The sequence below is a fragment of the Phodopus roborovskii genome, unplaced genomic scaffold (assembly GCF_943737965.1).
Source record: "Phodopus roborovskii unplaced genomic scaffold, PHOROB, whole genome shotgun sequence".
Lineage (NCBI taxonomy): Eukaryota > Metazoa > Chordata > Mammalia > Rodentia > Cricetidae > Phodopus > Phodopus roborovskii.
In genome coordinates this window covers 25,651,526-25,795,704 of record NW_026126470.1, presented here as the reverse complement: position 1 = coordinate 25,795,704, position 144,179 = coordinate 25,651,526, and the positions used below count along the sequence as shown (strand labels likewise).

Below are 144,179 nucleotides of genomic sequence, written 5' to 3'. Positions count from 1 at the left end.
AAAAGGAAAACAATCAGTTTTCTTCAATGGGATAACATTGAAAATATCAACTATACTCCAAGGTAGTCCCCATGTTCAAGAGTATTTGACTATTGTAAATAAGCCTCCATGGTTTTAAATAGATTTTTGTTTTTTTTTTTTTTTTATTTTAAGTGCGAGAAAGAACATGAAGTCGGGTAGACAGGAAGAAATGCAGGGTACAGGAAGATTTGGGGGACTGGAAAGAATGTGGTAAAATTATACTGTATGGAATGATCAAAGAATAAATCACACAAACACACACACACACACACACACACACACACACACACTTCTTTTTTCAAGCCCATCTTCCGACAAATGTAATCAGAAGCCAACTTGGTATAGACAATTTCTCACTGCAACTTTCTTTTCAGGTGATTTTAGATAGTGTCAAATTGACAATTAAATCTAATATTACCAATAAAAGTGTAATTTTTTTTTGTTTTGTTTTGTTCTCTGAAACTATTGACAAGGTCAACTGAAGGTGGAGTTAAAGCCTGGAAAAATGACTGTCTCTTGGGAGTGTTATGTTTACCAAAAGAACAATGGCAATACTTGAGGATTTAAAGATCAGAGTAAGCTTGGTATTGTTAATATAGACACATTCAGTTACTTTCCCAAGGATCAATAGGGTATTAATTCAATCTCAACCCCATGACACATAAAACTCTCTAAATAACATAGTTTTTGTTATTTTAAAAATATTATTGTTCACTTTACACCCGCAGTTCCCCCTCCCTCCCTTTCTCCTGCCCCCCCCCTACACCATTCCCACTCCTTCCCACTCCTCATAGGTGGTAAGGCCTTCCGTGGTGAGTCAACAAAATCCAGCACACCAAGTAAAGGTAGGACCAAGCCCCTCCCCTCTGTATCAAGGCGAGCAAGGTATCTCACTATAGGGAATGGGCTTCAAAATAGCAAGTTCATGCCCCTGGGATAGGTCCTGGTGCCACTGCAAGGGCCTCTCCAACAACTCAAGCCACATGCCAGAGGCTCTAGTTCAGTTATCTGCAGGTTCCCCAGCAGTCAGTTCAGAGTCCATGAGCTCCCACTAGCACAGATCAACAGTTTCCGTGGTTTTCCCCATCATAATCTTGACCCCCCTCCCCCTTGTTCATATGATCCCTTCTCCGTCTATTCAGCTGAACTCCAGAAGCTCAGCCCAGTGATTGGCTTTGGGTCACTGTATCTGCTTCCATCAGTTATTGGATGTAGGTCCTACAATGACAATCAGGGTAGTTAATTATCCAATAAAAGGGGAAGGCCCTTTCAGACACCCTCTCCACTATTGCTAGGAATCTTAGCTAGAGTCATTCTTGTGAATGCCTGACAAATTCTCTAGAACCATGTTTCTCCCTGACCCCACAATGGCTCTCTCTATCAAGATCTCTTTCATTGCTAACCCCCTGTTCCTCCCCCAACTTGTTCTTCTTGATTCTTCATGTTCCCATCCCCCATCCCCTCCCTTCTACCCCTCTCCCAGTTTACCCAGGAAATCTTAACTATTTTCATTTCCCAGGGTCCTCCATGTGTGTCCCTCTTAGGGTCCCCATTTTTACTTAGCTTCTCTGTGGATGTGGATTGTAGCCTGGTTATCTGTTGCTTTAATCTAATATCCACTAATTGCATAAAGCCTACAAACTCAAAAATAATACTTTTGGATGGGAAATAACATATATTTGGATGGGAAAATTAAATTTATATAATATAAAAAGAGATTAATAATTGTAATTACTAATTGTTGATTAAATTTTATATGAGGGTAGTCTCTCTGTTTTAATAAAATTACTGTAATCCTCCTTACCTTGAGGATATGAGATGGTACAGTGCCTGCCCATGCAATAAAGTCAGAGGGATGATGATGATATTGTGACAGGGCATTAGCTACCCAAGGATTATGCACATACAAATTTTTGAGATTGCATGGCAATTGCTCTGATGACAGAGATGGGTAAGCAGCTAATTAGTGTGTAGCATACACAGCTTGACAAGGGGATATGCCAGATACGAAGACAATGAATGGAATCATAGTTAATGTTATCCATAATGATGAACAATTTGAAGTTTATGACAATTCTGGAATCCTTCAATTGCTATTTTTGGATCACAGTTGAATGCGGTTCACTAACAGTTGGAAGTGATAAGGCAGACAAGTATAAACAATTCATCAAATGTCATACTTAAATGTTTATTATGTAACTCATCACCTCATACATTATCATTAAGATCAAATGGATATGAAACAAATTGATGGCTTTATAATCTTTTGGATTCAGAAGCCATGGGAACTCTTTTTAAACCCTGAATATGTGTATGCATTCAGAAAATTATAAAAACCAGTGGGAGGCACAATGCCTGTGAGTAATGCCTAGGATCTGGAATATAATCAAAACTTATTTAGTACTGCTCTAACATAGTAGATAGAGGGCACAGGACAAAGGGCAAGGGACAAGTTACAGAGAAAATATACATACCAGTAGTTAGAGAAAAGAATCAGCTATATTGAATAAAAACAGATGGATTCCAAAATTTTATTTCACCATAACATCTGACATGTGGGAGGACACAGAGTGGATGATATAACGAAAATGATATCAACACACAGAGTGGGTTAAGTTCCAACCACTGACCGCCACAGATGCTGACCTGGGTGTAGAGTGTAGTGTCTGTTGCTGCCAGGAATGCAAATGAAGACAGCGTAGTAGGAAGACGTTTTAGCAATTTCCTGCAAATCTGGACATATTCTCCTGAGACAACACCACAATTTTCCTCCTTGATGTTTACTGAGATGCACTCAAACTTTATGTGCACATGATAATAATATGGACAAAGCATTTATTGAAATTGTTTTCATAGTTAACAAACCTGTACAACGATAAACATGTCTTTTAAAGAGTGAGTAGATATTCATGAGAGGGGATTATATCTAGAGTTAAAACAGAAATTAGTTATAAGGAGGGAAAGGATGACCACGAAAAGGCGTTTGGTTAGATAAAGAAGTCATGGTGAAAGGATAGGATACTATATGACTCTGGCTACATGGTATTCTGGCAAAATAAAGAACCATAAACAATAAAAACAGTATTTTCCATGAGATTGGGAGGTGCATTGAGGGAAGGTTGTATGAAAAGATAGATTGCTTTTGGCTCAGCAAAATTATTTTATATGATATTTGGCTCATGTTTGCATGACACCTTAAAGTTGTCAAAGCCCATAGACATGCAAAACATAAACAGGAACTCTGATCTGTGAAATTTGGGCAATGGCAGACTATCACAATTGTTCTACCCTCTGTGATAAATGTGTATTATTATTGAAATTCGTTTACAGAGTGACACTACTGTCTGTGGGGGAGGTATTGAGGACATAATGCTTATGCTTATTTTCTTCTGAAATGTAAAACTGTCACAAATATAAAATCATTTAAGAAGCAAAAGAGTCACCTGGAATAATCAGATGCATGGCCTAAGAACTGGTACTTTAAGAAAGGTCAAAGGTACACAATGGGATACTGGGCCTTTTGGCGACTCATTGCACAGATGTGCAGAGAAGAGTGTCGGAATTGAAAATGATGTCTCATGAGTTTAAAAGCCACATTTGAAACAATCTTTTTTTATTACTGTCATTTCTCTTCTATTTTGGACCTGCCCCCCCCCCCCGACACACTGTTGTCAAATCTTACGAAGCCATACCATAATAAAAGTGAACCCTAATAGCCTGAGTGCAGGCTTTAAAGAGAATATTAACACTGGTTCATGAATTGTAAAAACAAAATGGAAGAGTTTGTAAAACAAATAGTAATTAGGGTGATCAATATTTCAACACCATCAAAAGCCAAGAAGACCTCTCTTTAGTATCTAGAGTTCATTACTGTTCCGGTACAGTAGAATTGATTCCTTCTGACTTCCACATGTGTTTTTCCTGGTTCCCCAAAACAGATAGTTAATTTACTTTAGAGTCTGAGGAATAAAATACTTTTATAGGGTGAGACAGGATCAAACTGACCACAGTCCTTTGATTACATTTGAAAGTTAAGCATCTAAGAAAAACTGGATATGAACAGATTTAATTGAGAACAAGACTCATTGTTAGATGTGATCACTCTTAACTATGAAGAGTTCTATTCATCGGTTGGTGTATCCTGACTTTGAAGATACAGAAACTCCATCTCATTATGTGATGAGAGGAATTTTAAGAGCTAATTTGGCAACTAAGCACGTTCAATAGTTTAATGAAGGTAAACGAGGCTCTCCTTACCAGTGGACAATATAATAACAGGATTTTAAGTAGCTGTAATTAAAGAAAAATGACGCAAAAAGAGGGAATACATATTACAGATCACATGATATTCTCTAGTCCATAAGCTTGTCCCACACATAAGGACATTTTTGCTCAAAATCTTACCTTGAACAGTATACTAAACTCTCCATCTCTGACACCACCACGAGCAACCACAACAGCTACTATGGAAGCCTCAGCTATGGCTATGAGGCTTTAGGGGACTGGGCTATGTCTGTGGATGTGGCAGTTTCCACAGACTGGGCTATGGCTGTGGCTTTGGTGGCTATGGATATGGCTTTGGCTATGGAGGCTATGGGTATGGCTATAGTCGCCCATATTCCTATGGAGGAAATGGGTGCTCCACCTTCTACTAAAAGGCTGGCTTGGGAAATCAACACTTGAGACCATGAGAAGGTTTACCAAATCTATCAAATATTGAATCAATATCACTTTGGACTACATCAAGAAAACTTGAAGAGTCCACAGTTTTAAAAGGACTGATCATTTGGCCATGCTTATAGACATACTTTAATTTGTATAGAAGATTCTGGTTTAGTTTGCAATAAATTATTCTACTGGAAATCAGCACTTGTGGTATTTATTTATTTTATCATTTGTCCATGGGAATGCTGTCCCTGGCTCTTGTCTTATGTTTTGTTTACTGGGTGTTTTCATATAAGAATAGATCCAGTCACCAATAACCAATACTACCAATCAAGACATTTGAATTCATAAGAATTCTCTGACTTTTCATATTCATACTCTAAGCCTCTTTCTAATATATATTATTCTAACATATATAATTCATTACATATAAAGTTTAATTTGGTATAAATTTGAATGAATAGTAACAAATGCTGTCAGTCTTGCTTATTAATCATAGAAATAGAATCCTTAGCCCAAGAGAATTCTATACCCAGCTAGAGTAAACTCTTTGAGTCCATAATATTATTTTTCTGGATTTGATCAAAGTAATGATATTCCAGTGACTCTACCGGAGAATTACACTGTTTCACAGGTAATAACAGAAATATTGTTTTTTCTTGTTATTAATAGAATTTATCCCTAATAATGCTAGGGACTAACTATAATTGTAAATAAGGGTGAGCTGTATAACATCATGCACAGTGAATGTATTAGACACTCAGTACAATGTAGAATTATTATACTATTAAGTATTGATTTATTGCTTCTGTGTATCTATGCAGGAACAACAGGAAGGATTCAGAATATCTTATTTTCTGGGGAACAGATATGCTTATCTGACGGATAACACAACAGGCTATTGGACTCCAATCAGGTAAATAATTAGCCAATCCAAGTAAGTAAACTGTGACTTTCTAAAACCTGCTTGATTTATTTGTGGCTTCACCTTCAACTAAGGAGGATAAAATATTCAAATTAGTGTTGCTTTTCATTTCAAATAAACAAGAATAAGAATATAGGAAAATACTAATGTATAATATGATCAAAAACTCATGTGTGTGCTTGGATGCATGTGCTTGAGCGTGTGCACACACACACACATACACACACGTGCAGGTGAGAGGCCATATAGAAGCCAGAGATCACAAATATGTCACCTACAGTGACAGATAACAATGATCCAAAACCATCATGTGTCCTCTAACTCAAATTTCAAAAATAGTCTGGCATTTCACAGGTAACAGATATCTTTTTTTATTTAAATTTGAAACAAAGTTTATTTGCCCATCAATCCCAGTTCCCTCACCCTCCCATCCTCCTCTATTACCCCCACCAAACCGCAGCCCATCCCCTTTCTGCTCCCTGGGTAACAAACATCTTCACAGGTAACAGTGGTAAAATTAAAGATTATAAAGATTGGCTCTATGAGTAAAGACATAGCGCAGAGGTCACTTATGTTTAAACTTGACCTTGAGGCCATATGTGAGTCAAGATTAGGCAAGTGATATCTTTATGATGGTTGAAAGTCACCTCTAGTATTATCTTTTCTACTCTAGGGTTTTGTTTTACAACATGGTTTTTTTTTTTTTTTTAGAATTTTCAAGGTATTCTCAGTATAAATTGTTGTTGGATTTTACAGTCATTTGTAACAGAAAATTCTCAACATCTGAGGTCCAGATAAATATTTATTGCCTTATGAGGCACCAGTTAGGTAGTATCATGTAAATAAATGCATAGTAGACAAATGGAAAGAAACATAGCACTGCAATTCTGTTGTTGAGTTTGCTTAAGAACGGCTCTTTTTAGGCTCAGTGGGTCCAGATTTTGAAGACAGAAATTTCTTTCTATGAAAGTCCAGAGATCTACAAGGATGACCTCAATTAAGAATCTAAGCAATAGTGGTGAGGCCATTCCCTGATAATGAGATTGATGACTACCTTATATGCCATCCTAGAGCCTTCATCCAGTAGCTGATGGAAGGGAAAGCAGATACCCACAGCTAAACACTGAGGCTTCAGGGTCTAGAGCTGTGCTGCGGTAATGGATGGGAAGAACGTGCAGTCTGGGGCAGGGTTATGCTTGTGGAAACTATGGTTGTGAGTCTGGCTATGGGGGCTGCAGGTACATGTCGACACCCATCATGTATAGGATATGGAATCCCTGGACTCTATTCAATCATTTTCATATTCAACATTTAAACAATAAGAAAACTTTCCAAATATGGCTTCGCTCAGAGTTCATTGGGGTTTTACTTGTGTACTCAAATTGAATAGACTGTACATCTTCAGTTTATGAGACCAATGACAGCACAATGTAGAGTTAATTTTGTTTGTAGCTGGCTTGGTTTTCTCTTCATCTTCTAGAAAATCATTCGAATTTGGGAACAAAGTATGATTTCTGCTCATAAGTTTAATTATGTATGCAAGCTAGTGTATCTTGACAATTTCATTGTGAAGGAGAGAGCCCTTAACCATACAAATAATAGATTAGGAGTGAGTGAAAAGACAGCTTCAGTAAGATCAATAAGTGATACTTTCCTGTTCCTTTCACTAGGTAATACTCATATTCAAGTCAACAACAAGCAGCTGTCAACATAACTATATCTTCATATGTTACAAATGTTTTATTACACTTAGAAGAATTTCTCAGTTCATCCATTCAGCAAGTTTGGCCTTTTAATTATAGATCAATAGAACATTTTAGATTAAACCATATCATTAAGCATCTATTTTCCTGTGAGTGCATGCCATTGTGCACATAAAAACAAGAGCGTGACTGAGTCTTTTGTCACATGCACACTCCTGTCACATTTGCCTGCCATTCATAAGATTCCTCAAACTTTTCAATGTACTCACTGCTGCTGGAGTTAAAAGTGACTCATTGAAAGACCTGGAGAGATGGCTCAGCGGTTAAGAGCACTGACTGCTCTTTGAAGACAACCTGGGTTCAATTCCCAGCACCCACATGGCAGCTCACAACTGTCTGTAACTCCAAAATCTGACACACTCACACAGACATACATGTAGGCAAAACACCAGTGCACACAAAATAAAAATGACTCATTGATAAGGGGATAGTTTTCTCCTCCCATCTTTTTTCACACATGAACAGTAGAATAAACTTGTACAAAGCAGCAAAAGAATTTACCTGAAGGAAGTCTGTTTTAAAAAGTAAATAAAGTAAATTGGTAATAACTAAATACCCAGTTGGCACTAGAATAAACAAAGAATGAATGAACATTATGAGGTAAAGAGCGGTTTGATACAGAGGAGGGCTACATGAATATGAGGAAGAGGAGAGAGGGAGGAAATTCATGAAGCAAGGATCTTGAGAAGCTTAGACAATGCTGTAGGTAGAATCCAGCCTCTAGACATGATAAAATCAATAATGGTATAAAGAGAATATATTTGAAAAATATATTTAGGCTGGTTACAGAATGAATTTAATGTCTAGATCATCCTTTTGTTTCTGGGTTAAATTTTAGTATTCTGAATTTTAGTATTCTGATAAGCCAAGAAAATGTTTGTTGTTGTTGTTGTTTATGATGATGAATAAAGTAAAATAGTTTTTATTCTACCTGTAATTTTCTGTTTCGTTTTATGTATCTATCATGATTAGGCTCATTCATCTAAAACATGTCTTCTTCTTTTGAAAGAGTTCAGATGCTTTGTTTGTCAATCTGAGAAACACATTTGAATATTATGGAACATTAAATGAATGAAATAAAATTAAGAGTGAGAAAATATGAAGAAAAATGGCTGCCTATATGGATGATATGATAAGCATAATAATGAATTCTATAACAAGAAACTTAAATTCTCTAACCTTGAAGGCATTGACATTTCCTCATAAAAACAGGACACAATTAGTTCAAGGGCATTCTAACTAGGCAGAGAAGCAAGCTAAAATATTTTAATGAGTTATATGCCTCCCTTTGTGTTAGCAAACAGATTAATGAGGTGTCTCTAGTACATTAATAACTTGGAATGAAAGAAAATAGTGCCTACGGGTTTTGTCACATGTTCAGCACAGAGTATATAAGCTTCCCCTACACTTGATGACATTCACACTCAGGACCTTACCTTGAACAACAGATCAAACCTACCTCTCCTGACACCATGAGCTACTACAGCAGCTACTACCGAGGCCTGGGTTATGGCTATGGAGGCTTTGGAGGTCTAGGCTATGGCTATGGAGGCTATGGCTGTGGATGTAACAGCATCCGCAGACTGGGCTGTGGCTGTGGTTATGGAGGTTATGGTTATGGCTCCGGCTACGGAGGCTATGGATACGGCTCTGGCTATGGAGGCTATGGATTTGGCTCTGGCTATGGAAGCTACGGATATGGCTGCTGCCGCCCTTCATGTTGTGGGCGATATGGGTTTTCCAGCTTCTACTGAAATCCTGCTATAGTAACTCAGAATTTGATTCCTTGACTAAATGTTCTGAGAAATCCCAGTTAAATGGCTGTGATGGTCCTAAGATTACTGGGCAGGTGAAATCCTTGAGTGGTAAAGACTCCATTTATAAAATGTGCCTGCATTTTAAGCTTGGGGAACAAGAATGAGTTTTTGTCCAATTGTCAATAAATGATTCAATAAGAAATTGACATAAAATTTTTGTTTGTTTCAATTCATTTATATATTAAAAAATATTGATATCTGTTAAGTACAACACATTGCATACAAGAATATATATGCATGTAAATAAGCATGCAAACACACAAATATATACAAACATACACAAAGACACAGACACACACACAGACATATATATATATATAGACACACATATATATATATATGTAGACACACATACACAGAGAGAGAGAGAGAGAGAGCAAGAGAGGCAGAGGGGGAGGAATACTTTAATAGTAATGAAACAGTAAGGAGATAGAGATACAATCACCCTGACTTGACCAACACATGCTGAATACAAGTATTAATATATTACACCTTACCTCATTCATTTGTAACTTTTGTCAGATCAAGGCCTATGTTAACACTTGCCTCTTTAAAAAGCTTATTCTGTTGAAATGGAGAAATGAATCAATCAATCAATTGACAAGTTATCTACTTAGGAAAATAACTAACCAATCAACAATGCTAAAATACAACTCTCAGTGAAAATTTGTATGACCTGCACTTACAGTTTATGCTTCTATAAGTTGGGACGGACCAACCAGGGTTGGACCAGTGAAACAACTCTCAGTAGTAGCACTGTTAAATGATTAGTTAGGTAGCCTGACCCAGCATCATAGGATTTCCCAGGAGGTGTTTTCTTTCTGAATAAGATAATACCCTCCATGAATAGTTACCACAAGACTATAAAAGAGAAAAATAATTTCTAATGTTGATATTCTTAGTTTAGTCAATAGTATCACAATTTTTTCTTTAAGATTTATTGAATAATGTCTACGTTAAGAGGATAGAAAAATATGAAATTCTCAATAAATATTGCGAAAAAATAGTTTTTGTCTTGTGTCCATAGGAAAGTGGTGGTTTTGGTATATCTTCTTCAAAGTACTTTTTCTTGCTTTAGTGGATAAATAAATAAATAAATAAATAAATAAGCAAACAAACAAACAGAAATTTGCATGACATAGTTTTACATCTCCCATAAAGATGCATTCTGCACTAGTCAAATTACTGAAAGGGTTTGTCATTTGTATCCCACATATAAGATTTGTATTCCACATATAAGATGATATTTTTTGTGACAGGTTTCCTCTGTGTAGCCTTGGCTGTCATGGAGCTCACTCTGTAGACCAGACTGGCCTCAAACCCACGGAGATCTTTTTGCTTCTGTCTCCCTAGTACTGGGATTAAAGGTGTGTACCACCACCATCTGTCTATAGGATGATCTTATGTCTCAAAATATTGGGGGAAATGCATTTATAAACAAGTCCCAGAGCAGTAGTGTGAAATTATTAGCTGTGATTTAATTAGAGTTCTAAACTACCTTTCCAGATGGTCTGACATAAAATCATAAACTTAGAACAATATGAAAGTCAGGGGTGGGGTTTATAACTCCAGTATGTGATTCATGAGCATGAACTTTAGAGATGTCAGTATCTGGCTGCAGTTTCAAGAGGCTGTGTCTGCTTCTGAATGACGTTTGGCTAGAATAGCACAGACTCCAGAGAAAGGTTAGTGTTGGTGTATTGTTGTATCAACTACAGTAATATGGCTGGAGTTCATGTCAGGCTGAAAGCATTTCTTAGAGGGTCTGATAAACTGCTCAAGCTATTATCTCAATGGGCTGTGCTTTAATATCAAGGCTAGTCAGTCATATATGCCTGCCATTCATGTAGTTTTTAGAGTGCCAACTGACTGCTAAGCTACATAAGGTCAAAAAATAAAAATAAATCTTTCCCCTTCTGTGAGGGACCTTGTATGAATCTCTTAGGTTCCTCCTTGTATCCTAATTTCTCTGGTGGTGTGAATTAGAGACTGATGATCCTTTGCTCTATGTCTAAAATCCATATATGAGTGAGTACATACCATGTTCCTCTTTTTGTGACTGGGTTCCTCACTCTGATGGTTTCTTCAAGTTCCATCCATTTGCCTGCCAATTTGCCATTTCAAGATTCCATTGTTTCTGTTTTGTTTTGTTTTTTTTCTGAGTAGTATTCCATTGTGTAAATGTACCACATCTTCTTTATTCATTCTTCAGTTGAGGGGAATCTAGGTTGCTTCCAGTTTCTTGCTATTACAAATATGAACATAGTTGAACAGATGTCCTTGTTGTGTGGATGTGGATCATTTGGGTATATGCTAAGAGTGGCATTACTAGGTCCTGTGGTAGACTTATTCCCATTTTCCTCTTGAGCATATTGGGAGTTGGGGGGGGGGGCAGCAGTGAGTAGAGAGGGAATTAGGAGAAGGGGAAGAGAGAACATTTGGAACCAGGAAGATTGAGTTAGTGGACAAATAGAAGAGAGCAAATAAATAAATAAATAAAGAGAGAGAGGTACCATAATAGAGGAAGCCATTATAGGTTTGAAGAGAAAACTGACTCTAGAGACATGTCCAGAGACCTACAAGGAAGACCCCAACTAATAATCTGAGCAACAGTGGAAAGGCTACATTAAATGCCCTTTCCTGGTAGAACCCTCATCTAGTAGCTGATGGAAATAGAAGCAGGTGCCTACAGCTAAACACTGAGTCAAACTCCTGGAATCCAGTTGCAGAGAGGGAGAAATGGTAAGAAAAGGGGTCATGACCAGGTTATAGAAACCCACAGAGACAGCTGACCTGAACAAGTGGGAGCTCATGAACCCCTAGACTGATAGCTGGAAAACCAGCATTGTACCAACTCAGACCCCTTAAACATGGGTCTCATTTAGAAGGCCTGGGCAGTCTAAGGGACAGTGGAACCAGAATGTGTCCCTGGTGCACGAAAGGACTTTGGGAGCACATTCCCCATGGAGGGATACTCCCTTAGCCTTGAGGCAGGAGTAAGGGCCTAGACCCTAGTCCAAATGACTTGGCAGATTTTAATAATCCCTCCTGGAAGCCATCACCATCCCTGTGTTGTGGGGGGAAATGGGAGGAGGCAGGGGTCATGGAAAGGAGGGAGAGGGAACTGGGATCAATATGTAAAATAAGAAAAAATAATATACATATGTATGTATGTATATATATATATATATACAAAACAAAAAACTTATTATAACAAAGAATGTGTCCCTTTATAATCATAAGTACAATATGTCATTCAAAAATTATAATAAACATCAACAAAAACTTAACAGTGTAGTAATTATAGTCATAAAATAAATTATAAGGGACTCAGATTTCAAGATGTGGTCACATGTGGGTGAGGTTTGGTCAGCTTCAAATTCAGCCTTGGGCATTGCCACCTCACTGGGATGAGCCAAGGGAAACTGAACACCAAGCGTTCAACATTCTGAGATAGCATCTTATTATCCACTCCCCTGTTCTGATTGTATATTACAGTTACTGAATTTTAGATCTTTTAGAGTCTTACAAGTCTTATTAAACGCTCAGAGGGTTTTATGTTTGAAAGTGGGTTTTATGTAATAAATAGCATTATTAATATTTTGGGAAGGTTCAGTTGGTACTGTAGGAAATGCTATCTCAAAATAATACCTAAAAGTGACTATAATGACAGAAGAGCACAAATACGCAATGTGGTGTGAAGGGCGCATGCCTTATCCTGAGTGTGGAGAAGTAAGCAGTTTTGACTTGAATGAGGAGGCTACAGCCTTGACCATTACCTCCTCATCTCTTCACTTGCGTAGAGAAAAACACTGGAAATTTCATTAACTGATATGTGAAATGAGACTTGAAAGACACAAATCGCCAATAACAACTCAAGAACAAAAGGGACCAGATGAATAGATCAGGCACAGATGTCACCTGGGGGAGACTGAGGCTGGATTCCCTATGGAGACAAGGAGAAGGAACTAGGGAGAGCTCTGCCAAGAAGCCAAGTGGATTTTTAATCACTGCCATTGTCTCTCTGTCTCCACTTGTAACTCAGTTGTTAAACAAAAATAAATATTGCATAATTGAATGTAAACCCTCAAATAAATGTGGCAAGCATGCATACTCAAAGTCTTATCCTTCTAGAAATCAGGTGACAATTCATGGCTCTTGACAGTGAGTCAAGTCCTTCCCTCACATGACACAAAATATGTGACTCTTTTGAAAACATTGATACATTTCAGTCTTGATCTAAGCTAATTTCCAAATTTTGTGGACTTGAAATATAACCATGTCCCCCAACAAAATATGCTAGAAAAAAATTAATTTCCATTCAAGAAAATACTTAATATGTTCAGTATTGTTTAATAATAGCAAATTTTCTTAAGGTCTAAAAGTACTCTTTCTAATAAGGTTAAAGCAGTAAGTTCTGAAACAAACTCACTAGGTAGCCAAATAAAACTTCAACATCCTCAACAGATGCTGGTCAAATGACAGTGGATGAATGTGTTGTCTCGGGTAATTAAAATTCATGGAATGGCACAAAGGAGGGGCCCAAGCTTCCTCACATCTTCTGCCCAGAGTATATAAGCTTTGCTGTAGGTGCTAGTTCTCACACACAGTCTCTCCTTAAACAACAGAACAAATCTACCACTCCCCGACACCATGAGCTACTACAGCGGCTACTACGGAGGCCTGGGCTACGGCTATGGAGGCTTCGGAGGTCTGGGTTATGGCTATGGAAGCTATGGCTGTGGATGTAACAGCATCCGCAGACTGGGCTGTGGCTGTGGTTATGGAGGTTACGGTTATGGCTCCGGCTATGGAGGCTATGGATACGGCTCTGGCTATGGAGGCTATGGATTTGGCTCTGGCTATGGAAGCTATGGATATGGCTGTTGCCGTCCTTCATGTTGTGGAGGATATGGGTTCTCCAGCTTCTACTGAGTGAATTGCTGAAATTAGAAGCAAACAGGACACTTCCAAATATGTGGTCCATTTTATTTGCTCATATGCCAGAGACATGCATTCCATTTCCCCCGACACCAATAGGAATGCTCAAGCAGCTTCTGTGACAATTTTGTGTCTTTAACCTCTGTATCCATTACCAAAATGCATATTTAATATGAATAATACTTCAATGTACTCTTCCTGTTTTGGTTTGTTTTTAATTACTAATGCCATATTATCTTTCGAGTAATATAGAGAAAATTTATGCTTTGCTGTTATCTAATAAATTTTTGAAGTGTTTACCATTATTCTAGCATCTTATTTTGCAACTAATATAAAAATTTTATTAGGAAGTGTTGCTGATCAGCAGCACTCCATGTTTTGATGTAAGTGATTCTAAGCCATTTTGCTACACAAGTTTAAAACATATAGAATGTCTTCTAAGTATAACCAGAATACCTTGCTTCTATTTGCTCCCTCAAGACATAAACATTCTCAATTGACTCTAGTGTTCAGTCACTACAGAGAACATCTGCTTGTGTTCTGCTATGGAATACTGTTATTGGCTGCATCTTCTTAGGGTAGCATTGCTCTAACAAATCACAACATTGTCTATTGCTATCTTTTATGTTAAGGAATCTTAACTTACTTTCCTTGGTTTCCACTGAGAGCTATGATGCCTGTGGTGAACATACTATGTCAGAAACATGACCAGTGCCAAAACTTGTCACATCACAATAAAACCACCTGGTGATGGAAATCCAGAGGAACACATTTGCAAGAAAAACTGCTTTTTCCTGGTATTGTGGCAGAGGGTAACACATGCTTTCTATTTTAACATTTATTATCATTTTAATTTTGTGTATGTCTGAATGTGTGTTTGTGTGTCTTCCAGTGGGTACCTACAGGTGAGTAAATTTACACACAGATGCCAGAGGCTTTTGATCCCTCTGGAGTTGGACTTACAGGTGGTTGGTTGTGTATTGCCTAACCTGGGTGCTAGAAACTGAACTTCTGTCCTCTACAAGACTAGTATGAACTCTTACCTACTGAGCCATCTCTCTAGCCACATTAACACAAGTTTTTTTTGTTTTGTTTTCACTCCAATGGTAATAACTAACATTAACTTACAAATCACACACCACATACACACAAGGTACACGCACGTGTGAACAATTATGCACACACACATTTTGTATGTTATAAAGTGACTACTGAGAGTAAAAAGACAGAAAGAAGTTTAAGAGTAGGTCGATGGAAATCAAAACAAACTTTGTATTGATAGGATAAGGGACCAAATAAGCTCTAGGGTAGGAGCTGAAGCAACAGCCATGCTGACATGTAGAAATGGACTTCAGGGTTGACGACAGCTGTAGAGGACACAGCCAGGTCTATATCCCTATGACAGGGTAGATGGTAGACCCATACTGACAAACATACAGTCAACAGCAGACCAAAGGAAGCTGAAGCCCAGCAATAGTTATAAGCTCTTTACTTCATTGTCTTTGATGCACATGCCCTCATGTCCCTTGGAGTCAACACCATCATGTGTCTAGGTGTACACATTTTATTTATTTATTTTGGTATTCACATGGAGTAATTACACCTTTTCTTTTCTTTCTTTCTTTCTTTATTTATTTTATATAACCAAGTCCATTTAAATGAAAACATTTATAGACAATATTTGGGAATTTGGGCGTTGTTCTTTCCAAACTACTTCCTGCTGGTAAGGGGCGATGTCATGGGGGATTCGAAGAAGATTCAGAAATCCTGGCTGTAGTCTGCAAGGGTGCTTTGTCCAGTTGTTTTGAATGTAGGATCACCTTGTACTCTGTTTCAGGCGGTCTGGCGTGATCAAACCACATTAGTCTGGAAGGAATCCACATCTTTTCATTTTCTGTGGAAACAAAAATAGAAATCCTTTTCCCCAGTAACTTGTCCTTCAACTTAAATTTTGGAGTCAAAGCATTTTTTTTAATTTAGTTTATCATTTTACATGTCGATCCCAGTTCCCTCTCCCTCTCTCCCTCCCTCCCTCCCTACTTCCCTCCCTCCTTTCCTCCCTTTTACCCTCTCTGCCCTCTCACATGCACTCTAACCACCCTCCCATCCCCCCACCCCAATTCCATATGTAGGGGAATGTCATCCAGTAGGGGTCATGTAGATCTGACAGGTCATGTGAAGTAGGGACTAGGGCTTCTCTCCTGTCTCTAGATTAAGGCAGTTATCCCTCCATGGGGGAAATGTTCACAAAGTCTTTTTGTGCACCGGGGATACATCCTGGCTCCACTGTCTGAGGTCTCTTAGACTGCTCAGTCCTTCTGGCTGAGACCCATATTCAGGGGGGCCTGAGTCAGTCCCATGCTGGCTTCCCAGCTATCAGTCTGGTGGCCCGTTAGCTCCTCCTTGTTCAGGTAAGCTGTCTGTATGTGTTTCTGCCACATGGTCTTGTCCTCTCCATCTGCATCTGGGTTCTAGTTTGACTCAGTGTTTATGTATGGGTGTTTGATCCTGTTTTCAACAGGCATTAGTTGAGGGCTCCATGGAGAAGTTAGTTGTTAATCTCCCTCTCCAGGAAGGGCATTTATGATAGCCTTTCCACGGGAGCTCAAATTGTTAGTTGGGAGCAGTCTTGTAGTTCTTTCCATCTTTCTTTGTGTTCAATTTTATCTTCAAACCAATATTGGCTCCCTCTTTTATGTTCTCTCTCTCGGTCTCTGTCTCTCTCTCTCTCTTTCCTATCTTCTATTCCTAACCAGGCTCAATCTTCCTGGTCGCACATGTTTTCCTTTCCTCCCCCTCATTTTCTCCTACTTCTCTCTCCATTTTCTGCCCCCCCCCACTTCACCTGAGCTCTGGGGGACTTGTCCCTTCCGAGTTCTGTGAGGGACTTTATATGAATCTCTTAGAATACACCTTGTATCCTAGTTCCTCTCTGATGTATTCTTGAATTCGGTTTGCCAGTGTTTTATTGAGTATTTTTGCATCGATGTTCATCAGGGATATTTGTCTGTAATTTTCTTTCTTAGTTGTGTCTTTGTGAGGCTTGGTACCAAGGTTATTGTGGCCTCATAAAAAGAGTTTGGCAATGAACCTTCTGTTTCTATCTTGTGGAACAGTTTGAGGAGTAGTGGTATTAGTTTTTCCTTGAATGTCTGGTAGAATTCTGCACTGAATCCATCTGGCCCTGGACTTTTTTTGGTTGGAAGGCTTTCGATGACTGCTTCTATTTCATTGCGGGTTATAGGCCTATTTAAGTTGTTTGTCTGTTCTTGATTTAATTTTGGTAAGTGATAGTTATCCAGAAATTTGTCCATTTCCTTTGAATTTTCAATTTTTGTGGAATATAGATTTTCAAAGTATGACCTGAAAATTGTCTGGATTTCCTCTCTGTCTGTTGTTATGGTCCCATTTTCATTTCTGATTTTGTTAATTTGCATGTTCTCTCTCTGCTTTTTCGTTAATTTGGATAAAAGTTTGTCTATCTTGTTGATTTTCTCAAAAAATCAACTCTTCGTTGCATTGAATTTTTTGTATTGTTTTCCTGGTTTCTATTTTGTTGATTTCAGCCCTCAAGTTGATTATTTCCTGGCGTCTATTCCTACGGGGTGAATTCGCTTCTGTCTGTTCTAAGGTTTGCAGTTGTGCTTTTAATTCTCTTATGTGACTATCCTCTGTTTTCTTCATATGGGCACTTAGTGCAATGAATTTCCCTCGTAGCAGCACTGCTTTCAAGGTGTCCCATAAGTTCAGGTATGTTGTGTCCTCATTCTCGTTGAATATTAGAAAGTCCTTAATTTCTTTCTTTATTTCTTCTTTGACCCAGGAGTGGTACAATTGCACATTGTTCAGTTTCCATGAGTTTGCAGGTTTTCTGCTATTTGTGTTGTTGTTGAATTCCAATTTTAAAGCATGGTGGTCTGATAAGATACAGGGGACTATTCCTATTCTCTTGTATCTGTTGAGGTTTGTTATGTCACCTAATATGTGGTCGATTTTAGAGAAGGTTCCATGTGGAGCAGGGAAGAAGGTATATTCTTTTGTCTTTGGATGGAATGTTCTATAGATGTCTGCTAACCCCAGTTGAGACATAACTTCTGTTAATTCTTTTGTTTCTTTGTTGAGTTTCTGATTTGTGGTCCTGTCTAGTGTTGAGAGTGGCATATTGAAGTCTCCCACTATAAGTGTGTGAGGTTTTATATGAGCTTTGAGTTTTATTAGTGTTTCTTTTACTAATGTGGGTGACTTTGTATTTGGGGCATAGATGTTCAGAACTGAGACTTTGTGTTGATGGATTTCTCCTGCGATGAATATGAAATGACCGTCTTCATCTCTTTTGACTAATTTTGGTTTGAAGTCTAACTTGTTAGATATTAGGATAGCTACGCCTGCTTGCTTCTTATTTCCATTTGATTGGAAAATCTTTTCCCAACCCTTTACCCTGAGGTAATGTCTATCTTTGAAGCTTAGATGTGTTTCTTGTATGCAGCAGAAGGATGGATTCTGTCTTCGTATCCATTCTGTTAGCCTGTATCATTTTATAGGTGAGTTAAGACCATTAATGTTGAGGGTAAGTAAGGACCATTGATTGTTGATGCTTGTTTGATTTAGGTTTGTTGTTGGCAGTGGTATTGTGAATATATTAGTTCTGTTTTACCCTTGGTTTCTGGTGTAGTTGGATTATCTGTTGCCTACATTTTTGGGGGCGTAGTTACCTTCCTTGGGTTGGAGTTTTCCTTCCAATACTTTCTGTAGGGCTGGATTTGTAGATACGTATTGGGAAAATTTGGCTTTGTCATTAAATATCTTGTTTTCTCCATCTATAGTGATTGAGAATTTTGCTGGATATAGTAGCCTAGGCTGGCATCCGTGTTCTCTTAATACTTTTAGAACATCTATCCAGGACCTTCTGGCCTTGAGGATTTCCATGGTGAAGTCAGGTGTAATTTTGATAGGTCTGCCTTTATATGTTACCTGTCCTTTTTCCTTCGCTGCTCTTAATATTCTTTCTTTATTCTGTATGCTAGGTGTTTTGATTATTATATGTCGAGGGGTCTTTTTTCTTTGGTCCAGCCTATTTGGGGTTTGGTATGCTTCTTGTACTTTCATGGGCATGTCCTTCTTCAGATTTGGAAAGTTTTCCTCGATGATTTTGTTGAATATGTTTTCGGCACCTTTGAGCTGGGCTTCCTCACCTTCCTCTATGCCTATTATTTATTCTTAGGTTTGGCCTTTTTATGGTGTCCCACATTTCCTCGATGTTTTGTGTTAAGGATTTGTTGGATTTATGATTTTCTTTGGTCGATGAATCTATTTCTTCTAGTTTATCTTCTGCGCCTGAGATTCTCTCTTCCATCTTTTGAATTCTGTTGGTTATGCTTGTGTCTGTAGTTGCCGATTTTTTGCCCAGTTTTTCTATTTCCAGCATTCCTTCAGTTTGTGTTGCCTTTATTTTCTCTATTTCAGTTTACAAGTCTTGAACTGTTTCCTTCACCTGCTTAATTGTTTTTTCTTGGCTTTCTGTACTTTCCTTAAGGAATTTGTTCATTTTTTCCACTTTTTTGTTTGTTTTTCCTCCATTTCTTTAAGGGATTTTCTCACATGTTCTTTGAGGGCCTCTATCATTTTTATGAAGGTAGTTTTTAAGTCATACCCTTCTGCTTCTTCTGCTTTGTTGTTGTGTTCCATTCTAGTTGGTGTAGATTCCCTAGATTCTGGTGGTGTCATGCTTGTCTTTCTGTTGTTAGGTGTTCTCTTGTATTGCCTTCTTCCCATAGCTTCTTCCAGTAGGTGTTGGTGGGGTCTCCCCCTCTCTCTATGGTCCTTCCCCGATGGGCTTATGTGGGTCAGAGATTCAATATCTGTAGCTCTGTGTGGTCCAAGCTTTCCAGGAGGTTTCTCCGCAGACAGGGACCCAGGGATGAGGTCAAGGATGAGGATCCAGTAGAAGATGCCAGCAGGAAGTCACAGTGGTCCAGCAGAGATAGGCGGATCTCTGGGAGGGGCCCGGGACTCCAGCAGAGGACTGGAGGCGGGGTCAGAGACCAAGCAGGTAGAAATCACGGGTGGTCCCATGTGGATAGTCAGGTCTCCTTTGTTCAGAGTTGCTCCTAGAAGTCTCCGAAGTAAGGTGGAATGTTGGCTCCACCCTCTGTCCTAGTGCTCAACCAGAGCAGCAGGACCATGGGTAGGGTAGGGCAGAGGATAGGGGGGTAGGCTCGCGGTGGGGATGGGTGGGGGTGTATCAGAGCTCCAAGGGTGCTCTCGATGGGGACCGGAGACAGGAGCAGCAGGATCAGGGGCCAACCCAGGGAATTCAGGCCGGGGGGGGGGTAGTTTGTAGAGGACAGGCAGCCCCGATTGGGCCCAGACTCACCTCTGGCCAATAGCTGACAGAAGAGGACAAGGGTTGAGCTGAAACTTAGGAAAGTTTTGCAGGATAGTCGGATCTCCCTGGAAGCTGGAACTCTCCAGCTGAGAGTTCTTTCTTTGGCTCCTCTTTCTTTGGCAGAGGCCCGGATTTGGGGGTCAAGGATCTTGCCCGCAGGAACTCAGAGTCGTAATTACACCTTTTCATTGTTTTTGTATGTTCAATAAGTTCTTATGCCTGTTTTTCTTTGATATGATATTAACAAGCATGCACGCCCCTATATTCTTAATTTGCAACAATAAATTATCAGAACGCCCTTCTGCCTCTTCCTAGGAGTGATTTATCAGTCCTGTATGGGTGGTTGCAAATGTGTTTCAAATGTCAGCCCAGCTGCGCACTTGTCCTCTTTTTTTTTAATATGGAGTCAAACAAAGCTTTCAAAACAGTCGTTTAGTAAGGTGCGACCCAAGGGACCAGCACTTTATACAAGAAGACGTAACTGAGAGCTGGACACAGCTGCTTTCAATGTTCCCTTATAAAAATGATCTATTTGCCACCACCATGGTACAAGAAACACAAGTGACATAGTATTCTACAAAGAACTGCAGGAAGCAAGTTTGTGCGTGTTGGGGGAAGCATTTCTGGTTTGTTTTTTATTTATTGATGGGCATTTTATGTTCTACAGACAATCTGCACTACAGCAGACCCAAAGTGAAATGGTATTAGCATGCAGACATTTTTACTGATAAGAGCTTTCATGGTTGATGACTCTGATCCTATTATTCAACGAAGACTAGGAATATTGACTCTTCCCCAAAATTATTTTTACTCAGAAATTTTCTCAAGCTATACAGGACAAATTGCCTTCATGCTTGCTCTATAATTTATCATTCCTGGTTCAGCACCTAGGATCTCCACAGTGAATCTGGACTGGATCTTCTGCAACGAGTTCCTTAGCCACATATAAAAAAGACCTCAGAAGCCCATTCTACTAGCCCATTGGTCATGGACAGAAATGTATGAATCCAATTAGCTCACGTTTGACCCTTTACTATTGATGTCAGAGATCTTTGTGCACTTCTATACACCTAGAAGAGGAGAATAGTTGTTTGAATAAATTTTCATTTTATGTAAATTACTATCTTTGACTTATATGTTGTTTTTATTTCCAATCAAACAATAAAAAAAGAAGAAATAAAGCAAGGCAAGCAGAAAGGAAGACAAAAGGAAAGAAATAAGGAAAGACTGAAAAAGGAAGAAAGACAGGACAAGTTTTGACATTATGACCGCTTCATAATTGAGCTTATATTGGTGACAAAAACAATTATTGACTCAATAAAAATATTTAGTTGGACAGGAAGAAATACAAGGAATGACACTTTTAAATTTAGAGGAAGGGAGGAATTAATTTCCAAGGGAGGGCTGTGTAGCTTATATACATGCCTTCTAAATTTTTGTAATAATGAAATGGTAAACAAAGATAATTTATGCCCATCTATTGTCAAACTGGGAAAAAAAGTATACAAAGACTTCCCAGGGAATCTCCATTGCAAGGGCTGTGATTAATTTTGTTAGTGAAGTTTAGAAATCTAGAGCTTCAGGTGTTCTAAATGCCCTGGACAGAGTTATTCCACAGCTTGCACATTAACTGGGAGGGCGGTGGAAGCCTCCACTCATATTAATGAATGTGGTTACCAATCTGTATGATTTATGTTCTTGAGTATTCATTTGTTTATTGCTAACTCTAAAATGTAATGGCATGTAAACACATATCTATATTCGCTTTCCAAGGGGTGCTATTATGTTCAAAGATTGCCCCATTGATATGCTTTTCAAATGGTGGGTGTTTTCATCATTTAGAAATTATGACATGAGATCGCTCACCATAATTATCTGCAGACAAGCATTGACCTTGCCTTACACCAGCATTTTGTTTAAATGCCAGCCTCATTTGAAGACTTATTTATTTATTTATTTATTTCTGTTCAAAACTGTCCAAATGCTATTAAAATTGACTTGTATCAACCGCTATTAGTTCTTCTGAATGCTATGGCTTTTAGAGACAGATTTCAAAAGCTATGTTTACATTCCTGATCTCATTGCCAAAAATTTGGAAGCAAAACAACCTCAAGTACATTTCCAAATTGTGGTCATTAAAATAGTTCTGTTGAGGGGACCTGAACTTTTGTTTCGATCTAGTGCAATGGTTTTCAACCTTCGTTAGTGCTGCAACCCTTTAATGCAGTTCCTAATGTGGTGACACCCCCCCCCAAAAAAAACCTCATAAAATTATTACATTGCTACTTCATAGTTATAACTTTTCTACTATATAATTTGTAAGATAAGTATCTTGATATAAGAATATCCGATATGTGGTCCCTACAGGGGTTGCAACCCGTTGGTTGAGAACTGTTGATCGTGTGCACCATTCATGTATTAGAATATGTCTCCTACTTGCAAACAAGAAGGCTGCTTACAGATGGAAAGGCATGGGACCTTCTTTCTGAAAAGGCTGGAGCTGACACTGTGGCATTGGGTGTTTGGGCAGGACAAGGTCTCACTGGTTAGCAGTGCCTTAGTCTTGCCTTCTGCTTCAAACCTACTCTCTTTTTTTAGGACCCCAAAGAAACACCAGGGGCATTACTAGATGTCATTATCCTCCTTCTGAGTGTAACTACACTGAATACATCTCATTTCTGCTGAGATGTGGGGGAGAAGAAAAATCTACACATTTTTATTGTAGTAATTTTTATTATGAATATGTAGGAGTGTCACAGCATGCTTGTGCAGATCAAATGACAAGGTAGAGGGGTCAGTTTGAGTCTCTCTTTCCCCTTCCAACATGTGGGTTTGAGTCTCTAGAACTAAGTCATCAGGCTTGGTATCAAGTGCTGTAACCAACTGGGCCATCTCACAGGCTCTACAGGTCTTAATTCTGAAGGGTTTAATAGAACTAATTGCAACCCACCTGCTAGTGAGCTATGACTGTGTAATTTAAGATCCAACACTAATATAAAGGAAGAAGTAGGAATACAAGAATAAACATAAGAAAAGTTATTTTTCTTACCTTCATTAAAACTTATTTATAGGAAATAAGTCATAGAAAATGTTTTTCACTCATATTGAATCTTGTCATTCATTGCTGTTTGGCCCTGTGAACCCCAAACCTGTCATATTTGCTAGTCTCTTTGTTAAAAGTCCTTTATTTAAGATGGATCCATCTTGTTGATGTGGCAAATGATCCTGCTATTATAATCAACTTTCAGTGTGCTCAAATAGAAAGAAAACTGAGAAAATTTTAGTCAAGTCCATAGCATTATTATACAATTCATCTGTCAGATATGATACTCAAGGAAATATCAACTGCACCAATACATACAGTTGCCTAAATGAGCCATGACCTCTGACTTTACATTGGCTCTATCACCAATTTACACATGCCACTCTTCATTTCTCATCTTTGAAGGCAAACTTAAAATACCAACCATTGTGATAACTTCCTGGACGCCAACAAAAAGGCAGCCTCTGGTACAAAGATTACTTCCTCACAAAGAGATGGAAGTCTCTAGGACTCCATATGTCTCTCTTCTCTCGGCTAGCAATATCTTCAGGGCTCTTACCACCACTGGAGGCTATCACTGTCTTATTCAGAGCTGTGTATTCTCCAGGAGGTTTCAATCTGTTTGCACAGAGGCTTCTTTGTTTGTCTTATCATCTAAAAGGGTTATGAAAATGCCTGCCACGTCAACATTATCTCACAAAATTTGCCCTGAGTAAATCTGATGGATTGCTTATTTACATATCATTTTCTATAGATAATCACTTTCAGCATAATGGAATGATATCAATATTGAAATCAACATCTTTAGTATCATGTTTAAATATACATTATACTTGGGGCTGGGGATAGAGGCCAGTTGATGTAACATTTACATAAAATGTGCAAGGTCTTAGAATCAAACTTTGACAACAAAATAAATAAGTAATTTAACATCTTCAGATTCTTCAGACATAGGAACCTCTGTCAAAAATTAAACGTAAAGGTAACAAGTGTAGACCTCAGATGTACAGCTATCTACCTTAAAGAATTCTCCCTCCCTCCCTCTCTGTCCTTCCCTCCTCCCCTCTGTTACCACTCAAGAACCTAATGGAATAAGTGCTGTAATTTAAGAAAAGTAGCACACAAGAGAAAGATACCATGTGACATGGTTCAAGAAGGAGGTTTCTTTGTTCTTGCTTTTATTAGGGAAAGGGATCATAAAAGGGGGGAAAGGAAGGGAGGAGACCAGCCTCTAGATACAGGGGCAGCAAGAGGGAAGATAATGAAAGAGGGGGAGAGAGAGAGGAGAGAGAGGGGAACAGACAAAGACAGGGAGAGAGAGAAGGATGGGAGGCGGGCGGGGCCCTTTTAAAAGGGAGCATAGTGAGTGTGCACAGTGGTGCTCTCAGTGGCTGCAGCTGAGGGCGCATCCTGTCAGAACCCCAAGGACAGGCCAGTACAGGTGCCTGAATGCTAACAGTAGGGCAATGTCTACCTTGCTTCACAACCCATGCACTTGCCTTTCAGTTCAGCGTCCACCCTCCCTCACACTGCCTCTCAGGTGATGACATAATAAGTGCTCTAACACCCTTCAACTGTCAAGTCTAAACATGTATTTGTACTTGTACTGTCACAGTGTCACCGATCATAGGCTTGAACTGTCTGAAACAACATTTACTTAAGTTTGAGTGCAAGCTCTGCCGCTTCCCACTGTGACACTGGCTACCCTATTCAATATTATTGTGCTTCAGTTCCCTCAGCAGTCAAATCGGGGTAATAATAGTAACAAGTTCACAGGGGCCTTATGAAGCTTAACAGAATAATACAGTCTTTACACCATTACTTGTCGTATCAAATGAAATCAGTGTGTGTAAATTATCACTCCTCATATTTATATGAGTTTGCATTTGATTTCATGCCCCTTTTCTAGTAACCATGTGTTGTTGCTAAGAGACACAGTTCAGTGAGCCTCAGTACTATTGACTGTTGCTTTTCTCTTTTAACTGTTGCTGCCTTTTAAACGATGGCTATCCTAGTCAACAACTGCCCCTCCACTTCTACCAGCGGCTGCTAGGCAAGAGCCAAAGTCTCAGGGGATTCTGAGCACCAACACTTTGAAAGCTACTAATGAAACTTATTTAAATTTGTCTCACTAAAGAACTCAAGATTCAAAGGTTGAGGTAGAATTCTGCTTCCCAGAGAGGCTGAATAGCAAGCAGCTCACCTAGCTCACCTCCTCACATCTCCCAAGAAGTCCTTGTGCTTCTCCTGGACCCTCATAAACCCTTCTCCACCTGGACCCTCCCTACAACTTCCTGTAAGCTAGTTGCTGACCCAGCCTCCTTGAGCGCAGGTGAATTTTATTTAATCAAACAGGTCTTTGTATCACTAAACAAATGTTCCAGCAGAGCGTAAATGAAAGTAACACACCTTAAAATAATTTTCTACAATTGACTATACAATAGTAAAGTCTATGCTTACACAGTTAACACTTAAGGAAAGCATGAGAAACTCCCTGGATTTAACTGCATTGACGGTTGTTGAACATCTACTGTGGTGAGCTGGAGGTTGGGGTCTGCTTTATGTCTCTCTTTAGTTAGTCTAAACCCACTCTCATGGAACTGCAGGAGTATGAATGCCAAGGATATTTGCCCAAGGACATTCATCCCCACACTCATACATCAGCAGCTCATCCTATCTGCAGGTCAAACTCTATAGTAGAGTGGAGGCAAAGATAAGATAAAGTACAGCTGTAAGACAAGAGAAAGTACAGCAATGGTTAAGGTTTTGAATTCTGCTATATTACTCACTACCTAGTGTCTTTTATTGAAAATTCTTTCACTTTGAGAAACCTGACACAGAGCAATTGATTGTGTCCCGTCTTCAAGTTGATGAAATTCGAGTGTGCTTTGCCAGTCTGTAGGGATGTCACAAAACAATAAAGGGTGCCCTGTCAATTTTAGGTTTCAGATAAATAACAAAATTACTGTAGAAGAAAAATGTTCAAAAACAGTGCATGAGGAATGATCAGCTATGTAAAATTCGAGCATAAACAGGCATCTAATAGTTCTTGATGCTAACGGTGGAGCGTTTCACAGTTTGACTCATCTTGTTTCCTTATATTCAGTTGTCTGATAAATGAATCCAAACGCGTATCTGTGTGACGGGCAAGCCTCAGCATGTTTTCACAAACAGATAACTCCTTCCAAGCATGTAGCCTTTCTCTCTCTCCTGCTCCCTACATTCCTAGCCATTCATCCGGTGCTCCAAAACCGAAAAGTCAAGTCATAACAATAATTAGCCATTTATCCGTCTCACTTCATTCACTGGGTACTAAATTACCTCTAATCTTGTGTTTAATTTTTTTTTAAAGAGACCATTTCCCATTTCTATCATCACCTGTTCTCACAATTTCCACCTTCTCATCTCATCGTGTTCTTCTCAGCTGAGGTCTACTAACTCAAGGTTTGCTCATCTCCGATCATAAGATGCTAGTCTCGTTGACTACAGGTCAAAAGTTTAAGCCAGACTGTTTATGTTCCAGTATGAACTTGACTGCTATCCATAGGGTTACTACCCTATGACTCTGAACAACTTATTTCCATCTCATTTTTTTTTTTTGTTTTTGTTTCCTGCACATTGAAAATAGTAGCATTATAATGTGATTGGGATTAAAGGAACCTAAAATCTCCCCTGATACCATGAGCCATAAAAGAAAAACATAAATACAATATATCATCAACTCCATTCTGCACATTTTCTTTTTTCTACAATCAATATCTGTACATAATGTAATATTTTTGAATCTTTCTTTCCCATTCAATTATGAGCTCCTTCACTGAAGCCTAAATTTACTCAGCTTTAGTGATTCCAAATTGAGATTCATTTTAGACTCACACAGTTAAGTGTCTCCCTTCCTTACTTCCTCCTTGGCTGTGATACTGGTTGGCTGTTAAACTTGATGTTCTCATCTGAGGAAGAGTTTCCTTTGTGCTGCATTTCATGTTGAAGTGTTCAATGAAATATTTTAGCAAAAAAGATTTAAACAGCTCACATTAAATAGAAAATTGCTTGCTAGGCATATTGTAAAAGTATAATACAAGTATAATAAACTGTTAGAACCTTATTACAAAAGTCATACATGGCATATGAAGAGGCCCATCCCCATGCATCAGGCTTCCTGCATTTTCCTTTCCTTCAAGGCTTCTTTCACTGCTTCTTAAAATATTGATTGATGATTAATTAATTGGTTGTGTACACAGTGTACACTTTGATGTCAGAGAACAAGTGTGACAACTCTCTTTTCACCATGTAGGTTTCAGGATCAAATTCATGACATCAATTCTTGCTCCACGTACCTTTACCCAAAATTGAGCAAGTGGTTAATGGGAAGATCACCAAGCCACTTGAAGTGCCTCCTTGGTTTGCATTTATTTTAAAAGCAAAGAATGTAAAGAGAAGTAGGATATATCAATTAATGTTTCTGATAAAAGTGTGGAAAATCATTGCCACAGAAGAAACTTACTGAGAATAAGAACACTCTAGGAACTTAGGCTGATGAATTGCATAGCAGTCAGAGTTGCCAAGACATTTGCAATGGCATCTAAGTTAATGAAACAGCAGGACTATGAGTAGAATATTATTTGTTATTACTGCCATTGTTGCTTCTAGCTCCCTCTGGAATAGGTTGTGTTAATGGTAGTAACAGACCTTGGAATTCATATCCTTTAGTTGTAGAGACCTCCCTGTGAGTCATTCTGTCATTCCTGGGTCACTTTATAACCAAGATAAGGTGGGATACTTTATCAGCACAGTCTAATTCACACAGTGAAGATACTAATGTGAGAAATTACTTTGTTCTCTTGGAGTTGTGCAGTGGGAAGTGTGATATTCCTTCCTGCTAAATACAAACAGGGCAGAGGTACAAAGGTACATAAAGCTACAAGGAAAAATTATTACCCAGGGCTAAGTAAGACTGGACCCATCTTTTCTCATATTCCAAATTCAGTACAGAATACAAATAGTGGAAATATATACTTGGCCCCCTTAGTTGAGAGACACGTGAACTATTGAAAGTTATTTATCCATTTTTACATCCCAAACAATTCCACTAGTTTACCAAAGTAATGAAATTCCCTTGAATGAAATCTTCCCCTAGTACTTAGGTTTAATGCCTATGTCTGCTGTTAGAAACTACATACATTTCTCAAGGAATGAGGATTCGATTTCTGTAGATTATTGCTCTCTACTATAGAGTATAAGACACAAAACAGGATAGTAAGGAAATGAGACAGGAGAATAAAGTAAAGGGATTATTTGGACTCAGAGAGATAGTGTTGAAGGAACCCACTCACTCAGCAACACAGTAAGAGCGCTAGCACCCAGGAGATGTCATGTAGTGGTGACTTATTGAAGATAGATGTGACAGCCGTGTGAGGCAGAACGTCCCCCCCCCAAAAAAAAAATACAATTGTGCCTCCAGCTTTTAGGTGATCTAAGTGTGTGAAAGCAAAGACAGTCAGTCACCGGTGTCTGCCTACTTCTCCTTAGGGGGAGCTTTCCAAATCAACAGTTGCAGTAAATGGAGAAAACAAAGGATCTGGGATCAGTTTCCCTCTGTTCAAGTGCAACTTGTACACACCATAGATGTATGAGCTCAAAGAAGCATCTTCGTTCCACAGTCTGGAACATCTAGAAAATGAATGTGATACTGGAACACCCCAAAGAGTGGCTGAGTTCTGTAAATGAAGACTTCTAGAGCCCCTAATATGTAATAACTTTCAGTAAACACATACTGTTCTATTATTTTTGCCAGGTTGAGGGATATGTTTATACCAGCCACTTAGTTCAAGTGGTTAACCATTTAATGGATGTTGGTTTTGGATAATGGTGAACAGACCACAGTGTTTACATAAAATATCTTCTTATGGGGAATGTCAGAAGCTGCCATGTGTAATTAGCAAACCAAAAACAATCTTTTGAAATGCAGTCAGAGTATTACCTCATGTCCTGGAGAACATTTATGAGAATTTCAACCAGGATCAGATAAAAGCCAAGGCTTTGAGGATGGAAAAATTACCTCTAATAGGCACAAAGGTGATTAAAGGTAGACTAAATTCAAACACGTTAATATACACGAGGCCTCCCTTATTGGGACCAGGGAATATTAAAGGGCTCAGGGGGCTCCATTGCTTTTGAGATGTAAAGACGTGAGGCGTTACCAGCCCCACTTCTGAGGCTTTGTAAATTCACTGTGCAGAGAGTGTAACAGGGAACACAGATTTTACTATGCAGCAGAATGCATGCCTCTATAGACAGTAAGCTTCCTGGGATGCATTGGGCAAGTACTGTGACCTTAGTGGGCTAAGTCACCCATTCTCATTTTCCTTATTGGGATGAGACTTAGAGAAAACAGAGTTTCCCCTCAGTCTTGTCCCAGGAGGTAGATAGTCTCCAGAATCATTTCAATATCCTAAGGAAATATTTTTACTCTATTTATTAGATGAATATCCTCTCTGCCCTGCCAAAGTGTAGATCATTTGCAGCCTGGACCTTGAAAGCATGGCATTTATCTTCTCAAACTGTTCTACTTGGCTATTTTAAAATTTGAATTTACCATTAGATAATTTTATTTGTGTTCACAATTCAGGCTGACCAGTCTTGCTCACTACCTACTCTTATCTCCCTATTATCCTTGTCCATATCCCTTCCTCCCCCAAATCTCTCTCACACACTCATGTCTATGGGCTTTGTTTTGTGATTCACTGACTTTAACCAGTGACTATGGGTTTGGAGCTATCCTTTAACTTTCCCCCAACATGGTGGGTCAGTCAGTGATGGGTATATGATTAACCCAGAATCTGTTAGCTGCAAATAGTTCAGTGGTAAAATGTAGAGCCCTGTGAGTGTCTCTCTTTTCCACTAGTGATTATTAATAATGCCAGTCTTGATGGGTCCAGTACAGACAACCACAATTGTGAACAATGGTTGCAGTGGTTGTATGGAGTCTAGAAGTTACCATTTTGCCACTCTTCAACATACAGTGACTGTTTGGTATCATGTTTGTTTTTGTTTTGTGATAAGAGTAGTTCCTTACTGCTTTTTGTTTCTTATTTTGTTGTAATTGTTGTTCCAGGTGGTGATACCTATGAAACACAAAATAATAATATTAAGATCCAAACCCAGAGTTACAATTAATAACCAATTTTGTATTCATGAAAGAAACTGATTAATCTTTCCAAGTAAACGATCCAATGCATTGATGTTGTACCGTGGTGTGCAGGTACAAACTGAGCAAGGAAGAAATAAAAAATGTATAATTTGAGGAGAAAGGGAGCACTAAGAAGTGGAATGGAGCTAAGTTATCTGTTCAGTAGACAGGTTAGTAAAGGGAGTGGTGGCCTCAGAGCAAGATCCCACCCTGCTAAGTTTCCAACTTGTAAAAATGAATTAAAGAAAAGCTTAGAACCAGGTGTGGTGGTGCACGCCTTTAATCACAGTGCTTAGAAGTTAGGGACTAGTAGATCTTTGAAGCTATCCTGGTATACGGAACTAGTTCTAGGATATCCAAGCTTAGTCAATGGAGGTAACCTTCAAAAACAGAAAGCTAGCAAATATGTAATTGAATGAGTGGGTCATGTTCCAGCCCCAGCAAACAATAGAACTTGGCAGCTTTGGCCACATGTTTCTGGCTTTAGACTCAAGAATACTAGGAAGGGGTTGTGAAATTTCCCTTCATGACTAAGGAAAGCTGAAGAGGCCAGCTTGTGGCAGAAGTGTCCCTGCATGAAGGCCCAGAGAGGTCATTGCACAAAGCTGTAAAGTTGATGCCTGGATTGCCACGAAGACCCCAAGATGTTGGAGATGCCAGAGTTGTGGGCTACCTGCTAAGGAAAGATGCTAACAAAAAGTGGGACCAGCCCAAGAGAAAGAAGCGTGTTGCAGTCAACAAAGCTGAAAGGAGTTAGGATCTGAAGAGCACTTTGACATCGGACATGGAGATGCAGACTTTGAGATTGCCCAGCTGGAGTCCTGCTTTGGTTCAGTACTTCCGCACTACCCTCCTTCTTGAATGGGAATATGTGTCCTGTGCCATTTTATGTTAGAAGTATGTAATCTTTTTATTTTCTTTTCATAGGGGATTGCAGTTAAGATATTACATAATCTCAGAAGAGACTTTGAACTTTTAAACATCTTTGAGACTGTGATAGACCATTGGGATTTTTGAAGTTGGACTAAATGCATTTGGCATTGTGTTATTTCTATAAACCTATGGGACCAGGGAATGAAATGGGATGGTTTGAACAGGCATGGCTCCCATAGACTCATGTGTTTTAATGCTTGGCTCAGAGGGAGTGACACTATTATGGGATGTGGTCTTTTTGGAGGCAGTGTATCACTATGGAGGTAGACTTTGAGGTTTCACATAACCTCAAGCCATGCCCAATTTTGTAGTGAGATAGTCCTTCTGTGGCACTGACCACGCCCATTGGGGGGGTGGAGCCATGGGCGGAAGTGACCTGTGGAAGGAGGTCGGAGGAAGAGCCGGGAAAATCTCTCTTGCTGACAACGCCCATGGCTCCACCCCAATGGGCGTGGTCAGTGCCACAACAGGACTATCTCACTACAATGTGACAGTTAATTTCCTGTTGACTTCAGATCGAGATGTACAACTCTCAGATTCTTCTCTAGCACCTTGTCTGCCTGCGTGCTGTCATGCTTCTCACCATGACAACAATGGACTAAAACTCTGAAATTGTCAAGCAGTCCCAATTAATGGTTTTCCTTTACAAGAGTTGCCAGTGGTCATGTGGTCATGGTGTCTCTCTACACAGCAATAGAAACCCTACCTAGACAGATTGCAAGGCACTTAGTGAAATGGGTATCAGCCTTTGTTTGTGCTAGCACTGAAGGGAATAAACTGCATTTTAGAAGACAGTATTGGAGCTCGTGCGATTTTAGAGATCCTGACCCAAAATAAAATTCCCTCATATAAGAGATGATCAAGCATTAAATTTGACTGTTCCAGCTTAAGTGTTCATTGACCTTTGCCAGTGAAAGCTTGAAAACAGTTTTGGACACAACCCTTCTTTTGTGTACCCCTGTATTTCCAAATAAGACTTTGAATTAGAATAAGAAATGCAGACAGAAATATTTTTGCTAAATTGCTCTCTCTTTTCTGGCACATTGTCTGAGTATAGAGAGCCGTATAGTTTTTCATGTACATCTGATTGTTCACTGGGGATTAATAGCCAAATTTATCTTTATCTGGAGCTAAGAAATGAGCATCTCGTAAATAAATGCCTGTTCATTTTTTAGCAACACTCTTGTTACTTCTGAGTACCAAGGCCAGGGCTGTGGATGTGTGTGGTCATTCCTAGACATGGGTAAAGCATGTATAGTTGTATCCATTCTTATATGATATGAGAACTTCTTTGCTTTTCTGCTTCTGTTTTGAGTGAAAGATACAAAATTTTGTCAATGGCTTCATAAAATCTTGGTCCTACACAGGAATGTATTATTGAGGAAGACACAGTTTCACAGACTATCAGAAACATGACTAAATATTAGCAACTATTATGTCCTCTCCCATTTGTAGCCTTAGGAAAACAAGTGTTACATATACTCAAATATTTACAGCCATCAATTTTTCACTTTCTAGTTTAAGGCAACCTTGGGGACATCACAGAAATCTCAAAGGTGGGATTGTCTTCTGTGCAAGGACACTGACACTCAGTCAGAGAGTTGAAACAAGATCCCAGAGTGAGTTAGTGCTAAAGCTGAGATTTCAGTCTTGATTTCAAGCCTCTCTAGGTTCTCCTTGTTGTAGACAGAAAGCAAACATCCTCTGCGAGACCAAATTTATACTGTGTGCTGAGAGGGGTGGCTAATGGAGTCATGGAGACTGAGTGCAATTTGATGGAACTACACTTAGCGTTGCAGAGTCCAGAATAACTACAGAGCATGGATAGCTAGCACATACGTATGAAAAGCATGCTTTTCATAACAGCAAGCTGTAAGAAATTCTCTTTGGTATTTATTTTAGTATATTCAGCATTAGAAGTTTCTTGTTGCGGCTACTTAACAAGAGGCAGAACTCTAAGTAGGAAATGAAGGTAAAGATCACTCTCTAGAGGAGAATTGGTTGAGTTTGTAAATATAGCAGAGAAAAAAAGATCATGCATCTGGGTAAGGAATGGCAACTGAGTGAGCAACAGCTCTCATTTTCTATCATTCGCCTTTTGTATGTTTTTACATTTATCTATGAATTTGTGTGTGTGCGTTTGGTGGTGGGGTTTGCTAGACCATATCCTTTCTGTGGAAATGACTTTTGGAGACCATTTCTCTTTCCAACACATGGATCTCCAGGACTGAAATCATGTCATTAGCCTGGGCGGCGAGCCGTCAGTCTGCTGAACCATGGCGCTCATCCTCCGTCGCCCTGCTTTGTGCCTGTTCTCTCATGGGATGGTATCATGCCTCAAATCCCACCCGACACCTTTTAAATAAGGTGAAATTTGTAGTAACGTCTCAGAGAGAATAACGCATTTCATTGAAGGAAGACTGTGTGTTAGGGAAGAGAACATTTTTAAAGGTTATCCAGAAGAAAGATTTATCCAGAAGTAAAGAGGAAACAGCCTTGCTTTCACATAATATCTCTCCTAATGTTCCGTATTACCTAACACATTCTAACTAACTTCTCATTGCTAAAAAGAATATGGGCACACTAAGAGAAGGACAGACAACTCAAACACTGCTAAAGAATGTAATAGTTGAATTTGTAAACAGTCATGGCTGTTGTAAAAGATGGATGGCTGATTTCTTTTCAATTCAAGGGTCTGTATAAATTCTAGGCAGTGCTGTGCTTAGCAGTTTCTGTTGAATGGTCATGAGTTGCAGTTACAACTTCTGAACACAAGGGGGCAGGTTACAATTGTTCCCATGCTTAAAATTCCAAGTTCCACCACTTGTTTTGTGGCAGGCAGGTTTTCCAGACTGTTCCAGTCTCTCTTTATATTTTCCTGAAGCTCACAACTTGAAATCCACTGTTGCTTAGATTGTTAGTTGGGTTCATCCTTGTAGATCTCTAGGTATTTCTCTAGTGCCAGATTTCTCCTTAAATCTATAATGGCTCCCTCTATTTTAGTATCTCTTTCTTGTTCTCCTCTATTCTTTCCCTGCCTCAATCTTCCTGTTCCCTCATGTCCACCTCTCCCCTCCTCTTTTCTCCTTCTCTTTCTCCTAACTCCCTCTCCCCTCCCCCCCATGCTCCCAATCTGCTCAGGAGATCTTGTCCCTTTCCTCTTCTCCAGGAGACCATGTATGTCTCTCTTAGGGCCCTCCTTGTTTCCTAGCTTTTCTGGTGGTGTGAATTGTAGGCTGATAATCCTTTACTCTATGTCTAAAATCCATATATGAGTAAATACATACTGTGTTTGTCTTTTTATAACTTTTTATACCTCACTCGGGATGGTTTCTTTTAGTTCCATCCATTTCCTTGCGAATTTCAGGATTCCCTTATGTTTTTCTGCTGAGTAGTAGTCCATTGTGTAAATGTACCACATTTTCTCCATGTCCACAATAATGAGATTGAAGACTACCTTATATGTCATCCTGGAGCCTTCATCCAGTAGTTGATGGAAGCAGAAGCAGACACCCACAGCTAAACACTAGCTGGACTCCTGGAATCCGGTTGCAAAGAGGGAGGAGTGATGAGCAAAGGGGTCAAGACCAGGCTGGAGAAACCCATAGAAACTGCTGACCTGAACAAGGGGGAGCTTATGTGCCCCAGTCTGATAGCTGGGAAACCAGCATAGGACTGACCCAGACCCTCTGAACATGGGTGTTAATTAGGAGGACTGCGCAGTCTATGGGGCCTCTGGTAGTGGATCAGTATTTATCCCTACTATATGAATAGACTTTGGGAGCCCATCCCACATAGAGGGATACTCTCTCAGCCTAAACACATGGGGGAGGACCTAGGCCCTGCTCCAAATGATATGGTAGACTTTGAAGATTCCCCATGAAAGGCCTCACCCTCCCTAGGGAGCAGAAAAGGGATGGGATAGGGTCTGATGGGGGTGATAAGGCAGGACAGGAGGCTGAGGGAACTGGGATTGACATGTAAACAATCTTGTAAAAAAAAAACTTGAAATGACTTGAGAATTTCCATGTTTCCATGTTCAGGTTCATTTATAGAGTCATTGAATGTCATTTTAAGACTGGAATAAAATTCTTCTGACTTTGTATTCACCATGTCCAAGCCTGAACTCTGTTCCTTAAAGCCTGACCATTCAACTGGGGCAGAGGCAGATACAAATTAGGCTGGGAAGGACCTAGTTTTCCAAAACTTACACTTCCCTATGAATGTGCTCTAGTTTTATCTCTAAGAACAATCCCCCTTGACTGGTCACTGACATGATTTGCCAGCTAGTCCCCTCTCCTTGGCTGCAGAGCCATGCTTCAGCTCTGGGGACCTAACATGCTTGGAGTATCTACCATACCACACTTAGGGTTTCTTTATTAACTGTTTAATAATGCCATACATTTTATAAGGTTAGATTGTTTGTTTGAAATATCTGTTTACATTCCAAATTCCAATAAACTTGTAAACTTGTATTGGTATTGGTAGCAGGTCCATCTCAAAAAAAAAAAAAAAAAACAAAACAACAATCTCCCTTAAAATCAGACCAATCAGAAGCAACTAAAGGATCATGGGAGAAAGAGCCTTAGAATACTATTATTCATTTGGTCTATCAGAAACATTCAGTTATTAAAAATGTTCCTCTTTAGCTACTCAAACATGTAACAATTTTGGAACTACCATAACATACACCTTCGTGTCAAGAGGACACATTGTAGCATTCTGGCCTTAACAAAAATGGCAAAGAAAAGAAATGAACTTTTAGCAATTTTAGACAATGTGACACACACAGACTGCATACAAGGAAGCCTATTGCTACCCACCCTTTGAAGAATCCTGCCAGTTTGAGTGTGTGGAAGTAATAGTCCAGAGAAAGGGATTTGTCAGCAAGTTATTTATTTATTTATTTATTTATTTATTTATTTATTTATTTGACACCCGGACTTGAAGGAAACGGGTTGTGGTCTCAATAACAGAAACCATGTTCTGTGATGAACCTTAAAGAGCCCAGCCACTGCAAAACAAGTATTTCACCTGGGTCCGACAACACAGAGAACATCAGCTGATGGAGCCTCTCACGTGTGTCATAAATCATCCCCTGCTTACATTCTGGAACTGTCATTGCTGACAGTCACCTCTGTATATGGGGGTCAAGTGGAAGACTCATCTATTAAATTCAATGCAAACTACAAAGCAATGCTCAGTGCCTCTGTTGTGGTTTATTTCTCAAGAGGCTCCAGTAATTACAAGTGAAAAATACCCAGGACTATTCTCATGTTAGAAGTTTTTTTTTCCCTTTTGAAAGAAATATATCAATTCAAAAAGTTACATAGCAATGTGATTTTTCAGGGGGGGGGATTGTAGAATTTCAGAAAGTCAGAAAAAATAATTATGTTATTATATGTGCCATATTTACATTTCTTTTCTGGGGGGGGAATAAAGAATGGACAGAAGGGTATAAATGTTTGTAACCTCACCACAGATTATAAACACTAATTTCAATGATTATGTCCCAATATTGTGTCAACTTTACATTGAGGAATGAAGACAGACACTTCCTCTTGGTGTTATTTGTCAAAGACTGGGCCCACATATGAATTCCCAACTTCTGTTCCTATGTGTTCCACCTGCCTGAAGTCTGTAGTTGCTAGCATGTCTACAGTGCCTCTACAGTCTGTCTGTCTGTCGTCACTGCCGCGTGTCTGACCCGTCTATGCCTCTGTGTTGTGCTGTGTCTTTTGTACCTGTGCCCATGTCTCTCCCTAGCTCAGGGCTCCACTCTGCATTTATTGAACAAACCAGAAAGCATGGTATGTGAAAGGCATAAAGGATCCTTCACAGAAATCTTCAATAGAGTTCTAAAAAGGAAAGAAGATATTTTGCTGGCCCAGAAAAGCACATAAGATGGGGATGCTATTAACTTCCATCTACATGTTACTTTCAACATTTGCGGGATGTCTGTTTTATTTAAGGTTGCTTTCTACCTGCTGGATGTTTTTGGGTTTGTTTGGTTAGTTGGTTTGCAAATGGTTACCACAACACACAATACATACACACAGAGTAGGGGGGGAGAGGACAGAGAGAGAGAGAGACAGAGAGACAGAGACAGAGACAGAGAGAGAGAGAGAGAGAGAGAGAGAGAGAAACAAGTTTATTCTGGATCAGGTCAGGGTCACTGAAGATTAAACTTAGCTTGTAAAACTGATTACATGGGAAATCCAAATTGTAGTGACTTGGTTATATTGCTCTCTTAAAAGCAGGTTAAATATAAGCCAGCTGAGTACACAGTAGGACCACAGGCTAAGTACATAGACTTAAGTGACCTCAAGGCATGTTAATTATATCTTCAAGGTTCAGCAAAATTCAGGCTCTTTGAAGTCAAAAAGATTTTAAGAAAAATGTAAGCACATAATATTGATCTATTTTTGCAATAATTCATAATTTATTGAATACCTGTTACCAACAAATGTATAGCTAGTGGAATATCACTGTTTCTCTAGAGTATTTTATTTTAATTACTTTATGGATCCTAGTTTTTTTCTTCACTTCTTACACTTTTCTTTGTTCTCCAGAATTTCACACACCATGAAATATAATCATGCCCCCAGTTTCCCCTCCAACTCCCATACATTCCTCTCAAAGCATCTCAATACCAAATTTTTATCCTTTTCAAATCATTCCACAAATGAAGTGAATGTGGGCTGAGCCAGACTGCTGGTCAAGCTTAAAGTCAAAATGTAACAAGAGCCAGGGAACTGTAACAGTGAGTAAACAAAAGCCAGACAAAGGATTTGTTACAAAGTGTTTACATGGGCTTTTAAGTTGTACCCCAAGGGGGTTCAAAGAACAGTGTATCCAGTCTGTAGAAACCACTTTCTTTTACCATTATTCTCCCGGTCATGTTTTCAACAACGTATACTGAAGTAAAACACAGCTTTCTCCCCAGTATGAGATAGTGTATGTTATGACTATGTTTGACTACAAAGTAGAAACATGGATCCTATTTGTCCCAAATACCATGTTCCAGACTGATATCAGTTTCATGAAATCTTATAGCAACAGAACAAAGACAGTAACATATCAAGTCATTTTTTTTCAAAAAAAACAGAGGTGAGTACATCCAAAATTTTCATTACAAATCTCTGATAAAGGCCTCGGATTCTATTAGAAGACATCCTTGGCTTTATAGTTGTTGGAAATTAAGGGATCTGTTAATAATATTTTACAAAGACTTACCTAATGGTCATAAGGATGTAAGGTCATACATGAAATGAGTGATGAATCAAGGAAGGTAAAGACAGCTGTAGATAATTTGTGATTAGCCTCTAGATCTGCATCATTCAACCTCTCCACAGCCACTGAAATTTCAAACAGCCAATAGGCCTTTGAAAAATGTTTAACGTTGGGTTTGGGAACTTTAGTTCATACGTAGCTTCACTCGGGAATTACTTTCACTTTTCATAAAGAATAGAATTTAGGAAATCTAGAGATGCTGTTTAAATCTTAAGATAAAAAACAGTGCGAGTTCATTTATAAATTCTCAAAGCACCCCTCTCCAGTTTGGATGACGGTGTGGTAGAAACGGCATGAAGTGTCTAAGAATGCAAGGAATCATTTGTTAAGATGCCAGAATCACTTCCTCTAAGACTCAAGGAACACCGTGGAAGAGGGGCAAGGCTGGAAGGGGAGTGTGTAAGAAGACAGAGCAGAGGGCAGCACAGTTTCTTCCTCTAGAAGTCTTACAATGTTTGCAATGGCGAACTCACACCCGTGGGTACCAGCACTGGATCCACAGAAGAATGGCCCTAATCAGCAGTAGAAGGGAGAAGCTCCAAGCGGCGCCAACCGTTGGCTACTATAGATCCCTAGAGAGGAGGATTCATTATCTTTCATTGTGCGCCCACTGTTGAGAACATCCGGCTCTATAGTGTAGCTTCCAACCCAGTCACAAAAAGGACTAAAAGACTTGAATGCATGAGGGAGTTTTATCGGGAGGAGACAGGGCGGACAGGACAGGGGTAGATATGGGAGTGGCTGGGAGGGAGAGTTGTCAGTGTGTTTTGTGTGCATGTATAAAATGGTCTCAGGGCAAATTTACAAAAAAAAAAAAAAAAAAAAAAAAAAACCGTCTGTACTGAAAGAGCTAAATTAGTTTGAACATCATCAGTCTAGAGGGAAATGGAACAACTTATTTTTATAAATTCTCTACCTGCAAATCTTGAAAACATTTTCAAGTAAAAATAAAGAAGCATTTATCCCTAGTGTAAGAATGAATATTAGCAGTCTATTCCCCATACTGGGATACTCTCTCAGCCAAGACAGAAAGGAGAGAACCTAGGCTCTGCCACAAATGATGCCACAGATTTTGATGATCCCCCATGAAAGGCCTCACCCTTTCTATGGAGCAGAAGAGGGATAGGATATTGGGGGGGGGGGTAAATGAGGGGGATATGAGAGGATGGGAGGGAGAGGGAACTGGGATTGATATATAAAATGGAAGTGTTTCATGTGCAAATGTTTAAATTGTCTGGCAGATTGACAGAGTCAAATGGAAATGAAGATGCCAACACTATGGGCAAGAATACAGAGATTATGTGAGAGGAAGCAGCTCTTCTTTGTCAAGTATGCCTGTGCTTGGGGATTGAATAGGAAAGGACCAGAGAGATGGAGCATATCTAATATGAGGCCAGAACACGTCAATGGCTTCCCAAGAAGTTCGCAGGCAGATGAAGTGTAGAGAAATGGCACGGTTTAAAACTAGCAAGCGATTGTACATACGAGAAGCTAGATTTGATCTTTAGGATGACAGAGGTGACCTAGAGCCACTTCGAATGCAGTGGAGGTGATGATGTCCCATGTGGGTGAGTTGACAGTGAGTAGTGTTTGCTAGTTTCTGTCTGCAAGGATAACGGGGTAAAATGTGATGGGGATGACTGGCGGTCAGGATGGTGGCAGTACATGCCGACTTACGCACGCACGACCTTCTGGTTCTCTAGGGTTACTTTCCCGCATATAATATTTGTTCCCAGTGCATACATGGATTTGATGCTGGATAAGTTTTATTTGTTATAAACCAATGGGTGCTACTGTGAGTTTTAATTTTCAACTTTATGTCTTTTCCTTGCTCATTGTTTTGTAGAATGAGGGAAACGTTATTCTGGGTTTTTCTATGCTGCATCCCATTGAGGAAATGTGGGAAGATTTTTTTTTTTCTTAAAGGATGAAAAGAGGGCACAGAAGGTGAGTTCTCACCTACCAAGTTAGAATTGGAGATTTTTCCCCCCTCTGGACACTAAGTTCTAGAAATAGTTTTAGTACATCTAAAAAATGGAGAGAAATGTGGTATGGGTGTCATTAAATACTCATTTTTAAGTATTCCAGTCTTGTGCATTTCTATTAATAATCCAGACCAAGGGCTCTGCTGAACTTAACTGCTCTTAAGAAGTCAACTACAAATGAGATTGAAAATTTATAATTTCAATTGTATTGATAATTTTCTCTTTCTCTTGTAAGTATATTGAATGATTCGACCATGAAAGCTTTTATTTTTTAAATACACAATTTTGCCTTTGATTAGAGCCCACTAATGAATTTTTAGGGTTTTATTAACTATAGACAATATGCTTGGTACTAAAATAAACTTTTTTTTAAACACGCAAAACCAACTTTTAAAAATTCTACAAAATGATTCCTAATGATGATCTGTTATTCTTATATAATGATATCTGGGTCCACTGTCAACAAAGAGGCTTCATTTAGCAACTATTGGAAACAGATGCAGAAACCCAAAGTCAAACATTAGGGAAAGCCTGGAAAATCCTGAGGAAGAGGGCCAAGAAGATTTGTAGGGGCCAGTGGGGTCAAAGAGACCACAAGAAAACCCACAGAACCAACTAACCAGGTCTCATGGGGGCTCAAGTAGACTGAACAGACAACCAGGGAGCCTGCATAGGACTGACCTAGGCCCTCTGCACATATATTGCATTAGTGCAGCTTAGTCTTCTCTCGGGACTTTTAATAGTAGGAGTAGGGGCTGCTTCTGACTCCCTTTCCTGCTTATGGGACCTTTGCTTCCCACCAGATTGCCTCATCCAGCCTTAAAAGAAGAGGAGGTGTACTTAGTCTCTCTGTAACTTGCTAGACCATGGCTGGCTGATATCCATGGGAGGCCTGCCCTTTTCTGCAGAGAAACGGAGGAGGAGGAGATGGAGGGATGGAGGCACTGGGAGGAGAGGAGAGAGGGGGAACTTCCATCAGGATGTAAAAGTGAAAAGATAAATAAATAAAACAAAAACAAAAGACAACACAAAAGAAAAGAACCAAGAAAAAAAGAAGCCAAGTGACATTTTTAACTGTACTAAAGCAAAATGAAACACTACCCCCAACATTGCCATCCAGATGCTGCTGCCACCCCCTGCCAAGACAATATGGAATTAACACAGTTTATGTAGACATGTGTGCATGCTTATGCATCTATGTATGAATGTATATACATACATGCATGCATATGTGCATTTGTATGATATGTGTCTGTATGTGAACATAGTTTAACATTACCAACACTCTGAGATCAAAGGACACTCAAGTCAATAGCCAACTTTTCCCCCCATCTGGGCTAGTAATCTCAACTAGTCGACCCTAGTCATTTTTAAGGAACATTATGTTTTTATCTCCCTACTTGGACTGTTGAGCTATAGGTACTATATGCATTTAGTTTGTTTACTGCGACAGTACCTCTGTTCCATGTTACTTGTACATTTAGAAGTTTCCTACACTGGTTTAGTTTCCATTCATTCATTTATGTATGCAGAAAATAGTTTTGGAGACAGATTTGAGCCGTTTGCAGGTAGACACTGACTTACAGCCATGAACTATGGAGACCCTAAGGGTTATTGCTTTTTCTTTACCTTGCTTCTGGATATTTTCTCTGCTGTTGTGGGGTCAGGCCCCTTATTTGTTTAGTGAGTCACTCAAAATAAAATCTGCCCAAGCTCTTCACTTTGAATTATGGTGCTATTGATTTTTGCAAGAGGTTGTTTTGTTTCCAATTAAAATTGAGTAAAGGAGAGGGTCAAAGGTAAGGTTGAAATGCCACAGATAAGAAGAAGCCATGGATATGGCATGGCTTTTCCAGGGTCAAAGCCGTTACCCAAGTCAGAGGCTCTCTGGTGAACTCAGCTCTGGTGAACACCTTTGGCTCCTATCGATTTGCTGTCTAGACAAGGGAAGCCACTGCAAAGTGGGTTCTCCTGCCTTTTACATGACCCTGTGCTCTGTGTTCCTGACACATAATGGTGGTTCAAAAGATGTGACCTGACAGGCCGATTGATGTACAAGTTCTTTCTGACTCACTCCATGATTCCATGTACATATCCACCATTTCCCTAATTAGACTCAGAAGCAGCTTAATGATGAGGTCTTTTAATTACTTTGTCTTCCCTCAGTCCCTTTGAATGCATGCAGCCCTTTTAAGGTACTTAAGAAAGTCGAGTGGCGATTAGCTTAAATTACAGTGATATCTAATCATATTATTAGAATATTTTAAGCCTGCTTTTATGGTATGTACTCTTATGTCATAGTACATACTCTACCAATATTTTCAGGATAACATTGTATTGTGTAATTCCATTCAATGTACAAAATATAGTTGCGCATACAGGTTATTTTTGTGTTCTGACATATGTGCAGGATTTCCTCACTACCAACCCCCCCCAAAAAAAACTCAAATAAATACAAACAAAAATGGCTTATTTCTGTTATCAATGTTAACAAGGTAAGTTATTCACAGCATTATTTGTAGTTAACTAACACATTCACTGAGGGGACATGTGGTGTCAAACAGAGGGCAATGTATTCTCCCTCAGAGAAAGGAAAATCTGTCAAACCACGCTGTTCTGATATGAAAGCTGCATTTCTGGACACCTCCTTCAGGCCCCATCACAAACGCCTCTCTTTCACCTTCCTCTCTGCGCAGAGTCCCTCACCCTTTGGCCAGTACCTTCTGCAGTTGCTCCCAGTTCCTCGATGGCCACCAGCATCCTTTCATCACTGTAGCTGACTTGAAGTGCAGTTTATTGCTCCCTCTGCTGTCCCTGACAGAGATATCAGGTCCCAAAGCTCTAACAGCAGTGACTCCTAGGCTGGGGAAGACCATCCCTGGATCCCCACCTTTGAGCTTCAGTGAGGATTGTGGTACTCGAACCCCCCCCCCCCAGCCCACCGCAGAGGTGCTGGCCACATCTGGCTCACAATCATCCCAGATTAACTGATAACTTTGGGGAAATTCCAAACATTGTCCCTGTATTTTTATAGGAAATTTGTTATGAAATTTACTAGCTGACAATTCCCCATTACAAGGATATCATCCAAAATTTTGGTGGAAATTATATATTCATTGTATAACCTTTCATAAGATAATGAGAATTAAGTTTCATGTAAACCACAAGGCAATCATAGGAAATGAAACTGCTGAAATTATCTCTAAAATAGTTTGAATATGAATCAGTCTTCCTAGTTCACAATGTAAGCCAATAATTGGGCTATTTCAAGGAATACTGAGTTAAACTTTTCCTGATTTTCATTTACTTTTGTCAAGTAGAAGTTCTGATTTTTGTTACTAATACTCTCTCAGTCCAAAGTCTGCAATTTCATCTGATAAAGTATCCAGAAATCTCATATTTCTTGTATGCCTGTCTAGGGACCACGTAATTTGACTCGGGTTTTATTAACAACTGTGATGCTCTCATGCGAGGCAACAGTAGATTCTTTATAAAGAAATGGAAACTGTCAAGTAAAATAAGACATAGGATTACCAGCCTTAATAAATCCTGTTCAAACTACTTTCAAAATGTGAGACTTAATGCTGTCAGCGTTCCATACAATGTGTTTACTGGCCATGGTCACAACGTGTAGTGGGAATAACAGTAAAACAGGATAGTAGGAGATTATAAAAATACTAGTTTTTGAAAGTCTGAAGAGAGAGGAAGGGGAAAAGGAGGAAGAGAGAAAGGGGGAGGGAGATTCTGAAGTGAAATGTGTGTGTGTGTGTGTGTGTGTGTGTATGTACGTACAAGCGTACGTATCAGTATGAGTCATGGTCACACAAATTTGAAACCACTGCATAGAGAACCATCTATAGTGTCTCAAACTAGATGCCCCTTTTCACTGGTGCAGGGGACAATCACATAGGATCAGCACTTGCACAGAGCACCCTCAGTCTGAGAAATAAGAAAATTCCTATGAGAGATATGTCCACACTTTGAGCTTACAACACTCAGAGATGTAGTGAGAAATCTACCATGCCCGCACCTCTCCCCATGGGTGTGGTCGGTGCTACAGGTGCACGGGTGGAGTGGATATCTCACTACAGTGGGAAATGGTAGGCTGATGGATGTTTATTCGGGGAGAAATCACTTACACCAGAAACAGATGACCGCCGCAGGATCCTGTTCCAAGGATGCCTCCCCACGCTCTCTGTCTCAGACCAGGAAGAAAGAGAGCCAGCTGGGACCCAGGATCCTAGACCAAGTCCCCCCCCCCCCAGGTCACGCCTGCACCTGTCTCCATGCCCCAATGGGCACGTGCTCAGTGCAACAGGTGCGGGCGGGGTGGATATCACCATACAGAGATGAATTTCTTCAAGATATCAAGAGGGTTTAATACTTATAAAAACGAAGTGTGTAAACGTCATTGTTTATTTCACAGAACTACCAAATAGGTCATTTTATTGAACTGCCAAGAAACTGAAGGTAGGAAGCAAATCACTGAAATGGGAAAAAGATAAAGGAGATTTCCAAAGAAAAATGTATGGAATCTCAGAAATGTAATGAGTCAGCACTTTGTAACCCTTTCAGAGGCTGGGAGATGCCTAGACTTTCAGAAAGTACACACTGTTCTTCTTACCTAGTGTTACTGATCTAGAAGATATGTTATGAAGGTGAATCCAATTAAATGTATGTAAAAGAAACTTATGATGCTTAAGATACAAAATTGTTTTATTTGTCACAAATATAAACTGAATATTTACCCACTAAAATATATTTCTAACTTGTAGGACAATGGAAAATTTTAAATTAAAATAAATTCAAATTTCTCCGTATACAATATATTTAAAATTGTTATTCAGGGGATGCTTCCAAAGGTATGGAGTGAAATAGTAGTCAATTAACCAGAGTTTTACTGCAGCCTGCTAGTGTATTTTCAGCACAGAATTTATTGTTAGAAATTTACTTTACTATTTAAATGTGCATAATAGTCTAAGAACATATGAAATAATATACATTAACTATTAAATATTTTTAATCTTTAAATTGTTCTTTGTGTTTTTTCTATAGTTCTGTAAAATCCAATTATATAGTTCAATATTAGAATAGTCATTCCTTACATAGTAGACGGGGGAAAAAAATCTCAGTACCCACATTGTGGCCCAAAACTGCCTGCAATTCTAGCTCCAAGGCCTCTAGTGCTCCCTTCTAATGTCTCTCTGGACCTGCACACACATCTCTGAACACACACACACACACACACACACACACACACACACACACACACAAAGAAGCTAAACAAATCTTTCAAAAACCCAAAGGTCACTCTGTTAATAATACAAATGAATTATTATAAATACTGTTACTGTTATTGAAAGGTCAAGGAGGTGTCTGCATGGATCCCTCACCCATATTCTAGTTTCTTTGGTTCAGAAGGTATTCTGCATTCTACCGAAAGAGAAACTGGGACACCAACCCGCCTATGAAATCCTCAACTTAAAATCTGTACTGCCTGAAAAATGTGCTTGAGCAATGGTAGGCAGAACTGTGGGAGTTGCCAACGAGGGTTTGTTTTAGCTTGTGGTCCATGCCAGGAGAATGAGACCATCCCCTACACTACATGGACGACCGGGAATTGGAGATTGATCAGGCACAAGAGTGAGTTCCTCATTAATCTACATTTGTTTTTCTTTTCGGACCCCGAAAGATTGGAAGAAGCCTCTTCTCATTGTCTTTATTGAGTCATAGTGATCTCATGCAGAGGAACTCCAATAGGCATGGCTAGAAAAGATATTTAACCACATGTAGGGGCCAGACAAGCAGACATAAAATTGCTGCAATCATTCTAATTAAAATTATTGTTAATCTGTGGTGTGAATGTTATCTCTGTGTCAGCTGCATCATTTTATTTTTTATTTTAAACTGTACTGTATCAAAGAAATGAAGAAGTTCGTAGAAATCCACATTAATAGACTTTAGTGAGATTTAAATATTTAAATGAAATTTAAATGTATTTAAATTTAATCGAGTTTTAATAAGACACTAAGAATCATATGAGCCCATGGTAACTGCTATAATGCTTAGAAGGAAGAATGTAGTTTATATCAATTCCATAACTTCTAGCCATGTTCTCAAAATGTCCTTAATTATTGGTTGTGTAATATACATAGAATGAGTGGGACAAAATGAGGGTAGTTCTTGTAAACCCAGAGACAGCAAAACTGTCTATGAACTATAGTTTTATTCTTAAAAGAATGATGAGAACACAATTTGCCTTACTATCACTTCTAGGTCTATAATAACCAGGATGGGCATGACTACAACAGACAGGCAGTTTGGAAAAGAGAGTAAAATTAAAAAAAAAAAAAATGCTACTGCTTTTCTCTAATTGTAGTCCCATCAGTAAATAAGCACTATTCTTTGCCAAATAAGCATCTTGTCATTATTTTAGGTTTATGTGTAGGAAGTTACTTATTTAATTGTAATTTGAACTCCTCATTTATAAGTAAAGTGGTATTGTGTTGAATCCATAGTATTCTATCCTCATCCTCAAAAGGGCTTCAGTTCAGTGTGCATAGCTAAGCAAAACCCCACACAATTCATTCCTAGGATATAAATCTAAAACCATGGCTCTTCAAGTGTGAAAAACATTGCCTACAGCAGTGGTTTTCAACTGTTGTAATGTTGTAACCCTTTAATACAGTTCCTCGTTCTGTGATGACCCCCAACTGTAAAATTATTTTCATTTCTATTTCATAAATGTAGTTTCATGCTGGGTGGATTAATCCCAGCACTTGGAAGGCAGAGGCAGGAGGATCTCTGTGAGCTGAAGATCAGACTATATACAAGAGCTAGTTCCAGGATAGGCTCCATAGCTACACAGGGAAACCTATTTCAAAAGACCAAAGGAAGAAAACGTAGTTTGACTACTGTTATAAATTATAATGTAAATATCTGTGTTTTCTGATGGTCTTAGGAGACCCCCACAAAAAGGGTCATTCAACTGTCAAAGGGGTTGAAACCCATAGGTTGAGAACCATTGACCTGGAGATAATATTTAGCAAAATCTAGGATATTTTTGGTTGTCACAACTGGACATTGTCACTGTCATCTAGAGGAAGATACCTCACATCTTCACATCAAAAACATGACACTCAAATTCTAATAAGAATTATCCAATACAAATATGGATAGAGGCAAAACACAGAGAAGGCAAAATCAGAAAATGCTTGGTTGAAGTGAAAGGAACACATTAATAAAAGGCAGGGTATGAAAAAGTGAGGATGTGACAAGAAATGTCACGAAAGAACAAAATAAACATGCAAAATATGTTGGCTAGAAACAGCATAAGATGGACAGATAGACCCAGAATCCTTAGCTGCCACCCTTTGTCCTAGCATGCCACGCTGGGCTTCCATGAACTGCTATGTTCTTGCCAATACTTAACTGGAGAGTGCAGAGGGACCATTGGCACAAAAAGTCAACTGTTGATTAAGCACAGATAATTTATTGAGAAACTTACAAATTCTACTTGGTACTAGTTAAATGATGCTGAAACTCTAAGTTTCATGTTAGGACCTAAGATTTTTTTTAAAAAAAAATTTTAGAGAGTAATAGGAAGGTCATGAGTTAAGAGTTTCATTGGCTCTTGTTTCCGGGTCTTTTGCAGCCATGTAGACTTTATACTTATGAAACAATCTGTGAGAAGCCAGGTTTTCTAGGAAACGGGCAATGGTGGTTAATTTTATATGCCAGTTTGGCTCAGTTGTGGTGTGTGGGTGTATCATCAAATATAAACTGAAGTCCTTATAAAAAGTACTTTGTAGATGTAATTCCCATTTGTGGTTGGCTGATCCTAGCTAAAGGTAATCATCATGATGAAGGCTTCAGTTAAGGGTCTAAGAAGAAAACATCACAGAGAATATAAAAGAAATGTAAGAAATGTTTTGAGACTAAAACAGAAACTGTTGATGAATTTCCAGCCTTTGGTACCAGTCAGTCATGTGAGTGGGTCTGAAAATCTCTCTGGAACACAATGGATTGCTAGACAGATGAAAGAGAGGGAGCTGTGCATGAGGGAAGAAGGAGAAGGAGAGAAGAGGGAGGGAAGGAGAATATCTCTTCACACATATACTTCATAATGAAATTGGGGGTATTCAGATGAACGAGATATCTTAGGTTAGACTGCTATAATATAATATTTTAGATTGCATAGGTTAAACAAGTATTTACTTCTTACACTTCTAGAGATGAGGAAATGCAAGAAGATATGAACCAATAGAGTCCATGTTCTTAGACAGGGCTTTCTCTCTCTCTCTCTCTCTCAGTTTGTTGATGATACCTTTTCTCTGTATCCTCAGCATCTTACCATTTTGTGTGAACACTGATCTCAACATAAAACATTGATATTCCAAACATAATTGCATACAAAAGTTATCTCTCTAAATACTATTTCAAGAAGAATTAAAATTGCTTTACCTGAGTAGTGCATAAAAATATATATTACAGAGTGTGTGATAACTAAAAATATATGGTTCTTAAAGACTTTCCTTAATAACTAGCATCTGATGCCTCCAGACAATCTAATAAAATTGAGTATTCAACATTTCTGTATTAATAGTAAGTGTGCTTATAACGCAGTGTTTAGCATCTACACAGCTAGAGAAATCATGAGCAAGTTGGCTTAAAGTGGGTCTTCAAAGAGGAGTATCGAGGATTAGTGGGCATAGCAAAGATGGTGGCACACACACAAGTATATACCTCCATAGAGAATAAACACTTCCATATATAAACTGTTGATTCATCAAAGAGTTGCTTATGTGGACTTTTATGTTATGATCTCCCTATGTTAATCAACAGGGATTTTTTTCTGAAGCACTAGTGAATTTTTTTTCTCGCATTTAACCTTGGCATTTTCCTTCTGAATGTTTTTGAAATGAACAACAAAGTGACAGTTAACTAATATTGGGTAGGGCTTAGCTATTAAGATGAATAAAACCTTTTCTTAGAATATTAGTTTGAGTCTTCCATTGTGTTACTGAGGTTTCCATGGAACTCAGAGTTACACACACACACACACACACACACACACACACACACACACACACACCATAGTTTAGAGGTGTGAGAAGAACGAAATGAAGTTATTTCCAGGCTTTAATCTATTCAGAGCGTTCTTCTTAATACTAATTAAACCAAAATATAACTATCTAATAATTTTCAGTCCTATCTCATACTCAGTTAAATAATTGGAGCTTCATCTAATGAGTCCTATAGATGACTTGACATGTGACTGATTTTATGAAACAAATTCTGCTTAAGGTAACTCATGGAAAATCATACCATCATTGTTTATCATTTCACTATGGTTTATCAGTGAATTTTTTCTTTACTTAAAACAGAATAAACACTTAATTGTGAATGCTATGAAATGGCAGTCTTCATATTTCCTACTTGAGGTAGTATTACTGGTTGACAGGACCATCAGTGAGTTAGTGGATATATCTACCACACCATTCTTTGCAAGGTCTTGCTGTTTTTTACTTGCTAGTGAATAAACTTGGCAGTAGCAATAAGACAAACTTTTTTTCATTAGTTGTAGGTGTCCTTACATGGCTAAATGGCCAAGAAAATTTTGGAGGGTTTCATTTTCTCCTCTAAAAATCAAGGTATGGTGGTAGTAGTTTCAGTTACTCAGGAGGCTAAGGTGGGAGAATTTCAAGTTCAAAGATAGTCTAGGCAATTTTTCAATACCTTATGCAAAGTGAAATTATCTTAAAACTCAACAGTATCTTGCTTATATGCCAATGGCTTGGTATGTGCAACAAACTGGCCTCAATTTCTAATACCCTTTCTTCTCAAGGAAAGGGGTCTTTGATCTAAGCATCTTTCCGTCCCTCTGTCCTTCACTGAGCTCAGACATACCTTTCAGATACCTTGCCATTTCCCTCACTGGTACATTCCAATGACAAATCCTTCCTTCTCTAACCCTCTGTGCCAGTAGCTCTTTAATGGACACATCTGGAAGATTCTTTTGATTTAAATGAAGTAATTAATGAACACACTAACTAAATAACTAATTCTTTCTGCTTTTAATGATGAGTTCACATGACAATCTGTGCCTCTTTGTGAAGTCCTTCTTAGTGTTTCTTCTGAATGTTATATTTTCATCTCCATTATTGACTTGTCACATGATGTCAAGCTAGAATTGTACATCTTTAAATAAGAGAACTTACACCTCTGTTCATCACAGTCTTTGGTGTGTAATATTAACTCAATAATTGCTTTCCATTGAATGCCCCACTGAAAACAAAATGTCTGAAGTACTTACATGAACAAATATGCCCATGAGCTGATATAAACCCTTCAAAATATGAAAGATGACATAAAACACTTATACTTATTTCCTTCCAATGTTTCTGATTTTCTATCAAAAAAAAGTGTCAGTAAAACAGAGGGGGGAAATCTGAAAACTGTTAAAGTATCAGATGCAATGAATGAACGTGTCATTTATGAAACAAAAAACCAAACTGGAATGCCAAAATTAATGCTAGAGATGTAAGTTTATTTAAAATAAACTTGAGTAGGGGAATCTTAAGGAAATAATGAGAGAAGACATTTAGAGGGATGGATGGTAAGAGACCCAAGAATTTACATAATAATTAAAATATAAGTTCTCTCTTACAGTAGAGTTGAAAAGTCAAAGGTCAAAGTTACTCTGTCTTCAGAAAATCATCTGCTTCCAGGTAGATTATGATGCTGAGTCTGAGAGAGACAAATGTTCATGGCTCAATCCTAGATGTTGGAGAAACTGTTTGAATTCCTTAAGGTGCAGAAATCATCATGAGACAGCTGGGATGTTCAGAAAGCTGATCCACAAAAGCGAGAGCTAAAGCCTGGCTGGTAATAAGATGACTGGATGCTCTTGGAAGAAAACAATCCTGGGCGGTGGAAGCTGGATCCATAGACCTGGGAGCGAATGCCAGAGCTTCCATACCCAAAAGATCCAAAGCCTGAATTGCCATATCCAAAAGATCCAGTAAAGCCTCCCTGGCAGGGGCTGGAGAAATACTGCTTGGGCCGGAAGCTGGATGTCTGGTAGTATCTGTTTCCGACACATGGTGAGTAGCCTTCAAGTGGTTCCTCGAAGGTCTCCTGCTGTCCATAGAAAGAGGAGCCCAGCTGGAAATTCTTTGGAGAATACACTACGTTGTTGGTGGGGTAGAAAGAGCCATAGGTGGAGACTGGCTGCCTCAAGAAACCTCCGAAAGACTGTGAGGAGAAGTTCCCAGAGTTGCAAATGTAAGACATGTTGTCAGGAGTTCTGGTTGCAGTTGGGTTGTGGTGATGAATCTGCAAGTGTGTGTACCACCATCTAACACAGGTCCTTATATACCAGAGAGATGGGTGTAGCAGTCTGTGTCCATTTTAATGAGAATGCCTAATTAGGCTCCAGTAAAAAATGAAATACTCTAACCTTCAAAGGCCTTTTCATGAAGGTGGACTTCTAAACGAAGGAATTTCATTAGTTTTCAAAGCAATTACTCATGAAGCAAAAATGCAATTTCTCAATACCTACAGCAAGTTCAATGAAGGCCAACATAATTAAGTCTTTGAGATAGATGCTTTACTTAATCCCACCTTCAAGATGTGATCAAATGGGTGATACAATAATCCTGCAGGGTTCAACACCCTACCAAAGTTTGTATTCTAGAAAGAGAACTATGGTACTCCAAGTTTAGAGACTTGACTGAAAACAAAATAAATATATGGCCATTTTACATTTCTTCTTGCAAACGTTGTGGACGTTATTAAAGGAATAATACCATACTAACCCTCAGGAGGAAAGAAATTCAAGGCCAACATTGTTTATCACACGCTGTGTCAACTTGCGTTTGTGCATGTGATTGCATAAGGTTGAGAGGACCGATGATGGCATGAGTGCCAATTATATTGTAAAATATTTGTCACAGAAACAGAATCCCTTTGTTGTCTTGCCTTCCATTTCTATTGTTTTCTTCTTCCCTCGTTTCTGTTCGTTCCTTCTAGGTAACACATTCAGAGCTACATGTAAGCCCTAACACACTGGGATATGCTGTCATCCATTTCATTTTTTTTTTTTTATTTAAATTGGACCCAGTGTTGCCCACACCTTCACTGTTTCATGAGGGAAGTCATTAATAAATTTAACTAGATTGATTATCAAAATACCCTCTTGACATCTCTCCCCTCTTGGCAATTCTGGGGTCACTGGCAGGCAACAAAATAGCAAGACCTAAACATTATTTTGTGGCCATCCACGTTTTCCTTTCAGGTGGCAGGGTTTTTATTGCAAAAAAAAAAAAAATTAATTAAGAAATGTGGAGAGTATCTGTCACATGCAGATGTCACAAAAGGATTAATAATTTGAAGAACTCGTGGTTACACACGTGACCGTTCTATATTGAAATGTGGGTAGGAAAGAGTACCGAAAGGGATGAGAATGTGAGTTGGAGAAGAAATTATTTGGGGGTCGATAATGTGTGTTGATTAATTTACATGGTCATCCTACAAAGCTAAGTCTTGGAATTTTTCTCTACTTTTCTAATAGGTGCAGCAACACTATCTGCATAGATGGTACATTGGTATAGGAAATTGTCTAAATAAACTCACGGAAATGGAAAAACTCTGTATGTCATTCATTCTCAGCATAAATTATACATTGAAAATGAGCTGAGACTAATTTCATGAAGAATTCTGATTACCTGGTCTAATTTTTAAGAACAAATCTAAAAGGAGCCTGTTCCTCTATCCTGAGAGTTCTGGGAATGTTGAATCAGGTTGCTGTGAATAGAATTGTAATCTGATTTAAAAAAAAAAAAAAAAAGTGGAGACATTTGTGAAAATCTTCCCCAAATTCTAGACTTTATGAGTCTAAACTTTTTAATTCACAAAATGAAGACGAAGAGAAGGAGGAGGAAGAAGAAGGAGAAAAAGAGGCAGGCAGAAGAAAAACAAATGATTTTGTTATCAAAAAAAAAATTCTGTATTGTTCAGAACCAGAAGGAAATGTGCTATAATATGAAACAAATCAAACAGCACCTAAGGCACACCAATATAGCCCTCTGCACTTTCTCCTCCTCCAGACATCAGTCTTCATTAGACTCTTGCACTGAGGTGGAACACCAGCCATGGAAATCGAGGAAATATGACCCTCGCTTTGGACATTTTGCAATACTTGTCAGGAACACCTGAAAACAATTTAAGTCAAAGTGATATATGCAGCCTTCTGGGCAGAGGAAGCATCTCCTGGCTATGGCTCCTTTGGCCTGACACCTCAAGGCAATTGCTTTATAAGCTTTCCTTAGATGGAGCATGTTTATACCAGGTTATCGGGACCATTTTCAGTGGGAAATAACGACCGTGATTAGAGAGAGAAATATATCAAACATCATTACCTCAAGATTTGTTCCTTTTCATGCATTTTATCACCTTAGGTGAATAATTTTTTAGCATTCAAACGATAACAAAGCATAAAGTATTTAGCTCATAGCACAGTTAACCCCCCACCACCACACTCCACATCCACCCACCAATACACACACAAATAAAAGTTAAGACTGGCATTAAATATCTGATTTCCATTTTTAGGCAGATGCATGACATGAGAAAGGGATCTCTCCGTATTTCAGTAAAGCCATTCAAACTGAGGTCCAATTATTTTTTTAAGTCCTCATACATCTTGCACACCAGCATTTGGATGACACCATTCATCACAGAAGCTTGCCATTTTGAGGCAGCAATCAGTGTGCGTTTTTGTTTAAAAGAAATGACTATGAGTAGATCCTCGAACAAGTTTGCTAGCCAGATGGCAACAATTTTTGGACAGATTGTGCAACGGGCATCAATTATTTTTAATTAAGCTAGCTTCCCTCAGCCCCGACAGCCTACCTCCAAAGCGGCTTTCTGAGTGATGTGCAGGGTGACCTTTTGCTGATGGAGGATGAATAATAGCTTTGAAGATTGAACACTATTACCTGAATTCCTGGGCCACAGTCATCACTGCTCTACCCAGTTGTGAAACCACACGAAAAGTAAATATGCGTGACTATGATGGTATTTTCAATTCAATTACAGCCGCAGGTAACTAACGTGTGTGCATGCGCGATGGAGATGACGCACCCGAGGACAGGAGTATATAAATGTCGTGTGTCCAAGCGTGGTCATTGAACATCCTTCTCTCCTCTCATCATGTCCTGCAACAGCTGCTCCGGAAACTTCTCCTCCCTGTCCTTTGGGGGCCAACTGCAATACCCTGTCTCTTCTTGTGGTTCCTCCTACCCCAACAATGTCTTCTACAGCACTGACCTCCAAACTCCCATCACCCACCAGCTGGGCTCCTCTCTCCACAACGGGTGTCAGGAAACCTTCTGTGATCCCACCAGCTTCCAGACATCCTATGTGGCGTCCAGTCCCTGCCAGAGGCCTTGCTACAGCCAGAGGATTCCAGTCTCCTACAGACCTTGCCAGTCAACATTCTCAGGATCTCTGGGCTTTGGTTCCAGGGGCTTCCAGTCTTTTGGTTGTGGCTACCCAACCCTGAGCTTTGGATCCCGTGGTTTCCAGTCCGTGGGATGTGGTACTCGCACTTACTCATCCCTAAATCGTGGGTCCAGCTTTTACCGCCCAACTTGCTTCTCTACTAAAAGCTGCCAGTCTGTTTCTTACCAGCCAACCTGCGGAAACGGCTTCTTCTGATCTTACATTGGGGAAATCAGAAATGTAAAAGATACCTGCTACCTACTGTGTTAAGAGCCACACTGTCTTTTAATCTCCTATGTTAGTCTAGGAATGTGACTTCTACTCACTCTTTATGGGTCCCCGTAATTGGAACATGTATTTCAGGGGAGAAAGATGCTAAATGGTTTTCTTACCATTAGATAGACATACAAAAACCAAACATAATTCTTTCTTCACGTATATCTTAGTTATTTCTCAGACTGTCAATGCATTAACTTTACAAAGGGGCAATTTGTAAGTTTAAATAAAAATAGGTGACTGGACATCGTTATATCTCGTGAATACCATTATTACTTTCGTCTTCTTGTCTTCAAAATGACTTCAAAATATCTCTCTGAGATTTTTCTGTATCTCGCACTTGCCATTTTAATTTTAAAAAGTAAACTTACCCTTTTGTATTTGCAGATGTTTTCAACTTTTCTGATTTCTCCATCTGTCAATACTTTCACACAGTGAAATGAAGAAAACAAATTATTAGAATGACAGGATTATAACTGATTTTTTTCTGCTACACATGGAATTACAAAGCAATATTTCATGCAAAATACTTGTAATTTGGAGGGAATACTAGGCCATATAATATTTGGAAAGAGATTATTCTTATAACATACATTCTAAAATACATGCAAACTTGGAGAAAGGTAAGAACTTAAATGATCATGAGTTAGAATGAAAATGGGGTTCACTCCCCCCACCTTGACTGCCAGATAAAATTATTAAATGAAATTTCTAATACGTACAGTTGCTAGCAATTATGGCCGACAATGTTCGTATATTGATTATATATTTTGGTGATGTCCTGGCTTGGTGAAAAGTCATAGTTACAGAAAAGTATTAACAACCTGTACAATATTCCTTTGTTTCAGGGTCTGACCTGGCATAGACCTGGAGTATTGTACTTGAGTAATTGACTAAGTCACTCAGTTATGGAAATTTTTATCAAAGGTGGGGACAATTCATCCCGCAGGCTCACCAGATGTTGGTTTTAATCCAGTTTTGCCTTAGCACCCAGTTTCACTTGATAATTGTCTCACAATTTCCCCTTTACTAGTAACCAGCAGTAATTTAGTCAGGTCAAGGGAACTATTAATCTATTTTTTGCCATGGGTCCATCTCATGGGGCTCAAGAATGATGGAGAAAGCTAAATATTTTTTGTTGCATCTAGGACAAGAGAAGTCTTCCATTTTAAAAACATTCTTCAAACAAAATAGACCAAGACAGCACGAAGAAGGAGCACCATGTGAGAAATTATTATAATATTCAGGACAATGTACACAGTTAGATGACCTACATGGAGTTGGGTCTTTCTTTTTCCTTTCCTAAGTTTGAGTGTTATGAGCAGGCCTGAGCCCAGCATGATGCGGTATTACCCACTACACACCAGTAGGTGGAGGTAGTGGGAAAGTTAGGTGTGCATGCACTATGGGCATGAATTTATGCTGCATCTGAACACATAATCACTTTGTGGTGTGGGCGTGCCTCATACCTTTACATACACAGCTACTTACTTTATTGTTTGGAACAGTATCTAGAATTGTAAATTTTGCAAAGTAATTCTTTTCTAAGGCAATTAGTTAAAAATAATACAATTTTATTATAAAAAAAGAGTTGCATTTATATTACCAGAAGAGGTTTACTATGAGCATTAACTTGTACAATAACTGGATGACATGCTCATGATGGTACCTGCTATCCTCAACTGTATGAAAAGTTAAACACGTAATTTTATTGAAGGCGCATAGTGTGTGTGTCAATGGAGTCAGAATAGTGGGTCTGGAGAGATGCCGCAGTGGTTAATAGAAGGTACTACTTCTTCACTTTCTAGTTCAGTTCCCACCACCCACATCTGAAGGCTCATAACTGCCCATAACTCCAGGGACATCAGACCCCTCTGACTGTGTAGGTACCTGAGCTCATCTGCACATACCTACAAAGACACAAATTATATATATGGTGGGTGTGTTATAAATATGTATTTACAATTATATAAATATTTAAATATGCAATTATGTATTATTTAATATAAACTAAATATTTGAAAATAAAGAATTAAAGTTAAAAAATAAGGTTGATTAAATAGAAAGCACAAAACCTGACTAAGCCGGAAGAAATCAAGGCATGGAGGAGAGGGATAGACGCACAGTATTATCCCAGCCAAGAATTGATGGGCAATTGTTAGCTATGGAAAAAGGGGGGGCCAGTTTGTTTGTTTGTTTGTTTTGTAGTCCCTGGTGGGTTGGTCATACTTCAGTGGTAAGACCACAGATTTGGAAGCACAGTTTCCTCTTGGATATTTTCTTAAGGACACAAGTTGATGGCCAAGGAAGGAGGCTGAATTTTGGGAAAGTTGGCAGATGAATACCATAAAAGAAAACACTGGAGGAAACTCACACTGAAGAAACTAATTAAGAGATAGTGACTGCTTAATAATGGTTTATGAATGAACTTTGTATATGACTTTTCATTTGTTTTAAATCATTTCCCATAAAATGAAACAGTATTCTATATTTACACTTAAGCAAACGAACAAAAACCTTAAAGGAATAGCAGAACACAAGATAATTCACCAATAGTAGACACTATCACTAAGGGAGGGAGGGAGAGCACAAAGACTCTTGAAACGTTGTTCCTGATTCTACATTTGTATTCATTTTAACACTTCATTGTGCATTGTTTATATGAGACTAATGAACTAGGTTCAGTAGATAAATACATGACACACACTTGCCCCACAGAAGCAGTAATGCCAAGTCATGCCTGATGGTACTGTGAGTTGCAGATTTGAAAACACAAGAAAATGTTCCAGAAAGAACATTCCTTTATGAATTTTAATTATACTGGGGTTTGCTCTAAAACTCCGGCAGGCTCCAAACTCTCTTAGAGTCTCCTCTTTCTATCTAAAGAGGTCAATAATCAGTCTCTCTCCGAGGTGTGAATGTTATGAGAAAACCCTATGTCTCATATTACCTGATGTCACAGATGATGCTACACAGGCTGTTGGCACCCTTCCCTAATTTTTCCCTGTGCATATCTCAGAGGGCCCTGTAAGGTAATAGAAGGACTCCGAAGCCATTTCTTCCTTACACTGTGATGAGAATCCAGGAAATACAGAGTGCCAACATATGAAAGTATCAAGTCAGTGAAGAAATGCACTTCCCTATTGGACTGACCTTGGGAGGGACAACTCGGGAAGTCTATCCAAATGTCTTTGAAAGTAAAGAACACAACGAAATATAGAAATTTATGTTTGCAAACAAAATTAAATAACTAGATTGGCACGTAATGAACTCCCCAAATGCATGAATGCAAATCTATGAGCAAAGTAATAATAAAGGATACAATACATTAAGGTGTCAGATTGCACACATTTATTAGATTAAGATTTTAATTTTCAACAGCTCTTGGATGAAAACCAAACAGTAGATACATCATTTCTCCAAAGTACGAGAGAAAGGAATAATTTGAATTTACCCACAAATCACAGAATCTCCCAGAAATTGAGAATGAAAGAAGCCAGTGATGAGGAATTAACAGTCAGCAGAAGAGAGTTAGCAAAAAATGATGGCTGCCGAGCACAGCCATAGTGCATGAAGGGACTCAGTAGCAGACTCCATAGAGGGTGTTACCACAGATTGGTTTATAACCAGCTTGACAGGTACTAACAGGAAGGTGGGGTGAAAGGCAGAATCTGGGCCCATATCTCTGGAAAGGGAAGCCAGAGACTCCGAAATACAGAGATTCGAAGTCGCTGGGCCCACAACCCACTATGTAGCACCCTCTAGATCCACAATCTAGGGAATGGAAGCTGCTGGGCCCAAAGCCCAGGGGCCCAACATATGTCCCCTGGCAGGGACTGCAAGGTGTGAAGCTCCTGGGGTAGTAGCAGGCTGTCTGGCAGGGGCTGGACTCCACACAGGACCTCTGGCAGCTGGTGGGCTCAATGCAGGTCTCCTCACAGCCACTGTTGAGAGAGGAGCCCAGCTGGCAGGTGCTGGGAGAGCAGCTGCTGGTGGTGTAGACCAGGTTGCTGGGGTAGGAAGAGCCACAGGAGGAACCTGAGGAGGGCAGGCAGCTCCTGAGGGAGCGGGAGGAGAAGTTTGCAGAGCAGCAGCTGTGGGCCATATTGAGAGGAGATGTGATGAGCTCAGCTGGATGCAACAGGGAGGATTCTGAGTTTGAATGTCGCCCTGTGGAGAGCTGGGTTTATATACTGTCAGCCACAGGTGTGGTACCCAACAGGGTGATGCTTGTCCTGTGTGTGCTGTGTTCTTTAAAAATGTGCAATTCACTAATTTCTCTATAATTATAGTTGCACTCGAATATTTTTCTGCACAGTGCATTTATGGCTGTTGTAATTTCACTGTTCAAAGGACATGAAGCTACTCCTATGTCAGAAATACCATGATTATTTTAAACCAGAAATTATTTCATCATGTCCTGGAAAATCCTTTTTCCTCTTGACATACTTTTTGTGTGTTTTGTCATAGGATGTTATGAGGAAAACATTTTTCTTTACAGGGTATGGGATGAGAGTCTTTTATCTTCTTAGTGACTTGGAAACATCTCTTTGGGTTTGCTGAGGAACATACTGAAGTTTAGCCCCAATGCCACCATCCCTTCTCGTTTTTACAGATATTTTCTGTGATTTACTCAGCATCACCCAGCAAAAGGGTAAAAAGGAAAAGCTGGATAGCAGCGAACCTTGGAATCGAGAGAGGAAGACTGGATGACTGGAGGTGTGGTAAGAAGGGACAAAGCTGGGGTAGCCTTTCAAGTGTAGGTTTTGGGCCTCTGGAATGGCGTTAATCTTGTAAATGCCCAAAACTTACTCAATGATTGAATAAATTTCAGATCCAGCACATCTGACTTGTTGCTTGATGCAGCGCTGGTGAGACCATAGAGATTCCACTTCTACAACCATAAGACGCACGAGGTTTAGCAGACTCTGGACCTTTCTGCTGTGATTTCTGCAGAAGCCATGCTTTTCATAGACCCAGGCCAAGCACTGAGTGAGTCCAGGAAAGACAAATGGATTCTCAGGAGACTCCAGCTGCCAGCTTTAACACATGGTGCCCCAGCGGCCTTTAGCAACAACCTGAGATTGTATAGGTCTGGAGGAAAGTGTGTCCTATGAAGCCCTTTCAAAGAAGAATATAGGGAAGGGGGAATTCATACATGAATATATAAAATACTGCTTAAACTATTTTGACTATAAAACTTAGACTCATGGATGCCAGGGATTTCAGATGGATGCTCATTTTGGGCATATCTAATATGGTTGACAAAACTATTTCAGTTGGTTACTTAGTTAAAAATCTGTGAATTTTAATTTAGAAACTGCATACCCTCTATCTAAGTAATGCCCGCTAAGCAAATCTTTATAGCTCCTAAAGATTTTCTAAAGATAAAGAGTAAAAATAAGATACAAATATATACAGCATAAGCAATGCTCGCTTGATATCAGTAGAAAAGGATTTATTCATGTCAATTTGATAAATAAAATGTTGTTTGTTTTAAATCACTTTAACTCGTGTCAGTACTATGTGTTAGACATATATGTGAGGTATATAGCACCTTTATGTGCTAGCAGGTAATATGATAGTCCATTAGGAAAAGGAAGTATCTATATGAATGAAATATATCAGCCATTATTCTATTTTATATGCCATTAATTCTATCAATTTAAGTTATATTTTTACAAATACACACACAAGCACACATGTATTCTCATATGCATAAAATATGCATAGAAACGTGCACACATTTAACAAAGCGAAATGCCTAACTCCCTTGGTTTATAATAAAGCATGGGCCATTATCATTCAGTAGGGTTTCTGCTGCATATTGACAAAGGAAGACTAAAGCATTTCAATAGACCTTACTCCATAAGCATCCTATAAACTCTCAAAAAGATCGCATTCAAGTGCTACCTGCCCATGGACCACTTACAGCTGCCTGAAGAACTTGGACAATGAGAAAAAGCTCAATGCTCCCTCTCTCATACCTCAAGTGTCCATCTCTTTAACTGGATCCTTTGGAATATCCCCCATAGTTATCAAATAAATATATGGAAGTGTCTCCGTCAGTTCCGTAAGCTGCCTAAGCAAAATAGTCAGAACTGAAGAGGAGTCTAGAGAAGCCTGACTGTAAACTACTGGGTCTGGGATTGGTATTTAACCCTAGGGAGGCAGGCTTGCAGGCTTGGGGTGAGATATGAGTACCATCTCCATGTAGCATCTGAAGTAAGCTAGATTAATGACATGCAGCTGCTGCCGAGATGAGCCTGTATTTGGTTGGCACAAGTGACCCTCCCATTGTTGTGGTGTGGGAAAGGAAGAAAAACAAACAAACAAACAAAGGCCTCAGCTTTGGGAAGACACACAGAACTGAACAGTTATCTTCAGGTGCGTGCCCTCCACAAGCAGAAATGTCAACCAAAGATGTGTTAGAAATATACCTTATGCTCCAACTCCATGTCAGTCAGACCCAGCTCCAAAGTCTCATTTTTTTAACCTTTCTTAAAAAAAATTAATGCAATATATTTTGATCAAATTATTTTGCTGTCCTTTTCCAACTCTTCCCAGCTCCTCTCCATTTCCCTAGCCACACAACCTCTTGTCACGCCCCCAAACAATAGAAAAAAAAACAGAAAGAAATCAAACCAAACACACACACACACACACACACACACACACACACACGGAGTATGGAGTCCATTTTGTATTGGCCAACTGTTTCTGGACATGGTCCCTGTTTTGGAGTGTGACTGATGTACTTAGTGACACCCCTTTGCAAAAAAAAAAAAATAAAAAGTAACTTTCTTTGTGCCAGCAGATATCAATTGCAAGCAGTTTCTTGGTTATGGGTGGCACTTTGTGTTTGCTTCCCTTATTCACAGGGCTGGCATTTTGTCTGGTTAGAAACTGCCTGTCTGTGTGTGCTATTACAGTCTCTGTGAGTTCCTTTGCATATCAGTCCTGCTGTTTCTGGAAGACATCGTTTCCTTGGAGTCATCTACCTCCTCTGCCTGGTAAAATCTTTTTTTCACCTCTTCCACATAGATCCCTGGGCGCTGTGGGGAGAAGTTTGGTGACAGCATCCATTTAGGACTGAATGCTCCAAAGTCTCTCTCTTTCCGCATAGCGTTCCGTTGTGTGTCTCTCTGTCAGTTTCTATCTACTACAAGTGGAAGCTTCTCTAATGAGGCTTGAGTGATGGTCTCCTTTAGAGATAGAGCAATATGCCTTTAGGAGTCATTGCTCTGTTCCTTTAGAAGACTAATAGCAGCAAATTTTATCCTAGGCTATGACTCATCTATTCTCGATTTTGGCCACTTTGGCACTATCCGATATTAATGCCACCTCGTGGAGTGGTCCATAAATTCAATCCAAAAATGAGTGGTCACACATTTGCGCCATAATTATACTTGATTTGATTTCTTTTTTCATTCTTGGGATCAAAACAAAGTGTTACAAAGCTTTAGTTTTATTATTTGAATAGTAACAAAATACACAAATCATGATAAAAAATATTATCTTATCAAATAAAGTAAAAAAACGTATAAAGATGTTTTTTGTGATTGCTTTGAATATGCTAGTCAGTAGGTTTTTGAACAAATTACCACATTGTGCCAGTCATAGTGGAGTTTTAAAATGTTAAAAAAGTATATATAACCTAAATTTCCCATGAAAGTTTTTCCTTGCATTGTCAATCATTGTATTCATCTCTGTCATATCACTTTTTAAAAACTTTATGTGTATGCGTATTTTGACTGTGTAAGTCTTTGTGACATTTGCATATCTGGTATACTTGGAGGCCAGAAGAGGATGACGAATTCCCTGGAACTGGAGTTACAGATATTTGTGAGCCACCATGCCAGTGTGGAGAATTAAACCCAGGTCCTTCTGAAGAGCAGTGTTCTTAACCACACTACATGATTATTTTTGAGTCTTTGTTTCATTAATTTTAATTTGTAATTATAATTGTTTTGTAATCAAAGCATATGCATGTAAGCAGAGGGCCTAGAGAAACAGCAAAGGTCCTTGAGATCTATGGAGCATCATAAAACTGGCTGCTTAGGGCCAGTGGGGAAAATCCCGCCTTAAGATTTGTTATCAGCATCCCTCTCCTATTATGTTCTCTAGGCTAAGTCATTCTCCACGACAGTAGTTTTTAACCTTCCCAGTACTGTGACCCTTTAATGAGTTCCTCATGATGTGGTTACCCTCAGTCATAACATTATTTTGTTGCTACTTCATAACTGCAATTTTGCTACTGTAATGAATCATAATATAAATATCTGACATTCAGGATTACTGACATGTGACCCCAAAAGGTGGCGCCCCACAGGTTGAGAATCACTGCTCTTGAGAGTTTATCTACAACATTCTAAACAAAACACATACAAATTATGTCAAGAGTACAGGGGGCGATTCTTCTGGCAATTACAGAATAAACATCAGTGTAAATCAGTCATGACATTCCTGTCATAAGAGTAGCTTATTGCGTTTGCTGTGCAGAAACATGCTCAGGTTCAACTACATTGATAGATTACTACTGAGTTGCCAGTTTCAAAAGCTGAAAGCAGAAAAATTGCCAAGGACCACCTGTTGGGTACCATACCTATTGCTGAGAATATATAGATGCATCTCTCCACAAAATAACACTAAACTCTGAATCTTTTCAGTGATATCCAGTGAGTTCAAATCCCTATCAATTTATCTTACAAAGGCTGTTTTGGAGTATTTGCTACTCACTTCATTAAGCTTCCCTCTTCATTAAGCTTCATTAAGCTTCATTAAGCTATCTGCTTCCCTCAGATTTCTCATGTGTCTCTTGCTAGCCCAGTAAGTTGTCTATAGTGCTATCTACTATTCTCTCAGTACCTGTCAACTCAGCTCTCCTCTATGCAATGACTATTAGATAACCAATTCCTGCTATCCTGTCATTTGTATCTGTAGACATTGCTCATAGGCACTGAGTATTAGAGCGATGTTTGTTAGTAATTTGACGATACTTTATTACTTAGTCTTAGTCTCAAGTCAGAATTTAAGTCAGAGACTTGGAAACCATTTATTTGGCCTATGATCTCGGAAAACGGGGTGTTGCCATGCAAATGAATAAAAACAAAGTAGAAAGGAGCATTTGAGAGTTGCTTTTCCAAGACGCAACTGGGATGCAATGGTCTAGAGATTTTCAGGATGCTTTGCAGGGGCTGTTGGAACTGTCCGCTCTGGGAAACGATAATACCAAGGAAAAAACATTTCTTCATCAGCTTCTGTCTTTCACTGGTTAAAATTGTGTAATTTCCTGCATTCTCACAACTGTGTAATAGAGGAAGAACAGATGGGGACATTTGTTTTCCTAGTATGACCTCTGAGATACTTAAGTACATAGCCACATAAGAATTGTGAAAACTCTAGGGAAGACATTGTTCATATGTTTGTGAACCTACAATGCTATGCACTGGGTCATCATGCTACATGGGATAAAGTATTATGAGACAGAGAATTTTCATTTTCCTTCCAAACATATGACAACACAAAAGATTGCTGACAGTTTCAGACTGAAGAAAAGTCGAACTCTAACCGGGTTGGAAGCTTGCCAAGTCTGTGCAGCAAAGCCTAGTAAAATCTGAATCTTGAAGGTGTCTCCATTCTTTACTCTTTCCTGAATTATTGTTTTTCCAAAAAATATACAACTACTAGGGTAATCAAGATGTTCTTTGTATTCTTGGCATAATGGAAATGGATTCATATGGATAGATGGAATCAATAGCATCTATCTCATTACCCTGGGGGGGGGGAGGATCCACAATACAATGGAAAAAGAAAAATTTATGTATGTGTAAGTGAAGAACTTTAGGGGAGTTAAAGTAATGTGTTTCTAAACTGCTCTGTTAACTATCCTATTATCTAGGTCTTCAGTTGTATTTTGGTGATCAATATGTTAGTTTTTTTTTGAATGCTTATTTAATATTTGTTTTATTTTAATGACTGATCCACCTGAGGCCACAGGCAGCCCACTATGTACAGACACAAGGGAAGCTTTATTTCCTGGTCTCTTCCTCCTTGGACAGAGTCTTGGTGATGTCGTCCTTCTTGGCCTGGAGGTCCAGGCGCTTTCGTGCGTCCTTGGTCTTAGACCTGCGAGCCTCAGCCTGGTCAACCAGGAGCTTCCTGCGGGCCTTGTCTGCCTTGAGCTTGTGGATGTGCTCCATGAGAATCTTGTTTCTGAAAACACTCCCTTTGACCTTAAGGTACAGACTTGGTACAAGGTCCTTCTCATCCAGGTCACCTTCTCGGGCTTTCTCGCTTTGGCGGTACCCTCTCACTTCCCTATGTCCATACGCCTGCCTGTCTTTCGGAGGAGCCAAAGTGTTTTTCCGGCATCGAGGTTTGGAATGGACAGTCACGGGCTTCCGGGTGATCAGCCCATCTTTAATTAGCGTCCTGATCTGCTGATGGGAATTGGCATTGGCGATTTCATTGTCTCACTGAGGTCCAACCAGACCTTATTTTTACCACAGAGGAGGACCCTAGAAGCAAGCCTCTTCTGTAGCCTGAGCACACTCAACAGCTGCGGACATCAGTGTCAGTTTTTAATGCCAGTACCATACTGTTGTTACTCCTATATCATTGTAGTGTTACTTGGCATGAAGGAGTGATACTTTTATGTTTGCATATGAATTTTAGGATGTTTTTCAACTTCTGTGAATATTGATGAGTATGATTTTGTATTAAATTTACAGATTGCTTTTGGTAGAATTACCGATTTCATAACAGATCAGACCCATCCATGAACTGGGAGGTCTTTCCATATTCAAGTATTTTCTTTCATTACTTTACTCAGTGTTGTAGAGTCTTACCTCACAATGTTCATAGATTTGTTAGTTTTATTGCCAGGATTTTTTTTAAAGTTGAAAATAGGATCATTGACTTCCTTTTGGTAGGTTCATACACTGATGAATGGGTAATGAAAATATGGTACACTTATACAATGGAATATTACTAAGAAAAAATAAAATTACAACATTTGTAGATAAATGGATGAGCTGGAAATGACAAGTCTGGGTGAGGTAATCCAAAGCTCTAAAGACAACAATACATGTTCTCTTTCCTATATGGATGTTTGCTTTGAATCTTTGGGTATATGTGTTTAAATCTGAATACTTTAGAGACTTCAAGAAAGAAGCAGTAGAATTCAGGTGGCAATAAAGTTGAAGGGGAAAAATGGAGCAAGAAGTATTAAGGGGGTGATGGGTGAGGGGACAAGGAAGAGGGGCATGATGGGAAAATAAACTAAAGCTGAAGACTTCTGAAAATCTAAACAAAAACCAACTACTGTAGAAGCTACACACACACACACACACACACACACACACACACACACACACTCATACACACACTTATGCCTCCACTAGACAACATAGGCTATCAAATATAAAACTCAGTACCGGGAATGTGTTACCTCTTTCAGAGCTGTTGATGGATGGGCTCCCTGGAGTCCAAACATTAAAGGATAATTGTCATTGTTCTTAGTTACCTCCAAGAACTTGATGTGATCATGAGGCTAAAGACAGCACATACTTGAGATAAATGGTGTTACTGACACAGAAGCTTGATCTTTGCTGGCTTGTTGGCAAAGATCTGCAGAGTGCTATCCATGTTACCAACTAACTATAGGTTATGTTTTCAAAATGGCACAAACAGGATTTGATATATTTAGTCTTCATATATGTTTTTTTCTTCTCTAGATTCTTCCACAGAGAGGGCTCAGGAAAAAGATAAAAGACCTGAACACCTATGCAGATTCAAGGTGTTTACATAGTAGCAGAAGGGGATAACTGGGTTAAATTTGGCTGACAAAGTCTCCTAGGAATGCTTTTATATCCCCTAGGCTCAGTCATTGCCTCACAGCAGTCCGTGAAAAGCAAGGATGTGTGAGGAGGAGAGGCTTGGTTATGCCTTAACTGAATGTGCCAGACTCTGTTGACTCTCTTACTTACCCTTTTTTGAGGAGTGGACGTGGGTGGGTTGAGGGGAGGTTGGGGAGGGGGAGGAGGGGAGGTAGGTGGTACTGTGGTTTGTATGTAAAATACATTTAAAAAATAAAATATGAAAAGGTACAAACAAAAAGCTTAGTGAAAAGACACATAGTTGCCTAAGTCTCTGTGCCTTATGGTGCTAGGAAGTGGATTTCCTGAAAAGTTTCTGCACCCAGTGAGCCTCTCCATCGACGCAGCAATCCAAATCAGACCAAGTCAAACAGAGTTAGAAAAAACCCTAAGTGTAATGGATATAACACTCCTGGGTGACCTTCCAGCCCCACAGAGAGGAGATGGAAAACCACCAGTCTGATCTTTGGGGGGGGGGTCAGTTTAAATACCCTGTGGAAGTAGTCTTGAGCATCTCTTGGGTGGGGGAGGGCCATCATTTGGCAGGCTTTCTGAGATGCAGCAGAATTTGGAGGGAGGTGGGGGAGGGGAGCTTGGGTGGAACCTCCATAACAATTCCCATGCTAAATGCTTGAGAATCCAGTGCAGCAGGTCAGGTGCACTGGATTTAAACTTTGTCTCTTGCTTTCAGCTATTGGCCCCTTACCAGCTTAACTCAACTACAACCCTCCAAAACAGCACGTGAAGCTACCTCAGTTCCTCCCTTTCTACCTCAATCTTCCTCTCTCTACCAAGGTTCACTCTTACTCCATTTTTTCTTTTCTTTCTTTTTCTTGTGTATACTTTTGCTGCTGGAGGAAAAGAAAAGATGTCAAAGGATAGTAACAAACATGGAATAAGTTTAAACATGGAATGAATGACAATAGGGTTAATCTTCAATAACTTCCATATCAAGTCCAAAGTCATGCTACCAGTTCATTACCAAAAAGATAACAAGTTCCTTTTAGTCGATACCACATGAATTAAAATATTTCCTCACAAAATCCCACGGCAAAACGCACAATAAGTAATGCCGGGAGGAAAAAGAAAGACCTTCCTGGACATGATGAAATGGTCTTTGGTGTCCAGCAAGCATGGCATTTATGACACAGCTGTAACTTACTGTCTTTTGCCATAACAATGAAATTACAACAGCCATAAATACATCTTGGTGGGAACTATGCAAAAGCAGCTACAATTACAGAGAAATTTGTGGGTAGCACAGTTGCAAAGAGCAGAGCACAGATAGGGTAAGGAGGAGACTGCTGGGTACCACACCTGTGGCTGAGAGTATATAAACCCAGCTCTCCGCAGGGCGACATTCAAACTCAGAATCCTCTCCGTTGCATCCAGCTGAGGTCAAATCTCCTCTCAACATGGCCCACAGCTGCTGCTCTCAAAATGTCTCCACCTCCTGTAGGTGCTGCCTGAACTCCTCAGGTTCCTCCTGTGACTATTTTTACCCCAGCTGCCCTTCTAGAACCTGCCACCTGCACAGCGGTTGTCAGGAGATCTTCATTGAGCCCACTAGCTGCCAGACAGAGGTCCTGTGTGGAGTCCAGCCCCTGCTGGATGATGACCTGCTACTACCCCAGGAGCTCCACACCTTGCAGTCTCTGTCAGGGGACATATGCTGGGTCTCTGAGTTGTGGATCCAGCAACTTCTATTCTCTGGGCTATGGATCTAGAAGCTGCTTCTCAAGGGACTGTGAACCCAGAGGCTTTAAATCTCTCAATTATGAAGTCCCTGTTTTCTCTTCCTTGAGTAATGTATCCACATTCTGCTACTCAAAGTTCTTGCTTTTTAATACCTACCAACCTTCATTTCGTGTTCCAACATGTGGGTAATGTCTCTCTGGAATCAGCTGTTAACTGTGTGCATGCTACAGTATGGATGTCAATGTCTCTATCCTCTACCCATGTTTTTTATCTTTTCACTTACAACTGTCCTTTTCTTTCTTCTAAAAGGAACTTCCCAGCCTCTGATAGAACCTGGGATGCATGTAATAATCACCGTTACGCCTTAATAATTGTAATGTTGACACATATGGGCTCTATTTGGTTGTTATCCAACAGTATACTATGAAAAGGAAAATTTATTACAATAAACTTGTACAACCTGACACCTCAGTATATTGCTCACATTGTTATTGTTGTTACTATTAATCATGTTTGCTTTATTGGGTTTGTGACACTAAATTATATATTATATTTCTGTGATTAGAACTTAGGAACAAATAACTTGGCATGTTTTGTGATCCTTTGGAGTACTTAATTCTAGGAATTTGCACCTACACACTAGGTACATTGACAGTAAGAACTGTGTGAGATTTAGGGAATACATTTCTGCTGAGTAATGAAACAAAGTAAGTTGAGGTCTATATAGAGAAAACAATTGCCTAAGTCTAATATTTCGATGTAAAATGAGTCTTAAATAACTCTCAGGACAGACACTCCCCCCCCCATGTAAATTCTGCTCTCCATTCCCCCACCATTGGGGGATATCTGTCTCATCTCCACATATGTATAAGGACAATCAACCACATGATCCAGATTCAGGCTGTGCCCACAGTCCCTTGGTGCTACTCCCAGGTGCAATGTCAATCAACCTGGGACGAATCCAAGAGGGACTTTAAAGGAAGAAAGGAAGGCACATCAATGACATCAATGTGTTGGGTACATTTTTGGGTTTTTTTGGTATTAGGTCCTCGAAAGCATGTATCACAGGCTCTATGGGATATTTTTTAAATATTCTTCACTTAAATTGGAAACAATCTTATTTTTACATATCAATCCCAGTTCTATGGGATTTTAAGCAGAAGAAAACATTAAATGTCTAGTAGGTAAGGGAATATTTTACAAGAAAATTAAAGGATTGCAAAATTCCAGGACCTTTCAGGGGCATTTAGAAAGACTTCTAGAATTGTCAACCTTGGTATCTGATTCCCAGGTAAAAGTATTTTGGGGGAGGGATGGGGTGGGGAGTCTCTCTTTCATTGGTAAAATCACATAATTTTTGGCTTCTTATAATGATGTGAGGAGAGAATGGCAGTAGGACCCTTCTATCAGTCTTGGGAGTCATTTGAGGTAACAATGTACAAAGGCAGAAATATATCGCTTAGATTGCAAGAAATGTGTTGTTTAAAGGGAGCTGGAATCCATCATCAGTACTGGGCGCTCTGGTCCTGCCTGGAATCATGTGTGACAGCATGCTCTAAGGATGAAGGTAATTTAAGACTAAGAATTTTCATTTAACATTTAGACACAAGACAGACAGATACTAAGATGATTAACATTTTTTTTTTTAAGACAGGAGGGAGGGGGGGACTCAAAAAGGGTTTGAAACTTGCTAAAGTTTGTACATCAGTGCCCAGTAGAGCATGAATTTCTAAAGCAAGGTCAGTTGGTGGTTCTTTACTTGAATATATATATTCAAGTGCAATCAAGGATTTTTTATATTTCTATTATAAAATTACTTCATAAACAGTTAGATTTAATCTGTTGTACTTATCTCATTACTCTTATGTAAAAGGCCCATAAGAAGAAAACTAAAATCATGGACTTAGAAAAAAGCTCTATAAGTGCCTTAAACTGATTTGTTTCAAAGAAAATTTTCTTAGCTATTCTCCATTATTATACAAATTGACTGAATGACAAGAAAACAATTGATGACATCTTAGCAAGAAATTCCTAACAAACTGCAGCAGCACTGACCTGACTTCTTCATCTATGTCATTATTAGCTTTAGCCATCGCTACAACCAATATCATGTGTCCTTGTCAATAAAACTGAATGTGGAAAAAAAAAATGTGCTAAGTAGGAATATATATATGACTATTATGATTTTGATGTTATATTATTTTAATATGTTGACTATACCATTATAATAGATATATAAGCCAATTTTATTTCCAACCCAATTGTACTAGTCTAGCAATTTTAAAGCAATGTAAAAAATTACATATTCTAAGATATATTCACAATTTCTTTCCCTTAGCTTGTTAGTAATTGTCTCCAGCTTTGTATGTTGCATGATTAGTTTTTAAACTTATTTTTTTAAGTTAAATTTGGAATAGTTTTTGAAAAGCAAAGCACATACACACTTTCTTCTGTGTCTCAAAGAGCTGTACATTCTATGCCGAATTCTGAATCTTTCTTCCACACCCTGTACTGACTCTGAGTCCTGTTATTATATTGTTCATCATTGGTCTGTTCTTCTTCTGTCTGGCCAGCCCAAATCAATCTGATTTGTATTGCTGAGTTGTCACAGAAATTTGGCCAATTCACTATTCTTGGCCATTTCATTAAAGATTAGTAGAAAGAACATTTGATATTGATAATACTTATGACTAAATCAAAGTGTTCTGATGACAGTATGGTAATAATTATTATTAATTGCCACGCCCACTCGACCAGAGTACTGAGCTGGTGGAGGGTGTCAGGATTGAAGCACTTATCAGACCACCATGAGAAGTGAAGAAGTTCCTGTATTTTTTTTTTTTATTACAGAGAGTAATGGGCTTACCCAAGCCAGCAAGCCAGGGGATGGGCTAAGCATAGGAGGAATCATGCACCACCCACACCTGGGGTTAAGGCACGGACACTGCACACCAGAAAGTTGTAAGAACAACCTTGTTTGTTCAACCTTGAGAGCATGGAAGTTCTACAGCTGGGTGGGGAGGAAGAGAGCTATAAGGGACAAGTACTTAAATTTCCCAACAATTAATATTTAAATTAAGATGTTATGTCATAGCACTCAAGTTTACTAGTAATTTCATGCTAAGATATTATCAAATATTTTCCTGTCAGCTTATCATTTAGTATAAACAGATAATAGTTAATAATATTTCTGAAAAAAAATTAGTTTAAGTCCTAGTAGATCTTTCACTAAACCTACAATGCCCTTTTTATTTTACTATTTATTCTGGATCCTTTAGATGTGGCTAATATGATAGAGTCAACAGATTTGTGGGAATACTGAACACTCCTTGATTGCATTAGCAGTCATATGTTAAAATGGTTCAGGAAAGAACAGGGCATTAGGATTCCTTAAGAATTCCGATACTTCCTGAAGCCAAGAAATAAGGGATTCTCAGGCCCTGATGGTACAACCCAACCTTTCCCTGCATGGTCCCCTCTAGGCACCAACAGCTAAAGGTTCTAGGTCCTAGAGCTCTCAGGGAAGATGCTCCCAGACTCCTGTCTCTCAGTCCACGCTCTCCCAGCCCTGTCAGCTCTACGAACAGAGAGGTAATGCATCCCCAGACCCAACAACTCCCCAAAACTGCCCAGATCCTACCACCTAGATGTAATGGGTAATCAAGCCCCCACTACTCAAATCAAGCTTCTACTATCACCCTATCAGTCCACTTCCCTGATACCACTTTCTTCCTCTTTCACACACATCTAAATGTTAAGTGAACAACAACAAAAAAAAATCTATGAATCCTATTCCCTTATTTTTTTTCTTATTTTACATATCGATCCCAGTTCCCTCTCCCTCCCTCCTATGCCCCCCTGACCACCCTCCCATCCCACCCCTCCACACTCCACAGGGAGGGTGGTTCTTTCCAGGAGCTGATGGAAACAGAAGCAGACACCCACAGCTAAACACTGAGCCAAACCCCTGGAATCCAGATGTAGAGAGGGAGGACAAGACCAGGCTACAGAAACCCACGGAGATAGCTAACCTGAACAAGGAGGAGCCAATGGGCCCCCAGACTGAAAGCTGGGAATCCAGCATTGGACTGACTCAGACCCCCTGAACATGGGTCTCAGCTAGAAGGACTGAGAAGTCTAAGGGACCTCGGACAGTGGAACCAGAATGTATCCCTGGTGCACAAAAGGACTTTGGGAGCACATTCCCCATGGAGGGATACTGCCTTAGCCTAGAGGCAGGAGGGAGGGCCTAGTCCCTACTCCAAATGACCTGACAGATTTTGTTGACCTCTCCTGGAAGGCATCACCCTTATTCTTTATAGCATGTTATCACAGATACCAGAGGCCAGGCTATGGGAGACAGTAAGCGATGGGTACAATGGGTTCATATCCCTCCCATAGACAGTACTTTCCCTGAGGTGTACACAATACTCACTTGACTATGTCCTTGACATCTTAAAGGTCATACTGGGGTAATGAAAGATGAAGTTTCAAGAATCTAGGAAAGTATACATCTTCAACAAATGAAAATGGAAGTTGGTGAAGAAAAGTTTTTCCCTGGGGATCAGATTCTGTCTGGGGTGAACTATTCTGAGAGTTTTCCCAAAAGTCCCAATATATCCCTGAGTCCCTGTTCTTCTTAGAAACAACATCCAAATGTACTTTCTGTTAAAATAGACCATTCCTTTAAACCTTTTTAGAAAATTAAACAATTTTATTAATACTTGAAGTTTTTATATAATTTATTTCATTATAGTTATTTTAATTCCCCCATAAACTCTTCTTAACCCTACCCTATGTCTTTATTATCCCATCTCTTGGGCCCACTTTTATTTTTTAATTTACTAATTCATTGAATCAAGTTATGCTATCCACATCCTACTGTGTGTAGGACATCCTCTGATGTATGACTAGCTTACCTGAATCATACCCTTAAAGAAAACTGGCTCTTCCTCTTCCATCAGTTGTGCATAGTTCCTCAATCAATGATGGTCCCTGAATATTGGAAGAGTGTGTGCCCCATTTGTGACCGGGCTTCCTATATTCACTTATTTTCCAAACTTTAACAGGTTTGAATGTTTTTCTTTAACTGCCACAATCTACATAAAGAAACTTGTCTGAAGAGGTCTGACAGCTATAACTAATCTATGGATAGAGAGACATTAATATAGAGGTCAGTTTGATACTCTTTCCATTTAACAAGCAACAATAGTATATTTCCCTTGACACCTGTGTTCTCCACAATTATAGGATTTTGGCAAGAGTTAAAGTACCAGGCATTTGTTTTGTCCTTTGGTGTAGGCCTAATTCAACCATGTTTATAACTGATGTATTCACAATAGATATTATATGGAAAAAGCCTAATTGTCCATGAATTGATGGATGGATAATAAAAATGTGGCACCTATATACAAAGAACTTTTTTCTTTATTATTATTATTACTATTACATCCTGATCATAGTTTTCCCTCCCCCTCTCTTCCCAGCCCCTCCCCTTCCTTCTACAAAGGGCAGGCCTCACATGAATATCAACCTTCTGCATATATGTTACAATTGACTTTCATTCAGAGAGAATCGTGATAAATGGATGGAGCCGTAAAGCATTATACTGAGTAAGGCAATCTAGCCCATAAAGGCAAGCCTGTCATGTCCTCAATCACGTGCCTCTTAGGGTTGAATCTTCAGATTTGTGGGTTTGATTTAGTTTATCTGTAGAGTTCAGAAAACTAGAAATGGATCAATGATGATGGGGAGAGGGAAGAATAAACCGATGAAGGATTCATAGTAGAACACAGGAAGACACATAGAACAGAAAGAGGAATGTGTGAGAGTACTTGAGGGGACAGAGAATCGGTTTGAGAAAGGAATAGGTAATTCTAAAGATGTTTTACACAGCTGTATGGAAACACAACACAGAGTATCATGCTCATCCCTGAAGCCATGTGTTGTCAAATAAAAGGCCCTATGCCTAGTGTGAAACACTTCTTCATGAGTTTTTGGTGCAGTGTTCTAAAGCCCCTCAAAACAATCCTGGCTGCTGGCATTGCTCTTGGTTACACATTAAAACATTATAATAAGACCATTAACTGTCTCTACTGTGCTCTTTAATAGTCTGCAAATACCTCTTTTACAGGATTAGATAATTACACCCAAGTCTTTGGCTTTAACTCTGTTGTGGAACTCAGACTGAGCCCAGTGAATAAAAACATTCAGCGCTTCTTAGATTCACTCCTTCTATGGTGTTGGATTACGAACCATGAAGAAGTATCAACAGATTGTCATCACCTCCAGGGTTCAGTTCTTCCCACCTGAGCGTCTTTGACTCTCCTCGCTAGTACTGATAGAATGAGGTGTAGAGATAATTCTACAACTGTGGGAAGTGGGGATATGTGTCTTCAGAGATGTTTAAGGGTCACATTTATCATAGCTGAAAGCTACATGCAAATACTAGACTCATTCAATTTTTTGTTAATATAAAGACTTCACCTTGTAAATTATGAAGTATCTTACATTAAATTGTTTACTTTTTAATTCAAATACTAATTACTTAGTTGTTCTGTGTCATTAGTAATACAAAGCCATGAATCTCAGGTAATGCTGACTCCATTGAGCTCAACCCACAGACTCAAAGGAAAATAAAACTAGAATTGAATATCCCCAGTAAGAAACATAAACAATACAGAATTACATATTCCCAAATCTAGTTGCGTAATCATATGGTAGTTTAACTGACTCTTTCAAATCTATAACTGGAAAAACCAATGAAGGTACTGAAGTGTGAAATATACTGATGTGTCAGATTATAAAAATTTATTAGATGAAAATTAAATTTTTCAACAACTCTTGGAAGAAAATAAAAAAAATCACATGTACATATCACTAGTGTATAGAGTGTAAGAGGAATTTATGGTAACCAATTCCAAGAATCTGCCCAAAATTGACAATGAATAAATAGTTAATAGAAAAATGAAAGACAGTACTTGGAAATAAGCATAAAACAATGGCTACAGGGCAGACACTGACCTGCATACTGGGAGAATATTGTGCAACTTAACAGGTGAATCTTAGAGGCCTGATATACAGGTTTGCCTCTAACAAGAAAGGTGACAGATTCTAGGAGCCAAGTAGAATCTGATTCCATAACTCACAGTAGGGAAGTCAGACACTTCATAATTCAGAGATCTGAGGTTCCAAGAAGCAGCTTCTAGATCCATTGCCTAGAGAATCGTAGCTGCCAGGCCAAAAGCCCAGAGATGCAATATAAGTCTCCTGGCAGGGTCTGCAAGGAGTAGAGCTCCTGAAGTATATAGCAGGGTATCTGTCAGGTGTTGACATCATACAGGACCTTTGGAGACTGGTGGGATTAATGCCAGTCTCCTGACTGCCACAATGTTGGCAGGTGCTGGAAGAGCAGCTGGTGGTGGTATAGACCTTCCTGCTGGGGCAGGAAGAGCCACAGGGTTAACCTGAGGAGGGCAGGCAGCTCTGAAGGGAGTGGAAAAGTTTACATAGCAGCAGCTGTGGGCCATCTTGATAGGAAATGTGAGCCCAGCTGGATGTAACTGAGAGGATTCTGGGTTTAAATGTCACCCTGTGGAGAGCTGGGTTTATACACGCTCAGCGACTGGTGTCACCCGTCACATATTTGTGTGTGTGCTTCCTCCTTAGTAAAAACACAGCTAAATGAGTTCTTTGTAATTAACGCTGCATTTGCATAGTTTTCTGTACAGTGTATTTACAGGTGTTGCAATTTCCTTGTTACAGCAAAACGCAATGAGCCACAGATGTCAGAATTGCCTTGAATGTTTTACACTAATGCATACTCTGTCATGTCTTGGGACATCCCTCCTTTTCCTCTTGACATAGTTTTTAATATGTTTTGCCATAGAATGCCACGAGGAATACGTGCTTGTCTTTCATTGTATAGGATGAGAGTAGTGTGCTTTTCCCATTATTAATGGACTGGAAGCACTACTTAGGGTTTCCTTTGAAACCCACCAAGGATTATCCATACTTGTCTCCACAGAAAATGTTTCATAATTATTCTATGTGGACTATACAGAATTACCTTGTGTTTCACCAAGAAAAAATGAACATAGTAAGAGAGAAAGCATGGCCATTGTTACATTTCTGGTGATGGCAAAGGACAGAAACGAGACATCCTCAATCAGGCTGGTATTTTGCATCATTATCAAAATTCAGGGCTTAGGGATCCATTCAAACAAGTAGGTGGAAAACCGTGAGAGCCAGAGGTGATAGATAACTCTAAGGAAACAGTATCTTCAGAAACAACAAGATGGTCACACATATGTGTTCACAAGAATGTGGAACTCTTAAGACCTACACAGGTCCAAGCCAGACAGGTTCTCATCACTGAGAGGGAGAAATGGACATAGACTCCCACCCCTAACTAAGAAGCTGTTTGCAATTGGTACCCACTGGCAATAGGAAAACCAACTTTCTTCAATGGAGCATTATTGGTTATATCAACCACACTCCAAGACGGGACCCATGCATAGGACTAGTGGGCCAACACTAAACCAATTCCATGCTCTTCTGTGAGTTTTTGTTTTCATTTTGGCACTCATTTGTCTTATTAGCTGTTTGGTTTTGGTTTTAGTTTTCTCTTTGGTGTCTTTTGTTCATTTGTTTGAGAGAGACAGACATGCATCACAGAGGGAGAGAAAGAGAGAGAGAGAAAGACGGGGAGAGGGAGAGAGGATATGAAGTTGTGTGAGTAGATAGGGAGGGGGACCTAGGAAGAGCTAATAATGGAGAAACATGATCATATACGTTGCATAAAATGTTAAATCAAAAGGGAGCAAAAATAAATAAATAAAATATAGTTAAATTGTAAAACACACAAAATATGAGAGCATGAAAGACATATTAGTATGAGAATATTTGTAATTTGGCCCGAGGAGGTTATGGGATCTTATCTGTGTTTGGCAGTTTGAAATACATCCAACCCCTTGAGGAAGACCTTAGTGGAGAACCTACTACTTGCACTCTGCTAAATGGGTACTGTATTAAAAGACCACTAACGAATTACTGTATACCCATACATAAACGCATCTCTCAACCCTCATCTATTTGCGGCAAATGGTGATTAACACAAAGACCAACAACCAACCAAGGCACAGAAAATAAAGACTGCAGGATGCTCGTCTTTAAATGAGTCATCTCTGTCACACCCCATCTTGCCAAGGCTCATGGGTCATTGTGGAAGAGAGTACAGCATGACAGTAAGAACTGGGAACAGTGGGACCAGAAGAAAAAGGGTTTGACATACAAAACGCGGCTCTTGCACATAGTAATTTGAGAAAAGCAGTGAAAGAGAGAGAGAGAGAAGGAGGCCATGGGCCAGAATTCAAGTGGAGGAGGGGTTTTTTTTTTTCTTTTCTTTTTTCTTTTTTTGTTTTGTTTTTTTTTTTTTTTTTTAATTAGGGGTAAAGGATCATAAAATGGGGAAAGGGGAAGGGAACAGATCAGCCTCTGTGAACAGGAGCAGTGGGAGATAAGAGAGGTAAAGGGAGAGAGGGAGGAGGGGAAGGGACAGGGAGAGGGAGATGGAGAGAGATGGACAGAGAGAGAGAGGGGAGGTGAGCATGTCCCTTTTGAAAGGGAACATACTGAATGTGCACAGGTGGCACTTGCTCTTAGTGGTAGCAGCTGAGCCTGTAGCCTATCCCAAAGGCAAACCAGCACAGATGCCTGAATACTAACACATATGAATACTAACACATGGAATGGTTATGATGGCACATGCGATGATCTCAGCTGGATGCAACAGAAGATCCTGAAAGCTCAAGCCAGACCAAATCACAGCATGGGGGGGGGGAGAGAGGTGGGCATGAAGTATCACCCGTGTCCGAGGAGCTATTCATGACTGGTGGCTGCTGGGAAAGGAAGTGCCAGTTTTCTTTAAGTGGTTAGCCTCCAAAAGTCAACCACTCTCCAGTGAAAGGCCTCACAGCTAAGAATGTATGGGCAGCACAAACTGAACTTGATAGGTGAATGAACTATGTAGTGATAAAACAAAGCAGAGTGGGTAGAGAGGGGGAGAAGGTTGAGGGTTGAATATGATCAAAACACATGGCATTGAATTTTCAAAGAACTCATAAAAAAGAGAGAGAAAAAAAGACATTTCTTCCTAAGATGTCACCAAATATTTTCTATTAATCTATTATTTAGTATAGTAGCTAATAAAATGCATCAAAATGAATTAGATTATTTCCTTTTAGCTCTTTGCCTAAATGTGCTTATTCTTATTCCTTATTTTGTGTTGTCTTTTATATGAGGCTAATGAGGTAGATGCAATAGGTTAAACCTATTCATGCGAAGCAGTTTCCAGAGTAGCAGGAACGTGAAGATTCCTTGATTACACTAGGAGCTATATGTTTTAAATTAAATGGTTCAGGAAAGAACAAAGCATAGGAATTCCTTTAAGATTTGGCTTCCGTGGTTACTTGATCTATAAACTTTACAAACTTTCAAATGCTTCACGAGGCTTCTTTATGCTTAAAATGGTCAAAATACCTTTCCTCTCTCATTTTTCCTAGCATTAAATGAATAATCCGTGTCAAATATTACCATGTTCCATACAGCATGCTGACACGGATGATCCATGTCTGGACTACAGCACAACACATAGTATTTCTATTTTGGAGGGTTCAACGCCTTGGATAAACTACCTATGTTCTCTCTCTCTCTCTCTCTCTCTCTCTCTATATATATATATATATATATATATATATATATATATATTATATATGTGTCATAGTATAACTTCTCTTGCTGAGTAGCTGGATATCTCAAAAGTTACATTAGACCAACAGACAATAAACTCCTCTATTATTCTTCCCTCATAAGATTATGAGAATATAGGATATCAGATACCATCAATCACAAAAGATAAAGTTTTCCCTATGGGTAAGAACTAGAGGTCCACAATTCAATGAGTGACCTATATGTCCCCGAAAGTCCCTGGAATTTAGAATATCAATTGCACCTTATAAATGCAACTCCAAAACCTACTTCTCCACCTTCCTTCCTTCCTTCTTTCCTTCCTTCCTTCCTTCCTTCTTTCCTTCCTTCCTTCCTTCCTTCTTTCCTTCCTTCCTTCCTACCTTCCTTCCTTCCTTCCTTCCTTCCTTTCTTTCACCAGAATATCACTCCTTGATCTTTTGTGTGTCTTATACAGCAGGCAATGCCTGATTTCTAAAATAATTGCCAAATAAAGTAAGGCTGAACCCTTGAGTTCTATTGTGCTTTGAGACTCAGACTAAAAATAATAACCAAAAGCGCTTTCCTACTTCTTATGTACATTGAACATGAGGCAGGGTTAACACACAGACTAGGGAGGCAGGGAAGGCATGCATATCAACCAGGAAGTGTTGGGCTTTAAAATTCTTCAAGGCTTATTTCTCTCTTGGCTGAACATCTGTACTCAAATACTAATATTTTGTCTATGTAGAGGCCTTACCTTTTAAATCATATAACATATCACTCTTGATGTTTGTATTTTAGTCACATCCTAATTACTTTGCTTCTCTGGTTCTTATGCTTTGATATCAAGTAGCTCTTACTGCTGATTAACTCAGCCTTCAGATTCATATGGCAATATCCTAGAATTGAATACCACCAATAACTAAGGCGACAAAAGCAAAACTTAGATTCTCAAATCCATCTGTATAATCATTCTGATCTTTAAGTCTTTTAAAAACAATAAATTCCAGTCATGAGTTAAAGACAACTTTAGACCTGTGGGGTAATTTCTCCATTTTTTTCCTTTTTCTTCTATTTTCTCTGGCCCAAGTTCTCTCGGTCTCTTGGGCCTTTTGGCAGTACAGCTGGACTGAGGTTCACTATCATGTAGACTATGTCTCTCATTTGGAGGCTGGTGCTGTCTGAGGAAACCATTGCCACAGAGAAGTCACCCCCGACTAATCACCCGGTCCAGCTCCTCATCCCCCACCACACTTCCCTCCCCACCTATCAGTGCTGCCACGATAAGGAAGGGGCAATACGGGTAGCATGGTAGCTTCCTACACGCTGGATACATGCCAAGTATTCTGGCCTCTAAAGCCCAATGGCCTCTAAAGCAGGCACAATTATTCTTGCTTTAGTTTATTGGGAGAAGAACAAAATGCCAAAAACCCACTAAGCCTGCACAATCCTCACTGCCCAGGGGACAAGTGACATCTTCAGTTGCAAAGCTTGGAAGTCACAAGCCTATGGCCACACTGCCATGGCTGCTCTTTATCCTTTCCTTCCAACATCCTTTTAAAAAATCCTTTATTGACCACAACCTTCCAATGCTGCCAGGCTCCTCCCTTAACTGTGCTCCCCATTCTGTTCTCTTAGAGAAAATCCTGAGTCTATACCAATAGTGTGGACAAGACCACAGGAGACATCAGACTCATTCAAGGCCTAAAACACACCAAGCCTCTTTCTTTACTCATTGTTGTTATGTATGTATGTATGTATGTATGTATGTATGTATGTGTTATTATATGTACTAATTATGTAACAACAATTAATAAAGTGAGAGGCCATGAATTTGAAAGACATCAAGGAGGATTAGGAGGGAAACAAAGAAAGAGGGAAATATATTACAATCAAAATAAATAAATAAATAAATAAATAAATAAATAATTGTGAAAATAATAAAATGGACAATGTATGGAGGTATCAGAATACACACATTCATTAGACTATATTTTTTCTTAATTTTTAACTGCTCTTAGATGAAATGCTAACAGCACATGTATATATCCACAGAACAGAGAGCAAGACAGTGTGGTTAACCAAAATATCAAAGTCTGGGAGAAGCTGAAGATGTAAAGGTCTGTCAGTGGAATGACTTTAAGGAGCATTGGGGTAAGCAGGAAAGCAAGAGTTGCAAGCACGAAGACACAGGCATTTATATTGCGAGGATACAGACAATCCACAGTTGAATCCATAAAGACCAAGCTCAAATGCCATCTAACAACAAAGTTGACAGGAACTAGCAGCTAAGTAGCAGATTCTGGGCCCATCACTCAAGGGAGGGGGAGTCATTGAGTCTATAGTGAGAGGTCTGAAGCTACTGTATCCACAGCCCAGGAAGCAGCAGCTGCTAGTTCGAAAACCCAGAGACCCGGCACATGTCCCCTGGCAGGGACTGCAAGGTGTGAAGCTCCTGGGGTAGTAGCAGGCTGTCTGGCAGGGGCTGGCCACCACACAGGTCCTCTGGCAGCTGGTGGGCTCAATGCAGGTCTCCTGATAGCCACTGTTGAGAGAGGAGCCCAGCTGGCAGGTGCTGGGAGAGCAGCTGATGGTGGTGTAGATGTTGCTGGGGTAGGAAGAGCCACAGGAAGAAACTGAAGAGGGAAAAAGAGAAGTTTGCAGAGCAGCAGCTATAGGCAATGTTGGAGATGTGATGATCTTAGCTGTATGCAACAGAAGATCCTGAAGATTGTTGTCACAATGTGGAGAGATGGGCTTAAACACAATCGACAACAGGCATGGTACCAAACAGGCTCAGCCTTGCTCATTCTTTTGCCCTCCCTTATATCAATGACGAAAGCTGGAATCTTTCTGTAATTGCAACTGCTCTGTAATTGCAACTGCTCTTGAATAATTTCCTGTATAGTATTTTTAGGGATGTAATTTCCTTAATACACAAAATGGCAATGAGCTACTCCTATCTCAGAAATGTCACAACTGGTTTACACCAAAGCTTATCCCATCATATTCAAGAAAATAAAATCCCTTTTACACTCTCTGTCTCTCTGTCTCTCTTTCTCTCTCTCTCTCTTGCTCTCATACACACACACACACACACACACACACACGAGAGATACGGGTAGAGAGAGATTATAAGGAATATGCTTGCTATTTATGGTAGAAAATGAGAATAGTCTCCCTTTTTTCTTGTTAAGAGATTTGAAGCATTGCTTTGGGTTTTATATGAAAAGTCCTGAAGATTGACAGTACTTGACTCCATCTTTTCTCATTTTTCTATCATTAAGTATGGGGGACACTCAGTATTGGCACATGGTTCACCTCCATTGTCAAACAGACAATACAAGTAAAGAAAACTGAGTAAGTTTTAACTGAAAAATGAGATAGGGTTTATTCCAGGTGGTGTATGGCTCAGATCTTCTAGATGTGGTCAACCAATGACTGCTCTAACTTGAGGCCTAAGCCAGAAGACACAACCCATGCCTGACACTTCCTGGATGGCCAGGAACTTAAAGCTAGATGGCTCAGACATCCAGGGTAGAACCATATAAGACTGACAAAAAAAAAAAAAAAAAAAAAAAAAACAATTTATTCCTAATGATATTCTGCTATGCTCATAGATCAGTGCCTAGCCCAATTGTTGTCAAAGATGCTTCATCCAGCAACTGATCGAAAAAGAGACTCGGATCCAAACAGAAGGTGGGGCTCGGGAAACCCCAGAGAAGAGGAGGATTCAGAGGGATCAAGGAAACCAGAAGAACACAGCCCACAGAATCAACTAACCAGGGCTCATAGAGGCTCACAGAGACTGAAGCTGCAATCATAGAGCCTACAGGGGTCTGCCATAGGTCCTCTACATATGTTGTGGTTGATTAGCTTAGGGGTTTTGTGGAACTCTTAACAGTTAGAATCTGAGTGTGTCTGACTCTGTCTGCTCTTGGGGCCCTTTTCCTCCTGCTGGGTTGCCTTAGTCTAGCCTTTATCCTACATTTTTTTTTTTCTCTTCTAGATTTTCCTTGAAATGGATTATGAAGAGACACAGACAACTCCATTTGCTGCCTCTCTTCCTCTACTTAAATTCAGTGTTCAGTTTTCCTTGGCTTAGTTGGCACCTTTGCTACTGCAGGTGAAACAATGGTAGTGCTCTGTAACCCACACAGAAAATTTGTGGAAAACGAGAAGTCACACTGAGATGTATAGTCTTCAGATTTCTTAGGGAACACAGAGTAACACTCCTCAACTTCAGTAGAGAAGTAAGGACATGGCTGTCAATTCCTTATCGTGTAAGACAGGCATATTCCTCGTAAAATTATAGTAAAACACCAGTAACGATGTCAAAAGGAAAAAAAGGAGGATTTTCTTGAATATGATGAAATAAGTGTTAGTGTGAAAATTATCATGTCATCTCTGACATGGGACTAGATTATGGCTTTCTCTTTATCAAGAAAGTTACAACACATAAATACACTATGCAGAAAACTATTCAAATGCAAGTACAAATGTGGTTAGTTCCACATATGTAAACCAGGAAGCACATGAATATGGACCAGATGGAAAGGCTGGGAACCACACCCATTTCTGAAAGTATGTAACTTCCTCTACCCACAAGGTGGTGGCGATAGCTCAGAACATTTTCAGTTAAACCAAGCTGAGGTCAAATCTCAACATTAACTGTAACTGCTGCTTTGGAAATTTCTCATACCTGAGGAGCTGCCTGCCTTCCTCAGGTTCCTTTTGTGGCTCTTCCTACCCCAGCAACTTGGTTTACACCACCACCAGCTGCTCTCCCAGCACCTGCCAGCTGGGCTCCTCTCTCAACAGTGGCTGTGAGGAGACCTGCATTGAGCCCACCAGCTGCCAGAGGTCCTGTGTGGAGTCCAGCCCCTGACAGACTCCCTACTTCTACCATAGAAGCTGTTTTCTTAGCAGGCAATGTCATCCCACCTATGCTGATCATCTGGCCCTGGCCATCATCTGTGGCACTGGCCATCATCTGTGGTCCTGGCCATCATCTGGCCCTGGCCATCATCTGGCCCTGGCCATCATCTGGCCCTAGCCATCACCCGTGGCCTTGGCCATCATCTGTGGTCCTGGCCATCATCTGTAGCCCAGACCATCATCTGTGGCCCTGGCCATAATCTGGCCCTAGCCATTGCCTGTGGCCCGGGCCATCATCTGTGTACCTGGCCATCATCTGTGGCCCTAGCCATCGCCTGTGGCCTTGGCCATCATCTGTGGACCTGGCCATCATCTGTGGCCCTAGCCATCGCCTGTGGCCCTGGCCATCTTCTGTGGCCCTGAGCATCATCCATGACCCTGGCCATCATCTGGCCCTCACTATCATCTGGACATGGACATCATCTGGCACTGGCCATCATCTGACCATGGCCATCACACGGCCATGAACATCATCTGGTCCTGGCCATCATCTGGCTCTTGCAATTATCTGACCATGGCCATCATCAGGCCCTGATGATCACCTATAGCCCTGGACATCATCTCGGGCCAAGGCCATAATCAGTAGCCCTGGCCATCATCTGTGGCACAGGCCATAATCTGTGGCCCTGGCCATCATCTCTGGCCCTAGCCATCATCTGTCCCAGGCCATCTTATGTGGCCAAGGCAATCATCTGTGGCTCTAGACATCGCCTGTAGCTCTGGTCATCATCTGTGGCCCTGGCTATCATCTGTGGCCCTGGACATCATCTCTGGACCTGGCCATCAACTCTGGCCCTGGTCAACATCTGTGGCCCTGGCCATTATCTGTGGCCTTGGTGATCATCTGTGGCCCTTGGACAACATCTGTGGCACTACCCATCATCTTAGCTTGCCATCATCACTGGCACTGCCATCATGTGGCCCTGGCCATCATCTCTGCCCCTGGCCATCGTCTGGCTCTGGCAATTATCTGGCCATGGCCATCATCTGGCCCTGGCCATCATCTGTGGCACCGGCTATCATCAGTGGCTCTGGCCATCATCTGGCCAGGGACAATATCTAGCCCTGGCCATCATCTGGACCTGGCCATCATCTGGCCTTAGCCATTGCCTGTGGCCCTGGCCATCATCTGTTGTCCTGGCCATTATCTGTTGTCCTGGCCATCATCTGTGGCCCTGGCCATCATCTGTGGCCCTGGCCATTACTGTGGCCTTGCCCATCATCTGTGGCCCTTGGACAACATCTGTGGTCCTGCACATCATATGTGGCCCTGGACATCATCTGTGGACCTGTCCATCATCTGTGGCCCTGGCCATCATCTGGCCCTCACCATCATCTGGCCCTGGCCATCAGCTGTGGTTGGCCATCATCTGGCCATGGCCATCATACGGCCATGACACCATTTGGCCTTGGCCATCATCTGTGGCCCTGTCCATCATTAGTGGCCCTGGTCACCATATGTGGCCCTGGCCATCATATGTGGCCAAGGACATCATCTGGCACTTGCCATCTTCTGGCCTTAGCCATCATCTTGGCTTGCCATCATTACTAGACCTGCACTCATGTGGCCCTGGCCATCATCTGGCCCTGGCCATCATCTCTGGCCCTGGTCATCATCTGGCTCTGGCGATTATCTGGCCCTGGCCATCACCTGGCCCTGGTCATCATCTGCGGCCCTGGCCATCATCTGTGACCCTGGCTATCATCGGAGGCCATGGACATCATCTTTGGCCCTGGACATCATGTGTGGCCCTGGCCATCATCTGGCCCAGGCCATCATCTGGCCCAGGCCATAATCTGGCCCTGTCCATCATCTCTGGCTCTGACAATTATCTGGCCATGGCCATCATCTGTGTTCTGGCCATCATCTGTGGTCCTAGCCATCATCTGTGGCACTGGCCATTATCTGTGTCCTTGGCAATCATCTGTGGCCCTTGGAAAATATCTGTGGACCTGGCCATTATCTGTGGCCCTGGCCATCATCTGGCCCTCACCATCATCTGGCCCAGGCCATCATCTGGCCCAGGCCATAATCTGGCCCTGTCCATCATCTCTGGCTCTGACAATTATCTGGCCATGGCCATCATCTGTGTTCTGGCCATCATCTGTGGTCCTGGCCACTATTTGTGTCCCTGGCCATCATCTGTGGCCCTGGCCATCACCTGTGGCCCTGGCCATCATCTGGCCCTGGCCATTATTTGGCACTGACCATCATCTGTGGCCATGGACATAATCTGTGTCCCTGGCCATCATCTGGACCTGTCCATCATTTGGCCCTAGACATCGCCTGTGGCCCTGGCCATCATCTGTTGTCCTGGCAATTATCTGGCCCTGGCCATCATCTGACCCTGGTCATCATCAGAGGCCCTGGCCATCATCTGTGGCCCTGGCTATCATCAGAGGTCATGGACATCATCTGTGGCCCTGGACATCATCTGTGGTCCTGGCCACTATCTGTGTCTCTGGCCATCATCTGTGGTCCTGGCCATCACGTGTGGCACTGGCCATCATCTGGTCTTGGCCATCATCTGGCCCTGGCCATCATCTCTGGCCCTGGCCATCATCTGTGGACCTGGCTATCATATGTGGCCCTGGCCATCATCTGTGGCTCTGGCCATTATCTGTGTCCTTGGCAATCATCTGTGGCCCTTGGACAATATCTGTGGACCTGGCCATTATCTGTGGCCCTGGCCATCATCTGGCCCTCACCATCATCTGGCCCAGGCCATCAGCTGTGGTTGGCCATCATCTGGCCATGGCCATTATACGGCCATGACACCATTTGGCCTTGGCTATCATCTGTGGCCCTGTCCATCATTTGTGGCCCTGGTCATCATATGTGGGGCTGGCCATCTTATGTGGCCATGGGCATCATCTTGCACTTGCCATCATCTGGCCATAGTCATCATCTTGGCTTGAAATCATCACTGGACCTGCACTCATGTGGCCCTGGCCATCATCTGGCCCTGGCCATCATCGGAGGCCATGGACATCATCTGTGACCCTGGCCATCACCTGTGGCTCTGGCCATCATCTGGCCCTGGACAATATCTAGCCCTGGCCATCATCTGGACCTGGCCATCATCTGGCCTTAGCCATTGCCTGTGGCTCTGGCCATCATCTGTGGCCCTGGCCATTATCTGTGGCCTTGCCCATCATCTGTGGCCCTTGGACATCATCTGTGGTGCTGGACATCATCTGTGGCCCTGGACTTCATTTGTGGCCCTGGACATCATTTGTGGCCCTGGCCATCATCTGGCCCAGGCCCTCATCTGGCCCTAGCCATCATCTGTGGCCCTGGCTATCATCTGTAGCCCTGGCCGTCATCTGTGGCCCTGGACATCATGTGTAGCCCTGGCCATCATCTGGCCCAGGCTATCACCTGGCCCTGGCCATCATCTCTGGCCCTGGCCATCATCTGGCTCCGGCCATCATCTGTGTCTTGGCCATCATCTATTGCCCTGGCCATCACCTGTGGCCTTGGCTATCATCTGGCCCTGGCCATCATTTGGAACTAACCATCATTTGTGGCCCTGGGCATCATCTGTGGCCATGGCCATCATCTGTGGCCCTGGGCATCATCTGTGGCCATGGCCATCATCTGGACCTGGCCATCATCTGGCTCTAGCCATCATCTGGTCCTGGTCATAATATTGCCCTGCCCATCATCTGGACCTGGCCATCATCTGGACCTGGCCATCATCTGGCCTTAGCCATTGCCTGTGGCCCTGGCCATCATCTGTTGTCCTGGCCATCATCTGTTGTCCTGGCCATCATCTGTGGCCCTGGCCATCATCTGTGGCCCTGGCCATTATCTGTGGCCTTGCCCATCATCTGTGGCCCTTGGACAACATCTGTGGTCCTGCACATCATATGTGGCCCTGGACATCATCTGGGGACCCGTCCATCATCTGTGGCCCTGGCCATCATCTGGCCCTCACCATCATCTGGCCCTGGCCATCAGCTGTGGTTGGCCATCATCTGGCCATGGCCATCATACGGCCATGACACCATTTGGCCTTGGCTATCATCTGTGGCCCTGTCCATCATTTGTGGCCCTGGTCATCATATGTGGCGCTGGCCATCTTATGTGGCCATGGGCATCATCTGGCACTTGCCATCATCTGGCCATAGTCATCATCTTGGCTTGCCATCATCACTGGACCTGCACTCATGTGGTCCTGGCCATCATCTGGTCCTGGCCATCATCGGAGGCCATGGACATCATCTGTGGCCCTGGGCATCACCTGTGGCTCTGGCCATCATCTGGCCCTGGACAATATCTAGCCCTGGCCATCATCTGGACCTGGCCATCATCTGGCCTTAGCCATTGCCTGTGGCTCTGGCCATCATCTGTGGCCCTGGCCATTATCTGTGACCTTGCCCATCATCTGTGGCCCTTGGACATCATCTGTGGTGCTGGACATCATCTGTGGCCCTGGACTTCATTTGTGGCCCTAGACATCATTTGTGGCCCTGGCCATCATCTGTCCCAGGCCATCATCTGGTCCTGGTCATAATCTTGCCCTGCCCATCATCTGGACCTGGCCATCATCTGGACCTGGCCATCATCTGGCCTTAGCCATTGCCTGTGGCCCTGGCCATCATCTGTGGCCCTGGCCATTATCTGTGGCCTTGTCCATCATCTGTGGCCCTTGGACAACATCTGTGGTCCTGCACATCATATGTGGCCCTGGACATCATCTGTGGACCTGGTCATCATCTGTGGCCCAGGCCATCATCTGGCCCTCACCATCATCTGGCCCTGGCCATCAGCTGTGGTTGGCCATCATCTGGCCATGGCCATCATACAGCCATGACACCATTTGGCCTTGGCCATCATCTGTGGACCTGTCCATCATTTGTGGCCCTGGTCACCATATGTGGCCCTGGCCATCATATGTGGCCAAGGACATCATCTGGCACTTGCCATCTTCTGGCCCTAGCCATCATCTTGGCTTGCCATCATCACTAGACCTGCACTCAAGTGGCCCTGGCCATCATCTGGCCCTGGACATCATCTCTGGCCCTGGTCATCATCTGGCTCTGGCGATTATCTGGCCCTGGCCATCACCTGGCCCTGGTCATCATCAGTGGCCCTGTCCATCATCTGTTACCCTGGCTATCATCATAGGCCCTGGACATCATGTGTGTCCCTGGCCATCATCTGGCCCAGGCCATCATCTGGCCCAGGCCATAATCTGGCCCTGTCCATCATCTCTGGCTCTGAAATTATCTGGCCATGGCCATCATCTGTGTTCTGGCCATCATCTGTGGTCCTGGCCATCACGTGTGGCACTGGACATCATCTGGTCCTGGCCATCATCTGGCCCTGGCCATCATCTCTGGCCCTGGCCATCATCTGTGGACCTGGCCATCATCTGTGGCCCTGCCCATCATCTGTGGCCCTGGCCATTATCTGTGTCATTGGCCATCATCTGTGGCCCTTGGACAATATCTGTGGACCTGGCCATTATCTGTGGCCCTGGCCATCATCTGGCCCTCACCATCATCTGGCCCAGGCCATCAGCTGTGGTTGGCCATCATCTGACCATGACCATTATACGGCCATGACACCATTTGGCCTTGGCTATCATCTGTGGCCCTGTCCATCATTTGTGGCCCTGGTCATCATATGTGGCGCTGGCCATCTTATGTGGCCATGGGCATCATCTGGCACTTGCCATCATCTGGCCATAGTCATCATCTTGGCTTGCCATCATCACTGGACCTGCACTCATGTGGCCCTGGCCATCATCTGGCCCTGACCTTCATCGGAGGCCATGGACATCATCTGTGGCCCTGGCCATCACCTGTGGCTCTGGCCATCATCTGGTCCTGGACAATATATAGCCCGGACCATCATCCGGACCTGGCCATCATCTGTCCTTAGCCATTGCCTGTGTCCCTGGCCATCATCTGTGGCCCTGGCCATCATCTGTGACCCTGGATATCATCGGAGGCCATGGACATCATCTGTGGCCCTGGACATCATGTGTGGCCCTGGCCATCATCTTGCCCGGGCCATCATCTGGCCCTGGCCATCATCTCTGGCCCTGGTCATCATCTGGCTCTGGCAATTATCTGACCCAGGCCATCATCTGGCCCAGGCCATAATCTGGCCCTGTCCATCATCTCTGGCTCTGACAATTATCTGGCCATGGCCATCATCTGTGTTCTGGCCATCATCTGTGGTCCTGGCCATCACATGTGGCACTGGCCAACATCTGGTCCTGGCCATCGTCTGGCCCTGGCCATCATCTTTGGCCCTGGCCATCATCTGTGGACCTGGCTATCATCTGTGGCCCTGGCCATTATCTGTGTCCTTGGCCAACATCTGTGGCCCTTGGACAATATCTGTGGACCTGGCCATTATCTGTGGCCCTGGCCATCATCTGGCCCTCACCATCATCTGGCCCAGGCCATCAGCTGTGGTTGGCCATCATCTGGCCATGGCCATTATATTGCCATGACACCATTTGGCCTTGGCTATCATCTGTCGCCCTGTCCATCATTTGTGGCCCTGGTCATCATATGTGGCGCTGGCCATCTTATGTGGCCATGGGCATCATCTGGCACTTACCATCATCTGGCCATAGTCATCATCTTGGCTTGCCATCATCACTGGACCTGCACTCATGTGGCCCTGGCCATCATCTGGCCCTGGCCATCATCGGAGGCCATGGACATCATCTGTGGCCCTGGCCATCATCTGTGGCTCTGGCCATCATCTGGCCCTGGACAATATCTAGCCCTGGCCATCATCTGGACCTGGCCATCATCTGGCCTTAGCCATTGCCTGTTGCTCTGGCCATCATCTGTGGCCCTGGCCATTATCTGTGGTGCTGGATATCATCGGAGGCCATGGACATCATCTGTGGCCCTGGACATCATGTGTGGCCCTGGCCATCATCTGGCCCAGGCCATCATCTGGCCCTGTCCATAATATCTGGCTCTGACAATTATCTGGCCATGGCCATCATCTGTGTTCTGGCCATCATCTGTGGCCCTGGCCATCACCTGTGGCCCTGGCCATCATCTGGCCCTGGCCATTATTTGGCACTGACCATCATCTGTGGCCATGGACATAATCTGTGTCCCTGGCCATCATCTGGACCTGTCCATCATTTGGCCCTAGACATCGCCTGTGGCCCTGGCCATCATCTGTTGTCCTGGCAATTATCTGGCCCTGGCCATCATCTGACCCTGGTCATCATCAGAGGCCCTAGCCATCATCTGTGGCCCTGGCTATCATCAGGGGCCATGGACATCATCTGTGGCCCTGGAATCATCTGTGGTCCTGGCCACTATCTGTGTCTCTGGCCATCATCTGTGGTCCTGGCCATCACGTGTGGCACTGGCCATCATCTTGTCCTGGCCATCATCTCTTGCCTTGGCCATCATCTGTGGACCTGGCTATCATATGTGGCCCTGGCCATCATCTGTGGCCCTGGCCATTATCTGTGTCCTTGGCAATCATCTGTGGCCCTTGGACAATATCTGTGCACCTGGCCATTATCTGTGGCCCTGGCCATCATCTGGCCCTCACCATCATCTGGCCCAGGCCATCAGCTGTGGTTGGCCATCATCTGGCCATGGCCATTATACGGCCATGACACCATTTGGCCTTGGCTGTCATCTGTGGCCCGGTCCATCATTTGTGGCCCTGGTCATCATATGTGGCGCTGGCCATCTTATGTGGCCATGGGCATCATCTGGCACTTGCCATCATCTGGCCATAGTCATCATCTTGGCTTGCCATCATCACTGGACCTGCACTCATGTGGCCCTGGCCATCATCTGGCCCTGGCCATCATCGGAGGCCATGGACATCATCTGTGGCCCTGGCCATCACCTGTGGCTCTGGCCATCATCTGGCCCTGGAAAATATCTAGCCCTGGCCATCATCTGGACCTGGCCATCATCTGGCCTTAGCCATTGCCTGTTGCTCTGGCCATCATCTGTGGCCCTGGCCATTATCTGTGGTGCTGGATATCATCGGAGGCCATGGACATCATCTGTGGCCCTGGACATCATGTGTGGCCCTGGCCATCATCTGGCCTAGGCCATCATCTGGCCCTGTCCATAATATCTGGCTCTGACAATTATCTGGCCATGGCCATCATCTGTGTTCTGGCCATCATCTGTGGCCCTGGCCATCACCTGTGGCCCTGGCCATCATCTGGCCCTGGCCATTATTTGGCACTGACCATCATCTGTGGCCATGGACATAATCTGTGTCCCTGGCCATAATCTGGACCTGTCCATCATTTGGCCCTAGACATCGCCTGTGGCCCTGGCCATCATCTGCTGTCCTGGCAATTATCTGGCCCTGGCCATCATCTGACCCTGGTCATCATCAGAGGCCCTAGCCATCATCTGTGGCCCTGGCTATCATCAGGGGCCATGGACATCATCTGTGGCCCTGGAATCATCTGTGGTCCTGGCCACTATCTGTGTCTCTGGCCATCATCTGTGGTCCTGGCCATCACGTGTGGCACTGGCCATCATCTTGTCCTGGCCATCATCTCTTGCCTTGGCCATCATCTGTGGACCTGGCTATCATATGTGGCCCTGGCCATCATCTGTGGCCCTGGCCATTATCTGTGTCCTTGGCAATCATCTGTGGCCCTTGGACAATATCTGTGCACCTGGCCATTATCTGTGGCCCTGGCCATCATCTGGCCCTCACCATCATCTGGCCCAGGCCATCAGCTGTGGTTGGCCATCATCTGGCCATGGCCATTATACGGCCATGACACCATTTGGCCTTGGCTGTCATCTGTGGCCCTGTCCATCATTTGTGGCCCTGGTCATCATATGTGGCGCTGGCCATCTTATGTGGCCATGGGCATCATCTGGCACTTGCCATCATCTGGCCATAGTCATCATCTTGGCTTGTCATCATCACTGGACCTGCACTCATGTGGCCCTGGCCATCATCTGGCCCTGGCCATCATCGGAGGCCATGGACATCATCTGTGGCCCTGGCCATCACCTGTGGCTCTGGCCATCATCTGGCCCTGGACAATATCTAGCCCTGGCCATCATCTGGACCTGGCCATCATCTGGCCTTAGCCATTGCCTGTTGCTCTGGCCATCATCTGTGGCCCTGGCCATTATCTGTGGTGCTGGATATCATCGGAGGCCATGGACATCATCTGTGGCCCTGGACATCATGTGTGGCCCTGGCCATCATCTGGCCTAGGCCATCATCTGGCCCTGTCCATAATATCTGGCTCTGACAATTATCTGGCCATGGCCATCATCTGTGTTCTGGCCATCATCTGTGGCCCTGGCCATCACCTGTGGCCCTGGCCATCATCTGGCCCTGGCCATTATTTGGCACTGACCATCATCTGTGGCCATGGACATAATCTGTGTCCCTGGCCATCATCTGGACCTGTCCATCATTTGGCCCTAGACATCGCCTGTGGCCCTGGCCATCATCTGTTGTCCTGGCAATTATCTGGCCCTGGCCATCATCTGACCCTGGTCATCATCAGAGGCCCTAGCCATCATCTGTGGCCCTCGCTATCTTCAGGGGCCATGGACATCATCTGTGGCCCTGGAATCATCTGTGGTCCTGGCCACTATCTGTGTCTCTGGCCATCATCTGTGGTCCTGGCCATCACGTGTGGCACTGGCCATCATCTTGTCCTGGCCATCATCTCTTGCCTTGGCCATCATCTGTGGACCTGGCTATCATATGTGGCCCTGGCCATCATCTGTGGCCCTGGCCATTATCTGTGTCCTTGGCAATCATCTGTGGCCCTTGGACAATATCTGTGCACCTGGCCATTATCTGTGGCCCTGGCCATCATCTGGCCCTCACCATCATCTGGCCCAGGCCATCAGCTGTGGTTGGCCATCATCTGGCCATGGCCATTATACGGCCATGACACCATTTGGCCTTGGCTGTCATCTGTGGCCCGGTCCATCATTTGTGGCCCTGGTCATCATATGTGGCGCTGGCCATCTTATGTGGCCATGGGCATCATCGGGCACTTGCCATCATCTGGCCATAGTCATCATCTTGGCTTGCCATCATCACTGGACCTGCACTCATGTGGCCCTGGCCATCATCTGGCCCTGGCCATCATCGGAGGCCATGGACATCATCTGTGGCCCTGGCCATCACCTGTGGCTCTGGCCATCATCTGGCCCTGGACAATATCTAGCCCTGGCCATCATCTGGACCTGGCCATCATCTGGCCTTAGCCATTGCCTGTTGCTCTGGCCATCATCTGTGGCCCTGGCCATTATCTGTGGTGCTGGATATCATCGGAGGCCATGGACATCATCTGTGGCCCTGGACATCATGTGTGGCCCTGGCCATCATCTGGCCTAGGCCATCATCTGTCCCTGTCCATAATATCTGGCTCTGACAATTATCTGGCCATGGCCATCATCTGTGTTCTGGCCATCATCTGTGGCCCTGGCCATCACCTGTGGCCCTGGCCATCATCTGGCCCTGGCCTCACCTGTGGCCCTGGCCATCATCTGGCCCTGGCCATTATTTGGCACTGACCATCATCTGTGGCCATGGACATAATCTGTGTCCCTGGCCATCATCTGGACCTGTCCATCATTTGGCCCTAGACATCGCCTGTGGCCCTGGCCATCATCTGTTGTCCTGGCAATTATCTGGCCCTGGCCATCATCTGACCCTGGTCATCATCAGAGGCCCTAGCCATCATCTGTGGCCCTGGCTATCATCAGGGGCCATGGACATCATCTGTGGCCCTAGACATCATCTGTGGTCCTGGCCACTATCTGTGTCTCTGGCCATCATCTGTGGTCCTGGCCATCACGTGTGGCACTGGCCATCATCTTGTCCTGGCCATCATCTCTTGCCTTGGCCATCATCTGTGGACCTGGCTATCATCTGTGGCCCTGGCCATCATCTGTGGCCCTGGCCATTATCTGTGTCCTTGGCAATCATCTGTGGCCCTTGGATAATATCTGTGGACCTGGCCATTATCTGTGGCCCTGGCCATCATCTGGCCCTCACCATCATCTGGCCCAGGCCATCAGCTGTGGTTGGCCATCATCTGGCCATGGCCATTATACGGCCATGACACCATTTGGCCTTGGCTGTCATCTGTGGCCCTGTCCATCATTTGTGGCCCTGGTCATCATATGTGGCGCTGGCCATCTTATGTGGCCATGGGCATCATCTGGCACTTGCCATCATCTGGCCATAGTCATCATCTTGGCTTGCCATCATCACTGGACCTGCACTCATGTGGCCCTGGCCATCATCTGGACCTGGCCATCATCTGGCCTTAGCCATTGCCTGTGGCCCTGGCCATCATCTGTGGCCTTGCCCATCATCTGTGGCCCTTGTACATCATCTGTGGTGCTGGACATCATCTGTGGCCCTGGACTTCATTTGTGGCCCTGGACATCATTTGTGGCCCTGGCCATCATCTGGCCCAGGCCATCATCTGTGGCCCTGTCTATCATCTGTGGCCCTGGCCGTCATCTTTGGCCCTGGACATCATATGTAGCCCTGGCCATCATCTGGCCCAGGCTATCACCTGGCCCTGGCCATCATCTCTGGCCGTGGCCATCATCTGGCTCTGGCCATCATCTGTGTCTTGGCCATCATCTATTGCCCTTGCCATCACCTGTGGCCTTGGCTATCATCTGGCCCTGGCCATCATTTGGAACTGACCATCATCTGTGGCCCTGGGCATCATCTATGGCCATGGCCATCATCTGGACCTGGCCATCATCTGGCCCTAGCCATCATCTGGTCCTGGTCATAATCTTGCCCTGCCCATCATCTGGACCTGGCCATCATCTGGACCTAGCCCTCGCCAGTGTCCCTGGCCTACATAAATTGTCCTGGCCATCATCTGTGGCCCTGACCATCATCTGTGGCTTAGCCACCATCTGTGGCCCTAGCCATAGCCTATGGCCCTGTCCATCTTCTGTGGCCTTCGCCATCAAATTTGGCCCTGGCCATCATCTCTGGACCTGGCCTCAACTGTGGCCCTGGACATCATCTGTGGCCCTGGACATCATCTGTGGCCCTGGACATCATCTTTGGCCCTGGACATCATCTGTGTCCCTAGCCATCATCTCGCCCTCGACATCATCTGGCCCTGGCCATCATCTGGCGCTGGCCATCATCTGTCCATGGCCATCACACGGCCATTAACATCATCTGTGGCCCTGACCATTATTTGTGACCCTAGTCATCATATGTGGCCCTGGCCATCATCTGTCACTTGCCATCATCTGGCCATGGCCATCATCTGACCCTGCCATCATCTCTGGACCTGGCCATCATGTGGCCCTGGCTATCATCTGGTCCTGGACACGATCTATTGCCCTGGCCATCATCTGTGGCCCTGAACATCATGTGAGGCCCTGGCCACCATCTGGCCCAGGCCATCATCTGGCACTGGCTTTCATTGGGCCCTGGCCATCATATATGGCCCTGGATATGATTTGGCTCTGCAGTTATCTGGCCCTGGCCATCTTCTGTGGCTCTGGACAACATTTGTGGCCCTGGACATCATCTGTGGCCCTGGACATCATCTGTCCCTCGCCATCATCTGGCCGTGGCCATCATCTGGTCAAGGCTATTACACGGCCATTTACATCATCTGGCCCTGGCTATCATCTGTGACCCTGTCCATCATTTGTGGCCCTGGCCATCATCTGTCACTTGCTATCATCTGGCCCTGGCCATCATCTGGCCCTGCCATCATCTCTGGCCCTGACCATCATGTGGCCCTGGTTATCATCTGGTCCTGGTCATCATCTGGCCCTGTATCTCATTTGTGGCCATGGCCATCGCCTGTGGCCCTGGCCATCATCTGTGAACCTGGTCATCACCTGTGGCCCTGGCCATAATCTCTGGACCTTGACATCAACTGTGGCTTTAGCCATCTTCTGTATCCATGGCCATCATCGGTTGCCCTAGCCATCATCAGTTGCCCTAGCCATCATCTGTGGCCATGGACATCATCTGTAGCCGTGGACAACATCTGTGGACCTGGCCATTTTCTCTGTCCCTGGCCATCATTTCTGGCCCTAGCAATCATCTCTGGCCCTGGCATTCATCTGGCCCTGGCCATCATCTGTACCTGGCCATAATATGTGGCCCTGGCCTCATCTGTATCCCTGGCCATCATCTGTGTCCCTGGCCATCATCTGTGGCCCTGGCCATTATCTGACTCTGGAAATCATCAGTCCCTGGCCAAAGATATGGACAGGACCACAGATATGGCCAGGACCACAGATGATGGCCAGTGCCAGATGATGACCAGGGCCAGATGATGGCCAGGCCAGAGATAATTGTCAGGGACAGAATATGACCAGGGACAGATGATTGCCAGTGCCACAGATGATAGCCAGGGCTACAGATGATGTCCAGAGTCAAAGATGATGACCAGTGCCACTGATGATGGCCAGAGCCATATGATGGCCAGGGCCAGATGATGACCAGAACCAGATGATGGGCAGGGCCAGATGATGGCCAGGGCAAGATGATGTTCAGTGCCACAGATGATGGCCAGGGCTACAGATGATGGCCAGGGACAAAGATGATGGCTAGGGACACAGATGATGGCCAGGGCCAGATGAAGGCCAGGGCCAGTTGATGGCCAGGGCCAGATGATGATTGCCATGGCCAATGATGATGGCCAGTGCCCGAGATGAAGGCCAGGGCCAGATGATGGCCAGGTCACGATGCTGGCCAGGGCCAGATGATGGCCAGGGCTTGATGATGGCCAGAGCCATATGAAGCCCAGGGACACAGATGATGACAAGGGCCAGATGATGGCCATGGTCACAGATGATGGCCTGGTCCACATGATGGCCAGGTCAAGACAATGGTCAGGGCCACAGATGATGGCCAGGGCCACAGATTATGGCCATGGACACAGATGATGTCCAGGGCCACAGATGATGGCCAGGACCAGATGATGGCCAGGACCAGATGATGGGCAGGGCCAGATGATGGCCAGGGCAAGATGAAGGCCAGTGCCAGATTATGGCAAGGGCCAGAAGATGGCCAGTGGCACAGATGGTGTCTAGTGCCACAGATGATGGCCAGGGACAAAGATGATGGCCAGGGCTACAGATGATGGCCAGGGCCATAGATAATGGCAAGGGCCAGAAGATGGCTAGGCAAGATGATGGAAAAGAACAGATGATGAACAGGGCCAGTTGATGGCCAAGGCCAGAGATGATTGCCATGGCCAGTGATAATGGCCAGGGTCAGAGATGACGGCCACGGCCAGAGATGATGGCCATGTCAATATGTTGGCCAGTGTCAGATGATGTCCAGGGACACAGATGATGGCCAGGGCCACAGATAATTGCCAGTGTCACAGATGATGACCAGGGCCAGATGATGGCCAGGGCCAGATAATGGCCAGGGCCCTAGGCCTCAGATGATGGCCAGGATCAGATGCTGGCCAGGGCCAGATGATGGCCCACTCCAGATGTTGAACAGAGCTAGATGATGGCCAAAGCCAGATGATGGCAAGGGCCAGATAATGGCCAGGGTCACAGATGTGGGCCAGGGCCACAGATGATGGCCAGGGCCACAGATGATGGCCAGGACCAGAGATGATGGCCAGGGTCAGACATGATGACCATGGACACAGATGATGGCCAGGGCCAGATAATGGACAGGGCCATTAGATGGCCAGGGCCAGATGATTGCCAGAGGCAGATTATGGCCAGGGCTTCAGATGATGGTTAGGACCACAGATTATGGCCAGTGCCACTGATGATGGCCAGGGCCAGAGATGATGGCCAGGGCCACAGATGATGGCCAGGGCCAGATGATGGCCAGGACTAGATGGTGGCCAGGACTAGATGGTGGCCCGGACAGATGATTGGCCTGGGACAGATGATGGCCATGGCCACAGATTATGCCCAGGGCCACAGTTGATGTCCAGTGACACAGATGATGGCCAGGGCCACATGATGGCCAGTGACAGATGATGCCTGAGCCAGATTATGGCCAGGGCCAGATGATGGCCAGGGCCAGATGATGAACAGCCCCAGATGGTGGCCAAAGCAAGATGATGGCCAGGGACAAATGATGGCTAGGGCAACAGATGTAGCCCAGGACCACAGATGATGGCCAGAGCAACAGATGCTGGCCAGTGCCAGATGGTGTCCAGGGCCAGATGATGGCCAGGGCCAGATGATTGCCAGAGGCAGATGATGGCCATGGCCAGAGATCATGGCCATGTTCAGGGATGATGTCCAGGGACACAGATAATGGCCAGGCCCAGAGATGATGACTAGGGCCAGATTATGGCCAGAGCCAGATGATGGCCAGGGCCAGATGATGGACAGGGCAAGATGATGGCCAGGGCCAGATAATGGCCAGGGCCCAGGGCCTCAGATGATGGCCAGGTTCAGATGATGGCCAGGGTCACAGATGATGGCCAGGGTCACAGATGATGGCCAGGGTCACAGATGATTGCCAGGGCCAGAGACGGTGGCCAGGGCCTCAGATGATGTTTAGGACCACAGATTATGGCCAGTGCCACTGATGATGTCCAGGGCACAGATGATGGCCAGGGCCAGATGATGGCCAGGGCCAGATGATGGCCAGAACCAGATGGTGGCCTGGACAGATGATGGCCTGGGCTAGATAATGGCCAGGGCCTTAAGAAGACCAGGGCCTCAGATGATGGCCAGGGTCACAGATGTGGGCCAGGGCCACAGATGTGGGCCAGGGCCACAGATGATGGCCAGGGCCACAGTTGCTGGCCAGGGTTACAGATGATTGCCAGGGCTAGATGATGGCAGGGCCACAGATGATGACCATTGCCACAGATGATGGCCAGGGCCAGATGATGGACAGTGCCAGGTGTTGACCAGGGCCTGATGATGGCCATGGCCAGAGATGATGGTCATATTCAGAGATGGTGGCCAGGGCCAGAGATGATGGCCATGTTCAGGGATGATGGCCAGGGCCAGATGATGGCCAGTTCCACAGATGATAGACAGTTCCACAGATGATGGCCAGGGAAACAGATGATGGCCAGGGACACAGAATATGGCCAGGGCCAGCTGATGACAGGGCCAGATGATGGCCAAGGTCAGATAATGGTCAGGGCCAGAAGATGGCCAGTGCCACAGATGATGGCCAGTTCCACAGATGATGGACAGTTCCACAGATGATTGCCAGGGGCACAGATGATGGCCAGTGCCAGAGATGATAGTCAGTTCCACAGATGATGGACAGTTTCACAGATGATGGTCAGGGTCACAGATGATGGCCAGGGACACAGATGATGGCCAAGGACACAGATGATGGCCAGGACCAGATAATGGCCATGGCCACAGATTATGTCCATGGCCACAGATGATGGCCATTGCCACAAATGATGACCAGGGTCACAGTTGATGACCATTGCCACAAATGATGGCCAGGGCCACAGATGATGGCCAGGAAACTGTCCTGGAACTCACTTTGTAGACCAGATATGGCCAGGGCCACAGATGATGGCCAGGGCTCAGATGTTGGCCAGGGCCACAGATGATGGCCTGGGGCACAGATCATGACCAGGGCCACAGATGATGGCCAGGGGCACAGATGATGGCCAGGGCCACAGATGATTGAGTAGGTCCCAGGTCTCTAGACTAAGGGAGTATTCCTTCATGGGTTACTTTTTAAGACAGGGAATTGATAGTAAAGCTGAAGTATGAGATATGAGAGATCCGAGGATAAGGACTAGTGGATGAAAAGATCAAAATTCAATTCATGGCATCACTAAAGGATTTTAAAAGTTATTTCCTGGTGTTATTTACTCCTTTATCCAGTTGTAAAACATGAGGCACAATCCTGGCATTCAGTAGATGGTTGAAGGTAAAGTAGGTGACACTTGTCAAATTACTCACATAGCATTTCACTACTAATATAATTTTATTGTCAGCAGATGGATAGAGTATATACATTATGGAGGGAGAAAGAAATTGTATTTAGAAAAACAGCAAAATAGCAGAGGTGATCAAGCCATATGTCGTAGAAATAAGAGTTTGAGTTACTATTAACTGGTAAGGAAGGGTGTGATTCATTTGTTATGTTACTATGTAATTGGAGAGAAGAACTGTATTCTAGAAAAGTTGGGTTGTCTGACAATCTACTCTTCTTGGGAATCTTTCCTGGTGTTTAGAGGGATTATCTTGGTGGAGGCAGAGTACTTATTCTTTATGCTATGAACTTTTGCTGATCCAGGAAAATGGAATAGTTAAGATGCTAATTTAAAATTCCACCATCACGAATAAGGTATATAACTTAATGGGTTATGTGTAAATATAGGCAAAAATATTTAAATCTAGTATTTGAATGAAAGTTCTCAGACAACAGAAAAGTAAGATTGGAAACATTCTCAATAAAGACATGGCTTTGAACAAATGCTGATGTCCTCCCTTGCCATAATGTAGTCACACTCCCTAAGCCACATCCCCAGTGTGTGTAAGAAGCATACCAATCTCTGATGGACAAACTTGGCTCAAGGGGTGGGGTGAACTTCTAAAGCACCTTTAACAGTCTGTTTCAATTAAGTTAGAGTTGCTGTCTTAAATTGTGTGTAAAAGCCAAGTTGATATCAAACATGAAGATGTTGTTCCATTTGAGATCAGAACTAGAAGAGGGAGAGACCAATGCATGCAGTGGCACACTGCCCACAAGTTTATCAACTTTGGCAGGAGGAATGAGCACACACAGAAATCATGGATCCAGAGTAGTGATCGGAGATGACACAGAATGCTGAAACACAGGCCATGCGTTCTCAAGCTCAGAGCAGAAGCTGCGAAGTCGGGGTTGAAATAAGCTGTTCAGGCTTCAGGAGTCTGACAGCAGCTATTAGAGTCAGGAGAAATGGGGATCTGAACAGAAATAAATCAAAGTGTGGCATCTATGTCTTGGAGGTAAACCAGGAGTCAGTGGAGGAGAGGACATTCAAGCTGGGTGCTGAATCTGGAGAGCATATAATAACAGACTCAAAATCACATCGGTACTACTGAGGCCAGTTGAAGTTCTCTTGAATTAAAACTATACTAGAGGAGATTTTACACTAGCCGATTTCAACTTACATACTGTGGAACCATAATTTTAAGACAGTATAATTTTTACACAAAATATATACATGGTCAACGAGACAGAATAAAGGATGCAGCTTTATCCCTACAAGGAGAGCTATTTTAGTTCTTACTGTGCTAGCAAAACCATGAGACTGAAGCAAAGGCAACTTCTTCTACAAATGGTCTCTTCCTCATCTCCCATCCTGCACTTAACTCCCATCGGATCAAGGACCTCATAATATCTGATGCTCTGAAACTTCTAGAGGATAACTGGACTTACATTTAGGTTCATAGGCACAGGCCAGGGCAGCACCACAGAGCCAATCCAGTTAGTGGAGGCTTGGGTGAGCCATCCCTGAAACTGTGACCATGGGACACCTTTCCCTATTACCCATATGCCTGTGGTGGCATGGGCAGAGGAGAGTTGCTCCCCACATCCACCCCTGTGTCCGTAATGTCTCAGGCAGATGGGAGGGCTGGCCCTGTGCTCCTAAGTATGGGACAGCTATCTATCCCTGGTCCCCCACCAAATACAACACCTCCCCAGGGCAGCACAGTTGAGTCAACACTGTTAGAGCAGGCTGGGAGAGCCAGCCCTGAAACCGTGACCATGGGAAAGCTGTCCCCATTACCCATCAGTCTTGTGGGAAGAGGTGCGGGCTAGAAGTGCTTCCCCTCACCCCCATCGATGCCGGGGGAAGGTGGGAGACACGACCCTGCTGTCCTAAGTGTGGGAGAGCCATCCCTGACCCCCACCAGCTGTGATATTCTGCAGAGCAGGCCACGCACCTCTCCAGGGCAGCTCAATAGAGCCAACATGGTTAGCGCAGGTGTAGTGAGTCAGCCCTGAACCTGACCATGGAAACGCTGTCCCCAATCCCCATCTGGCTGACCAACCAACCCTACAGTCACCTAGGCCCAGACCCAGAGTTATGTATGACTTGGCCTGTGTCAACATCTGCCTCATCTGTTAGAATTCAGGTATCCGCAATGACCTGTCCCTGGGATTCTGACAGGATATACCCTCAGCTGCATCCACTAAGAGGACCACCTGTGCACATTCACCAAGTTCTCTTTGAAAACGGCCCTACCTACCTACCTCCCATCCTTCCCTCTCTCTTTCTCTCGCTCTGTTTCCCTCTTTCCTCTCTCCTGATGCTCCTGCTCTGGAGGCTGGCCTCCCCCCTCCGCTATCCCCCTTTTTATGATCCCTTCCCCTAATTAGAAAACAAACAAAAACCAAAACCCCTCTGCTTGAACCCTGTCTCATGGCATCCTTCTCTGGAGCAGATCACTGCTTTTCTTGAGTTACAACACACCATCTGTGATCTGCTGGATCGTGTGAAGGAATGTGACCCACAGACTCAAAGCTGCAGGATCTTCACAACACAGCACAGCAACAGGATGTCCAGGAAGAGTCCTAGTGGGGGCCCAGCATCGAATGCTGAATGCGTAGTGGAGATCAGGTGCTTTGGACTAGACCTGTGACTCTATGCAATGAGCACTTGCAAATAGAGGCGTATGGACAAAGGGGTAGGCAGTGAGACTTGTTGGGTTGCACTTCGTCTTCCATAATGAGGTTTTAAATTAATTTCCCCACTTTATTTTCTTTATTGTTTTTCTCTTGAATTTTGTTTTATATTGGAGGGGGGTGCAGTGCAGGGAAGGAGAATGAATGGTTTCAAGATACATGATGTGAAAAACACGTAGAATAAATGTAAGATATCAGGCTAACAATGGACACATATGAGATCATGAAATTCAAAAGCTTTTGTTTAGCAAAGAACAATTTCATGTCAGTGAAGGAGCAGCCCACTAATTGGGATAAAGTCAATGTCAGCTATCCATCTAATATCTGATTACGTTTTAGAAAACACAACTAACTTAAAAATCCTAACATCAGTGAAACAACCGATTAAAACTGGGATATGGAAGTAAGTCTGGCCAATACAGAAGGCAAGAGATAGCAAGGGAAAAGAATTTCTGAGGGTTTTTTAAAAAGCCACAAGAAATTCTACTTTTCGTTTTATCTGAAATTATATGTAATGTACTTAATTGTATTACATACAACTACCCAGATGTATAAATTACATGTAATATAACTAATTGTATAATATATATTTATATATCACATGACCCCAGTACTAGGCATGAGAAATGGGAAACCCCCTGTTCAGTGGATCCAAGAAACTCTCAAAACAATATGGCTATTGTCTTTGTCCTTAGTTCCAGGAGTTAAGTTCCAGTTTCTGAATCCATGGTGGACTTTGGACTTAAATGATTTGAGCTGGATCTTGCCTGAAAGCCAGCTCTGTGGGTATTGGCCAGGGAATGCTATGTAAGTTGCTAAGAGAGGAAGAACTTCAATAAGCATACTCAGTTGTGACACCTGTAAACTACATCAAAGGCTGGCATGGCAAGATGACTCTAGAAGGTACAACAGTGGCATTCAGTCTTGGTGCTACTTGACAGCAGTCTTATTGGACTTAAGGCCCAGTAGACAGAAGGGAAACCCTGGAATTGGTGAGGTCATGGAGAATCTCCTACTGCCATTTACTAATCCAGCACAATTCCTAACTGCATTCTAAAACCTTAGAGTAACATTCAGCCAAGTGTAGCTCTCAACCTACCTCAAAGAAGTTTCTTATTGTGGCAGATAGAAAACATTAGAGAAAACCACACTAAGTCAAAACATAGACAATTTAGCTGCCCAAACTCATTAGATACATTTCCAACACAACTCTTGCTACTAAGACAAGAATATGACTATATATATATATAATATATATAATATATATATATATATATATATATATATATATATATATATATAATTGCAACAGACAGTGAATAGGAATCTGCTCTTAGACCCTGTCTTCTGAAATCCCTGAAGTCTCAGGGAAGCTATAGCCATCATATCTCAACAGTAATGGTGCCTAAATAGGATCTGAAAAAAAATACTAGTAGACATGCTATCCTATCCCAGACAAAGAAATAGAGACAAACAGGAAATGCTGAGAATGGGAAAAGGCATCTTCCTCAGTTGTAAGTTCCCTAATTGGTTGTCCAGTACCAAGTGATGAGTCCTGAAATTGTATACCTACAAGGTATACGGAAAGGACTAAATATGCTGTATTTATATATTTATGTATTTATACACATATGTTACAATAATAAGGAAGGACCATGGCTTTGAATAGGAGCTAGAGGATTGGAACATGAAAGGGGTTAAAGATAGAAAAGGAAAAATAAATGTAATTTAATTAAAAGTAGAGGGAGGAAATGACTGAAATAAGAGGCCATTTAAGAGGCAATGTGGAAATTCATCACAGCGGAAATGTCCTGGAACCTATGAGAGTAACCCTAATGAGGGCTCTTACTAAAGGGGCTATGGATCCTGAACAGGCTATCTTCTATAACCATGCAAGGCTCCAAGTGGTAGAACTGTGACACCAATCCAGCCACAAAACCTTTCACTCACACCTGTCCTGCCTGCAAGATGACTTAGGGCAATGATGGCTCAGAGCTCTTGGGAGCAGCCAACCAATGGCTGGTCTAATTTGAGACCCATGCCAGGAGAGGCAACCCGTTCCGATACCACCTGGGTGGCCAGGAACTGGAAGCTGGACATCTCAGAGATCTAGGGTAGAACCAGACATAACTCACAGAAACAAATCAATGAAATAATTCCTAAGGATATGCTGCTATACTTAGATCTGTGCCTAGCCCAGTGATCATCAGTGAGGCTTCCGCAGGCAGCTGATAGGAGGAGAAGGAGAAACTCTCACCCAAATATCAGGCAGTGAGTGTTCCTGTGAAGAGGGCAGAGGCGGGGAGTGCGGAAGCCAGAGGAACGGAGGACACCAGAACACAGCGCACAGAACCCACTAAGCAGGGTTCGCAGAGGCAGACAGAGACTGAGACAGCAATCATGAAGCCTGTATGGGTCTATGCTCTCCACATGCGTGGTTTGGGTCTTTAGCTTGGGGTTCTTGTGGGACCCCGAACAGTGGGAGTGAGGGGGGGGGGTACCTTGATTCTTCTGCCTGCTCTTGGAAAGCATTCTCCCACCCTGGGTGGTCTATCCAGCCTTGGCATTAAAGTTCCTGGTCTTATTGTATCTTGTTGTGCATGCTCAGTTGACATGTGGGGGGTCTGCTCTTTTCCAAAGAGAATCGGCAACAGTGGATGGATCTGGCAGAGGGGGTGGAGGTGGGGGAGGGGACGGAGAGGAGTGGAGTTTGGGAGAGGCTGAGGTTGAACGGACTCTTGAGAGAAAAATAAATAAAAAGAAAATAAAGTGAAATAGATATATATTTTATAAATCTCATAACAAGAAACACAAATGACTAGCAAACACTTAAAAGCTTGTTCAGTGAGACCTGGAATGATGATTCAGCGGCTAAGAGCACTTGCTGCTCTTGTAGAAGATCCAAGTTCCATTTCCAGATCCCACATGGCAACCAATACCTTAAGTTTCAGGCACCCAAAAACCTCTTCTGTCTCTGCAGGCACCAGACACTCAGATGGAGTACATGCATACATACAGGAAAGCACTCATACATAGACACAATCCTCTAAATTATATGCCTTATTATTTATTGATGGTGGGATTCTTAATTCAAATCCAATCGCTTCCTTTCTGCAGACCAGCAGACACACATATTTTTCAAATCCCTTCTGGAAGTCCCTGGGACATTACATTTCAATTTTTCTTATAAAATATATCCGTTTTTTTTAAAAAAAAAACCCAAAACATTCATCATTCATTTCTTTTTCAAAGCTTTTTAACCTTTAATTCCCATGATACCTGTGATGACTTTTTTTCCCTCAGACATTATTTCAAATAAATTGCACACAGATATGTGGCTTCAAGTCTGCTTTGAGGCTAGGGTGACACAGAATAGAAATTCAAAATTTTATAGGCTCACTGTTCTTCTGTTGACTGATGTGGCTGGAGGAAGCATTGGGTGGCCTCAGCTCTTCCTCAACACAGCTCAGTGGATTTTTTCATATATCTGCTTGAAGACAAGGTAGAGGAAAAATACCCTGAACTTGAGAAGCAGGGGTACTAGCATTAACACATACTACTGACTGTTCTGGGAGCTGCTTAAAAGTCACATTGTCTTTTGTCTAAAACTCTACATTCAAATTCTACAGCAAGATAAATTTTTGCCCTTGTACAAATTTTACCATCTGAATTATATAATATTCTGGGGACTTGCATTTCTAATTCTCATGCTGATGACCTTAATTTTCTGGCTCAGTAGGAGTTCATATTCTGCAATCTCAAGCCATTGCCATTGTGGTTAGAAACATGTTTGCAAATGTCAATGAATGTGTCCCCAGAAATGATTACTCCCACTAACGCATCCCCACACACAAACTGAGTACAACAAATCCAGACAAATAATCCTACTGGTTATTATTGAAGACTTCCAAATACTAACTTGAACACTATAAACAGAATAACAATAATACTATGAGAATAAACTGAGGTTTCAGATTGCACAAATAAATTTTATTTGATTGAAATTTTCAATTTTAGATAGTATTTGATGAAAACCAGATATATATTTGAGAATACAGACAGCAAAGCATGTTTTTGAGTTCTTCTTAAGCTGAGAATCTGCCAGAAGTTGAGGATGTAAGAAGTCATTGAAGGATCATTGAAAAGACAGAGGTAATAAAGAAGTATGAAAACAACAGTTGTAGGACATATTGATTTTGATATTGTAAGACTACAGAGATTTAGCAGTTGAATCTAAATAGGCCAGATCCACAGGGTGATGTGTAGCAATAAGGTTGAAATGTAGTTGAAGGCAGATATACTGGGTAGCAGACTCTGGACCCATAACCCAGGGAAGGGAAGCCAAAGACTCCACAATTCAGAGATCTGAAGCCACTGGGTCCACACCCGATTGAGTAGCAGCTTCTAGATCCACAGCCCAGGGAACGGCAGCTGCTGGATCCAAAGCCCAGAGGCCCAGCATATGTCCCCTGGCAGGGACTGCAAGGTGTGAAGCTCCTGGGGTAGTAGCAGGCTGTCTGGCAGGGGCTGGCCACCACACAGGACCTCTGGCAGCTGGTGGGCTCAATGCAGGTCTCCTGACAGCCACTGTTGAGAGAGGAGCCCAGCTGGCAGGTGCTGGGAGAGCAGCTGCTGGTGGTGTAGACCAGGTTGCTGGGGTAGGAAGAGCCACAGGAGGAACCTGAGGAGGGCAGGCAGCTCCTGAGGGAGCGGGAGGAGAAGTTTGCAGAGCAGCAGCTGTGGGCCATGTTGAGAGGAGATGTGATGAGCTCAGCTGGATGCAACAGGGAAGACTCTGAGTTTGAATGTCGCCCTGTGGAGAGCTGGGTTTATATACTCTCAGCCACAGGTGTGGTACCCAACAGTCTCATCCTTGATGTATTTGTGTGCTTCCTGGTTTACAAATGTGGAACTTGGTGATCTTTGTAATGGTAGTTGCATTTGGATGGTTTTCTCCTCATCGTGTTTGTGGGTGTTGTCAGCTTATTAATGTCAAAGATGATGAGCTACTGCTATGCCAGACGTGCCATCGTCGTTTTACAGTAATGACTATTTTATCATGTCCTGCAAAGGCATCCCTCCTTTTTTCCGCTTGACATAACTTTTATGTGTTTTGTCATAGGATGTTACAAGGAAAATACCTTCCTTCTCACTGTGTGGTATGGCAGTAATTTGCTGTTCTTCTTGTTAATGAATTGCAATCATTATTTCGCATGTCATGAAACCTACTAAATGTGTACCTTACTTGTCTCCATCCTTCTTATTTTCCAACACTCTGTGTCGATTGCATAACATTTCCAGTATCATTTAGTTCTGGTATCAAGGAAACAATTTAAGACAAGGAAAATCAAATGAGATGTAAGCCAGGAACACAGAGAGGAAGACAACTATTGGAGGTTTTGTGATTACAGATGACAAGAGTGAGGCGGAGTCACAACCCTGACTACAGAACTCTCTGACTTTGTCACTCTGTACTGAGTCCTCTCAAAAGGAAGATGATGGAGAAGACAAACAATGTGCAAAACCTGAACACATCAAACAATGCTTATAGCGTTTATAAATAAGATCTGTTGTTAACTACCGGAGAACTCAGATGGTTTTTTCCTGGCTATGTTTAGGGGGGTTGGTTAAGAATTTTTTTTCCAGTTCCATATGTACTTTATATTTTCGTTTACATTTACAGTTTTGAAAGAGAGAGAGAGAAAACACAAAGTTGGATGATTAGGGAGGATGTGCTAGTAGCTGGAGGACAAGAAAGGAAGTGATAAATTATATTACATAAATTTTTTAAATAATAAATTAATTGATTACTTAAAACAAAGAAAAGAATGGGAGTTTCATTTTGGAGAGTGCATCTAGTTTATGTCTAAATAATGTCTACATAGACCAATTTTGGCTTCTTATATAACAGTGTACACTTCCCTAGAGTAAAAATTGAATGAGAATATTTTAGAAATTATCATTTGATCTTATCAGATGAGAGAATGTGTTGATGTATCAGCTTTATGCATAATAATGCAACTATTTAAATCATTTTCACCCATAACAATAATATTTTTTTTACATCGTTACCTAAAGAGAAATGAAACAACCTTCAGCTACAGCAAATAACATACAAATCTATTAGTGGAAAAAAATATCACCTAGGGTAAGGTAAAATCAACTTCATATTAGACATAGCAAGTTTTTCAAAAGCATAATTCCAACAACTGATTTTACAGTCTGGTTTAAAGGATCCTAATGAAGCTATCCAATGCTTTACAACTGTTGTTGAGGTGATGACAAGTATCGTACATCTTGATAATATCTCAAAAATCCTATGAGGACATTCACTTGTGATTGTTGTAAATATATTGCTTGATATTATTTCTAGCCAAATGGCACCATTCCAAAAATTAACATGAAAAATTGTGAATGCGGGAAAAATAGTGTATCCCAAGTGATGCTGGGAGCCAAGGTTCTCTGTAGCTTGTCAATAACTGTTTTCACCACTGTGTGTCTATCGTTATAATAAGTCTTGGTTTCATTGGCTTTTAATTTATAATTTGAATATATGGAAGTACTTTAGATTAAATTTTAGGTATAGGTATAGACAACATTTCATTGCTATGAACAGACATGATTTAAAAACAAACAAATCCCCCATGGAGGGATAACTGCCTTAACCTAGAGACAGGAGAGAAGCCCTAGTCCCTACTTCACATGACCTGTCAGATCTACATGACCCCAACTGGATGGCATTCCCCTACATATGGAATTGGAGTGGGAGGATGGGAGGGGAGGGTGGTTAGGGTGCATGTGAGAGGGCAGAGAGGGTAAAAGGGAAGGAGGGAGGGAGGGAGAGGGAACTGGGATCAACATGTAAAATCATAAATTAAATAAAAAAAATGCTTTGACTCCAAAATTTAAGTTCAAGGACAAGTTACTGGGGAAAAGGATTTCTATTTTTGTTGCCACAGAAAATGAAAAGCTGTGGATCCCTTCCAGACTAATGTAGTTTGATCACGCCAGACCGCCTTAAACAGAGTACCAGGTGATCCTACATTCAAAACAGCTGGACAAAGCAGCCTTACAGACTACAGCCAGGATTTCTGCATCTTCTTAGAATCCCCCATGACAAGTGCCCCTTACCAGCAGGAAGTAGTTTGGAAAGAACAACGCCCAAGTTCCCAAATATTGTCTATAAATGTTTGTATGTTTGTTTTCATTTAAATGGAGTTGGTGTATATATATATATATATATATATATATATATATATATATATATATCTGTGAAAAAAAAGATTGTCTTATATCAAATGGCTTTAGTTTATAACAAGTTGACATAAAGCTATCCAGCATAGCGATCATTCTAAGAGACTTCTGGTGGTCATTCTTATCGGGTTTTTTTTTCAATAAGTATGTATAAATCATTATAATCAGACACTAATTAAACTTGGCCAGAAGTTCTCTCTCAAAATCAAAACAAACAAACAAACAAACAAAAAAAAAACCTAAAATATATCCATCAAATTGATTCATCATGTCCTTTCATCTGCTAATATTACAGTTATTTTTCAAACCAGTCTTTCTATTTTATTTTTACTCTTGGATATATACTTTGGTATATGTGAGAGCAATAGTGATGGGGTTAGTAAATATTATTAATATGTGGTTTGCTTCTCTCCTATCTTTGACTCTACTGGCGAGGACCAAAGTGTCCTGCACGCGTGACTCTGCCTCAGTGCTCTCTAAGCCCTAAACACAACTCCCATCACTGCTTTTATGTCTCTCTCTCTCCTTGTAGGTTCAATCTCATTCAGTCTACCGTGCTCGCTCACACTCTGTCCTCGCTAGTGGAGGTGAAGCGCATGGCAAACGCTACGCGTCCACAAAGGAGAGCAGTGGAAGATGAGAATGGATGGCAAAAGCTAAGGTGATCTTCAGTACGTTCCAAAGGGAACCAGAGTGATGCCTCCAATTCATCAACGAATCAGAAGAGTGGATTCCTCTCATCCCTAACTGCGGAGGAAACGCGTGTTCTTCAGAATATTCCGACAATGGTATAAAAATCGGGCCAAGAGGAAAAGGAGAGATTTTCCTGGACACAACGAATAAGCATTAGCATCAAACAGTCATAGCGTCTATGACTTAGCAATAACTCACTGTCGTAACCATAACAAAATTGCAACATCCGTAAAAACACTGTTCTGAAAACTATTCGCATGCAACTGCACATTTGTAAACCAGGAAGCACACAAATACGTCAAGGATGAGACTGTTGGGTACCACACCTGTGGCTGAGAGTATATAAACTCAGCTCTCCACAGGGCGACATTCAAACTCAGAATCCTCCCTGTTGCATTCAGCTGAGCTCATCATATCTCCTCTCAACATGGCCCACAGCTGCTGCTCTGCAAACTTCTCCTCCCGCTCCCTCAGGAGCTGCCTGCCCTCCTCAGGTTCCTCCTGTGGCTCTTCCTACCCCAGCAACCTGGTCTACACCACCAGCAGCTGCTCTCCCAGCACCTGCCAGCTGGGCTCCTCTCTCAACAGTGGCTGTCAGGAGACCTGCATTGAGCCCACCAGCTGCCAGAGGTCCTGTGTGGTGGCCAGCCCCTGCCAGACAGCCTGCTACTACCCCAGGAGCTTCACACCTTGCAGTCCCTGCCAGGGGACATATGCTGGGCCTCTGGGCTTTGGATCCAGCAGCTGCCGTTCCTTGGGCTGTGGATCTAGAAGCTGCTACTCAATCGGGTGTGGACCCAGTGGCTTCAGATCTCTGAATTGTGGAGTCTTTGGCTTCCCTTCCCTGTGGTATGGGCCCAGATTCTACTATCCTGTGTACTTAGATTCTACATTTCAACCTTCTTGTTACAGATCAATCTGTGGCACTGCTTTCTAGGAATTCAACTGTTAAGTCTCCATATTCTTACAACATTAAAACCAAATTCGCTATGACAATCTATTATACTCATCTACCTTTTATTTTTTTTTTTTGTCTTTCCACTAACTATTCTTTCATCCTCAGTTCCTCTTAGAATCTTAATGTGTAATCTCATATTATCCCTTGTATTTCCTGTTATCGATGTTCTGGTATTTGGTGTTCACTTAAACATATTTCAAAACTGAAAATTTAACCCAATAAACTTGAGCAATCTGAGGCCTTACTGCTTTGTTCATCCTATTATTATATTGCTTATATATTTGCATTTATTGATATATGGGACTTAATTGAAGATCAAAACCTTTATGCAACTTGAGTTTGATAGAAAAAAATTTTGGTTTGGGGCATGTTCCTTTTTTTAGTAATCAATAAATGGAAGAATATAATTTGAATGCAAGACCCATTTACCTGAGAACTGCCTACAATTGACATACATGCCTAAAATGTTACCCATCAAGAGTATATATAATTTATATGGTTATATATTTTTCATAGAAAAAACTATGCAAATATTAAGAGGAAAGTCAACTTTCAAATGCTCTCAAGACAGGAAGGCACTTCTTTTTATCTAAAATGCTGGTATGTCTACCACCTGGAGATTAGGCAACTATTCCTGCCTACCTCATCAAAACATTTGAAAGGAGATGGCAATCATCTTAGGTGGCAATAACTCAGTCTAGGAATCAGGGCAACATCCTGATGCTTCTACAGCTCACCTTCATCTAACCTAGAAACAATGCTCAACTGTTTTATCATTTGTTTCAGTCTGATCCTCAAAGTTAATGTGTCAGGTGTAGTTTGTTTAAAAGAAGAGGCAAAAAAGAAAGAAAGGAAGAAAGAAAGAAAGCAGTCCCAAAGCAATAGCATATAGTCCATTAGTACATCAAATCCATCAAAGAGCTTTGAAAAAGAAGAATTCTCAAAACAGGAAATATACATGGCTAGTTGAAACTTAAAAAGCAAAACCAAAAACCATTCAATAGCCTTAACAATTGGGGATACACAGTTTAAAATCACTTTAAGATTCTACCTCACCCCATTCAGATTTGGTTGGACCAAGAATACAAATCACTTCCATTTGAAAGAAGTCTTGCACTGCGTATGTCTGAGCATCAGTTTTCACACTTCCACAGACGATTTCAACATTTCAGAGTCCCAGATGAAAGCACAGTGCCTGTAGAGAAATGGAACATCAATAGTAGGCATGTAAGGAAACTTACACCTTTAATACCACACTGAGCATGTCTCCAATACCACGCAAAGCCACGGAACACCACATGGGATACCACAGTTTTAAGATTTGGATGCGTTATGAACTACAGGGCTTTTATTATTATATTAATATGCGTGGAATCATGATTATGAAAGTAATGCTTGTATACATTTTCCTACCATTGTTTCTCATCATGTTAAGTTCTGAATGTATGTCTCTGGATTGTATTGTCTTAGAATGTCGAATTTTGATTTTTTTTTCTTTTGCTTGAGCTGGTGACATGATTTTCATATAGAAATGTTAAATGAAAAAAAAAATACAAATGACCATGAATGTACCCACTTAGCTGTGTTCAAGGGAAACCATGATACACTGATGGTGGTAGTGTCAATTAATACAACCACTGTGGGAATTGTTCTGGTGATTTCTCAAAAACTTGGAATAGAAGTACCACAAAACCTAGTTGCAATCACTCCTGAGCACACATTCTGGAGACAATATCATACAACAGAGATGCTTGCACATCTATATTCCTAGTGGCTCCATTCAGAACTGGTAGGAAATGGAATCAATCAAGATGTTTATCAAATGATGTAAAAATATGGTACTTGTACCCAGTGGGATATTACTCAGTTGTAGGTAGAATAAAACCATAAAATGTGTAGGTAAGTGGAAGGAAATAGGGACAAATCATATTGGGTGAGATTGCTCTGCCACAAAAATATAATCCCCATATTCTACCTCTCTGATGGATTCCAGCTTTGAAAACAGTATTTTCTATATTTAGCCTAGAGAATACATGGTAGCCAAGTTAGTAGAAGGGGCCATACCTTAAGTTGGCATAGATAATGTAAGTAGAGCAGGGGAATGCCGAATGAGGCAGAGGAGTGTGGGGGATGAGTAACTGTGACTTCATAATGCTTAACCAAAATGAAAGTGAAAGGTGTATGAAATACCTAAATAAAGATCGATGATCTTCCAACCTGATAAGCCAGTTCAATTTGAGGGGATAGAACACAGTATACACAGTTCCCAGGTATTCTTCAAAAGAATAAAAATAGAAGAATTGCTATAAAAGATGGTCATCTATATTAGCAGATGCAAAGATATGTCGACATGGACTTTGATATGCATTTTATTTGTTTTCAATAACTTTCATTATTGTCAATAAAAAATCCTTTACTGATATATTTAGATAAACAAAGACAAACAACCACAAAACATCAAATAATGAGACCCACTGACAATATGCTCCCATGTCATTAGCAAAAGAGAAATGTCACTGAGAGTTAAAAAGACAGTCAGTTTCACTTCAGGATTGCCAAATACATATTTAATCCTAGCAATTTTATTTCACAATCCAGTCCAAGCAACCCTAATAAAGCTCTCCAAATTTTTCCTACTGTTGTTATAGTGATGTAAAAGTGATGATGTCATGGTAAATAAAATACAGTGAGAATCCTGTGATGAAATACATTTGCAATCATTATATATATATATATATATATATATATATATATATATATATATTCCAAATAATGCTGGCAATCAAAGTTTTTCCTAGTTACTGAATCATTGCCTCCATCACTCTCCTTGCATCATCGTATTTTTAGTCCTTTTTGTAGAGGCTGTGTAAATCCCCCATAACACTGTATGCCATGGGCTGTGTGTGATCATCTGTGATAGCAAACTACATATATCAAGGTAATACTAGACAAAGAATTCTCATGGAATCATTAGATGCAGGAGAAAAATGAACTTGTATTTCAGACAGGAGAAGAGTGAAGTATAAAATGGGTTTGAAGTTTGCCAATATTTTTATAGTGGTATAATATCTTAAGCTTACAAAAAATATACTCGCAACCCTACTGTCAAAAGTCCCTGGGGCTTCTTCTATTCTGAAAATCACTTCATATGAACTCATTTATTACTCCTATCTCATTAGCCTCATTGATTTTGTTTTTTAATTTACATTTATCATGGATATATACTCAATACATCCTTGGGTACGTACCTGTTTATCTCAAAATTTACAAGGAAGGATCCTGTCATTTCTCCCTTTAACAGTTATGAGAATATAGAAAATTATAAACATCAACCAATAAAAGACAGAACGTAAGAAAAAAAAAAGTTCTTCCCTGTACCAAACATAGGAGTAGACAATTTTAAGAATCTTTACAAATGAGCTAAATGTTTCTAGAATACAGCATTCTAGTAGTTCGTTAAAAATGTGTATTTTGAGTGATATTTTTTCTTTTTAACTATGTGAATGCTCACAATACATGTAATCTTTGATCCTGTTTAAGATATTATATCATATTAATTGTACTCAACTCTCTTTAAGACACAGAGGAAGCCTAGTAAATTAAACCTCTTCAACGAAAACATTACCCTAATCCTTTGGTTGATTAGAGTTGAGCCTGGAATGTGGCAGGAGGTTCCTAGCACATCATGAAGCAAGATGATTGCCATTTCCTTATGCATGTGGCTGAGATGCAGGTGTCATTAGCCAACCACAAGAGGCAGGAAGACTAGCATGTACACCAACACATAAATGTCTGTCTGTCCTGAGAGTTGTTCGAAGCTATTTTCTTCTGACTGAAAATCTACATTCAAACACTAGACTTAATATTTTGCCTTTGTACAGACCTCATCTTGTAAATTATAAAATATCTTATTCTTGGTGTTCACATTTTTCCTTCACATCCTAATTTTTTTTTTTTTTTGTTTGCCTGGCTCATCAGAAATTCCCATATTTTAATCTCAGGCAATTCACACTCTAGTTGAGCTCTGTTGTTTGGATATGAATGATAATCTTCCTAGAATTGAAAACTGCTGAATAAAGAAAAGCAAACTAATCCAAAAGTGTATATACCCAAATTCAGTTGGACAATCATACTAATCCTTTTAAGTCTTCCAAACCATAAGGGCAAAAACTACGAATGATATAAGAATAATGTGAACAACACATGAAGATAGCATATTGCACACATTTATTAAATAAATGGAAGTTGCCAATTTTCAAATGTTCTTCAATAGAAAGCAAATAGCATCTGAATATGTGAACAGTAGAGAGTAGGGCACAGTTGTGCTGGAAGTTGAAGAAGAAAGAAGCTGTTAAAGGAAGGATGGCACGCTATCAATAGGGGTTAAGCAAGAAAAACCGCAGCTTTAGAGCATAGACTTTGACATTTGAGAATATAAAGCCTTAACAGTTGATCCCATAGAGGCCCAATCCACAGATTGGTCTGTAGCAAAGTTGGCGGGAACAAGGCACCAAGTAGCTTGGGTAGCAGACTCTGGACCCATAACCCAGGGAAGGGAAGCCAAAGACTCCATAATTCAGAGATCTGAAGCCACTGGGTCCACAGCCCGCTGAGTAGCAGCTTCTAGATCCATATCCCAGGGAACGGCAGCTGCTGGATCCAAAGCCCAGAGGCCCAGCATATGTCCCCTGGCAGGGACTGCAAGGTGTGAAGCTCCTGGGGTAGTAGCAGGCTGTCTGGCAGGGGCTGGACTCCACACAGGACCTCTGGCAGCTGGTGGGCTCAATACAGGTCTCCTGACAGCCACTGTTGAGAGAGGAGCCCAGCTGGCAGGTGCTGGGAGAGCAGCTGCTGGTGGTGTAGACCAGGTTGCTGGGGTAGGAAGAGCCACAGGAGGAACCTGAGGAGGGCAGGCAGCTCCTGAGGGAGCGGGAGGAGAAGTTTGCAGAGCAGCAGCTGTGGGCCATGTTGAGAGGAGATGTGATGAGCTCAGCTGGATGCAACAGGGAGGATTCTGAGTTTGCATGTCACCCTGTGGAGAGCTGGGTTTATATACTCTCAGCCACAGGTGTGGTACCCAACAGTCTCATCCTTGATGTATTTGTGTGCTTCCTGGTTTACAAATGTGGGACTCAGTAATCTCTGTAATTGTACCTCACTTGAATAGGTTTCTGCACAGTATATTTGTGGGTGTTATAATTTTGTTGTAGTTAAGACAATGAGCTACTGCTATGTCAGAGATGTTGTGCATGACTGTTTTTACAGGGATGCTTATTCCATCATGTCTAGGAAAATCCCCCCTTTTCCTCTTGAGACATTTTTTTAAATGTGTTTTGTCAGATGTTACCTGCCAGAAAATACTTTTATCTCTATGCTATTGAATGCTAATAACATTCATCTCCTATAGTTAATGAACTAAGAGTCATTTTGGGTATCCTATGGAACCTATTAAAGATTGACCTTACCTGTCACCGGTGATGTCCATTTTCCAAAATTATACCACACGTATTACAGAATTTCTCTTGTGGGTTGCACACAAAAGTGTGTTAAGAATAGAGGCCAAGCAAAGTGAGCAAGACTAGAACTGGGAAGAGCAAAACAAAAGCAAGGCAGCGACACATGTGATCTCAAGGAGCGGAGATGTAAGGGAGTCAGGTCTAAGCCCTTGTGCAATTGAATCAAAGTAGAAAAAAAAAAAAAAAAAAACAAGAAACAAAAATGGAGGGGGGGAGCCAGTTTTACCTCTGGTGTGTGATATGAGGACTGAGGTCACACTGGATTCTCACCTATGTGTGACTGAGTGGAGGGTTTGATTCCTACTTCTTACACCACGGGGGAAATTATTCATTCATTCACTATGGTTCTTCTTGATGCGGTCTGAAATCCAGCCAAATTCATGCAAGACCTTGTTTGTCATGGTCGGTTCCCAAGTGATGACTGAGCCCAGAGAAGGCAAAGGAATTCCCAGCAGGCTCTGGTGGCAAACGTTAGCAGGATTTCCGCTACCCCCCCCCCCCCGAAGCAAGAATTCTGTATCTTGTACAGGTCAAAGGACCCACTTCTCTTTCTCTGGAGCCTTCGGTTTGAGGGGAACCTTGGTGAAGAGAAGTAATCCAAAAACTCCGAATACGTCAATTTTTTGCTTATTATATGTTATAAAGATAGTCTACTGTTAGTGTACAGCACACAATTCAGACAGATGTTTTCTCTTGGGAATGTCAAATAGTGCTGCCCCCCAAAATGATTTAAGTTCTGTAATAATTTATTTAAAAAATAACTAGAAGTTTTGTCTCTGTGCAATCTGTATCTAAACCATGTCTGCTATGTCCATCTTTAATCCTCTCCTTTTTGACTAGACACATTACAATCACTTAATTGTTTTACTATTTCATGGTTTATGCCTTTGGTTAATACTTGTGCATTCTCAACTGAAATCTCAGATGTTACCATTACCTCATTCACCCTTTGTTTTCATTAGGTTCAGTTATAACTACAGCATGCACTTTGATTTCCACAAGCCTCCTTCAGCTATTTCTTTCTTTTCAAACTTTTTGTCATGGGTCTTTAGTTTGGAAATTCCCTTTCCTCATAATTCAGTTCACAAACTCCATCCATTTCCTTTCATGTTAGTTACCTTATTTTTAAGTTTACAGTTAAACTCAATTGCATTATTTTTATGTTCCTATCCAATTTCTCAATCATACCCTTTGTTCACAGGTATAATTACTCCTGAAACATAAAATGTTCCCGTTTCACATTGTCAGATTCCTCACATAGGTGCAGTCTTGTGTCATTGATGACGGGTGTGAGTTTTGGAAACTGTGCTGTTGGCAAATCCCACAATTTCCATGGTCAGGGTGTGTTCAAACAGATGCAGCTGCTTTATCACTAGGTAACGCAATCCTACAGGGCCCCCATGGTCTGCGCGATGCGCTGCTGACACAGTCAGGGCTATGTGACACATGACTGCTTTTTAATGTTTCGGTCTGCTTCCACAAATCCTGGGATTCACATTCTAAGTTCTGCCACTCTCTTGTGCCTCAGACATCTTGTATTTCTCCCACGCTCTGAGAAATACCAGACATTTCGCATGGAAGTAGGTTTTATCCTCCTCTAGAGGCTTGTTACTTTCAGTTCAGCCAGGTTGCCAGAGTGAAGACTCCCATAGCCTAGGTCATTTCAATCCAATCAAGAACTGATGCAATTTACGCTTGGGTTTCTGTCCTTGTGCCCTTATAAGGATCTGCCCGTTAGAAATTCAACTCTGCCTGTCACAGTTGGTTTTCTAAGATCTGGGGCTACTTCCCAGGGCCCCAAGTCCCTGAGAGGTCCAGAATTCCAAATTCCTTCTATAGTCTTATAAATCTGTAGAAGTTTCTTATTGCCTTGATCCCAGCTGCTTAAATCAGGATATAACTTTAAGCGCATCACAGCTCGAAGTTAAGCAGCTTAGTTCCGGCTCATATAAGATCTCTGTCATTCTGCAATGCTTTGATATGTCCCTAGACAATGTGTGTGTATGCATACACGCATCTATATATGCAAATATACATATACATATTTGTATGTGTTTATTTTCCCTGGGAAAATTAATATTTTAAGCAATGTGCAAACGATAACTTTACAGAACTTCAAAATATTTATATTCATGTAACATAGAAATGAGTCTAATAAGGGTGTATCTCAGAGTCCTTAAGGTAATGACATCCATTAAGCTTGGACAGGTTCAGATGCTATTCTTATGAGTGTCTGGCTTGTCTAACACTGACTGCTATCCCTATGCCACATACCTCTGCTTTTCCACATAGATACCACAAGCTCTAACTCCACATGTTTTTACATTATCCTGTCTCCTTCTTGTTCTGTTTTATCCTTGTATCTTTCATTTATTTCTTTCCTTTTTTCTTGTGGTTGTGAATTTCAAAAGAACACCTTGGCCCCTCTTACCTAAAGCATCTCTTGCTGCGAAAGAACAAACTACCAAATAAAAATAAAAGAAATCAAAGATGAAAATAGACAACAAAGAAAAATTTAAGCATAGCACAAACAAAAAATGATAAATGGAGGTAGAAGGGAGGAAGAAATACTGAAGGAGAGAAAAGGAAAGAAGAGGAGGAAGAGGAGAAGGAAGAAGAGTAGGAGGGAATTTTACACATTCATAGACTTCATACTTAGATAGAAAAGTGTATCTGGGCACAAGGATATAGCACTGATCAGAAAACCACAGGATACGCAGTATCATGAGAAGAAGAAGTAGGCAGCATTGATTAGAAACCTCAGTCATTATAGATGCAAATGATGAAAGGAGAATGAGAAAATTTTAAGTATGCATAATTGGCACAATATGATTATTCAGGTATTGAAAACTAGCAGAGTAAGGGAGCAATGGGACACGGTGACATGCATTTTCAGTCTCAGCACCGAGGAGGAAAGGGCAGAGAGATCATTCATCCCAGGACAGCCTATACAATGTTGCAAAAATCTTGGTTTTTAAACAGTAAACAAAAAACAACAAAAGTACAATTAAGGAGTTCAACGGGAAGATTGTGAAGTCCCTCCCTGTTTCTTCATTTTTATTCTTAACATCATTTCCCCCCCTACATTAAACAAGTGTGACTGTTTCAGTGGAGATACTTTCCAACAACTGGCCTGTAAATACACAACAGCCCTCCCCCATCTCTAGCTGCACTTCTTACTATGTTGCTTTTATCCATTTTGAATTTGTATCGATTCCACTGATACACAGTGTGTAACTGTAATCCCTGGTATGATTGCGTTCTGTTACCACCCCACTAAATTACCATAAGGTAGTTTGGCAGAATGGCAATGGAGGTTGGCAAGATAGAGGTGAATGCTCCTATCCCTATGGAAACATGCCAAGTATCCAGATAATTCACATTACCTCCTTCTCCAGTCTCAGGGAAGAGGCATTCACTAGCAGGGGCAGGAGTGTACAACCAAGAAGAGGCACATAGCAGAGGGATGGGAAGGGTTTCCATAGCTATGATGGGGCAGGCATTAATATGAAGTAGTCATAGCATTTTGTAGATAGGAGTAGCACTCTGGCCTTTATTACAACACTCATAAATATACTGCGCAGAAAACTATTCAAATGAACAATAATTACAGAGATTACCGAGTTCCACATTTGTAAACCAGGAAGCACACAAATACGTCAAGGATGAGACTGTTGGGTACCACACCTGTGGCTGAGAGTATATAAACCCAGCTCTCCACACAGGGCGACATTCAAACTCAGAATCCTCTCAGTCGCATCCAGCTGAGCTCATCACATCTCCTCTCAACATGGCCCACAGCTGCTGCTCTGCAAACTTCTCCTCCCGCTCCCTCAGGAGCTGCCTGCCCTCCTCAGGTTCCTCCTGTGGCTCTTCCTACCCCAGCAACCTGGTCTACACCACCAGCAGCTGCTCTCCCAGCACCTGCCAGCTGGGCTCCTCTCTCAACAGTGGCTGTCAGGAGACCTGTATTGAGCCCACCAGCTGCCAGAGGTCCTGTGTGGAGTCCAGCCCCTGCCAGACAGCCTGCTACTACCCCAGGAGCTTCACACCTTGCAGTCCCTGCCAGGGGACATATGCTGGGCCTCTGGGCTTTGGATCCAGCAGCTGCCATTCCCTGGGATATGGATCTAGAAGTTGCTACTCAGCGGGCTGTGTTCCCAGTGGCTTCAGATCTCTGAATTACAGCTTTCCTACCAGATATTATAGATCCATTGTCTGTAGCCCACTCTATTTTCCTTCTAGGGGTTTCTACTCAACTTGCTATCAACCAATCTATACATCTGGCTTCTGTTGACTCATCTGTTGACTCTCCAATACCAATCCTAAATGCAGATTCTGAAGTAAAATTGTCTTTTAATTTTATCCTTTAGAATTGTTGAAATCTTCTTGATTTTTTGCTGCTTTTTTCTTTTCCAACTCTCAAATTTGGTTCTGTCAAACTGCAAGACTAAGGAAAACTTCAACTACATTGTTGATAAAACTGATCATTTTTTCACATCTCCAAAAATTACAAAGTCAAATAATTTTATCTTAATAAACCATTCTTCCTATTGCACAATTGCATGTTTAATGTTATTATTTACATCTAATGCATTATGGTTTGGATGTAAAATACTCCCTAGGGGCTGGTCCTTTCACTGTTTGGTCTCACACTGAGGTTAACAATTTGGAAGTTTGTGGAACATTTACAGGGTACCCTCTAAGTGGAAGAAGGGCATCTCTTGGACAAAGATCTTGAGGTCTTTTGGCCCATATTGCTTCCTGTTCTACGTATGTTCCTGAACCACCAATATGCGGGCAAGAAGCCTCTCCTGGCTGCTGCTTTGATGTTTTCCTATCTATGGTGAAATGGATCCTCCAGTCACAGACCAAAACAAATCTTTCCTTCATTGTGTTTCTGTCAGACTTTTGGTTCAGGCAGAAGACAAAAATAAACAATGCCTTAATTGGCATTGATTGCGATTACTTTGAGGCAGTAGCTTTGGAAGGCTAGGAGCCATTGCACTCACTTCACTTGGTCTCTAGATTTGGTCCCTTCTTCACACAGGTATTCCTGAGCACTCTGAGCTTTCAACTGAAACTCTTCTCCACCTTAGACATACAGAACTGACCATCCTAGTTAAACTAGTGACTACACCATGCATTTCAAAGGGTAGAACGTGATAGAAATGTGAAGAATGCAAGAAAAAATGTTAGGTTCATATGGTAAGGTCAATGCATGAGGGATAGTAACAGAGAAGATTCTATCTGTGTGTTAATTTTCAACCTTGTGAAGTTAGTGTGTAGGAGCGTCACTTTTGGGAAATTAGTCCCCATAGCCCAATTAACATTTTCAATCTGCTAAAATCGTTTCCATTTGTATAAGTAGGAAGACAACAGACTTAAAAACAAAACAAAACAAACAAACAAACAAATAAACCTAGGTTCAGCAGGTGTGAAGTTGTACCTGGGTTCTCAGCTAATATGTGAATTAAATCTAAGGGAAACACAGTAATCCTTAATGATGTGAAAAGTGACTCAATGAGAGCCTTCATAACCTTGAATAATCTGGAATCATGCCATCCTTGTCTTTCTGGCTCAAACACTTAGAAGAAGTAATTAAAAGAGCAATCAAATATAGAAAAATTACTAGCTTGATAATATGTGGAATCAATATTCATATCGAACAATATTCGCATGCTTTACCTACTCTTGTTTTATGAGATCGTTAAACATTCTCTGAAAATTAGGAGTGGAGTGCTGAGTATTGGAGTATTGGACCCCTGTCAAATATGTATGTCCCATTCATTTCATCATGCTTACTTCCTCCTTTGCTAGTGCAGTAACTAAATGTAAACCCTGAAAGCAGCGGCAGGCAGAGCTCACTGCATTCCATGTACTTATTCTGCAGCAGTAGAAACAGAAAGACAAGAATTAGGTGGATTTTAAAAGATCACAGTTAGGGTGCCATGCTTGGAATCACACTGAATGCTCCTCTGGGTGTCCTCTGATTTAACCCACCTAGATCATGCTTTGTGGTGTCCTTTATTGAACAGCTAATACTTTCCTTCTATTATGACCTTACCCCCTTCCTTCACTACTAGTTTTTGCAAGTAATTATGATGCTTCTATAGTTATAGGGGAAAGTAACAATGAAGTAAGACTGGGGCTAAGAATTAAGCACCCATATCATGAAAGTTGGTATGGAAAACAGTGAACTCAGTCCTTTGCATACTGTCCTTGGGTTTTCACGATCTCTGTCATTCTTATGTTTATAATCATTACCCAAGATCAACTGGCAGGCTTACTCCCTCAAAGCATGGGCAGCTGTAAGGTTTGAAAAGATGCACTTGAGCTTCCTGACCAGGCTGAAGTTAATCTGCTTCTATACCAAGATTTCAGACACAGGTATGGCTTTCTGCTTCCCAAAAGGATACCACAGGAGGCCCATAGTTTACAGCCTTTGAATTACAATTATCCTATTAGGAAAATATAAAAAGGCTATGCATTCAGTAAAAATCCCACTTTGAATTTTTAAAATGTTATTAGAATATAGTCATTGTATAAAATGAGGGTTTTTATGATGACATATGCACAGATGTGTACTGGATTTAAATCTTAGTCTTCTCACAGGCAAGTGCTATATGGCACAATCACAATATTCACTTCATGTTGCTTTGGGCCATCTTTTTAACTTCAGTGCTGAGCCAGCTGTCATTACAGAGGTTCACACCTTAGGTAGGGTGGGAGTGCAGAATGTAGTATGGGCCTGTGGGGTTCTATTTGTTTGTTTGTTTTAAGTTCGCAGTGAGTGTATAAGACAGTTGTACCAGTTAGAACACATAGCTGCTACCACAAACTAGACCAAGCTAAGTGTCGCCAGCAATGTAATTATCTTTCAATTCTGTAGGACTAAACTTCCTAGCATACAGACATTTTTCTCTCTCTGGTCCAGCAGTTAAATACATGCCAGTAAACTGTGGTCTGCTAATTTGTAAGTTAATTCCACTTTCTGCAGTCAACAGGAGGCCGGCCAGCAGTTTTCAGGATTATAGCTAGTTGCTTCTACTCTTCCAGGATCTTCCTAAGGCACACTTTGACACACACACTCAAAGCCAAAGATTTTGAACACAGAGGCTCACAAACAAAGCATTGGCTGCTCACTTTTAATCAACAGCCAAGGCTAATGATCATCTGTTAACCGACTGGTTTTCTGTGCATGTTTCCAAGAATTGCTGTGACCAGTTTCCAGAAATTCTCTCATGAGTAATTTAGAAGCATTGCTCTTCTACTATTTCTGCTTGTCAGTGCTTAGGTCATCAATGACTACCACCACACTAAGTTATTTTGTACTTTTTTGTCATTTGTCTTCAAAGTATCATCATCATCAGAATCATCATCATTATCCAAATTAGCATTGCTACTCTGAAAATTTCACTCCTGACATGACATCCCTAAACTCACAGTTGATGTACAAGTGACCTAAAAATATTCCAAATGACTTGACAGATTTTGTTGACCTCTCCTGGAAGGCACCACCTGTGGAGTGGGGGAAGGGATGGGAGGGAGGGAGAGGAAACTGTGATCCATATCTAAAATAAGAAAAATACATAAATAAAATAAATAAATATTCTATAAAAATTATCCTCTGCCTGTACATATAAGGCATATAGGGACATAACTGAATTTCAAGTTTAAACTGGGGATTTCCCACGGTATTCTTACTTTTTATATGTAAATACTCAGAAATCTGAGAAGTTTTGAAGTCTAAAATGCTTCTGATTCCAAGAATGTTTGGTAAGTTACAATAGACTCACCATGGAACTTTACCATTATGCAGGATCTGTTTTATGCAAATGGTGTTAGACATCTTTTTCAAAATTACATTCATTCATCTCTCTATGAGATAAAGACTAATATTAGGAAAGTGCGTAATCTTTATTCCATTCAGACAAAGACTCTACTAGAAAAACCAAGTACCAAACAAATAGTTATTTATAACAAATATCCATGGATATGAAAATACTGGTGCTGAAAGAGGTTATATAAAAAGAAATTCTTAAGTCTTAAAGGTTCACATTCAGAAAAAATTCTGTAGTTGTAACACTTAGAATAAATCTTATTTTAAATAGTTAGATTTGACAGTATTGAAAATGGTGTATGTTTTTCTATCATGCTATAAGACCTCGCCTAAGACCTTCATTCTCTTATGTTTCTTGTTCAGTGATCCCTGAGATATGCATATTTTTTTCTTTGTGCATGGGAGGCCCTTGGAGGGAAGTCTTTTATGGGTAATTTTGCATCTGCAGGACAGGTTTCAATATTTTATGTCTTCCCTCTGTCTCTCTTCACTGAACTTGTAGGTTTCTATTTTGGCTATATTGTCTGGCTGAGAGGACAGGGAGATGCCCCTTTCTCTTCCCAGAATTTGGGTTATTGATTCCTGTAACCATACCCAGTTCTCTTTGTGTGTGCTGGGGACCTAACTTGGGTCATAACAGTTAGGCATCAAGCAAATTTACAATCAAGCCATTCCCCCAGTTAAAACTATAATGATTTTATATCATAGAATACTCTGAGTCTTTTAGATCTTCATAAAAATGAATCACTTTATCACTTTTTTTCCTTCAGATTTTTCCCAATGTGCTATTGAGTTTTTATGCTTTGTGTGTCTTACTTGTTTATTACTGCCTTCTGTTTCCTGTCATCAATTTTATATGTTTATTTTATTCTATTTTATGTTTTTTTTGACACCTTTGGTGGTCCTTGTATATATACACTGAAGATTTTCAGACTGTTTGATAAACCTACAATGAGGATTGACTCTTCCAGTGTTTTCAAAGACTAGAGTTTTCAGATTTTCTTGGAGGAAATACTATTTGATAAGTGAGTCTGCACATTGGGACTGTTTGACAGTCCAAATCTGACTAGCCAAGAGGACAGATAGAGGGATATGGGAGAAGGCAAAGGAAATTGAAGAAGAAAAAGAGTATATTATGCTTAGGGAAAAATCATAACTTGGTGGGTTTCGCAGTAAAAGGATGTCCATTCAGAATTCATGAACAAAACTAGTAATAGAGCATCAACAGATATGAAAATCATGAAATTGTATATCATGAATCACAGATTCATCCCTCTGTTCCAATCATTGCAAAACACACAATTACATATCCTTGACAGACTTTCTGACCTTTATTGAATCAATTGTTTCTTATTGTCCTTTGAAGATAGAAAGTATCTCATGAGTTTGATTTTTTTGTTTGTTTCAAGATAATGTCTTACCAAGAATCCCATGTTGGTTTTAAGTTCAATACACAGAAGATGGCCTGGAACTCATGGTCTTCCTGCCCCAGTGTCTCTCTCTGTCATAATGATGGCCATGTACCACCAAGGCCAATTAAAATGTTCTTGTATGCTGAGAACAGCCCATCACAGGCTTGATATCCTTGTGATTTAATAATTATTTACTTAAATAATATTGATGTTGACAAGTGGTGTGTTCAGAAAAATCAGAAAGCAAGCACATTTAAAAATGTTTCAGTTTTTGTCATTATAAACCGTTATGTGAGCGAATGTATCTTGGAAAATTATAAAACATTTGCTGATATGCATTCTCTAGAGCAGCATCAGATGAATGTTGTTTTGAATCCTGTCTGGCACTGATAAGAAATTTTACAATGTGTCACTGAGGCATGACTAATGGAAAATATGGGAGTTAAGTTCATGGGGAGTAAAGCTGTTATTTGTAATCTCTAATGTGACAAGAATACAGAAATAGAAATTGTAAAATTCCTTGAATAGAAATGACTCAGGCAGTTTCCAGGAAATCAGAATCCATGCATTGTTCCCTGGAAGTCACTACAGGTTAGCTAGGAACAAGAAGATTAGCCATTCCTGGAAACATTGATGCTTGGATAGTAGCAGCTTAAGACCTACCAGGTTTGAAATTCACAGAACTGGTAAGTATGATTGATGGTGGGGGAGATAGGAGAAAGATGGAGGCCTGGTAGAGACAGGACCAATCGGAGGTGGAGTTATCTCGTGGCCAGCAAGGCTGTATGTGTCCAAATCTGATGATGTTGATGATTTATGAGAAGAAACATAACGTCACTTTTGTGAACTTAAAATAAAGCTAAACTGTGGGGGTTAAGAGCTAAGAGTACCTCTCAATAGTGTAGAAGTATCTGATCACATGCAAGGCCCTGGATTGCATCCTCAGTAGAACCAACTGTAAAATAAAATATATAATATAATCCATATTAAGTAGTTGGAACAAGGATGGGATTAGCTATTTCTCAAGAGACCCTTGTGTGAAAATAGAATGTCTTGTATAATGATAAGTTGATGATCTGATTACAACTTGCATGTGATGGTGTAGCATTTAACTGCAGTACCAATTGAGATGTTACATATTCATTGTCCACAATACTATAATTAGCAGTTGTGTATGAGGACTTCATTTTGGTACTGTGTAATTACCGTTGCACCTACTTCTCCCATGGAATTTTGGATTTTCTGATTAGAGTTTTTCAATAGGCCAATGAACCACTCTAATACCTGGTGTCCTTCATCCACCAATGAAGGCTCCAGTTCAGACAAAATGTATTCCTTAGCATTAGTGCAGCATTTTCAAAGTCTCTTTGATATTTTTTACCACAGATTGTAGAACCACACACAGAGATACCTTAGACCTTTTTCTAGACCATACAAGTTAAGAACAAAATAAATTTCTGATCACTGGGAGGTACTTGGTGCTGCTCTTTGAATTTCCCTTGGGGGAAGTTGAATAGAATTTTCTATATTTTTTTCTCATCATTTCAGTCCTTCTAAATTTTTCAGTGAAAGTATAGATTGTTGCTTTTGTTGTTGTTGTCGTTGTTGGGGAAGATGATGACTGGGAGGAAAATAAGGAAGAGATGGGGGGTGTGCTCAGTGGCATTAACAAAGCCATGCCAAAATGGAACTGGGGAAGCAGTAGGTGCTCTTAGCTTTCTTCATGCCCAAACATAGAATCTTCTCAGTCTCAAGGGTCTCTTTTATACTATAAGATTAACTTCCAGATCTCTAAGTTACCTATGTCTTCCATATCCAGTAAATTATCCCTGCACCTTTGTAATACATACAACTCTTTTCCTTTTATACTTTCTTCTTCTATTTTTGAGATTATAATATAATCACATCTTTTCTCCCTTCTATTTCCTCCTTCCAAACCTCCCTATATACCCTTCCTTGCTCTCTCTCAAATCCAGGTCATTTCTATTACATGTGTACATGTATATGACAGCACATGTATATTCCTAAACTTAAACTTAGTCTGTATGACCATTTGGTACTAGATGACCAATGGGAGCTCAGGGCTTGTTTGTATTCTGTTGTGATCTTGCCCTTTGGTCCAAAAGTGATGCTTGTTCAATTACTGTAGATTATGGAGACTGATCAGGTGTAGTTTTGGAGGACTGGACTTGGGATAAATCACAAGTAAGATTAATCACAGGCATATTCACAGGAGTGACACAATTCAAGTCTGTTTCATTTTCTCTGAAACAGTCTGTAGTTGCTCACTCTTGTTTTCTAGTAGAACTTTTAAGTTCCACATTTTGTTGCTATAAATATTTGTGAGTCTCAGGTGCATTGTTTAGGTGAATGCAGAGAGTAATATTAAATTACCATTAACTTTCAGCCAAATTTCTTACATAAAGAATTTGCTAGCTTTCTTCTTATATATTATAAAAAATAATCCACAGATAATTTCTTAATGTACTTTAAGAACTTGCTTATTTTTGTCAGCCAGCATCAGATGAACTAAATAAATGGAACTTGAATCTAATAATAATTTCTTTTTTTCCCCTGGAAAATACACTACCATGATGAGGATTTTTATTCAGTCTTTGTGAAAACAGACTTTCTTTTGTTTAACCAGATTACTTCTTTCTGTGTTTCATACACACCTACCCACTTTTTTGGTTTTTGTTCTGTAAAGAGTGCTATAAATGTGAATGTGATTTTCACAATCTTGGATACCAAACCTGGAGATTTGGCTTAACAGACTTAACAGGCTCAAGAAGACTCAAATTCAGTTGCCAGCACCCAAATCGGGCACCTCACAACCATGTGCAACTCCAACTATGAGGGCAACTGCCTGCATGTGCACATAGACATATAAACACATCCATGTGTACATGAATAAAAAATAAGATAGATTTATAAGCATCCTTTAAAAACAAAGAAAAATAAAGACTTGTGTGTCTTGTTGTTGCTATAGGTATTGTTGTTGAGATAGGGTCTTCCTATGAAGCCCATTCAGGCCAAAAGTATTGTTCCTCCTGTTCCTGCATCCTCAGACCTGTCACACTTAGGTTAACTAACTTTCTTCACTACTTAGTTTTATATTCTAAATGATGCTGTTTTGCGGGGAGGGATCATAGAGTGAGTAGGCACTTCATTTTTGCGTAAGATGAAGTTCATTGCTTCTAGTAAAAATGAAATTATTATTGCTTTTCCGCCATTAGTCTATGCTCAAGTGAAAATAAAACTGTTAGGATGTCTATGTAAGATCTGGACAGTAGTGTGTATATCAGTAGGAGCCAGATCACAGATTGGTCTCAAGATGGCTGGAGATTATAATAAGCAAGGGACTTGAGTGACGGAAACCAAATACATAGTCCAGAGACTTTGAGCTATATATTCCATTACACAAACACCAGAATCCTGTGGATCTATAGACCAATGAGTAGCACTTCCAGGTCTAAGGACAGGCAATGCCCTCATTCACCAAATACCAGAAGTCTTCTGAGTTGTACGGCAGAGACTACAAGACATCAAGGTCATTGGAAAGTAAATACCAGGACGTCTGGCAATGGGTAGAATGATAGCACATGGAATGCCAGATAGCAGGTGACTTCATGACAAATCCGCAGCTTTTGTGGGACAGAAGCCCAGTTGGCAGATGTCTATTGCAAGTGGAAATCAGGATGCTTGACCAGTAAGATAAAGTGGACTTTAGTAGGAGAAAATAACGTACACAGGAAACGAATGACAGTCGCGGGCTCATGCTCCAAGAATGCAGACCCTGCTACCCGGATCCTCTCCGCAACCCTAAGAAAGGGCTTCCCACCCCCAATTCAGTCCTTTCAACCGGCCAAATCCACACCTGTGCCCACGCCCAAATGGGCGTGGTCAGTGCTACAGGTGTGTGTAGGGATGGATATCTCACCACAGAAGTCAGTTGTTAGCCCTGTATATCAGGTTTCTAGGTTTCTGAAGAAGGAAGACCCACAGGCAGAGGAATCCCAGCAGCCTTGTAGGGCTTTGTAGGCAGCCCTTATAGGATTACAAGAAGACAGTTCCAGAGCACTTATGTGAGGATATCTTGACAGGGAATGTGAGTACTTCTGAGTCACACTGAGAAAATCGTCAGATTCTCTGGGACACTTATATCTCCATGATTTTATGTAGTTTTGACCATAGGTGTTGAAATCGACAAGGTCGTCATTCCTCCATTTACGCTCTACCATTTGGATGCTAGCAAATCTACAGATTGTGTTGTGATTGCAGCTGTTTAATTCAGGAATATCGTTTCAACATATTCTGAGAAGGAAATCCTGATCCAGAAAGCAGGGGTAGGGCATATTAGCAGAAAGCGGAGGGGTCATTCTGGCCAGACTCACAAGTTGGTTGATACAAATAGTTATGATATTTCTGACACAGGATGACTAATTGGTTTTGCATAATAATGAAAACATTATGCACCCATAAATACTATGTATACTGAATTAAACGTTTGCTAATAAAGCAGATAGGACAAAAGGGTATATACACCTAGTCCCGGGATGCCACCAGGAAGTGTTTGAAATGCAGGAAAGAAGGAGAAGTTTGTTTGCTTCTTTAGTTTGTTTCCTTTTCTTTTGTTGGGAGGGTGCACTGTAGGGTTGAAGGGAGGATATGGGGGAACCAAGAGATGAGAAAAAATGTGGTGCGTGATGTGAAACTCCTAAACAATCAATAACAAAGTTAATTTTTTTTTTTTTTAGAAAGAATAAGTAGAAACATAAGAGTTAGGAAATCATGAAAGGGAGTTATATTCTAAAGTGATTCTAATTTTCTATTTCTAATATGGTGGGTGCTTGTTTTCTAATTCAGTTCTTTCTTTTTATCTTCTTGGCAAAGCCTGAATAAACTTACCTGGCAGGATCATATTGTATTCCTTGATATTTTATTTTTATCTTCCACAGTAGATACTCTGGTCAATACTGGAAATGAATATGAAAATTTCATTTTGTGTTCACTCCATTGTATCTATCTGTCTGTCTGTATGCTGTCTGTCTGCTGTGTGTCTCTTCCCCTAATCTCTCCTCATGTCAATATTCTAATAGTTTTTCTTCCAAGTCCTGAAAGAGCTTGTCAGTTCAAATTCCACTTTACAGGAATCTAGAAGTATCAACAACTGGAATCTCATTTTCAGTTACTCCAAGTTTATAACACAGTGTTGAGTATAAAGCTCCGACCACAGAAAATATGTTTCTCTCTTTGCATTATTTAAATATAGCCACATTAAACCCAATTCATCTTTGAATATAGCTAGGATGCTTTTTATTCTCTTTCTGAGGGTTATTCAAGAGTTTAAAAATTGCTTACATATGGGATCTGAAGCAAAGGATGCCATGGGGGTCTGGGATTCTGTTCCTACAGTCTGATTTCTTTGTCTCCCTTGCTCCTGTCCTATAAACCACCTCTACTGTGCAACCATGTGAATTTATGACGCGAGGATTGAGAGGATCGGCCATGAGGGACAGTTGTAAATAACTGTGTGGATAAATAGTGTCCTTTGGTCAAGTTTGGTTTATCTACAAGGCTCTCTTGGTACCTCAGGGACTGCCTTTCCAAAAATATATTAATTTCCCTCTGCAGAGTGTAAGACTTCATTCTATAACTCTATTTTACTGTAATATGATTCTTCTCTGAGACTTGCCAGTAATGACAACCAGATGACTTGGCACCCACAATGCACTCGATATCTTAATATTAGCTGGGTTATTGTACTGAAAACAAGGCTTGTTTATAATAATTCTACAATGAAAATGCTTCCTTAACACCACCTTCCCTGTAGAGTATGGGGGGGGGAATGGGATGGAAGGGTGGTGGGGGAGGGAAATGGGAGGAAGAGAGAGAAGGAGGGAGGGAGGGAGACAGGACTGAGATCGATATGTAAAATAAGAATAAATAGATAAATAATAAAATTAAAAAAAATTTAATGCTGGACCAGGAGACTATTGCATAACAAAAGAGAATGTAAGTCTTAATACCTTATTGCTATTGCTTTTCTGCTTTTGAACCATTCGTCATGCCTGAGCAGCTGGTAGTGCTGTAGTCCAGGTTGCTGGGACAGAGGGTATGACTGAAGGAACCTGAGGCAGTTAGGTGTGTCTAAGTGTCTAAGTCCCAGATCAGCAGTGGTATTCTCAGCTGGATATAACTAAGTTACTGAGTTTAATGAATTCCTCTGAACCAGGACTCATTTATGGTCTTAGCCATAGGTATGGCCTTACATTACTTAGGATTCCCTTTCTCTCTTTCTTCTTTCCTTCCTTCCTTTCTTCTTTTCTTCCTTCCTTCCCTTTCTTCTTTTTTTTTCTCTCTTCCTTCCCTCCCTTCGCCTCCCTCCCTTCTTGCATCTATCTTTCTGACAAGATCTCAATATTTAGCCCACAAAATTTATTATAAAACAATATCCACCTGCCTCTTCCTTCCAGTGCTGGGTTAAAGGCATATGCCATCACATTTGGCATGTAAATTTTCATTTCTAAATGTGTTTCTCTGTTGGGAGCTGTGTAGCCTAGTCTCAGATCAGCATATGACTACCTGTCCAATGGGTTTCCAAATGTAGTGAGAGATGCTGAAATAGCAGATGAATAGCATTCTTGATTTTTTATTTATGGGTCAGTTTACTATATTGTTTTAGCACTGATCCAACAAGCTGCTTCTATGTCAGGACAGTTAGCACTTGATATCTTTAATGCTTGCTACCCAGTCATGAAAAAGACCATCCCTACCTTGACTTTGGTGAGACTTGCATGTGTATTTGTCTACATTGTGACCAATAGTTGCTTATGCCTAATGGGAAGACTACAATGATGTCACCGCTTTTATTTGAGTTGAATAAAAACATTCCATTTGTCAACAGTGATTTTTCCATTTTAAAAATACTTTTTATGGCTTATATTACATACATATGTTGTTTGTTGAATCCATTATAATGGGAAAATGGGTAGGATAAATTGAATGAGAAACATGGTGTGTCACAATTATAAAAGAAGAAAGACCAAAGGCCAAATGGCTAAAGATGTGGCTTGAAACAAAGTCAATTGGTTAGCAATTTGAATATAGATGATGAGACTCAGAGTCAGACAAAGTGAGGGAAGATATATAGTGATTTGGGTTTCTTTTTTCCATTTCTGTATAATTCAAAAGAAACTGGTTTAATACTTAAATAACATAGTATTTCTTTTACTTTTGCTTTTTTGTTGTTGTTTCTGTTGTTTTGATACAATGTTTCACTGCCAGGCCAGTCCTAAGACACACTCAGTAGTCAGGCAGGTACTGAATTCACTGCGATCCTCTGTCCTCGGTGTGGTGTTCCTAAGAGTTGGAAACACAGGTGTGAGTCACCCTGCACATCTTTTTAAAAATTTGGAGTTTACTTTGCTTTGTTGTTTTGAGTCTTAATGCAAAGTAGGCAGATATTCCCGTCATTTTACAGTGCTTCTTATTAAGTATTTTATATATAAATTAGAGAAGACGTCCCTAAACATTATTTGTTTTTCCCTAGGGCTGTTGTGGTGGATGGAATGAGAACAACCACACCTCCCCAACCATAGGCTCTTACATGGCATGCTTAGTCCTCATTGGAACTGTTTGGAAGGGTTGGGAGGTGTGTTCCTTTTGGAGGAGGCATGTCACCGGAAGCAGGCTTTGAGGTTTGGAAAGCCCTCTCTAGGCTAGCCCAGCATGCCTTTCTCTCTCTTCATTCTGTCTATGGATCCGGATGTAAAGCTCTCATTTTCCATTTCCGTGTGTTCTTCCTCTCCTCCATGCCTGTCACCGTCTAGCCCTCTGATTCTATGTGATCAACACTTTCCAATTCCACAAGGAAGGAAATACACTCTCTTCCCAAGTCCGGTCATTTTATTTACTAAAATATACTCTCATTCAATCTTGGTGGCTGCATATGATGGAAATGACTTTTCTATATGCTTTTGAATTAAATTTATTTTAACTTTTACATGACATATGTGATGGTCCCCAAGCCTTTGGGATCGAGGTTATATTGTAGATGTTTCATTTTGGGATGGGATCTCTGAAATTTGACTAGTTGTTAGTTTCTGTAGTGGTCTTTGTCTGTGCAAACAAACTTCTTTGATGGTATGGAGAGAGGTACACTTATCTGTTTATATAATTAAAAAATTTTAGAATACAGTTGGGAATTACAGTGGTTCAGGAACATGGCAATAGTAGCTTTTTTCTTAGGGTACATGACTTCATCATCTGGCATGAGCAATTGATTAGGTTTGCAGTCCCAGGCATGAATTCCCTATTATTGTAAGGCTTTAAATAAAAAAGTATAATATGTATACATATATAAATAATTTAAATGAAATTATAACACTGTATTAATAGGGCTCTCCCTCAAAACCTTAGACTAGCAAACTCCTCATTGCCAGGCAAGGTAAACCTCCCTTTGAGTAGTTAAGGGAGTACAAGCGAACACTTCTGCAAAACAGGCTATTTCATTGCCTTTGGTAAATTTGAAGGTTAAAAGGCACTATTGCTTAAGCCACTGAAAGTTTCAGACACAAGATTTAGAGGAATTGAGATGGAAATGACCTGGAGTCCCTCTGTCTGAGGACTCCCTCTATAGCTGGACTGTCTGCCAATGGAGAAAAGCAATCAAGAATCCTTCACAGCGGTACAGCGTATGAACACAAAATTACCAGTGTGCAAGATGTACCCAATTGTGCAATAGTGGCACTTGCGCCTTGGGGGTGACTAATAGCTGTCTAATTACACACCAGACTTTTGTAATCTTTTCAAACTGTAAATTAACTTCTCACTGGTTACCTTTTCCATGTCTGGCTCCCCACCCCAACCCTTCCCTCTACAGTCTCTGGGAATTACCACTGTGCACTCAGTATCTGTGAGAGCAAACTTTTCAGACTGCACACACGGATTAAATCATTCAGAACTTGCTTTACCGAGTCTGGCTAATGTCCTTTAATAACTTAATGTCCTTTTATATGTATCGTCTTGGGGATAGTGTCTCATCTTTTCAATGGCTAAAATCTCACTATAGATAAGTAGTACATTTTCTACAGTTCTTTATCCGTGTATTGTACGCCTAAGACATTCTGAACAACATTGTACTCAGGCCCTCCAAGCACACTGACTGAATCCTCCTTAGCTGGATAAATAGTCATGAAATTGGGCATTTTGGAGAACCTTCATGGTTGTCCATAACTGATGTAGTGGTTTTCATTTCCTCTGTATTTATTTTAGTGTTGCCATGCCCGGATACCTAGCAGCCCAATGTATGGGAAAGATCCACACAGACTCCCCATTTCATAGAGTTGGAAATCCAGCATGGAAGGGAAGCACAGCAAAGCCGGTCTACCATTGGTATTGGGAGTACGAGATGGTGGGATCTTACATTGTAGAAGACAAGGAAATACAGACAGCAGGTCCGACATTATTGCTGACCTATTAACTTCAAAGGCATAACTCTGACGTAGGCCCCACATAAAGTTTACACAGCCTCCTAAAATAGATTATCACCTGTTAAACTGCCTCTTAAGACATGAACCCATGGGAGACATTCAGATTCAATTCAAAACATTCATTGCTATTGTCTCTGCACAAGGGAACCCATAGTCATAAAGTCAAATTCATTTTGCCTTCTGCCTTCCTAATAGAACTTAGACCAGTCGCCATAGACAGGCGAGCCAACCACTTATGGAAATCAATTTGTTTTCTGCATCTGGGATTTAATTAATAAAAATATATGCTTTCAAGTGGTATCATTTTGCTTAATATGCTTAAATAAGAAAACTATCTGAGGCAATAAGACATCTATCTAATGCACAACTCAATAGAACTTCAAAACCTATATTCCTGTGCATGCTGTTCGTTTAATGTTAATCAATTAATGTTTCACAACCACAACAGCAAGCATTCGGGAAACAACTCACAAAAGCAGGTATAGCTGGTTATCAAATCCATATGTTCATCCACTCAAAATTTTAGTATTTCTAAATTTGGGAAGAAGTTCAACAGCATAAATTTCATTTGTAATGCACACTTTATTTTTGAGTTAATAGATTAATTACAGTCTTCTCAAAGGTCACCCATCAGCCAGTATCTGGGGTCAGAGAGTAAGTGAGGAATTGGCAATCAGGAAATGAGAGGAGAATTCTTCCTGGTCAAAGGAAAATAACAACGGCCACGAATCCAGGACAGTGGGTGACAGTGGTCAGCAAGAATGGAAATTAGAAAGAAGATCAGTAGAATCCAGATCCAGTGCCACAGCTTGGTCTGTAGCAAGAAGACTGGCAGGTTCTGTAGGGGACATAGGATGGGTGGCAGAATCCAGATCCATAGCCCAGGGAAGAGAAGCCATGGGGTCTAAAGCCACTGGATCCACAGCTCAGTGAGTAAGAGCTCCTTGACCCATAGCCCAGGGAGTGACAGCTGCCGGACCCGAAGCCCTGAGAGCCAGCATATGTGGTCCTGCAGGGACTGCAGAGGCTGGAGACCCTGGAGCTGTAGCTGGGCCGCTGACAGGAGCTTTGCACCACGTGGGAAGTCTGGCATCTGATGGGCTGGAAGCAGTTCTGATGGCAGCCGCTGCGGAGAGAGGAGCCCACATGGCAGGTTCTGGGAGAGCAGAAGTTAGTGCTGTAGATCAGGTGGCGGGGGTAGGAAGAGCCACAGGAGGAGTGGGGGTAGTTCAGGTGATCTCCACAGGAACGGGAGGAGAAGTTTCCAGAACTGCAGCTGTAGGACATGCTGATGGCAGAGGTGAGTTGAGCTGAGTGTAACCGAAGATTCTGAATTTGTAAATCACTCCTTTTCTGGGACCTTTATATACTCCCAGTGGTGGGTGTGGCTTCCTACAAGGGCATTGTTTCTGCATTTGGACACCCTCATCTGCATGTCTGGACCTCAGTAGTTTTCTTTGTAATTGCAGTTAACAAACTCCTTTTATCTCACATTTAAGGGAGAACTCTTTTTTTTTTTTATATGTCTGAGTCAATGAACTGCATTTATGTTGCAGATGCTATGACTGTATTTAATTAGTGCCTCTGCTATTATGGCCAGGAATTCCCCTTTATTTTCTCTGTCTATGACTTGTGTGTGTGTTCACGTTTGGGGAGGGGAACTATTCTCAGGGATGACAAAGTCGTTATTCTCAATTGGTCATGGGATAAGAGGCAGGACAGGACTCTGCACTGTCAAGAAGCCATTTCATAAGTGGCTTCCATATCAATTCATTGGTTCTCACTCTGCAGTATAATGTTCAGTTTCTTATACACTATTATCAGTGGCTATTATATTCAGTCTGTAGGAGCTCTATAAAAGCAAGCCAAAGGAATTCAGACAGCGTACAAAATCATGCTAATCCTATGAAAATGCGTAGAATAAAGAGGATTATTTAGAATAATACAGTCAAAACAATATGGGTCCATTATGGGGCCCTGTAGAGCCACACATCAGAAGTGACATACATAAGCTGTACAAGGGTCATTGGTGCCGGCAGGGATGGTACTGCCCATTGATTTTCGATTTGACCTTTTGATGGTTACCGTCCTCAAATTTTTCTACAGTTTGCCCACCCAACCCGTATCATTAAACATCATTTCAAATTGACGGATGTTTTCTGAGCTTATCCACGCTCACTCTACCCATCTCTGTACTGTTTCACTGTCCTTACCAGAGGCTGATCCAGATTTAGAGATTATTAAAGAGGATACTTTTATGAATCATAAGTATCAGGACAATATATCATAAATAAGAATGCATCTAAGTATGGATGTTAATTTAAAATGAAAAAAAAAAAAACAATAGTTAAATAACCCTAAACTTACAAAGTTAAAAATAACAACAAACGCCACAAAAATCAAGATGATGCCTCCATCGTCACGTATGCATCTAGGTATTTCTTACCCAGGTGAATGGTCACCTACTTTCCTGCAGGAAGAATGGAAATAATATTCTTCCTTTGTAAACCGTGTAAAGGAAAATACTGAAAGTATGGGAGATGACAGAAACAGCTCTTTTCAACATCACTATTTGTTGTTGGAATGTCTCAGCTTTCCGATTCCTAGAACTTGTTCACAGTGGGTGCTTCAAGGCTCCCTAGGACCATGTTCCTCGCAGTCAGATGTCCCTCTTTGGGTCACTCGCAGGCCTGCAAGCTGGGGCTGTTATTTATGTGATAATCAGTGGCAAATGGCTGTGAGCACTGGAGTGTAGGCACTGGGAAAGTTGCTGATACAAAAATGAAATGACTCTTCTCAGACCCAGACAAAATTACAAGTGGGGAAGGGCTCACTCCAGCCTCTCTGAGGTAAGCACTGCTTCAAAGCCTTTTAAGCAGCCACAGCATATATGGGTTATTACTTCTCCACACACTACAGGATTTGCATGCATCATAACTGTACATATGCAATGAATTTGTTTTGTTCTTCCATTTTGGATCACACAACAATTCAGCAAAGATGTTTTAGACAAAAAACAAAACAAAACAAAACAAACAAACAAACAAACAAAAAACTAGCTCTGCACAGCCCTTCACCAATGAGCAGTAGCTTACACAATTCTCTCTTATTTTGTTTTTCACTTAAAAATATGTTCTGGCCAGTACACATTTGTGTATGCCTGTAGATAACTATTGCTGTTCCCAGGTAAGCTTCATTATTCTCTGGAAGAAACTCACTATAGGGTGACTAGACCTCCTGGAAGGTTGCAGAACTCCTTCATAGTTTTAATACTTAACAGATAAAATTTCCCTGAAGTTCATTAGTTTGATGTTATGGGAAGATGGGTTCAGTATTAGTCGTTCAAGCAGCCCTCTGGACCTGCTCATGGACTGGACACTGCCACCCATGACTCTCCTACTACAAAGCTGTGGCTTCTACTTCATCTCCCTAGAGCATGGGAAAGGCCAGAGAAGACAAAGCCTTGTGATCTGAGAGACAAGGAACTCAACAGGAACTTTTCTGTATTTTCTCAAAGTTTATCTTATAATCTTCTAAATGTTTAAATGTCTTTCTCCAGGCTTCAGGTAACTGGGGTAAAAGTCTTGGTTAGTTTTTATTACTAGATTTTGTTTTCAAATCAATACTTTCTAAAATCTGTCTGAAAACAAACATCCTGTCACAACTAGGATTAAGTTTCCATCACTGGAGGCAAGCTCAGTGTTGGCCAAATTAATGAAGCTTATTCAAGCCAGCACCTTTGCCCATCATGACACACCATTGTGACTACCTTCTCAGGCACGCACTAGCCTCCTCTTTATTCTTACATACACCCTGCCCTCCTCCCTTCAGCATGATGGGATTTTAAGAGCACAATCAAATCCTGTATCAAATCCAGCCGCATAGTGTGTTTCTTTTACATGTAGTCCCCATGGGCTTTTGATCAAACTCCAAATTATATGCCAATACCTGAAGGTTAAAAAGATCACCTGAGATGTGGACTTCTGGCCTCTTTTAAAGCATGCTAACCAGCTGCTGTCACTCTTGGTTGTCTGGAGCTCAGCACAAGCAGGCGGGTGTGTGCATCATTACTCCTAGCCACTCCAAGCACCCCTCATTCTTCTCAGACCAGGACCACACCCCATGCACTGTTAGTCACTGTATTTATTCATCAGCATCCCTATGGTTAGTAAGAGAATGAGTGACAGAATGAGGAGCTTCTGTTTAACAGCAAGAACATAAAAAAGAAATTCCAGAGGGGGGGGGAAATCACAAATACTTCTTTCTTCATCTTCCATGCTTAAACAAAAATGCCTGTATTGCCGGATTAGGAAACACTAACCTTAAAACCAATATCGGCCCATCCATCCACATTACTTATGCTTACAAACTGCTTCTTAGACAATTCAGTGATTCGAAGTTAGATCCTCTGGCTTAAAATTATTTATAAGCCGGTAGAATCTGAGTCAGAAAAGTTTGGGTCAATAGTGGCATTGCTATGGAGTAGCAGAATCAGCAAGGGGTCATTAAGGTTATAAAATAAACTGAAAGATAAGTAAATAAATAATAAACACAGAACTTCATCTGCTGTACTTGTGACTCTGATATTTTACAGTGGTTGGAAAAATACTCCCATCATTCCCTTCTGTCACAGGCTCAGCATCTAGCCTGTAGCCCCCATGAAGGAACCCTGACAATGCAGAAATAGCACTCCATGCCTGACTCCCCACCCACACCTGCTCAAGGTTGGGCTAGACAATAAAGCACAAGTAGGAATTTGAAAACATGTATCTAACTTCTGTTTGTACATTGTGATTCTATTATAAAGGGCAGTTCCCTGTATCCCCATGGTATGCCCTCTGTGGAGGTCTAGCAGTTATTAGCAATCTTCGTGTTCTGGGAATGTGGAAGATGGATGTAGTGGTATTAATATCCATTCTGAGAAATGCAGTATCTCAGAGCTTAAACAGTGGTCGTGTGTCAGTACCCAATGACACTGTGCAGAGGGCCCCGATGACAAGTAATGACTCCTTTAGCCATAAATACCAGAGAGAAGAATAGCGATTTTGTCACATTGTGACAGCTGAAAATGGGAGGCAGAATACAAAGAACTTTTGGGTTTAAAGTCAGATGGAGAGTATTCTGAGTACAGGACTGATACACAAACAAATCCTGGTGTACAGTAGGTAGGGCTTTCCGAGGAGTCAGGACCACAGAACTACAAAGGCAGACTTATAGGTGACTCCAGAGAATAAAACATGATGATTATGTCAATATCAAGTTCTTTGCATGTCTTCATTCTTGTTGGCTGTTTCTAGTCAATGTTTGTAATTTCTGTTCAGAAGTAAGATGCTTCAGCAGGGATGCTGGATAATCTTGAGCTGTATTCTACTTAGTCCTAGAAGAAACAATGAAACATTGCTTGTCTGAGGGCTTTGCCTGCCCTGGCACTCTGGGGATCTGAACTTTTCCTGACAATGGGTTGCCACCATCTGCTCCTCTTTTAAAGTCTTTGCAAGGAACTGTGGGAAAATGTGTGAGCACAGAGAGCAAGTCCATGTTTACTCTGCCTATATTTATCACAGTAAGATAGGTGACCTTAAAGTGAGTGGTAGAGGGGGAAAGGAGAGGGAAAGGGACAGGAGAAGAAAAGGGAGGAGGAAGATGAGAAAGGGAAGGACGAGGGAGATAACAGGGAGGATGGGGAAAGGCAGGGAATAAGGAGGGAGAAGGGGAGAGGATGGGAGGGAGGAAGGGAAAAGACGAGAGAGAATCTCGTACAGAACAAGAGGAGAGTGAGGGCTCTTCTAGGTGCGTCTGGATTTGCAGAGGGTTGGAATCAAAGACCTTGGTAGAATGCTTCCCATTTATTTCTTCTCCACCTTTACCTTGAAACTGCTGAGTAAGCTCAGGTCCTAGACAGGAATAGCTTCAGAAGGAAAGAGAGCTCCATTTCCCCTACACTGGGGATAGTTCTTCCTGCTCCACTGGCAATTTTGTGGCAGATGGGAGAACAGAGGGAGAGAAGCTTCCGGGGTGATGACATCAGTGTATGTTGAAGACAGAAGACCAGGGAAAACTCCAACAGCCAGAACATTCCTCTCATGAAATTTAATTATCAACGACTTAGTTTTATTTTTAGTTATCTTCAATCATTTTCATATAAAAATATGTATAGTGAGCAGGGTGTTGGTGGCACACTCCTTTAATCCCAGCACTCGGGAGGCAGAAACAGGCGGATCTCTGTGAGTTCAAGGCCAGCCTGGTCTACAGAGCTAGTTCCAGGACAAGTTCCAAAACAATAAAGAGAAACCCTGTCTCAAAAACCAATACACACACACACACACACACACACACACACACACACACACACACACACACTGTGAAGGGTTTAATAAAGACATTTTATTCAGATATGTCATACATTTTAAATTTAATTGACA

General features: G+C 41.5%; 10 protein-coding genes and 1 pseudogene across 10 annotated transcripts; 5 read left to right on the top strand and 6 right to left on the bottom strand.

Moving 5' to 3' along the window:
* The first annotated feature begins 8,813 nt into the window (after positions 1-8,813).
* On the top strand, positions 8,814-9,131 carry LOC127227486 (keratin-associated protein 16-3-like). The gene has a single exon (XM_051191833.1). The coding sequence runs from the start codon at positions 8,847-8,849 to the stop codon at positions 9,126-9,128; it is 282 nt and encodes a 93-aa protein (XP_051047790.1). The 5' UTR covers positions 8,814-8,846; the 3' UTR covers positions 9,129-9,131.
* Positions 9,132-13,840: 4,709 nt separating this feature from the next.
* Positions 13,841-14,437, top strand: LOC127227487 (keratin-associated protein 16-3). Its single transcript, XM_051191834.1, has one exon. The coding sequence runs from the start codon at positions 13,845-13,847 to the stop codon at positions 14,124-14,126; it is 282 nt and encodes a 93-aa protein (XP_051047791.1). The 5' UTR covers positions 13,841-13,844; the 3' UTR covers positions 14,127-14,437.
* A 37,324-nt stretch (positions 14,438-51,761) lies between these two features.
* LOC127227483 (keratin-associated protein 15-1) lies at positions 51,762-52,323 on the bottom strand. Its single transcript, XM_051191830.1, has one exon. The coding sequence runs from the start codon at positions 52,253-52,255 to the stop codon at positions 51,806-51,808; it is 450 nt and encodes a 149-aa protein (XP_051047787.1). The 5' UTR covers positions 52,256-52,323; the 3' UTR covers positions 51,762-51,805.
* A 2,838-nt stretch (positions 52,324-55,161) lies between these two features.
* On the top strand, positions 55,162-55,989 carry LOC127227480 (keratin-associated protein 14). The gene has a single exon (XM_051191826.1). It carries the CDS (start codon positions 55,175-55,177, stop codon positions 55,679-55,681), a length of 507 nt encoding a protein of 168 aa, XP_051047783.1. The 5' UTR covers positions 55,162-55,174; the 3' UTR covers positions 55,682-55,989.
* Positions 55,990-59,321: 3,332 nt separating this feature from the next.
* On the bottom strand, positions 59,322-59,846 carry LOC127227327 (keratin-associated protein 13-1-like). Its single transcript, XM_051191634.1, has one exon. It carries the CDS (start codon positions 59,844-59,846, stop codon positions 59,322-59,324), a length of 525 nt encoding a protein of 174 aa, XP_051047591.1.
* Positions 59,847-65,707: 5,861 nt separating this feature from the next.
* On the bottom strand, positions 65,708-91,624 carry LOC127227326 (60S ribosomal protein L19-like; annotated as a pseudogene).
* Positions 91,625-108,807: 17,183 nt separating this feature from the next.
* Positions 108,808-109,335, bottom strand: LOC127227474 (keratin-associated protein 13-1-like). The gene has a single exon (XM_051191822.1). The coding sequence runs from the start codon at positions 109,333-109,335 to the stop codon at positions 108,808-108,810; it is 528 nt and encodes a 175-aa protein (XP_051047779.1).
* Positions 109,336-112,961: 3,626 nt separating this feature from the next.
* Positions 112,962-113,471, top strand: LOC127227477 (keratin-associated protein 13-1). The gene has a single exon (XM_051191825.1). It carries the CDS (start codon positions 112,962-112,964, stop codon positions 113,469-113,471), a length of 510 nt encoding a protein of 169 aa, XP_051047782.1.
* Positions 113,472-117,934: 4,463 nt separating this feature from the next.
* LOC127227475 (keratin-associated protein 13-1) lies at positions 117,935-118,459 on the bottom strand. The gene has a single exon (XM_051191823.1). It carries the CDS (start codon positions 118,457-118,459, stop codon positions 117,935-117,937), a length of 525 nt encoding a protein of 174 aa, XP_051047780.1.
* A 4,339-nt stretch (positions 118,460-122,798) lies between these two features.
* Positions 122,799-123,305, top strand: LOC127227482 (keratin-associated protein 13-1). Its single transcript, XM_051191828.1, has one exon. It carries the CDS (start codon positions 122,799-122,801, stop codon positions 123,303-123,305), a length of 507 nt encoding a protein of 168 aa, XP_051047785.1.
* A 15,010-nt stretch (positions 123,306-138,315) lies between these two features.
* Positions 138,316-139,103, bottom strand: LOC127227481 (keratin-associated protein 13-1). The gene has a single exon (XM_051191827.1). The coding sequence runs from the start codon at positions 139,042-139,044 to the stop codon at positions 138,538-138,540; it is 507 nt and encodes a 168-aa protein (XP_051047784.1). The 5' UTR covers positions 139,045-139,103; the 3' UTR covers positions 138,316-138,537.
* Between the last annotated feature and the right edge of the window lie 5,076 nt (positions 139,104-144,179).

Bases quoted from the DNA above. Each gene is read 5' to 3' on its own strand.
- LOC127227480 (XM_051191826.1), top strand. From the start codon at position 55,175: ATGTCCTGCAACAGCTGCTCCGGAAACTTCTCCTCCCTGTCCTTTGGG.
- LOC127227475 (XM_051191823.1), bottom strand. From the start codon at position 118,459: ATGGCCCACAGCTGCTGCTCTGCAAACTTCTCCTCCCGCTCCCTCAGG.
- LOC127227486 (XM_051191833.1), top strand. From the start codon at position 8,847: ATGAGCTACTACAGCAGCTACTACCGAGGCCTGGGTTATGGCTATGGA.
- LOC127227482 (XM_051191828.1), top strand. From the start codon at position 122,799: ATGGCCCACAGCTGCTGCTCTGCAAACTTCTCCTCCCGCTCCCTCAGG.
- LOC127227487 (XM_051191834.1), top strand. From the start codon at position 13,845: ATGAGCTACTACAGCGGCTACTACGGAGGCCTGGGCTACGGCTATGGA.
- LOC127227327 (XM_051191634.1), bottom strand. From the start codon at position 59,846: ATGGCCCACAGCTGCTGCTCTGCAAACTTCTCCTCCCGCTCCCTCAGG.
- LOC127227483 (XM_051191830.1), bottom strand. From the start codon at position 52,255: ATGTCTTACATTTGCAACTCTGGGAACTTCTCCTCACAGTCTTTCGGA.
- LOC127227477 (XM_051191825.1), top strand. From the start codon at position 112,962: ATGGCCCACAGCTGCTGCTCTGCAAACTTCTCCTCCCGCTCCCTCAGG.
- LOC127227481 (XM_051191827.1), bottom strand. From the start codon at position 139,044: ATGTCCTACAGCTGCAGTTCTGGAAACTTCTCCTCCCGTTCCTGTGGA.
- LOC127227474 (XM_051191822.1), bottom strand. From the start codon at position 109,335: ATGGCCCACAGCTGCTGCTCTGCAAACTTCTCCTCCCGCTCCCTCAGG.